The sequence below is a fragment of the Emys orbicularis genome, chromosome 6 (assembly GCF_028017835.1).
Source record: "Emys orbicularis isolate rEmyOrb1 chromosome 6, rEmyOrb1.hap1, whole genome shotgun sequence".
Classification (NCBI taxonomy): domain Eukaryota; kingdom Metazoa; phylum Chordata; order Testudines; family Emydidae; genus Emys; species Emys orbicularis.
The window spans coordinates 129,822,064-129,938,467 of record NC_088688.1 but is presented as its reverse complement, the minus strand read 5'-3'; the positions used below and the strand labels follow the sequence as shown (position 1 = coordinate 129,938,467).

The 116,404-nt window shown below is 44.4% G+C and overlaps 2 protein-coding genes across 2 annotated transcripts; both read left to right on the top strand.

The window, feature by feature from the left end:
- Nucleotides 1–5,855: 5,855 nt before the first annotated feature.
- On the top strand, nt 5,856–25,190 carry FNTA (farnesyltransferase, CAAX box, subunit alpha). The gene is made up of 9 exons (XM_065406264.1): nt 5,856–6,001; nt 7,935–8,020; nt 9,034–9,148; nt 10,190–10,294; nt 13,366–13,492; nt 15,866–16,014; nt 20,694–20,756; nt 22,063–22,234; nt 24,477–25,190. Exons 1-9 carry the CDS (start codon nt 5,856–5,858, stop codon nt 24,603–24,605), a joined length of 1,092 nt encoding a protein of 363 aa, XP_065262336.1. The 3' UTR covers nt 24,606–25,190.
- A 16,548-nt stretch (nt 25,191–41,738) lies between these two features.
- On the top strand, nt 41,739–114,655 carry KCMF1 (potassium channel modulatory factor 1). Its single transcript, XM_065406272.1, has 7 exons — nt 41,739–41,797; nt 71,409–71,576; nt 88,876–89,015; nt 101,562–101,663; nt 104,611–104,785; nt 106,407–106,689; nt 114,031–114,655. Exons 1-7 carry the CDS (start codon nt 41,782–41,784, stop codon nt 114,290–114,292), a joined length of 1,146 nt encoding a protein of 381 aa, XP_065262344.1. The 5' UTR covers nt 41,739–41,781; the 3' UTR covers nt 114,293–114,655.
- Nucleotides 114,656–116,404: the final 1,749 nt, after the last annotated feature.

Below are 116,404 nucleotides of genomic sequence, written 5' to 3'. Positions count from 1 at the left end.
GAAGTGCTACACACAGGCAAAGAGGACTCAGGCCCTCGGGGTCGAAGAAGCCTATGGAAGTTGCTTCCATTATTTGGATTAAAGATGTGCTTGTTTTTGAAAGCAGGTTACATTGGCCTGAGTTGGGTTTCTTTTGTATAAATTAGAAAATCTCATGTTTTATGCCTGGAACATCAAAGGGGCAAGTGCATTGTGTTTGTGGGGGAATTAGAATTCCCTGCTCCCCCAGAATATAGGTGTCTTGTTCTGCAACTGATGGCTCAAGATGAGCCCAGCCTGTGTGTGATGTAATTAATGTTGTGGGGAGGGGAACTGAGAAACGGGTAGTAGTGGAAGGGCTATGGCAGAGGAGACTGGTTCATGGGCTATGGCAGAGGAGACTGGAACGGCAAAGCAGTTTAAAAGCGTGGAGAAGAGTTTGGGTGGGACTTCAGGGGGGCTGGTGGTGTTGGGGAGGTGGGAGGGATAGATGGGGAACGTGGATGGTTTGGGAAAGGAAGGTGGGGATGAAGAAAGGGGGGCAGGGAGGGAGACAGGATCACTAGAAGAAGGGAATGGAAGGGTATAAATGACAGCTTTCCCCAGCACAGGCATTTTTAAGGACTGGCTGTAGAACTGTATGACTAGACATGGACATTGTTGTAGTGCAGAGCATTGACTTAGGAAATCTAATGTTAATTGGATGGTGCATGCTCCTGACCCCATCTGGTTTTAGATAGAGCTTGTGGCGATATGGTCTAGCAAACAGTGCCAACATCATTTATAATGTTCCTGTCAGGCAACTACTGCGTTGCATAGAGCATGCAATGACCACAAGATATATGTAGATTCTCAGATGGGGTCTAGTGACTAGAACACTGGACTAGGAGGCAGGAAGCCTATATTCTATTCCCAGCTCTGCCTCTGACCTGCTGTGTGGCCTTCGGCAATTCACTTCCCTTCTCTGTGCCTCTTTTTCCCCTTCTACCCTTTGTCTTATCTATTTTGACTGTATGCTCTCTGGGGAAGGTATTGTCTTGCTACGTGTATGGATAGTTCCTACCACAGTGGAGCTCTGTCTTCTCTTGGAGCTTCTGGGTGCTGCTATTATGCACATAATAATTGCCACCAAACTACTGGGACATATTTTAAGAGTCTGAATAACATCAGCGCACCTCTCCATTGCTTTGTTCTCAGTCTGTGGTGCTACCTTTCACAACTTGAGCACGTGTCTGAAATATTTGATGTTTTTCTTAAGGGCCCAGCTCCTGCAGTCCTGTTATTAGCTGAAAATCTCAGCTTTCATGGTTTTTTAAGTAAGTTTCTAGCCTTCATGGTTGCAGAGACTGAAAATATGATCCGAGTGCACCCTAAATGGTCAGGAACCAGAAGACAAATAAAATGAACTCAAAATCTCACAATTTTTAAGTCTCTCGTGATTTTTGAATACGATGAGTAGTCCAGGGTGCAGCAGACAGAATTAGACTTTAGGGGCTGGTTCAAAGTCCACTGAAGTCAATGAAGGTCACATTGATTTCAAGGGCTTTAGATCAGGCCCTCATTCTGCAGCTAGATGGTCATGAGACGGTCAATGTTTTGCTTCTTAAATAACACCTCCCCATATTTCATAGTCCGACAACGTTCATTCTGGACAGCGTATCCCTTGTAGTTAATGCTGAGAGCGATATGGTGTCACACCATTACAGAGTCTGGAAAGAGACTATGCTGAGAGACTGTGTCACACACTCTCAAAGAAACTGCGAAACCACCTGATCAGCATAATTTGTTAGTCTCTAAGGTGCCACAAGTACTCCTGTTATTTTTTTGGAAAGAGAAAGTGGGTGTGTGAGTGGTCCAGCTCTGCCATCCAGAGGAATTAAGCTGCTACTGCAGCCTCTCACCGGACCAGTCTGCACAAAATAAACATTTAGCAATGATTGTATAGACAGGAGCAAATTATGCATTACATAAAACAGGCTCAGCATCATGGGGGGTTAGTCCTGCCGAAAGCAGAATGATCAAGAGAGAATAAACATCATGGTTAGCGGCTATATCCCTCAATTCCCAGTAAAAACCTGCAGTGGCAGATTCAAATTAATGTGATAGATAAGGGTATAACTGAGTGTGAGGGGGTGATATTAAGAAAATGTGGTCCAAGCATCATGAAAAGCCTGACAAAGTGGTGTATGAGGCTGTAGAATAATCTCCCCTGGGAAGTGGTGGAAACCCTTTTGCTTAGGACTTCTAAAACAGGAAACATACTGTAGGAAGCAATGGTATTGGCAGAGAGAGACTGGATGATGTAATAATATTCTAATTTAATTTCTATGTCCACATCCATAATATCCTCCTTATATTTTTGGCTGCCTTTCCCTCAGTGTAGGATCTATTAATTTGATCTTCTTCACATCATTCATTTTTAATCTTGAAATGTCCTTGCATGTGTCATCTTTCATAATCCCAAAGTGTAATGAGCCAGATCCCCAGCTGGTGTAAAGGAGCATAGCTCAGGATCTGGCCCAATAACATCAAAGTAAAAGTATTTCCCCATGCTTATTTCCCCCCCCCCCCCCAGTTCCTCATATCTTCTTGTCAATTGCTGGAAATGGGCCATTTTCATTACCACTACAAACAGTTCTTTTTCTCTTCTACTGATAATAGCTCACCTTAACTGATCACTCTCGTTATAGTGTGTATGGTAACACCCATTGTTTCATGTTCTCTGTGTATATATATATCTTCCTACTGTATTTTCCACTGCATCCGCCCCCGAAAGCTTATGTTCAAATAAATTTGTTAGTCTCTAAGGTGCCACAAGTACTCCTGTTCTTTTTGCAGATACAGACTAACACGGCTGCTACTCTGAAACTTATTGTATGATTCAATATCTCTATTTTTATTTTGCTTTATATTTTCTTTATATTTCTCTGGTCAAGTTTTGTCTAAAAACCAAGAATTATTTTGCTTGTGCTCATTTTTCCCTGCCCAGCATGTCTATGTGCTTTTGTATGCTTCCCCCTGGTTATGTTCCATTTCTCTTGACTGTGTCATGGAAGTTGCATGATGGAAATTTTTCTCCATCCTTTGTATCGCTCTCTTCCAGCATATGTTACATTTTGTCAGTATTGTCTATCATTTTTCTCTCTTGTTTTTCTGGAGTTCTTGTTTTATTATTTTATATGCTGCATTTTAGCTATTTCGGGTTATCTGCTCTCCCATTTTGTATGCTGTTCTGTTTTCTTTGTGTGTCTATTCATAATCCGATAGTTCAGAACAGCCTTTCTTTACCTTACTGGTTAGTCCATTACTACATTATATTATTTGTATTACAGTCGTGCCTATAGGCACCTACTGAGATGAGCACTCCATTGTTCTATGCGCTGTACAAACCCAGTGTGAGAGAGAATCTATGGCCCAGAGCACTTGCAGTCTAAATAGACAAGACAGATGAAGAATGGGAGGGGAAACAAAGGCACAAAGAAGTAATCTGACCAAGGATGTGCATTAGTTCAGTGGCAGGGCTTGGAATGGAACCAAGGGCCCTGAGTCTCCATTGCGCTACGCCTTGTATTGTCATTTATATCAGTGCAAAGTGAAGGAGCGTTTTACACCCACCTCACTTTGCACTGGTGTAAATGACTACACAAGGTGCATGGCAATGGAGAAGCAGGCCCTGCAGTCCCTGGCTCCCAGTTTGGTACCCTATCCACCACACTATGCTTCGGCCTTCATATGGAATATGCTTCAATGCATCTTCTCCCCAGTGCTCAAACATTTATCTCCCTTATGTAGGTTGAATTCACTATAAAATAATATTTGGCATTTCTATAACACTTTTCACTTAGGGACCTCAAAACACTTTACAAACATTAGAGTTCACCCTTTTAATCCCTTCTGAATGAAGTGTCCTACTCCACTGGTGCTGCAGCACAGACACACACAACCCTTGGCATGCTACGCACCCCAGCAATTCACACACACTAGCCAGTGAAGACCACCAGTAAACAACCCCCAGACATCACAGCCCATCCCTGCCTGGACTACATCTAATGCCCAACACACCCACCTCCCCAGAACTCCACCCCACCAGGCACCATAATCTGCCACCTAGTACCCCACCAATCCAGAGGCCTGGCTCCATCCCCACTATTAACATCACTGCCAAGCCGCTATGGAGCCTTGTAAGGAGGGACATGCTGCTTCTGCTGCTGGGGAGCTCCTAAGGCCTGGCTCCACCTCTGGAAATGATAGACTACAGGGGGTATCTGTGTGCTATACTGGCTGCCATTGGGGTTTTGCTGTTGTTGGGGGTACTTACTACCTCATCCCTGTCTTCCTGGACCACTGAAATACTGCTGTCGTAATTACTTCCCTGACCAGGCTTCTGGTAGTGGGAGGGATTTTAAAAACACTTTCTCCTCAGGGAAAGCCACGATCTATCAACTTACATGCCCCCCATCACTGAAGTGTCCAGCAGTCACTAAGGAAGTTTTGCCATCACCACACCCCTGAGGCAGGGCAGTGTTATATCCCCATGTTACAGATGGGGAACTGAGGCACAGACTATGCAACTTTCCTAAAATCACACAAGAATTGAATGTGGGTCTCCACGTTTATCACAAGACCAGCATCCTTCCTCCCTAGGTAGTTGGGGCTCCCCTCCCATTGGGACACTGAGGAATGGCTTCTCTGAGACTGTATTGGAGGGCTGTTCCTCATGTATTTAATATGATTTTATTCCCTTTTCTGCATTGAGGCCTCTATTTTCTTGTGGTTGGTTGCAAGAGCCCATGTTTTATATCTATATTATGTGGGCAATATTGGTTAGAAACCCAGGTAAGGTCAATCCTCAGAAGAGAGACCCTATTCAGTCCCCAAGAGAAACTATATCATTATAGGTGAGACAAGCCATTGACTTTAAGAGAACAGGCCTCAGTGTCTTGAGAATGTAAGATGGAGCAACGAAGTCCCTGGTCTTGTACTTGCAGTGTATTATTCAGCCACTAGACGTTGCTGTGTGCTGTATGGAATACGAGATAGGATGTGGTTCCTGGAGACCAAGCTGGGACTGGAGCTGCGTGGAAGCTTGTTTGTCTGTACGTGGTAGCCCCTTTCTTTAGTAAACACCTCCGCTGTGAGGAGGGCTACGCTTCCATAGAGTGCGATGGTGATATAGCAGTGTTCATACAGCTGGGAGGGGGTTACACGAGAATTCCTGTCGGAGGGGCTCCCTGCTGACCTCATGGGTATGGCTACAGTGCAATTAAAAACCTGGGCCTGGCCTCTGCCAGCGAACTGCGGCTCAGGGGGCTTGGGCTGCTTGACTGCACTGTGCACGGCGGGCTCTGGGCTCCCGCGACGGGAGAGGTCCCAGCCACTAAACAGCCCCGCAGCCAGGCCCTGGGGGGCTGCTGGTCGCAGGTGCTCTGTGCCCCGCCATGCCTGCTGCACCGGGGCTGTGAGCGCTGGGACAGTCAGAGCTGGTGGCCCCGGCTGCGCCTGTATCCCCCCCCCGCGGGCGGTCTGAGGCCCAGGGAACCAGCCCGGCTACAGCCCCAGCCGAGACTCTCTAGCCCCGGCCGCCTCTCTATGGTGTGCGGAGGTGTCCCCGGGCCGGCTGAGGCGTGGGGCGGGCAGCCGAGCCGCTACGAGCTGTCCAGGTACCGGCTCCGCAGGGACGCAGCCGCTCAGTGCCCGGGCGGGGCAGGCTCGAGCCGGGCCCTAGGCCAGGGGAGCCCGCTGGAGCCTGGCCCCGCCCCCCGCTCTGTCTGGAGCCAATAGGCCGCGCGGGGGGGAGGGACCGGAAGGGCCGAGTCTCGTGGGCACCGCCGTAGGCCCCTGGAGGAGACTCTCTAGCTAGCCCCGGTCTCCTCTCTATGGTGTGCGGAGCTGTTCCCGGAAGCGTCCCTTCTCTCTCCCGGCTGGCGGCGATGGCGGAGGTGGAGGGCCCGGAGGCGCGGGACGGGGAGCCGGAGCCGGAGGACGGGGAGCCCCTGGAGCCGGGCGGCTACCTGCTGTACAGGTACCGGTCCCCCGCTCCCTTCCGCCAGAGATCGGAGCAGCCCCGCGGGGAGACCAACGCTCCGTGCCCGGGGGGCAGAGACGGGGCTCCCGCCGCAGCGCAGCGTCTCCGACGTGAGGGGGCGGGGAGGGGGGACGTGAGGGCTTGAGGGGGCGGGGAGAGGGCAGTGAAGGGATGTAGGGGAGGGGGGCAGTGAGGGGGCGGGGACTGAGGAGTTGTAGAGGGAGGAGGTGTAGGGGAGGGCGTGAGGGGGCAGGGAGGAGGTGTAGGGGAGGGGGGCAGGGAGGGCGTGAGGGGGCAGTGAGGGGGCGGGGCGGGAGGAGGTGTAGGGGAGGGGAGCAGGGCAAGGTGCTCACACCTCCTAGGCCGCTGGGTTGGGCTGGTGTGCCCGTGTCTCATTGCTGGGTGTCAGTGGAGACATCGTTCAAAATGGGGGCGGCCCAGCGCGGGGGGAGACCCTATCGGAAAGGAAAGACACAGTAAGGGGGGGGAGTAACAGAGCGCTTCCCAACTGGGACCTTATTACATGCCACCAGATACGTTTGCAAACGTACCTGCCAATGATTTGGGGTTCTGGGGTGGCTGGTAAAGTAACCCTCATTAGTCCAAACATTGAGCTGTGTTGAGAGCACAGCATTTGAGTTTGTGCAATTTGTGGTCGAAACTAATGACAGAAATGAGCAAGGTCAATGGACCCGAAGAAGAGCTCTGTATAAGCTCCAAGTTTCACTCTCTCACCAACAGAAGTTGGTCAATAAAATATATTCCCTCACCCACCTTGCTTCTTCAAGATCAAGGAACATAGTTGCTCTCTAGGCTACATGACCAGCTAATATGACTTTTACCCAGGGCCGGCTCTGGCTTTTTTGCCGCCCCAGGCAAAAAAGCCTCCGGCCGCCCCCCCCCCCCCCCCGCGGGGGGGGAGGGAGGGAGGGCGGCCGGAGCCCCGGGGGGAGGGCGGCAAGCCCCGGCGGGGGCTCCACTCTCCCCCCGGCGGCCGGGGGGGAGGGTGGCGAGCACCGGCGGGGGCTCCACTCTCCCCCCGGCGGCCAGAGGGGAGGGTGGCGAGCACCGGCGGGGGCTCCGCTCTCCCCCCGGCGGCCGGGGGGGAGGGTACGGGGGGAGGGCAGCTGGAGCCCCGGGGGGAGGGCGGCAAGCCCCGGCGGGAGCTCCACTCTCCCCCCGGCGGCCGGGGGGGGAGGGTGGCGAGCCCCGGCGGGGGCTCCACTCTCCCCCCGGCGGCCGGGGGGGGGGGGGGGGAGGGTGGCGAGCCCCGGCGGGGGCTCCACTCTCCCCCCGGCGGCCAGAGCGCCGGGGGCAGGGCGGCGAGCCCCGGCTGGGGCTCGGCTCTCTCCCCAGCGGCCAGAGCGCCGGGGGCAGGGCGGCGAGAGGGCGGCAAGCCCCGGCGGGGGCTCCGCTCTCCCCCTGGCGGCCAGAGCGCCGGGGGCAGGGCGGCGAGCCCCGGCTGGGGCTCGGCTCTCTCCCCAGCGGCCAGAGCGCCGGGGGCAGGGCGGCGAGAGGGCGGCGAGCCCCGGCTGGGGCTCGGCTCTCTCCCCAGCGGCCAGAGCGCTGGGGGCAGGGCAGCGAGAGGGCGGCGAGCCCCGGTTGGGGCTCGGCTCTCCCCCCGGCAGCCGGGGGGAGGGCGCGGGGGGGAGGGCGGCCAGAGCGCCGGGGGGAGGGCGGCGAGCCCGGCTGTGGACCCGCTCTCCCCGGCGGCCCGAGCACCGCGCCGCCCCCCTCCAGGTGCCGCCCCAAGCACCAGCTTGGTTGCCTGGTGCCTGGAGCCGGCCCTGCTTTTACCGTATCGCTTATGTTTGTATCATGCAATTCTATGGCAAAGATAATGACCACCATGTAGAATGGTGTGCTGTTTTGGGGGTGGCTTCGGTAGTGTTTTCTAATAAAACATTGAAAAGAAAATGTAAATTTACAGGCACAGAAAAGAATGGGCTGACATCGAACCAGTACCTCAAAATGATGGGCCAAATCCTGTGGTTCAGATCATCTATAGTGAAAAATGTAAGGTTTTTTTTTTTTTTTTTTTTTTTAAGATGTTAAGTATAATTAAACCTTGGTAAGGTGAAAACATCTGTGTAATATGTCAGTGGCACCACTGAAGCTAGACTTTAGTTTTCAATAATATATGTTTTTGTGCTGGATGTCACTGCTAGTAACTATAAAAACATGAGTTGTCTTTACGGTTCCTGTAGTCATCTAGAAGTGAATTTTAAATGTTGCGAATTTAATATTAAAATGGTAAATACACCAGATAAAATTACCATACACATTTGTTTTTTGAGAATTTATTTGTTGTAAACCAGCTTGAGCCTAGAACAAAGCTTAGGTATTTCACTTTGTCATAATTACTGGGTATTGTTGAAACTAAAAAAACTGAAGTATGGAAATGGCCTTAATACTGTCCCTGTTTTTAAAGGAACATTTCCATAAACTTGCATTTTTCTAGAGACTGGAGAATCTTGAGTTTCTCAAAGCTCCAAAGATAATGTTTGCCTGCTTTACAACCTTCACATCCTGGAGTGCCCACACTTTTAAAAACAAAAACAAAACCCTCCTGTTTCTTTTCAAATTTTCAGAAATGATCTTTTAAAAATTACAGAATTAAGTTTAAAAAGAATAAAGCAAGTATTAAAACTACTTGGTAGGCAGCCACGTTCCAGGTAATGCAAGCAATTAGGATGGTGCGGCTAGGCCTAGAGGAAAATGCAATAATGGCTCTCAAGAATGTAGAGAAATAGCATGACTCATAGTGCCCTCATGACTATTTTGGACATTATCTAGATGATCTGTTGAAAGATGTTTTAGGAGGTTTCTAGTCTGAGCGCTGTAAAGCATCCCACCAGAATGATTCTAGTGAATTGTGCTATTATATCAGTATGCAGACTGTTAGGACCAAACACCTTTAGGGAATAGTATTTGACACACACAAAGTAGCATCAATGGGTTGCCAGTCTTAAATCCTCTATTCAGGATTTCTTCTAGTTGTTTTGGGTAATATGCTCTCCTCTATCCAGTCAGAGATGTCTATGATTACTTTCGGGCTGTTCTGCAGCGGGATGAAAGGAGTGAAAGAGCTTTTCAGCTAACGGGGGATGCCATTGAACTGAATGCTGCAAATTACACTGTGTGGTAAGTAATAGTCATGACAATTATCTGATTTATCCTGGCCATGTATTATTCAAAATATGACTGGCCTTGCTTGCTTTCTGGGAGGCTGAGGATTATTGGAAGCTGCAGCGAGCTCTTAAAGTAAGATTTTGATGCAGTATCGCTAATTTCTGGGAAATGCTATCTGATAGTCTAAACTTTCAAACAAGATTAGGACTAAACATTAGAAACCACCACTGATTAAGGTGACATGACAAATCATATTGAAAGTGTCTCTCTGATGACACACATTCCTAGTGAAAAGATTGGAACCATTTCCTGCTTGTTTCAAAGGAAGTTCTTATAATATCTAAATATATTAGCTGCTAGGTTTTTTTTGTAGTAAATATTACTGAAGTAATTCTATAATCCCCTTTGTAATACCTGCCAGTTTAATTTTCAAGTAAATACTAAACTTGTAAGGCCTTCTGAATTCACAGAACTAGATTTCTCAACCAATAGGTACTGTCATAGAATCATAGAATATCAGAGTTGGAAGGGACCCCAGGAGGTCATCTAGTCCAACCCCCTGCTCAAAGCAGGGCCAATTCCCAACTAAATCATCCCAGCCAGGGCTTTGTCAAGCCTGACCTTAAAAACCTGTGAGGAAGGAGATTCCACCACCTCCCTAGGTAACCCATTCCAGTGCTTCACCACCCTCCTAGTGAAAAAGTTTTTCCTAATATGTCAAATACTTCCCTGTGTATTTTTCCTACTAATATGATTGCATTGATTTATACCAGTTATTTTCATATCAGGTAGACAATGTTCAGTGACATTGCAACAGGTGTGGGGTAGACAAGTCTTCAGTAGAAACTTAAAGTTGACAAGATCTTGGATATCTATGTTTGTAACCTTACCTATTTTGGTTTCTACCAGCTACTCAATAATGAATACATCTTCAGAATTAGTTGTGTTCTTAAAAATTGCTTTAATTCTTAAAGTACTTTTAACTGAATTTACTCCAGCTTTTAAAAAAAAAAACCACCTCCTAAATGGTGTGTGTGTTTTATTTTTCTTTAGGCATTTCCGGAGAGTCCTCCTGCATTCATTGAAAAAGGACCTTAATGAGGAAATTAACTATATTACAGCTATCATTGAAGATCAGCCAAAGAATTACCAAGTCTGGTAAATCTTTTTGATTTCTAGAGACAAACTGTCTTACCTTTTACCATCTCGGAAATGGACATGGCTGCCAGTTCTAAAAGTGTGGAGGTGAGGGTTCTCCCTTCCTCCTTGGATGGAGCCCATTTCAGAGGGGTTAAACAGGACTGCCCCCAGGCAGGGGTCTCCATAACTCTCTACTCCAATGCTATGAGTACTAAGTAATGTAGGTAGGCATGTGAAAAGCTTCAAAACTACCAAACTTATTCTGACACAACAAAAATGAAGCAATTACAAATGAAGAATTTTAGCTTTCAGCAGCTCTTGGGTGTTGCTTTTTTGTTGTAAAAATCCTCCCAAATGAAATACATAAAAATGGCTACTTTAATAGAGGGTGCGGGGGGAAATGCAAGGAATCCACAGGCCTGAAGGGATCACTCTTTAGCTCACGAAAGACCAAACTGAGTTTTCTTGTTGGGTATTTCATACATTTGGGTGGACTGGCCAACTGCTCTGAGAAATATTGATATGAAGATGAGTGAGGCCTGTTGGGTTCAGGGAATTGAGGACATGTCTTATTGCTGTAGGATGAATGTCTAAGGGCTGAGCCAGACCTATAGCCTTGATTTTATTTATAGGGCGTATCTGTAATGTATTCCAGTTTTATGCAGGGTGACCAAATTTTCAGTGTAGCATTGTGCAGATCTTCCCCAGATCCTAGGACTTTGTGGCATGGTAGAGTGCATGGGTAGGCAACCTATGACACGAGTGCCGAAGGCGGCACGCGAGCTGATTTTCAGTGGCACTCACACTGCCTGGGTCCTGACCACCGGTCCAGGGGGCTCTGCATTTCAATTTAATTTTAAATGAAGCTTCTTAAACATTTTGAAACCTTATTTACTTTACATACAACAATAGTTTAGCTAATATATTATAGACTTATAGAAAGAGACCTTCTAAAAAGGTTAAAATGTATTACTGGCACACAAAACCTTAAATTAGAGTGAATAGATGAAGACTTGACACACCACTTCTGAAAGGTTGCCAACCCCTGGTAGAGTGCTTCCTGGACATCTGTATCTGGACCAGCTTAGGGCTATTTAGATTGAAGGCAAGTCTACGCTGCAGCGCTATATATTCACCCCCTTGAGCAATGTAAGTTATATCAACTTAGGCTGTAGTGTAGAGCTGTCCAAAGAGAGAGACTTTGTGGTGAGCCCTAGCCACAAAGGAAAGAAGAGGGAAAATACAGGTGAGGTGCCTGGGGCAGTGTTAAGACAAGGAACCCACTGCTCTTAGTTTTTTGTGCTTGAGTCTTGGAAAATCAACCATGAGTCTTTGCATTGAGCTTTGATGCAAATGAATCAAACTTTGGGACTCCCCATAGGACTACTAACATATGAGAACATGTTTGAGATCCTACACCACCTAGTAAGGTTGTCCAGGTTTAGTGATACTTTGATGTGAACCTCCTTGAGTGAGTAAAAGAAGTTGCAGCTGAGCCTACTGAAAAGGAAACATGTCATGTTTCTGGTGCCTCCCTTTTCACATGTGCTGTGGTCAAGGAGTTGTCTGGTATGACTAGAAGATGTTTCTCTGACTGAGGAGTGGCCTCTGAGAAAGAGCAAAGGTAATTAGTGAATCCTGCTCCTCTGTCCAGGAAGACTTTGGGTGCAAGTGTCTGTGCTGAATGGAGAAAAAGCCAAGACTAGCTGGAGAGATGTATGAAGGAAGACAACTAACCAGTCCCTTGGAGACAGGAGTTGAAACCCTTGGTCATTTTATTTGCCCACTCTTTTCCTGAGATTTTCTGGTAGTCTGTACCTTCTGCTTCCCTCCATTTGAGTAGTGTGGGAAGGAGAAGCTTGTATGCTGCTCAAATAGCATATTTGTTATGGAGGAAGTCCATTTGCCTATTCATTTTAGCCTCTGAAACTGACAGCTGATGAGGATTGGATAAATTAGGGTCTCACTGGCACCTCTGTCCCCAGATACAGAGGAGGACATGTTGCAGGAGCAAGCAGAACATTTGCAAGCTTTTGTGCTCTCATCTTTAGCTGGAGACTGACCACCAATATGAATGCCTGAGCAAGCAGCAAGAAACTAATTGGGTGTCACCTCTGCCAACCCTGACCCAAAGGGTAGTTAAATGTTGCCATGAAGAGGCCTCTGAAATCTAAATGCTGGCTCCCAAGAAAAGGAAAAACCATATTAGAGCTACGGAGTAATAGGAGTCTCTGAAATGTTGTTCACTGCTTGACAGAGGCCAAAGAATTGAATTGGATAATTCATGCTAGGGTGATCCTTGCTAATGTTAAGACTGGCTCTGCTTTCTGACGTCATTTGAGAAACTTTGGTTTGAAACTAGTACTCGTGTCCTTGCTCTGGTTTCCCAGAAATGAAGTGGTGAGCCAAATAAGGCATTAGTAAAATGTTTACAACACTTCCTTTAGAAGTAGACTATGGGCAGGTTTTCATGTGTACTGGAACATGTTGAATCTGAAAGCTTAGGAAGGCATTCTAAATTCAGTGACAAATGACAATGTAAAACAGACGGGGAAAATACTTTTAAAAAAATAAGTGATCGAGAGAACTTCGCAGTGTTCATAGGGAAACAATGGTTAGGTTTGGGGCGGGGGGGGGGGGGGTTTCTATTAGAACGATGGGTCTAGCCGTGAAGGTCACTTCTTGGCAATATGGCAAGTTTCTAAGTGTGATACTATCTCAAGTACGACCCATCTTGTGTACTCAAACTCAGTTCTATTTAAATTATTATACCCTCCTTCTGCATGGCTTTTCTCACCCACTTCTCAAGCATGTCAAACATAGCAATTATCCTTCTTTAAGAGGTTGTATACCAATATGTAGATACATTTCTGGCATTTTCTTGTTGCAAGTTTACACTATAGCAATCCCTAGAAAAGCTAGGTGAAATGTTTCATGGTTCTTTTAAAAAGTACTACTCTGGTGATGGGGTGGTGTCTTGGTATTTTTTTGGTGGGTTTTTGTTTGTTCTGGTAAGTATTTTAATAAAGTCTAAAGTTCAAGCAAATATTGGAAGGGAAGCTTTTTAAATTCTTGTACTTTGTCTTTAGGCACCACAGACGGGTGTTGGTAGAGTGGCTGAAGGATCCATCTCAAGAGCTTGAGTTTATAGCTGAAATTCTTAACCAGGATGCCAAGAATTACCATGCTTGGCAGCACAGACAATGGGTTATTCAGGTATTGTATCCAGGTCTGCTGCTTTCTCTGGAGGGAGAATCCTCCCAAAATTGTAGAGGTTTGTTTCTTAAATTGAACTTTACACGCTGACTTGTGTAGATGGAGTGAAAACAATTACGTGGGTGTCAACTCAGAATTCAGCTGTAAACTAACCTTTCAGCTAACCAGTTCAAAAATTTGCTGCTGGGTACTTGCCTTTGTGCCTTTTGTTACAGGAAGCACTAGTACAGGGGTCGGCCACCTACGGCACGCGTGCCAAAGATGGCACGCGAGCCAATTTTTTGATGGCACGCAGCGCCGGCTGAGCCGCTCAGCCCGCCACCACTCTGGGGTTCCCACTGCTGGCTCCTGCCAGCAGGGGTCCCGCCGCCGGTGCAACTCAGCACCTGCTGCTGGCCTGGGGAAAGGAACCCCAGGCTGGCAGCGGGCTGAGACCCCCAGCTGGCAGGAGCCGGCAGCCGAAACCCCGCTGGTCCCACTCAGCACCCGCTGCTGGCCTGGGGGAAGGAACCCCAGGCTGGCAGTGGGCTGAGACCCTGGCTGGCAGGAGCCAGCGGCCGAAACCCCAGATCTGGGGTGGGCTGAGCCGCTCAGCCCGCTGCGGCTCTCGGGTTCCCGCTGCTGGCCCCTTGCCAGCCAGGGTCCAGCCGCCAGTGCAACTCAGCACCCGCTGCTGGCCTGGGGGAAGGAACCCCAGGCTAGCAGCTGGCAGGAGCCGGCGGCCGAAACCACTGAGCTGCTCGGCCCTCCGCCGCTCTGGGGTTCCCGCCGGTCCCACTCAGCACCCGCGGCTGGCAGCGGGCTCAGACCCTGGCTGGCAGGAGCCAGCGGCCGAAACCCCAGATCTGGGGTTCCGGCAGCGGGCTCAGACCCTGGCTGGCAGGAGCCAGCGGCCGAAACCCCAGATCTGGGGTTCCCGCTGCTGGCCCCTTGCCAGCCAGGGTCCAGCCGCCGGTCCCACTCAACGCCCACTGCTGGCCTGGGTGAAGGAACCCCAGGTTGGCAGTGAGCTGAGACCCCCGGCTGGCAGGAGCTGGTGGCGGAAACCCCAGAGCAGCGGTGGGCTGAGCTGCTCAGTTGCTGCTCTGGGGTTCCGGCTGCTGGCCCCTTGCCAGCCGGGCTCCCCACCTTCGCAGCCCCACTCACCTTGCTTCCCGTTGGAGTTCCAGCGCAGGCCCCCTGCCAGACAGGGTCCAGGCCTCCGGCCCTGCTCAGCCCGACCAGCCGCCCGCTCCACTCGCCTCAGCTGCTGATCTGGGGTTCCAGCCGCTGACCTCCTGCCAGCCGGGGTCTGGATCTCCAGCCTTGCTCAGCCTGCTTTCCGGCCTGACCCTAACCCTAACAGTAGTTTGGTTATATATTATAGACTTATAGAGAGACCTTCTAAAAAACGTTAAAATGTATTACCGGCACGCGAAGCCTTAAATTAGAGTGTATAGATGAAGACTCGGCACACCACTGCTGAAAGGTTGCCGACCCCTGCACTAGTAGCACCTTCTATATCCACGTTTCTCAAATGCGGCCACTAGCTGCTTTTCTTGTGGCCACAGCCTCCTGGGCTGTGATTGGGGGGAGGAGGGGCAAAGCAGCGGCCCCTCCCACTACATGTTGCTCCTGGATGCATCGCCTTGGTGTTCCCTGCTGGGGCTGCAAGCAGGGGTGGGGCCCTGCCCCTCCCTGGACAGAGCTAGGGCATAAAACTGGAGGAGCAGGCAGCCAGTGAGTTTCCCAGCTTCCCTGGGGTGGTGGGGCAGCAGGCTGCGGTCACACAGCTTCAGACTCCATCCCCGTCTCCTGGCCACGAGGCTTTGGGCTCTGGCCCCCCATTGTCTCCCCCCGGACTGCCCCCAAATCTATTGCCCCTGGCCCCTACTGCCTATCCTGACCCCCCTCATCCAGAGCTTAATTTGTCCCCAGGCTTGCCGGGGCTGATAGTCTTTTGTGAAAAGTGATACTTTTATGTCTAATATCACTTTTCACAAAAGACTTAGTTAGCTTTAGGAAAAACAAATAAATATGCACATATACACGTCCAAATCAGTGTAATTTATTTATTGCTAGATACTAAGTATTTTAGGGAAAAATGTGAGAGCAGCCACCAGCAAGAGTTTATGGCCGCACTCCAAGGCCACAAAAAAATTTGTCCTGAGAACCCCTGCTCTATATAATGAGGGTTGCCTAATGCTTCCCATTATACCTCCTGTTTTCCCCCAAAATTTACTAATTTCACAATTTACTACATTGATTTCTTCAACTGGGTCTAATCAGAATGTGAAAAGTTAGGTTGGAATTCTTCAAAGGAAGTAACTGGAATTTGTTAAAACGTTTAATTCCGGGGGAGTTTATTTTGTTTTTCTCTTCTCACCATTGTAGGAGTTCAAGTTGTGGGATAATGAACTGGAGTATGTAGACCAGCTTCTGAAAGAGGATGTGAGAAACAACTCTGTCTGGAACCAAAGATACTTTGTAATTTCCAACACCACTGGCTACAACGATCCTGCTGTTCTAGAGAGAGAAGTCCAGTTAGTAATACTGTGCACAATTACATTTGGTGCCCTCCATTTCTCATAGGCAAAAGAAGTGAGGCATGTTCTTGAATGCTTCAGAGACTTCAGCTCCCCTTGACCTTTCCCTGTTAGGGTACAGAATAAAAGCTACAGTGCTGGCATTGGTAGAAGATTTAGAACAATAATCAGGAGCTCAAGCATCCATGCTCATGTTGGATCTATCAGATGCCTTTGATACCGTTGATAATGAGGTGATGACTTGTCTGCAAGCTACGTTTGGGTTGGAGAAGCTGATCTTGAGTGGCTCTCTTACTTGCTGAGCATTCTGAAAGGTTGATAGTGGGTAACTTCTTTTCCTCCCCCAGAGCACTCATGAAGGGTCCTATCTTGTGTCCCCGCTTGTTGAATGTATATCTAGGTCCATTGGGACGGTTAGTGTAGAGAGATGGATTGCGGTATCCTAAGTATGTGGATGACACTCCGCTTTGCCTCCATTTCCTCTGACCAGAGTAAAGCGGTCAATGGACGCACCTAGTGCTTGGTTGAGATCGGGGCATGAATGAGAACTAGGTGGCCAAGACTCAGGCGAGGTGATGTTGGTCATGAGAAGAAAGCAGAAAAATGTATGGTGATATCTGTCCTTCTGTGTCTTGTTTGTTCAAGTTTGCAACCTAGGGGACTTGTTAGATTCTCAGCTGCCACTGGCTGATCAGAGATCAGCAATAGCCAGGATGGCTTTTGTGGGGGTCCAATGGGTAGCACCTGTTTCTTGATGCAGACCTTACTACTGCTTTCCATGCCTTTGTCACCTCCAGGTTACATTACTGCTGTGCAGTTTATATGGAACTATGTATTGAACCCATCTGGAAACAGAAGTTGGTGCAATATTTGGCAGCCTGCTAGTTTAAGCTAAATATCCTGTGCTGTGAGCATATTATGGCAGTGCTCCATGATCTGTGCTGGCTGCTTATTGATTTCTGGGTAGAATTTAAGGTATTGGTACTAACCTATAAAGCGCATTATTACCTAGGGCCCTATCTCCTTGAGAAAGCGCATCTCTCCCCATGCAGTACTGCCATGAGTATGATCAGCACGGATGCTTGCCTGGAGCCCCCTGTATAAAGCAGTGAGTTTCTGGATATGAGGGCCCCTCAACTTTGGAATCTCTTCAGAAATAGCACTGGTGTAACTGAGGGCCTGCTTTGGTTTTCAGAAGTGTCTATTACTGAAGATGGTGCAAGAAGGAAAGCACCAGCTTGACTTTCAGATCCCAAGGGAGAAGACTGGGCTAACAATTCTAAAAAAAATGTTGTTTCTGCCTAAACTAAGCACATTGCAATAAGGAAATATTTGGGATAAAACCTGGATGTTTTAAAAAAACAAAAAACAGATTGGTTTATTTTTTAAAAGAAAAAAAATATTTGAAATTGACATCCTACATTAAGGGCTAGACTTAGTATAATCTCTTAAAATCAATTACATAAATTAAACAAAAAATTCAAGTAGAATATGTTTGCTGCTGAAGTTTTAAAGAAAGTCAGACCATTGAACTGAGAGAAGTTGCTGACTGAGCACCTGGAACCAGCGTTTGAGTCCTAAAGCAGCCTTTGGTAGAAATAGCTACTTCTGCAAGTGCACGGAGAATATTTTCTTTTCAGTTTGTTCAACTAGTTCAGCTCAATGACTAGCTCATTTGGAAAAGTGACTGGGCGTTGAAAAAGCAGGAAAGCTCTTCCAATCTATGAATAAAAACTAGGGGTGAGAGGAGGAGATGTACTAGTTCTTAAAATCTTGAAGGACACAGTGACTAGAAACAATCAGTTTGATTGACTAACTACAGATAATACTTCCTTTGGTTAATAAATCAGTTCATTTTTAAATGCAAAACAAGTTTTGATAAACTTACTTTTTTATGTGTCTAGCACATTTAAGGTAATTACCCTATATTCTCGATCATAAGCTGGTTCGTGTTTAAGCCGACCCCTCCCCCCCCCCCCAAGACGGATAAGAAAAATGGAAAATTTGTATAACCCATTCATAAGCCGACCCTATAATTCAGGGGTCAGCAAACTTTGGCTCCTGGGCCATCAGGATAAGCCACTGGAGGGCCGAGATGGTTTGTTTACCTCGAGTGTCTGCGGGCACGGAAGTAAACCTAAGTAAACAAAGTGTCCCGGCGCACCAGCTGCTTACCCTGACGGGCCGGGACAGCAACTGGTGGGGAAACTTTTTTGGGGGGGAGAAGCTGGGAGTCAGGGGAGTAACCCCTGTGACCACCCCTAGCCCGGGACCCCCACACTCTCCCCATCTATCCCTTCCCACCTTATCTGGGGAGGGCCAGGGGAGGATGTCTCCGGCAGGCTGGGCAGCGCGGCCACAGCTTGCTCCGGCGGGCCAGACTGGGCGGCACCGCCGCAGCAAGTTCCAGCGGGCTGGGCTGGGTGGCACGGCCACAGCCTGCTCTAGGGGGCGGGGCCAAGCGGCACGGCTGCCGCTGCTTCGGAGGCTGGGGGGAGAGCAGCGTGGCTAAAGCGGAGAGACTGGCCCCGCCTCTTCCCTTCTGGCTCTGCTGCCTCTCCTTGCTCCCTCTGTTGGGGGGGAGGGGCTGTGTCCCACCTCTCCCTCTCTATACCCGTTCATAAACTGACCCCCTTCTCTGGTGCTTCCCTTTTTTACTAAAAAAATTCAGCTTAAGAATGAGTATATACGGTATATTTAATTAGTGGGAAAACAATTTTAAAAGAATTTCTATTGCCGTCCAAATAGAGCTTGACACACATCATGAGTAAAAAATTAGTTTAGTAAATAAGAAGTTAGTCATTCACCGTTTTCTAACATAAAAAAATAAAAATTTACCATATGGGTAAATGTATGTTAAGTTATATAATAGTGTAGCCTCCTGGTTAGCAAAAATAAATACCAAATTTAGTGCAAAGACTATAGTTAGTTGCAAATCCAATATTTTGTAATGGTTACCAACCAATGAGAATCAACCCGTCTTTAGGAAAAGAAGTAAAAAGTACAAATGCAAAACGAGATTAAAATTAAGGTTTCCTTCTTTCTGATTTAATTCATAATTAACATTGGTGACAGAAATCATTTTGATTTCAATCCGTTCACTCTGTGTGGAACGACCCAATGCCTCTTCAGAGCACAGCGTAAGCCCTTGAGGCAGTCCAATTGGGCGGTCATCAAGAGGGTTGAAAGACTTTAAATGAAAGCAATAAGAAAACCCCATTCATTTTTGTTTCCTCCCAGTATATAGTTCTTTCTTGAATGTTACGGAGTCTGTACCATTTCTATGACTTGTGAGACTAGGCATTTCCAGATTAATTCTCCAGAGCTAGGGATTGGACACCTTCCTAGATCTATTTGTGAAGAATGACCCTGTGTTCAGAACTCAAAGTGAGATAGGTTTAACCTGACTCCTACTCCAGAACCAGACTTGAAGGGTTAATCTTTCTAGATTTCAGCATAGACCTTAGCCTACCTGCTGTTGCCAAGATCTCTAATGGCAGCGGTAAGCTCTGTTCCTCTGCTAGTGACTGTAAAAAGGCTGCTCCGGAAGGGCAAGGCGGCTCAAATATTTTGGGATTGAAAACTGGCTGCAAACTGCTCGCTGCGATCACCCGTTTCTGGAAATGAGTCTCACTGCTTGGGGATGTAGTGGAGAGAGGAATGTGAAGGCTTTTTTTTTTTTTTTTTTTTTTTGGTAGAGCTAGAAACATGACATTTTCTTTAATACTCTGCTTGGTGGGTGACCCTCCTGACTGTGCGCTTGGAGAAGCTGCCTCTGTGCTCCTTCTCTTCACTTTAACTCTGCCACTAGTCTGAGCTAGGAAGGAACAGCCCATGTCCTTACTGGCACCAGTGCTATATGCCTCCAGTGAGTTTGCACAGGTGCAACTGATGGGCCTTGTAAGTGGAGTTTTGCAAACAGTGCTGTGGGTGCACACAAAGAAATGGAATCCAGCATCTGTGGATTCTGCAGTCCTAGCATGTGCACATGCCAAAACTGAGTAACTCCATGCTCTTAGTGCTGGAACTTTTTCCTTCCTTCTGCCTTCAGAGCCGATCGTTCTAGAGCATTTGGAGAGTAAATGTGGCCTCTCTTCCACGTACCATCAAATTGTGTATTATGTTATAGGCTTCTTATGTCGTACTGTGTGGGAGTTAGCCTCTCCTGAAATAAACTCCTACAAAATACTTGTAGGAATTCATATATTGTAAATTGAAGGCAAGTGCCTCCGGGCGCATAACCGCTATCCTGCAGTGGCTTGCCCTGTCATAACAACTGCAGTTAAGTTGCCTGGCAGTTGTGTTTTATGCCACCACCTCAGATGAGCAGAAAAATGTCTGCTTTAGTCTGTACACCTCTACCCCGATATAACACGAATTCGAATATAACGCGGTAAAGCAGTGCTCCGGGGGGGCAGGGCTGCGCACTCCGGCGGATCAAAGCAAGTTCGATATAACGCGGTTTCACCTATAACGCGGTAAGATTTTTTTGGCTCCCGAGGACAGCGTTATATCCGGGTAGAGGTGTATTTTAAAAAGCCTGTGCAGAGGAGGGTTGAGAACAGTGAGATGGGGAGGAGGCTGCAAAGGAGATCTGAGTCTGGGTAAAGAAAACGTGTTTCTCTTTTTGGTTCCTTGACCTCTGACAGAAGTGTAACCCGTGTTTTCCCTCACAGGTACACTCTAGAAATGATCAAGACAGTGCCACATAATGAGAGCGCATGGAACTATCTAAAAGGGTGAGACTTGTATTTCATATCTGTGGGGTGAGGGCTTCTGATCAGGGGGCTTGTTGCAGGTTGGTGTTACTTGCAGGCCATTTCACTTTGAATGTTTCATGCCTAGACGTGTGAACAGCTCTGGGGGAACAACTGGAAAGCAGTGATCTAGATGAGCCTGAGGTTATACCCACATAAAGGGCTAATATAGTAACCTAATCTCCTGGCCCACTTTCCGCATAATTACTGATTGGGTAGCTTTGGCAGGGGGATTGTCAATACTTTTCACATGTGAAAGTGTGCAGCAGGTTGTTTCTATTTACTAGCTCCAAAAATAAGTCTTAAAATACCATATAAATGACTTTATTCATGGAGTGCCGACAGTGTGCTAGCCCCTCTGCAGAAGCTGGTGCTTTGTAAAGAAATGAAAAATCTTGGAAAGAGAAATGATAGCTCATAGTTAGTTGGTTGACTGGAGTCAAGCGTGTCTCTCTTTTTGGGCCTCATCTGAATGAGGTGGGTGGCATAGTCAGCTTTCTGATTCTTTTTATTAGAGCATACTGACGGTGTCTCCAGAATCCCTGTTAAAGATGCTGTAAAGAGAAGCTGACTTTCCCCTGACCTTGAAGGGTTAGAGTTCTGCATTACATAGTGCCACCCTGCTCCTATCATCACACACATACTTTCCACCTCTCCTTCCTAGCTGTGCTGACACTGAATTCAGTTTCTCAGATGGGGCTGGCGATAGGAAGGAGATGGGACTTCAGAGTCCCAACAACTTAAAATATTTTCATAGTAGTAGAGGAAAGCAGTTTATAACCTTTTGGCTTTATCCTGCTCATCTCTCTGTGAGCCATACTTAATAATGGAAGGATATGTGGCATAAAACCACCAAAAGTTGACTTTAAAAAGGGGGAGGGAGGGGGCAAAATAATAGTATTAGGCTACACCAGCTATGCGCTAGGAGGTTGTTGGTTAAAGGCACCCTGCCTCATGTCTCCCTGTGCACTTGAGATGTTCATCAATAGCTTACTGCAGCAGTGGCTTTCAACCTGTGGGCCCTGGGGGTCTGCAGACTGTCTAAGATTTCCAAAGGGGTCCGCACCTCCATTTGAAATATTTTAGGGGTCTGCAAATGAAAAAAGATTGAAAACCACTGCTACAGCAATGCTGACTTGTTGCTATATTGAACTACATCTATTACCCTCTGCCTCTTTTATATTTATAGCTCCTATTAGATTAAAATCTTCAGATACATCTATCAAAGCCAAAACTTGCTTAATTCTTTGTCAAAGCTGCCAGCAGTACTTACTAATCTCTGTTTTAGGATTCTGCAGGATCATGGTCTTTCCAAATATCAAAATCTATTAGAGCAACTGCTGGATTTACAGCCAAGCCACAGTTCTCCCTATCTGATTGCCTTCCTTGTGGATATATATGAAGACATGCTAGAAAACCAATGTGACAACAAGGAAGAAACACTAAACAGAGCATTAGAGGTGAGTTGTGAGAGCTCACTTTTTCTACCTCAGGGAGTTTGCTTTGTGTGGCAATAGCTTCAGCTAGACAAAGACTGGGTTATTTTAATGGAAAAGCTCTCTTGTAAAATAGAGTTGTACATTAATTGCACAGTTATTAGGAGATGATGACGGCATTAAGTAGTTGTTTCCATTACTGTTACTGTGCACCGTGCTTAATAAATTGTTACTGTGCAGTATCCATCTACTACTTCTCACTATACTGAAGAGAAATCCTCTTAGCCACTCAAAAGTTCAGGGATGTTGGTGAGTTGTTTTTTCCCTGCACTCAGAAGGCATTTGACTTCCATTAGCAGTGTCCTGTTCTTAATAATCATACAGTATATGAATCCTCGGCCTCTGACTGTCAACCAGTCTGCATGCAAGAATTTTCATAGTAGCTTGCCAGCAACAGAGGCCACCTCTGCTTCACCGACAGAAGTGAAAAGCAGAAAGATCCCAAACATTACATGCAAGAAAAGGAGGAAATGCCAATAAGTAAAGAAAATAAATGAGCTTTCAAATTGCTGAAAGAGCAATTTTTTGTTTTTTGGTTTTTTTTAAAAAACCTTTGTGTAAGTTCCTAACATGCCCTTACTTCCCTCTACCTAGTTTAGCAGAGGGCTCTTATCCTCAAAATAACTGATATATGTATAGGGAGAATCCCTTAGCTTCCTGGTCCACAAGACTGGCAGAGCAGAACTCAACATGGCTCTTAAAGAGCTTTTTTTAAACCTCTGAGGGTAACAGTAATGGAATTTAGCATGAGGTAGATTGATTGGACCTGTCCTGCATGGTTCTTTTTTGAACCGTTATAGTCTCGGCCTTCACAACATCCTCTGGCAAAGAGTTCCACGGGTTGACTGTGCATTGTGTGAAGAAATACTTCCTTTTGTTTTTAAACGTGCTGCCTATTTTCATTTGGTGACCCCTTGTTCTTGTGTTATGAGAAGGAATAAATAACACTTCCTTATTTACTTCCTCCACACCAGTCATGATTTTATAGACCTCTATCATATCCCCCCTTAGTCGTCTCTTTTCCAAGCTGAAAAGTCCCAGTCTTATTAATCTCTTCTCATATGGAAGCCGTTCCATACCCCTAATCATTTTTGTTGCCTTTTTCTAACCCTTTTCCAATTCTAATGTATCTTTTTTGAGATGGGGCAACCAGATCTGCACGTAGTATTCAAGATGTGGGCATACCATGGATTTATACCATTCATCCTTCACAGTCCACCAGCACCAAAATTTGCCTTGACGCCTTAAAATTTCATGCCCCTTAAGTGTCAGCACTGTTCTGCTCAGCATTGGCTCTTCAATATGTTGGGGGCCTAAAGTTGGTGGTACCGAGCTCTGGCTCATCAAACAAGGCGCAGTGTTCTGCTTAACAAAAAGAACTGAATGGAACATTTGAAGGGCAATATTTATACCCAGGGGATGGAGCAAAATATCCAAATGTCCTGTAAGGTGGTGAGGGGAAGATAGCAGGGTGCAAAGAAAGCTATTAGAGTTAGCCTAGAACTGGAGAGTCACAGGAGACAAACTTCTAGGCAAGCAGCATTCAGGGAATCTCTTTGTGCTGCCCCCAACGCCAGCTCCGCAGCTCCCATTGGCTGGGAGCTGCAGGGGCAGCACCTGCAGGCATGTGCAATGTGCACTGCGCAGAGCGGCCTGGCCCCTCCGCCTAGGGGCTGGACATGCCGGCCACCTCGGGGAGCAGAGCAGCACAGAGCCAGGGCAGGCAGGGATCCTGCCTTTGCTCCGCTGCGGGCCAGGAGCCGCCCGAGATAAGTGCCTCTGGGCTGGAGCCTGCACCCTGTCCCAGCCCGGAGCCCCCTCCTGCACCCAAACTCCCTCCCAGACCCTGCACCCCGAACCTCCTGCCGCACCCCAACCTCCTGTCCCACCCCCAGCTAGAGCTGCAGCCCCTCCTGCACCCTGAGCCCCCTCCCGTACTCCAACCCCCCAGGCGCCCCACAAAATCTAATAGCCCTGGGCCCACAGGAGAGTTAATCCGGCCCTGTTGGCATCAACTATAGAGATAAATGCATCTTCCTAAAAGGAAATAAATTATCAGAAGTCTATGGATACTAGTGCAAAACTTGTGGCTGAAAAGCCATGCGTTGCTCACTGAAGAGAAGGCCGTGCTTAATGTGTGTTTGTTTTTAAGGGTTGTTAAGCTTTTGATTGAATATATTACAACTTTGTAACTTTTCCTTCTTAGTTATGTGACATTCTGGCTAACGAAAAAGACACAATCCGAAAGGAATATTGGAAGTATATTGGAAGGTCCCTTCAGAACAAGCACAGCACAGGCACTGAACCAGACTTGCCGACAGATCAGCAGCAATAACTGCAAGTGGCAGAAGATGGTGTCAAGCTCTAAGATACTGATAAAGGAACTCCAAGTAGGGGGGGACAAGCCAGTATAAACTTAGATGTACTGTTCCCCTCTGCCTGAGGGTGATGTAACAATATGTGCACTGCACAGGTGTTGCTTTTAACAGGAACTGAGTGCGAAGTGTTCAGTATAACACAGTCCCCTTTGGTTATTGCTGCTACTGACAATAGCTATAGGTAGATCAAGTAATTGAGTCTTAAATTCATTTTAGAAGTATGCCAAATAAAGGACTTATTTCTTAATAGGAAATACATAATGCTCGGTTTGCTATTTTTAAGGCACTGAATAAATTTCTCACACTCTAGCCTAATCCACTCCACGCCCTCCCCCCTTCCTAATGCAGAACTTATAAGATTCATTGCAGATAACTTGTATGTAATGGTTATAAAGCAACTTAATTTTAGTTGCTTTAAGCGGGAAATGCAATTGTTGCCATAGGCCAGAACAGCTCTGCAGTAGCAACACAATTGTGCTATTATTGTACCCAACTAATGCCAACAACCTGGTTTTGTAATAAAAGTGTAGATATATTTCAAGTACTCGTATGTGTTTTAGAACGTTGCTCTCTTCTATACACCATGTCTTGTAGCACCAAGACCTTGCTTGCTGTCATTAACCATCTCTTACCATAAATTAAAAGACAGGCCTAGGAGGTGTACACACTCCAGCACACGCATGCTTTTTAGGTGTCAGTCCCTGGGTTAGGCGTTTTAAACTCCCATGTTGCTTTAATGTATCTTGTGCCTTGGAATATTCTGATCAGGACAGAACCGGGGAGCTTTCATCAGACTTGACGTAAAAAGCAGCCTTGAGTTATTTGTATGGGACGGCGACAGTGGTGAGTACCTTGAACTTCTCAGAGAGCCAACCAAACCCTCTCAGTAGAACATTCAGACCCGTCTTTATTTCAAAATCAAAATGTCTGGGGTTTTTTTCCCCTCCAGCTTCACCCAACCTCAGCTTTGTGGCAAACGGAGGAGCAATTTTGCATCACATAGATCAAAACAAATGTAATCAACATAGTGTAGCTCTTACCTTAACTAAATCTGGATGGGCTGAAGAAATGTTCTTGTTGGTGGCCTTCCTGCAGAAAAATACCCAGACCTGTTCCTCCTTTACCCTTCCTCCACACTTACTTACATTTCACCCCTTTAAAACAACCATTCCCCTACCACCTGAAAAAATACAGTGCAACTAAAGTGCAGAACAGCTAAAGATTTGTATTTGTTTAGAGGGATCTAAAATCTGTCTTACTTTTCGCTAATTGTTCTGTTTGCAATAGTAAAACAATGAGTTAACACCAGATGTATATCAGATGGAGGCCTTGTGTGGCATGAAATCAGTGAAACACATACTGTACCTCACAGATAGGCACAAGTATCCAAATAACGATTGCTATTTCTCCTATAACTTAAACATGTTACATGCTAAAAATTGTTTACTTTATCTATATTATAGGTGTGTTGGAGTTGCTGCCAGAGTTAGACTGCATTGAAATTTACATTTGTGAGACAAAATTTGTTCTACGATTTTATTAAATTTATAGTCTCCAAATTTGAGAGTTCTTTAGGGGGCAATAAACTTACTTTTAAATTTTATTTTAAGAAATGCTTTTTAATGTATTTTTCAACAGAGGGGAAAATAATTTTCATAGGAATCTGACAGGGTCCCTGAAATCAAATTATGAAAAATGACATCATCAGAGAGACTTTATATGCAAGTATTTCCATCAAGCTTGATGTTCCATCAGAGATTTAAAACTTTTACCTTCTCCTGGCAGTTAAACCATTTCCAACGATAACTAAACTACAGACTAAATGTGGAAAGTTAGCTGGACATGAGTAAGTCCAGGGTTTTCAGGGCAAGTAGTATATTTGTCTCTATCAATTCAGGAAAACAAATATTTGCGAACGCATACATGAGCTCTTGTCTAATGCAATCCTTGGCTGTATGAACAGCTGCATAGCGCGTGTGAGAACAAAAGTGATATTATTTCTCTATGGTACTGATGAGCACGCTCCTGGCCTATTGTGTCCAGTTTTGATCACACTTCAAAGAGTGTTTTGAACAATTGGAGGGAGCTCAGAAAAGAGGTACAAGAATGATTAACGGTCTGGAAAACCTGCCTTAAAGTAAATAGACTGAAGTGCCCATCAAGGAGAAGGTAAGAGGTGACTGGATCAGCCAAGAACACCATCCATACAGAGTGCTCCCATTTGGCCTCTTGACACACACTCACTCACTCTCACTCTCTCACGCACGCTCTCAGTGATGGCATCCTACCTGAGACAGCTGGGAGTCAGTCAGTCTTTCCCTTCCTGGATGACTGGCTCCTTTGAATTTCATAAGATAGACCTGTAGACCGCAATAAACAAAGCTCTGCACTTGTTCAAGGGCCTGAGGCTAACGCATCTTGAACTCCAGTTACTTCTTTTAACGTGGGCAAAACAATGTATTTTTCCCTAATCTTGTTCTCATAAACAGCTTAACAATTTTAACTGAAACGTAAAAAATCAGCCTGAAACAGATACCTGCCCTAGGTACACCTCTACCCCGATATAACGCTGTCCTCGGGAGCAAAAAAAATCGTACCGCGTTATATCTTGCCTTGATCTGCCGGAGTGCGCAGCCCCGCCCCGCCGGAGCACTGCGTTACCGTGTTATATCCGAATTCGTGTTATATCAGGGTAGAGGTATAATTTCAACCCCAGCAATTAGTTTGACAAAGTGATAAGCAACTAAAATAGGGTCTTACCATGTGTTGGGTAACCTTTGCTATATGTATTGCTACCCCCTCTGCCTATAATCAAATGAAACAGGAAACTGATCAGCCACTCAGGGCTTTTCTACAGCAAGAAGTTTACCAGGAGCCTAATTATACTGGTATAACTTCCCATATGGTCACTCTTAGGCCTTGTCTACACTTGCAAGTTAGAGCGCATTAAGTCAGCCCCGGGCACCCTAACTCCTGAGGTGTCCACACTGGCACGGCACGTAGAGCACCCGGACTCCGTGGCTGGAGCGCCCCTGGTAATCCACCTCCACGAGAGGCATACCGCTTGCTGCGCCCTGGCTGGAGCACTGTGGTGCCAGTGTGGATGCCCTGGTCTATTAATGTGCTCTGATTGGCCTCCAGAAGTGTCCCACAATGCCTGTTCTAGCCACTCTGGTCATCACTTTGAACTCTACTGCCCTGCCCTCAAGTGACCAACTGTCAGACCCGCCCTTTAAATTCTCTGGGAATTTTGAAATTCCCCTTCCTGTTTGCTCAGCCAGGCGTGGAGTGCTCTCAGTGCATCTTTCCAGGTGACCATTCCTCCACCCGCCAGGTGATTCCCCCAGTATGGAGCAATGGCAAGATGCTGGACCTCATCAGTGTTTGGGGGGAGGAAGCTGTCCAGTCCCAGCTGCGCTCCAGCCATAGGAATTACAATATCTTCAGGCAGGGTTAAAGTGAAGGAGCTGCAGAATGCCTACCACAAAGCGCGGGAGGCAAACCGCTGCTCCGGTGCTGCCCCCATGACCTGCCGTTTCTACAAAGAGCTGGACACAATACGTGGGGGCAACCCCACCTCCACTCCGAAGACCACCATGGACACTTCAGAGGCCGTGGCAGCCCAGAGTGCAAGGCAGAAGGAGGAAAGTGGGAGTGAGGGTGCTGAGGAGGAGGGGGGCCCAGAGCCAGAGGACAGCCCGGCATCCCTAGACGCATGCAGCCAGGAGCTATTCTCAAGCCAGGAGGAAGGTAGCCAGTTGCAGCGGACAGTGCTTTGGGAAGAACAAACAGCAGAGGAGGTGCCCGGTAAGTGGCTTTTATTTTGGGAAGGTAGTTCAGTGCAGGCTGTTGGAGCGAGGAAGATTGCAGAAAGAAAGGTTAGGGCTGCATTCATGCCTAGATGCGGAATAGGGCGTTGATGTGCTCTCTCACATCGCGGTAATCGGCCTCAGTGATCTCATCGAAGGTCTCATCCAGAAGCTGGGCAATCTGCTTGCGCAGGTTCCTTGGCAGAGTTACTGTACTCCTTGTCCCAGTCAGGCTAACATGTCCACGCCACTGTGCCGTGAGGGGCGGGGGGACCATTGCTGCACACAGGCAAGCGGCATATGGGCCAGGGCGGAAGCTGCATTGTAGTAGAAGACCCTCCCTTGCTTCCCAGGTCACCCTCAGCTGCAAGATATCTTCCAGGACGAACTCATCCTGTGGAAACTGTGGGGACAGTATTCAGAATAGGGGCCCCCTGCAGCTGTTGCTCTTCCCAAGGCACAGAACCCCAGAGGTTAGTATGGCCCTGAAACAATCAGTCCTCCTTGCCCCTGTGTTTACTCACCATTTTGGGGCTCCTGTGGGTTATGTGCGCTCGTTTTGGGACCGGCACCTTCTGCTATTGTGTAGACTGTGCTTGTCTTTAAGTACAGCCGAATCATTGCTCTGTCTAGTGTGAACAATGCTGCCTCTGTTAAGTGTTGCATTTTGGCTTTACAGATGCAACCTTGAAATCCCAGCCGTCCTTGTTATCAACGGCCGAAAGGCTGCAAGGAATCAGGAAGCGTCCGCGAAGAACCAAAGAGGTCCTGCTGCATGAAGTCATACAGCAGTCCCTTACTGAAAATCAAAAAGTACAGGAGTGGCGGGAGACTGAAAGGAGGCTCCGCCAGCAGAATGCGGATCGCCGGCACCAAAGCACGGAGCGGCTCATAAGCATTATGGAGCGCCAAGCGGACCCGCTACAGGCGCTCATAGCACTGCAGATGGAGCAGATGCCCACTCCACCCCCTGCAGCCCTTGTCCCAAAACTCTTTCCCTTGTGCCCCCTGTCACTGCCAACCCACTTCCCCCAACATCCAGTTTCATACTGCCACCAGCTGCCTCCAACACCTGTAGCTTCACCACCTAGCCCTGCAAACTACGACCCTTACCCACTGCACTCAACCCCCATCACCATGCATTTTAGCCAGCCTGAAGTGCAGCACTCATTGTGCAGCACTCCAGACAGGAAGGCTGAATATGATAACAGGACATACGCAAATCTGTGATTGTCACGTTCCACACCCCGCACCCAGCCTCCTCCCACACAGCACAGATATGTCATGCCCTTTCTGTTTCCCCAGCAGTTGTTTCTTTTCAATAAATGATTTTTTTGGCTTTGAAAAAATTCTTTATTGCATTAAGTAAAAGATACCGTAGCCCAGGAAAGCAACAGGCACAGCAAGTCAGTGCATCATACATAGCAAACGCAGATTCCTAGTAGCACTGGAATGACTGCACTTCACTCCCATGCAGGGCACCAAACATTACTGGTGGCTTTCAGCATCCAATTGCTCCCTCAAGGCATCCCTAATCCTTACAGCCTTGCGCTGGCCCTCTCTAATAGCCCTGGTCTCTGGCTATTCAAATTCAGTCTCCAGGTTTTGAACCTCTGTGGTCCAGGCCTGAGTGAAGCTTTCACCCTTCCATTCACAAATGTTATGGAGGGTACAGCACGCAGCTATAACCATGGGGATGTTGTCATCGGCCAGGTCCAGCTTCCCATACAGACAGCGCCAGCAGCCCTTTAAACGGCCAAAAGCACACTCAACTGTCATTCTGCACCAACTCAGCCTGTTGTTGAACCACTCCTTGCTGCTGTCAAGGCTCCCTGTGTAGGGTTTCATGAGCCACGGCATTAAAGGGTAAGCTGGGTCTCCAAGGATCACAATGGGCATTTCGACTTCCCCTACGGGATCTTGTGGTCTGGGAAGAAAGTCCCAGCTTGCAGCTTCCTGAACAGGACAGTGTTCCGAAAGATGTGCGCGTCATGCACCTTTCCAGGCCAGCCTGCGTTAATGTTAATGAAACGCCCACAGTGATCCACAAGCGCCTGGAGAACCATAGAGAAATACCCCTTCCGATTTATGTATTCGGAGGCTAGATGGTCTGGTGCCAGAATTGGAATATGCATCCCATCTATCGCCCCTCCGCAGTTAGGGAAACCCATTTGTGCAAAGCCAGCCACAATGTCATGCACATTACCCAGAGTCACGGTTCTTCTGAGCAGGATGCGATTAATGGCCCTGCAAACTTGCATCGACACGAGTCCAACAGTTGACTTACCCACTCCGAACTGATTAGCGACCGATCGGTAGCTGTCTGGAGTTGCCAGCTTCCAGATTGCAATAGCCACCCTCTTCTCCACCGGCAGGGCAGCTCTCAATCTCGTGTCCTTGCGCCACAGGGTGGGGGCGAGCTCAGCACACAGTCCCATGAAAGTGGCTTTCCTCATCTGAAAGTTCTGCAGCCACTGCTCATCATCCCAGACTTGCATGACGATGTGATCCCACCACATTGCTTGTTTCCTGAGCCCAAAAGCGGCGTTCCACGGTGGTGAGCATGTCCGTGAATGCCACAAGCAATCTCGCGTCGTCTGCGTTATGAGTTGACATCATCGTCGGACTCATCGCTATCACTTCGTAGCATAAGGAGTAACTCGACTGCAATTCGTGATGTGCTGGTGAGACCCATCAGCATATTCCTCAGCACTTTGGGATCCATTCCCACAGACCGAAAGGGAAGACAGAGCGCGCAGTACAAAAAACATTGAAAGATAGCAACAAATGTGGACGGAAGCACAGGGATTGCTGGGATGCGAAGCGATGCATCATGGTGCATTGGGACAGGACCCAGAATGCCTCGCACCTCCTGTCCCCTTCCCACAAGCCACAGCACCAGAATGGGAAGAGGTGCTCTGTGGGATAGCTGCCCATAATGCACCGCTCCCAATGCTGCTGCAAATGTGGCCACGCCACTGCGCTTGCAGCTGACCGTGTGGACACACGGCAGCGCTTTCCATGCTGCATTGTCCGAGGGCTGGTTTAACTCACAGCGCTCTACGTCTGCAAGTGTAGCCATGCCCTTATTCTAGAAAGGGTATCTTTTTCCAGTTTAGCTTGGAAATCATTTATAGAAAGGGTATCTTTTTCCAGTTTAGCTTGGAAATAAATTGGAATCAGTGTCTACACCGGGAGTTATACCAGTATAAACTATAGAGGTATAATTATACTGGTAAAGTTCCCCTATAGACAAGCAATGAGTGTTTGAGTGGGAAAAATCAATATAACATCTTCCTTTACTAGACCTGTTTTTCCCAAGGCAGGGGAGGACGAACAGGCAGTGCAAAGGTGCAGTGGTGACTACATATAGATGAGGATGAGTGTCCAGCCAAGTTAGTTGCTTTGCAGCAATGTGCAGAAAAAATGGGGTTAAAGAGATGTAGAATTTATTCTTTCTCGTGACAGTGGTGATACGGTGGATTAGCAAATCATTTGTCCATTGTTAATGAACTGGTCAGATTCAAAATAGACATGGGAGCAGCTGCAACTGTTATGTTAGTCTACACATAAAAGTCTGTTAGCCTGAGGTAAACCCTCAAAATTCTGGATTGCTGGCAGGGCGGGGGACAGGGGAAGAAGGGGGAGGGAACGAACTGAAACATATGCCATGGAAATGCTGCTTTTCAGCATAGATTAATGGGAGTTCTGAGCACCCATCAACTTAAAGTCAACAGGGGCTGATGGCCACGTGTGAAAATCAGGTCACTTATTTAGGAACTTAACAAGATCTTAAGGTCTCTTGTCATATGTTTAGATGTAAGCTCTATGGGGCAGGGACTGTCCTCTTCTTGTCTCCCTGATTGGGGCCTCCAGGTGCTACCGTAATACAAATCAAAACAATGCTGTTAAACTCCCATTCTTTAATCTTTGCCTCAGTCCCAGATTTGTAAAGGTGATTAGGTGTTATTGCACTCAGCATTGCAACACCAGACTGATTTAGGAGCCATATTGCACTTTTAAAAGGGATTTAGGAGTTTAAATTTCATCATAAATTGTAGGATTTAGACTCCCAAGTGCTTAAATCCCTTCTGACAATGAGATTAGGCTCCAAAGTTTCAACTATGACTGCAGCAGATTTTAAAATCTGGACCATAGTGTTTAATTGCAATTTTCCTTGCTGAAAAATCTTTGGTATCATCTCTGCATTAATTGAAACCGGGGGGGGGGGGGGGGAGGGCGGAGCGGGGATTCATTGTTTAAAGTTCCCTGCCATATATTACAAAAACACTAGATAGCAGTGTGAAAAATCATCATTCCTTAATTCATGCCTGGGCAAATACAATATACGAAAGGCATTAGTTCATCTGGTCCCCATTCTAACCAACTGGTTTCACGCTTGCTAGCTAAATTGCAAAGAGCAGCTGCCTGTGAGTCAGTGCATACCTCAACATAACCTATACGCAAACTCCCTGGCAGGGTCTTTATGTGTAGTAATCTTAGTTAGAAACTCACAATGTTAAGCAGAAGTGCAGTTTTTAATTAATTGATTAAAACTTTGATGCATATCCTGGCACTTCTGAAAACCCCAAAAGCCCCAGCACTTCCAAAAATTCCAAAACCACAAGTCCCTGACACTTCAGAAGATCCCCAAAGCCCTGGCACTTCTGAAAATTGCAAAAGCCCCAGCATCTCCAAAAATCTGATATATCTGGCACCTCCAAAAACCAAAAAAAGACCTGATTCCTCTGAAAAATTGTGAACCCCTCAGCACCTCTGAAAATCCAGAAGCATCGGCACTTCCAAAACTTCCAGTACCTCCAAAAATCCCGAAAGCCCCTGTACCTCTGAAAAAGCCAAAAGTCCCAGCACCTCCAAAAATCCTGAAACCTCAAAAGCCATGGCACCTCTGAAAATCCTCAAACCCCCCAAAACCCCAGCACCTCCAAAAATCCCCAAACCACAAAAGCACCAGCACCTCTGAAAATCAAAAAAGCCCTCACTCCTCTGAAAATACCAAATTCCAAGGCGCCTCCCAAAATCCTGAAAATCCCAAAAGCTCCGGCACCACCCAAAATCCCAAATCCTCAAAAGGCCCGAAACCTCTGAAAACCCCCAAAGTCCCAGCACCACTAAAAATCCCAGGTACCTCTGGAAATCCCAAAACACAAAAATCCCTGACACCGGTGAAAATTCTGAAAATCCCCACAAAACCAGCACCTTCAAAAATCCTTACAAATCCCAAAATACCCAATGTCTCTGAAAACCCCAAAATCTCCAACACATCTGAAAATCCCCAAATCCCCAAAACTCTGGCACCTCCAAAAACACCCTAAACCCCAACACTTCAAAAAACCCCTAAAGCCCGAGCATATCCAAAAAAACGCAAAAGCCCCACACCTCCAAAAAACCCGAAAGCCCCGGAATCTGAGCAAATCCTGAAAATCCCAAAAGGCCCGGCACCTCAGGAAATCCCAAAAGCCTCATGTGATGGGGTGTTCACCCCACACAAGAGTGGAAGGGACTAATGGAGGTCTTGTGGACCTGCTACACCCCATCACAGAAAGGAGCAGTGGAGTGGAGGTGAGTCCTCCAAACAGCCTAGTGAGTCTGTGCAGGAAGCAGCCAATTGGGGAAGAGGCTGCACGGAGCAGCCAATCAGGGCCCAGCAGGCTAATACAAAAGAAGCTGCAGGGTAGAGCAGGGTTAGTAGCTGTGTATTTGGTAACTTGGTGGGTAAACCTCTTAGAAAAAGACAGTCATCTCACAATAAGAAGAAGCTCAGAAATATTAGGAAAGGATAAAGGCCTTAAAATTCCAAATAAAGAATTTGTGGTGTATTATTTGGTGGTTCTTTCTAGAATTTCTGTATTTTAATAGTAGACCTATAATAGATGATACAGAATGGATAGAAAACCCTTGGATCCTGTTTCTCTAGTGCCTTGCTGAAGGAGCTCCCACCTGGGTCGCTCACAAACAGCCTTCCAGTATGCCAGCCACACCCTGAGTGTCTGTGTGTAACTGCAGCCTGCCAGCCACACACAGGTTACACTCTGGCTCTCACCAGCCTTGGTTATCATTACAGGGTGACCCAACACACCCCCAGTCTTAGATTTTTCCATCCAGAAATGTATGCCCTGTACTGCCCAGCCCTCTCCCAGACAATACAAATTATATTGTCTGTTATTCCTTTAAGAGAATAATATGCACACAACTTGTCACCCCAAATGGAGTTACCCAGACACTTCAGTTTAAAAACACTGGAATAGATGAAACAAGCTTACTAACTACAAAGAAAGATTTTAAGTGAGTAGAAGTAATGAGGCATAAAAGTCAGAAATGGTTACAAGAAAAATAAAGATAAAACATTTACTAGTACCTAACTTAACAAACTATATCAGATTCAAGCAAAGTTTCTCCCCATATGTTCTCAGCAGTCTTACTGACCAAACCCTGTAGGCCAAGACCCCTTCCCCAGAGTCCAACAAATGCTTCCTTTGTCCCATCAGATGAAATGAATGTGATAGGCAGGAGATACAGAGGGGGGATCCTTGGGGTGTTTGCCCCTCCTTTTTATCGTTGCAATCCCCCTCTTGAAAACTTTTCCAGATGGGAACCTTCCTCCGTGGCAGCCATTGAGCTGCCGCCGAAGACAGTGGCGGGACTTCGGCGGCAGCTCCTTCAGGACATTGCGGGGCCCTCCTAGGGGCACGGGGCCCGATTCCGGGGAATCGGCTGAATTGCCCTAAAGCCAGCCCTGCATTTGGAACATGTGTTACTAACACCATACAGGGGAAGTTGCCACACTGACTAACAAATTATGAGTTTTCCAATGATGCCTTAAAATACATGCCTTGTACAAAAATTAATACAATCATCTGTAGGGTGTGAACACAGGGGTCATTCTGTTACACCCTCAAAGCCCAGACACCTCCAAAAATCCAGAACCCCCAAGCATCTCAGAAAATCATGAAACCTGAAATCGCCGGCACCTCTGAATTTTGAAACAACAAAAGCTTGTTAACATTTCAGCTTTGGTGTACCTATGGGCAGAGATGAGGGGGGGGGAATGTAGGGTGGTGCCCCCAAACTCAGGGGGGTCGGGGGGCAAGCGGCAACACCAGGCAGCTCGAGCCAGTCCTGCATGGAGGAGCTGCTTGGGCCGGCCAGCCCCATGCAGCAGGGCTTGGGGAGGAAGCACCACCTCCATCCCCTGACTCACTCATTGAGTGCACAGTAATTTAAGTACCACTAACCATCGGTAAATCCAGAAGTTAGACTTATACCTATGATTAATAATATTAAACTCCCCCCGCCCCCCAAATAGAGAAGTCAAACTATGCCTATGTTGGAGGAAGACCTTTGGCACAGCACCGCTCTCCAGCCCCAACCATGGTGAGTATGGCCTGCCAGGGCCAAGGGGGGGATTTCAGTCCCTGTGCCATGTGCATGTGTATAGGGCAATGCAGTACAGGCACTGTTTTCCACAGGTGGTGGTGATTTTAGCTGATATCTCACTCCTGAGGGTTACAAAGGTATAAAGAAGTCAGTTGCTACTGGCGTCCCAAAGCTGCCCCGGCCTCTAGGCCACTAGCCTATTTACTGCAATGGTTCCTGCTGAACTCACGGCAGAGTGGTGTGGGAAAATGTCCTACCATGGAGGACAAAATAAGGCAGCCATCCCTAGAAACCTTTGGGAGAGGATTACAGAGCATCTCCATGAAAGTTTCATCGAGATCTCTCGGCCCTCTGGACATAAACTGCTTTGCATGCCCCACTTCCCACCTAACCCAACAGGGGAATGAAAAGCAGATGCCAACTCTGTCTGTGTTTGTACCTCTACCTCTTCTTGAACGAGTAAAACAATGAAAAGTTGATACCTTTGTCTTGTTAGCTTGGGGTTGGGCTGGGCGCCATCTTTACATGTAAACATTGTAAGGAAAAATGCATTTACACACTTACCAGAGTTCCTTTCCCGTTCATCAGGTTTATCCGTGCCCACCTGGCAGGACTGGCTAGACTGGCAGAGTCTCAAACAGATCCTGGTTCTCAGCATAACTGGAGTCCCCTGCCGTGTCTCCCTATTTCTCCTCCTCCACTTCTCATTATTCATGGCGGGGATCTCTGTCTTGGGCTCCTCCAAGGTATGCACAATGGTCTGCAAGGTGCTGCCAAGTATGGCACGCGGCTTGTTATAGAAGCGGCATGTCTGCAGGACAGCCCCAGATCTATTGTGCTCCCTGGCCTTGTGGTATCCCCGGCGAAGTTCCTTCACTTTCATGTGTCACTACTGCTGATCCCTGTTGTACCACTTTGCCTATGGCCCCTGTGTAAACTGCTTATAGATGCCCTCGTTTCTACACTATGTAACTGTGCTTACCAGTCTCTTCTCCCTCACAGGCCCAGGAGATCCAATACCTCCCGTCTACTCCAGGCAGGCACGCATCTAGTATGAGTACCTCTGTGTGCGTGGAGCCACCATGTTTTGTTGGGAAGTTGCACACAACAAGGGAGAGCTGCTAGGTTTGCTCGCTAACGAAAAAAAGACATTTCAAAAACACGCAGTGGGCTTAAGGGGGTGGACTTCTCTGGCCTGTGGGCAGTGTGAAATTTAAAATTGTGACCAGAGCAGTCACTGTTGCAGGGAATGCAGCATTGTAAGACAGCGTCTGGAGAACTGTTAGGGTTGACACAGGTCATGCATTGTCTACGCTCAGACTGCATTGACCTTGGTAGGTTGGCTGTAAATCTACACCATTCGGGGAGGTGGAACCAGGCACTTACAGCGGCTGGAGACAAATTTGAGTGCAGATACACACACCGGTTGACATAAGACTCTACCTAACTTTGTAGTATAGACCAGGCCTTGGTGACTTAGGAGCACTGCAAACCCAAATTGAATAGTGTAGCCCGGTCGAAGCATTTCGGCTTTCTTGACTTGTGGATGTTCAATATAGCCAACGGTGGTATTGGTTGCAAATATAGCACAGGCTAATTGCTGATCAGTTTTGTGCCGTTCTCATAGCAAGGCTGTTAATGAACCCCTGAACCTGTCTTTGGGGATCTTATGCTCTAAATGTGAAACCTCTTAGTACAGAAAGTCTCTGTGTAAAAGCTGACGTTCTACTGACAGAGCTGGTTCCCCTTTGATTTAGGAGAGGAGGTTGTAGTAGAGCATTCTGTGTGGGGCCCTCAGCTATGGAACAGTCTTCCCCTCCTGGTTCAAAATAGTTCAAGTCTATTGACGGTCAGAGCAAGATACTTTTCTATGTGATTTGCTGCTGGGGCCGCTTTGTGTGGTATCAGAGGTGCAGGTCAGAAAGAAATGTGGAGTTCTGTGAGCAACTTAATTTTGTTTTCATAATTTATGGCAGGGGCCTCTAGAGCCTTGTGCAGGCGCCTCTTTATTTGTTCTTCTTAATAGATTTATACAATTAGAAAACTAAAGGGGCTGTTTTGTACTTCTTTCCTTTAGCAATTTAAGAAACTAATGAGCTAGCAACATGCAAATAATCAATTTAAATAAAAATATTGTAATATAAATGAAATTGTTTAAAATAATATTTAGCACTCTGCCTAAAATAGCCAAGATACTGCCATGAGGGCAAGGAAATGTTTTAACGGTATCTAACAACACTAAACCGAACTACTGGGATTAGAGAGTTTAAATTTCAGAATCTTCACCAGGGAGTGGGGTGGACATCACTGAGACCTAGTTTACACTAGAAAATTAATTTGGTTTAAATACATCTGTTAGGGGTGTGAAAAATCCACACCCTTGAGCAGAGTAGTTAAATTCACCTAAGTCCCTGCGTAGAAAGCGCTAGGTGTGGTTGCAGCATTTTAAGCATAGACAAGCCCTGAGTTCTGATGCAGGTGGTGAGAGGGAACTGAATGGTGGATGGGACTTCACTTTCCTTATGCCCCTGGGTGGGGTGTGAGGACAGCTCCACTGGACACTGCTGGCCAAAAGGTTCTTTGGACCCACACACGAGGTGGGTGTGTATGTATGTATATATGTATGTGTGTGTATATATATATATATATGTGTGTATGTATGTATGTATGTATATATATACACACCATGAGTGGGATCCACATGACTAGTACTCAAAGAGGCAGGAAGGATTATTAACCCCCATTTTACAGATGAGGAATTGAGGCATAGAGAGATTAAATGATTTGCCTAAGGTCACGTAGTGAACCCGTGGCAGAGTCAAGAACTGAACCCAAATCTCCTGAGACTCAATGCAATGTCTCGGCCACAAGACTATGTAAGAGATACATAGAGAGCAGCTCCTTCAGGTGGCCGATGGTTTACAAAATGTAGGACAAAACACCATTTGATGTAAAATTGACAGAAATGGGTCCTGGAATCCTGGTTTTGAAGGGACGTCCTCTTAGCCCTGAGCCATGAACTCTCATTACTGTGTGTGTGTTAAGTTCTCACAATTTTCTGCAGGGTTCTGGCAAATTTTTGCCTTTGACAGGGGCCATCGTCTCCCATCATTTCAAAGAGCACTGAAGCCTGAGGCTGCCCTCAGTCAAAATGGCCACCATTTCCCTTCAGCTTCTGCATGTGACAGTGAGGCTGCCCCTAATAAAGATGGCCACCATTCTGTCCCTCTCTTCCTCCCCCCACCCCCCTTGTTTTCAGTGAGACTGAAGCTAAGCTACCTTTAGGGAGGATGGCCAGTAGGGTGACTGAGAATACAGAAGGGAGCCCAGGAGAATGAATAGGAGGAAGGGGGGGGGGGGGATAGGGCAGATTGATGGGCATTGCTGGATGATGTGGGGTGTAGGGGAAAAACTGAGGGGAGTTGTAGGGGTATTCAGGGCAGGAAGTAAACAGAAGGAACAGGAGAATATGAGGAGGTTGACTGGGGTGCCAGGGAATGTAGGATACAGGAGGGAGACTGACCAAAAGTACAGGGGGACAGGAGCAAAGAAGGAGACTTTGAGGGAACATTTTGGGGCAGATGGCTATAGGTGTAGTGGGGGAGAATGTAGAGGGTGGGAGATAATCAGGGAAGGGCCAGAACAGAGAGAGACAGGACAGTGCTAAAATGGGGAGGCTTGCATTTCTGGTTGTATTTTTAAAAGTTGAATTGTATGTCAAAGTTTGAACATGAAATGATCATGCAAATTAAGGGTAAGTGCCTCCTTCTAAAGATAAAGTGATTATTATAGTTTAATTATTTGCAAGCCAATTATTTTTGGGGGGCTAAGTCGTGACTTTTTAATGTTTGGGGTTGGCAATATATATTTAATTTAGAAACATTTGAGATATTCAGATTAATGCATAGTGATACATGACCATGGAGGACAAGAAACAGTTAAAAAACGGTTTTGTTTTTGGAGATGGCTGACAGAAAGATGTTGTGAGCAAAATGTTTCACAGTTCTGGCACCCCTTTCGCCCCCCCCTCCCACCACCACTATGGCTGGCCCTGTGTCCTTGACCAAGTGTAATTAAAAATTGGTTGGAATGAATAATAAAATTTATAACTGATTTAAAAAAATCAATGTTGAGCATGCTCAGTAGTATTTGCTTTTCTTTTTTTTTAAAGCTAAGATTAATGATTCCCCACCCTCTTTGTGACATCACTGCATATTTCACTGCTCAAGAGTCAAGAAAGAAGACTGGCAGAGTAGGCACAAGGACACAGCTACTCTCAGGCTGTTGCTTTACTGAGGCGGATTGTTTTGTGTGTATCAATGAGATGTACAATTATCCAAAAATAATGCCTTACTAGCAGGGAAAGAAGGACGTCAGATGTGAAAAAACTGTGGGTCTCACAATTTGGGGGGTTATTTTTAACTTCTCCAGCATTCTGCAAATTCTAACCTTTTTTTTATTAAAAAAAACAAACAAAACTTTTCCGTTCCCGAGATTGGAAACCACCTCAAGGTAAAGGGATGTGTTGCTGCCCTGGTAGTTTTCTGCAAAGCTGAGTTGTCTCCAAGTCTGAACCCAGCCACCCTCCCCTTAACAAAAGGTCACTTTACTAAAAGTGTCAATGCCCAGTTTGAATTGTTGATGCTACTATTAATCCCAGGCGTTTTCCTTTTCTCTGAAAAATGTAAAATGAAAGGCAAAAGCGCTGTTAAGGTAACATGAAAGCTGCTCAGAGGCATTATTTTACAAAAACTATCACAACAGGCCACCGTTAAGGTTGCTGCGGCCACAGCCTATGTACTGGACGATGCCCAGCTAACAAACAGAAATGCTGTGAGCCCCATAGTTGAGAAAAACAAAGATAATGAGCTTGTCCTAGGTGCAGCATAGCCCAGGTAACAGGAGCCTCAACGTTCCCCCCTTCTGGCTTTTTAAAGGTTAACTTTACATTGCATCAGCCCAGGAGCGGGGCTGGAAGAAAGAGCCAAGTTTCAGGAAGGGAGCCATGTGGGTCGGGGGGCTCCGCCTGCACTTCCGGGGGTGCACTAGGGCGGCTCAGACTTCCCGCGGGCTGGTGCTATCCCATGGCGGGGCTGAACAATAATGGAAAGTACAAGACCCCCGACCCTGTCCCTACCCCCCTCTTCCCCTTCTTCTCCCCCAACGCCTGGCTGTCGCCCTGTCTCACGCTGGGCTTTATGGTTCTCTCTTCCCAGCCCCCGCAAGCCCGGACCGCCTGGCAGGGGCGGCTCTGCAGCGGGCGCCCCGGGTGGGTTCGGGCTGGGACCTTCTCCAGCCCGTGCCCCTGGGCTTGCGGCAGCAGCGGGCAGGGCGGCCCGGCTGGGCCCAGCCCCCTTGCTCCATCTGTGCAAGGGGAATGTGCCCCGGCTGGGGAGCTGCAGGAGCCGGGGGGGCTCGGACGAGGCTGCTCCACCCCGGCCGCCGCCCTGGGGCAGGGGCGGAAGCTGGCCCCGGGCGGGGAGCTCGGGCTGTGCCCCCTCCCTGGCGGGGCGGTGCCGCGCTCCCGGCCCCCCTCGCTGCCGTGTATTTCCTCTTCCTCCCTGCATGCAGCAGCGGCGGCCGCCGGGCGAGGGGAGGGAGGGGGCTGGGCGGAGGAGGCGGCGGCGGCGGAGCTGTGGCCGGGAGCGGGAGGCGCCCAGACCCAGCCCGGGGACTTCAGCGGCCGCAGCGGAAGCGGGGGCCAGGGGAAGGAGGCGGGGGGCGGCGCTAGGAGCCGGCGGGGCCCGACGAGAGTCACCGTGTCACGGCGCCCGGGAAGCTGCTGGATCCGCCCCCTGGAGAGGCCGGGGCCGCCGCAACCGACCCCCCGCGCCCGCCGCCTCCTGCCCGCGCGGGGCCCAGGCCGAGCGGCGCCGAGCAGCCAGGGGAGCCCGGGACGGGCCTGGGCCGCCGCCTCTGAACTAGGATGTCCCGACATGAAGGTGAGGGCCGGGCCGGGGCCTGCCGGCGGAGGGCACCCGCCGGCCAGCGGGATCGTCATGGCGGCGCCGCCGAGAGCGCGGGGGGGGCCGGGGCCGGCGGCGGAGGAGGAGGCCCCGGGGCGGCCGGGGCCAGGGCGGCGGCCGGGCAGCTTTGCAGTGTCATGGGGGAGGGGGCCGTGTCCGTTACGGGCAGGCCCCGGCCCCGCGGCCGCCGGCGGCTCCTGGCCCAGCCCAGGGCAGGCGGAGGGGCCTGCCGCGGCCTAGCGCGGTCCGGCCGGGCCGCCAGGAACGGGGCTGGGGCTGGTTCCCCCCGTTCCTAAGCGGAGCGGCCTAGGGCCTGATGGGGCGAAAACTCCTTGGCTGGGCTTTGATCCCGCCTCGCTGTGCTGGGACGGGACGGGGGCTGGCAGCCGCCTGGCGGTGGGGGGCACACGCTGGGCAGGGAGAGGGGACGTAGGTGCGGGGGCATTATTATGGGTGGGGGTGGCTGGCTGGGGATGGGGAACATGGGGGTGGGGGAGTGGGAGGGCGCAGATGGGGCTTGGGGGTGTAGGTAGGGGGTGGAGATTTGGGGGTGCGTGTTGGGGTCGGTAGGTCCCTGTGGGGGTGGTGAGTGTGTGTGCAAGGTGTGTTTGGATGTCAGAGGAATTGTGGGACTGTGTGTATGGTGTGGGGGTTTGTATGTAAAGGCAGGGGAAGGAGTCACACATGGCGTGTGGTGGGGAGACAGAACTGTTCATGCCTATGTCACGGTGGGAAGGGTCCAGGAGGAGGAGAGGGGATGTGCCGCATGTGGCTCAGAGGAGGGGAGCAATGTGTCAGGGCAAAGACTGTGTGGCGGCTTCTGTGAGGAGGCTGTAGGTGTGTTTTGGAGATGGTCGGAGAGTGTTTTCTTGTGAATGTGAGGGGTGGAAGATGAAGAACAGGTTCATGCATATCTTTGGTGCAGGGAGAGGTCTTCATGTATTGTTCTGCATTGGGACTAGTGTTTGGGGGGATTGTTAGTAGCTGTGGTCTTGCTTTGGGACAGCGGACATTTTGGCAACTTTGGAAGGTTGTGAACTTTTAATATTTTAATCTTTAATGTAGAAAAGGAGATGAATGCAAATGTGTTAACAAATCACTGCTAACATTTTGAAAGGTTAAGAAAAGTTATGTACGTAAGTAGAGAAAATGCTTTAGATACGTACCCTTGTTGCGCTGTATTTTTTATTGCTATAAGTGAAGTAAGAGGATAGTTAAGGATTAATCAAAAGCAGCAATGAGAAGGAAGGAGACAAGAACACAGAAGGCAAAGCAGGGAATGTATCTGGGAAGAAATGAAAAATGTAATAGCGTGGATGTCTCTATGGAGAGGTTTTTTCTCACTTTGGCAAGTGAGATAGTTGGATTAGAATGTAAGATCTCCTTGTAATAAGAGATTTCATCCAGGTTATTGTTTCTTGAGGGGATAACTTTTTGCCATGTTAGGTGCTGAGGTTATCTCCTATCTCCCTTTGCTTAAAGAAGGATGATCTTTGTTTTCCCAGTGATATAGAAGTAATCTTCTTAAATTAGGCGGATCTCTGAAGATATACTGGAATAGAGGTGTCTACATCTAGTCTTGACAGACACAGGCAACATGGTAGGAAAGTTCAGAATTTGGGAAGTAAGGTTATAGGCTTCCAGCCAGAGGGTAGGTAATTTTGATGCAGGACTAGATTATGTGGGATGGAGATTGGTGTCCACACTCCTCACTGTGCCTTAAGGTTTGCTAATTTAGCTGAGTAGTCTTACAGGAGTCCATTAGTACTGAGTTTTTTTAATTTTATTTTAAGAGGATGGATTGTTAAGCACTGGAACAAATTGCCTAGGGAGGTTGTGGAATCTCTGTCTTTTGAGGTTTTTAAGAACAAGTCAAACACCTGTCTAGTTATTATGTGGTCCTGTATTGGGTGCAGGCAGGACTAGATGACCTCTCGAGGTCCCTTCCAATCCTACACTTCTGTGATTCTATGATTGTTGCTGAACTTTTAGTCTGTCACACCAAACCCTAGCTCAGTCTCCTCTTGTGATAGAATAAATTCCTCTTATCTTTCTCTGGATTTGGGTGGGTTTGTATAGAAGTAATTAAGCAAACAGCAAAATGAGGGTTAATCTCAGAGTTGCTTTGTGTATTGTATTTGTTGGAGGATATCTTCTGTAAATTGGTTCTCAAACTGTGGTGCATGCACCACATGGTCGTATGCAGGTTTAAAGTATAGTATCAGGATAAGAACTCATAATTGCACTGATTAAAATTGCAAAGGTGGTATGCCAACTGCTTTTGAATTTTATTTGTTACACACTAGGTCTTAAAGTGAGAAATATTGTAAAAGTTTGTAATATTTGATAAAAAGGTATTTCACTCTTGGAGTTAGTATTTTACTGGGGGTCAGGAATTTTAGAAACAGAATTTTTATAAGCATGTCTCTTGTGGCGTATATTGTGAATTTCCTAAGCTGGAAAGAACATGTATGGAAGAACATGTTATTTTCAACGTGGGATTTTGGTGATGAGTATGGAGAATTATTTTAACTAAACAAGGTTAATATTTGGTTTGTACAGTTTTAAGAAAATCATAATGTTGCTTCTTTCAAGTTATACTGGGTTAGTTTTGAAAATGGAAACTCACCTTTTCCTATTAGGTTGCAGAGTGATGTGAGGTTTGATAACTTCACATTGTGGATGTATTCTTTCCAAAGTAAAACCAACAAGGTAAAACGAGGGTTCTCAACCTTTTTCTTTCTGAGGTCCCCCCAACATGCTATAAAAACTTCACGGCCCACCAGCTTCACAACTGTTTTTCTGCATACAAAAGCCAGGGCCAGCACAGGGGGTAGCAAGCCCGGCAATTGCCCAGGGCCCCATGCCACAGGGGTCCCTATGCCACAGGGGTCCCCACAAAGCTAAGTTGCTCAGGCTTCGGCTTCAGCCCCAGGTGGCCGGGCTGGGAGCTCTGGGCTTCAGCCCTACACTGCAAGACTTCAGCTTTCTTGTCCTGAGGCCCAACAAGTCTAACACTGGCCCTGCTTTGCGGCCCCCCTGAAACCTGCTTGCGGCCCCCTAGAGGACCCTGGACCCCTGGTTGAGAACCGCTGAGATAGAAAATGCTGCTGCTGCAACTTGGTATGATACATTTTATAGGAACCTGGTTAGTCTTTTAGTCTTTCTATTGGTTGTCCCTTTATCCAGGACTTCACACAACGTATTCAAATTGTTTTATTATATAATATATATATTATATATATTGATAGTCCAAATTAGAAATTAGTTGTAGGATTGAAAATAGTGGATTTCTTTTTACTATATTACAGATTGAGACTTGCCTTGTAAGCCTGATGTGACAGTACCACCCCGTCCAAAATCCTCAAAAAATGTCATTCCCATTTCAGATCTTGCATGTGTGGTCTGTGGTCAGCAAACATTTTTGGTCCAAATTTGTGTTGAGTGAAAGAAGCTGTTTTTGAGTTATAAGACTCAGGATAAAACAACAACCAAGGCTTTAATCATGTTTAGAAAATTATATCTTTGCTGTTTTCTTTTCAGAATCACTTTGTACTAGAAATTTCAAATGAGATTTATTTGAGAGATCTTGGTGAAATCTAGAACACTAATTCTGAAATGGGGAAGGGCCTGTTAGGGAACTAGATGCAGTAGAACATAGAATGTCAGAATGGTTCGCAGTACATTCATAAACAATGTAAATACATAAATCCCAGACATACCAACTTTGTTAAGGTTAAGGACATACCAGTAATTTAAAGGTAAACAAATACATTTAAAAAAAACACACTGTGTAGCTATTTTTTTTTTAAAACCACACTATTAGAAATTGAAGAAATGTTAAGATTAAACATATACACCTCTACCCCGATATAACGCGACCCGATATAACACGAATTCGGATATAAAGAGGTAAAGCAGCGCTCTGGGGGGGCGGGGCTGCGCACTCCAGCGGATCAAAGCAAGTTCGATATAACGCGGTTTCACCTATAACGCAGTAAGATTTTTTGGCTCCCGAGGACAGCATTATATCTGTTATATCTACAGCGTAGAGGTGTATTTGAAAATGTTATAAGGCATAGGTGAATCATGACCAGAACAATCTTAACTGGTTTGGGACAATCAGAAACGTTGAGACAATTAGGTGCTCAGTTTGGTCAGTGTGGTATAAAAGCATAAATAGATTTGATCTCTTTTGTTGGAGATAACAAGAACTGGAATGGTTTCCCTTTATTTGTACAATGGCTATGCCATACACAATCCACAAAAAGACTTTACAATTCCTGACTAGACAAATAGCACATTGGAGGCAAGAAATCTCAAGACAGAGCAGAGAATGACATGTGCCATCAATTATACAAATGTCATTAAACACAGAATTAATGTACCTTTGTATGCAAGTCTCTGAGACCCAGATAAGGAATCTATAGCAATTTATATAAATAAGGCAAAGCTAGTGTGTTGAAGCATCAGTTTGCTAACAGAGACATGTATGCATGAAACCAATTGTAAAATCAGTACTTTGTGGTGCACATTTTCAATTCTTCACTTACCTACCTCTTCCTCAAATATAAGATTGTTATTCCAGAAGTACATCTTCCCCAAATTAGCCATATAGCCTGCAAATTTCTTAAAACCTTTTTGTAGGGAAATTTAAGAGATGAGGATAGTAGTTATAAAGCCACTGTATTAGTACAGTGACTTTTCCAAATTTAATGGTAATACTTAGCTCTTAATTAGTGTTTTGATTTGTATATCTCAAAATACTTGATATTGGTGGGTTAATGTTACTCAGTGAGACCAGGTTTAGGCCTATAATCAAAGTTAAGTGCAGTATCTAAAAATGGGTAAGCATTGTAGTTCAGGTAATGAGAATTATGGTTGGGGCAGAGATAATGTAGTGCTAAACCTAAATAATTACAAAATAATTAAAAATATGGGAAACAGAATAAGTTGCTGTATAATAAAAATGTTTGCGTTCAGTGGAAAACTGAATCAGCTTTGGAAATATACGTTTGACAAATGCACTTGCCAATAATCTTTTCATTGGCAGGTGGGCCTTACCCTTACCCTTACAGAATTTAAGCTTTTTTTTAAAAAATCTACATTTCTGGCCCTTTTGGTGGCACAGAAAACTTCTCAATGTGAACCAGTGCAGTGTGGTCTTCCTGAATCTGCAGAAAGGGACTTAAAATAACAGAGGGCTGTGAAAAGACTTTCTTTCAGATCTGGGGTGAGAAACAAAGTATTGTCATGGATCAGAAGCTGGCGAGGAGACTTTTGTACTGGTGACCCCTTTCACATAGCAAACCTCTGAGTGTGACCCCCCCCCTTATAAATTAAAGCCACTTTTTAATATATTTAACACCATTATAAATGCTGAAAGCAAAGCAGGGTTTGGGGTGGAGGCTGACAGCTTGTGACCCCCCATATAATAACCTCATGACCCCTGAGGGGTCCCAACCCCCAGTTTAAGAACCCCTGGATTAAATGGTCAATTTTCATGCTAGCAAAAGGTTAACAGCAGAGTGCCTCAATGTTCCCTACTAGGTCCAGTGTTGTTTAATGTACTTACGAATGATCAGGGAAGGGGAATGAGTAGTGAGGAAGCAAAATTTTCAGGGGAGACAACATTATTTAGATGAGTTAAGAATGGAGCTGTCCCAGAAGAACTTGAGTGAGACCTAAAGAAGCTGATTGAATGTATAGCGTTATGGCAAATGAATTCAGTACCAATACATGAAAAGTAATGCACAATGAAGGGGGAAAGTTAAGCTACTAACGCACCTTCCAAGGTTCTAAATTAGTTGTATCAACTCCGGAAAGGGACCTGGGCTTCATTGTAGATAGCTCAGGGAAGATGTTTGCTGTGTGGCTGTGGTCAAAAAAGCAAACGATGCACAATGAATGGGATGGAGAATAATATGGAAAATATTACACACAAACACACACAAATCATTACGGTAGCAAAGTCAGCACTCGGAAGTTAGGAACTGCCAGATTTCAAGTTGACTGTGCAAGCTTGTCATCTTCTTTGTGTAAATTAATTAAGATAGTCTTTAATTACATGATGACATCCTACTTTTTCCCCAGGACCCCTGCCTCATTGAATGCACTGGATAGATGGTACTCACTGAATGAGCAGCTAGCTAGTATTGTATCCTCGTTCAGTGTGTGAAACCATACTTTATTTAGTGCACACCATCCAAACCCTGCCCTGAATGCAGATTCGTTTCCTCATTGGCTTTCTCTATGACACTCATTACTAAAGTATCTGAGTTCTTCACGAACATTAATGAATTTATTTTCACAGCACCCATATGAGACGAGGTGGTGGTATTATCCCCATTTTACAGATAGTGTCTGAGGCACAGAGAAATTAAGGCCAAAAGTTATTATGTGAAGAGCAGTTGAAAAGATTGGGATTGTTTACCTTAGGAGTGAGATAAATAAGAGGGGGCATGAAAAAGTATGTAAAATGAATGGAATAGAGAAGGTAGATCGGGAGCTTTTCTTTTTCCTCTCTCATAACATAAGAACAAGGGAAACATTCAATGAAATTAAAAAGTGGCCAATTCACAACTGATAAAAGGAAATACTTTATTCACACAACATGTACTTAAACTATGGAACTCATTGCCCCTGGAGGTCACTGATGCCAAGAATTTAGCAAGATTCATAAAGGGATTGGGCATTTTATATGGATAACAAAAGTATCCAGAATTATAATAATTATTTTTGAAGGGATATTAAGCCTCATGCTTCAGGGCTTAAGCCAATCTCCAACTATCAGAGACCAAGATGAGTCCTAATGTGGCAGCAGACTATCCCACCTCTGCCTACTGTGGAGTTCTTATGCCTTCCTCTGAAACATTGGGTGCTAGTCACTCTGGGACAGGATGCTGGATTGGGTGGACCTCTGGTCTGATGCAGCATAGCAATTTCTATGCTCTTGTGTAGATGTGGAGCTTGCTTATAGTTATCTGTGCCTTTGGCACCTGTGGATGGGATTACTACAGTGCCCTCCATTTGACAGTGCTATGGAAGACTGCTTAGAAATTTCAGTTGATGCAGAGCATGATGGCCTGCTCAATACTCTTATTGGCTTCAAACTTATTTTTAGGTGCAAATCAAGGTTTTGGTTTTGACCTGCTGTATAAAGCTTTAAATCACTTGGTTTCTAGCTACTTCCTCAGTTGACTTCAGCTAGTGGTGATGTTCAGGCTGACAGCCTCCTAGTTTAAATGGCAAGGCATTATCACTGAAGTGCCTTTGAGTCCAGTAATATTTTGTATCGCTTATATAGTACATCTGTAGATCTCAAAATTGCTTTTTAAGAGTGAGTACACATTATTGTCCTCATTGGATAGATGAGAAGCTGAGGCCCAGAGAATGTGTTCATTTTGTTTATGCTCAATAGTGAGCCAAAATTTCTTGGGCCTTTCAGGGCCCTCTGCAAAGCTCATCTCGTTTCTCAGGCCTTCTCTGAGGGATGTAGATAGAGTTGTTTTGGGGAAGAGTTCAGGTTGGGTGTATGGAGGGGTTTATGTTGATGTGTCTTCCAGTTAAATTCTTTAGTTTGTATATTTTAAAAATTAAATTGTGCCTAGACTGTATCTTGGCTAGGCATGTCGTAGAAACTCTCATTCGTCTCAATGTAGTAGTTTTTATGCCTTGTTCATCTCAGTGTGATGGTTTTTACTTCCTTATTCATCTTATTGGGATGGTTTTTATGTGTCTGAATTGTTTCCCTCAAAACTGCTTTGTTTAGAACTTCCAGGAGACTTTGGACCTTTTCCTCTTCTCCATAAAACTTTCTCCCACTTCTTGAGCGCTGGTGGACAGCGGGGTAAATCTTTTATTATTTGCATTGTGGTGGTGCCTAGAGGTTGTAACAGACATTTGGGCCCCCGTTACGGTAATCACTGTACATATGCATAGTAAGACACATTCCCTGTCCAAAACAGCTTGCAGTGTAACCAGACAAGACAGACCAAGGATTGGAGAAAGGAAGTAGTATTATTCCCACACCATTTTATTTTTGTTTTAACAAATGGAGAATTGAGGCACAGAGAAATTAAGTCACTTGCCTGAGGTCACACAAGGGAGTTGTTGACAGAGCTAGGAATTGAACCCAGATCTCTCAAGTCCCGGTGCAGTGCATTATAATCACTAGTCCGTGCTTCCAATCTCCTTTTTCTAATTTCAGTTGTTACTTCATGCAAACCTTCTTTACTATTAAGTATTTTAGATTTGGAATCTACTTTTAGTAATAACTTGGAGCTTCAAATTTTGGTCAAAATAGTGTTATGCGACTACGGTGATCAAAACTGAATGCACTCACCATCCAAAAAAACCCACCCCAATAAAGAAGAGGGCGGGGACATGTAATTTCAGTAATTTGTCAGAGTGAGTGCATCCTACCAGTAACAAAGTAGATGACAATACTCGGTCTGGGTTGTCATTCCATTTTTTTTTCTTACCTCAGGTCAGATTTGGTCCTCCCCCATCACTTTCACCATTTCCTGATGCCTGAATTGTCTTTTGGGAAGGCAACATTCCTTGTCTTGAGTGACAAGAGGTGCTGGCTCTGGTCCGATAAATTGTCATCTTTTTCTTTGATCTCTTCTCTTGCCTCTTGTTTTCCCCAAATTGCCTTTGCCACTATCCCTTTTTCCCTTCCTCTCCTTTGCTGTGCTCCCACTCCCTCTCTTTCATCCCCACAAGTTCTTCTAAGGTGGGGTTTTCAAAGGAGCCTAAGGGTTTTAGGCTCCTAAGTCCCATTGAAATTCAATTGGGCCCCTTTGAATAGCTCTGCTAGAAGCACAACTAAACCTGGTGTACATTAGGAAATGTCACACAAAATGTTCCTAAGGTTCCCCTGTCCCCTGTTTATCAAATGGTTTAAGTACTAGTATGGCCTAGAGAAAATGGTGTTAGTGTTGAAAAATGTCTTCTAGTTTGTGGGAATTATTTTGATGAAAACCATTTTCAGCAATAGATACACTTCCTAGCATAGACAAGGCTCGTGGGCCTCACCAATGTTAGCCTAATGAGAGTAACACAAATAACATTTTTGGCTAAGCCTCTGTTGGCCAACTATCTTAGACTTTGCGTTTGAAAATTGAACGGGTGAGATAGAAACTGTCTAGGCACAAAAAGTTCAGTATGCCTGATTAGTGTCCTGAACCATTTTAGTTTTGTCCCACATCTAGACTAGTGCTCTTCTAAAGAGTTTCAATTATAACCTTCTGTGGGTGCCTATCCCATATTTACCAGTACAGCTTCCAGAAGCAATGGGTTCTTGGAGATTTCAAAGTCCATAGATGTATTGAGAGATAATAGTGGGAGGACTGTTGAACTGTTTGTGCTATTACGCCAGTAACTTCTGTCTGCACTGGCAAAGAAATGGCTCTGATGGAAACAGAATTCAGATTTGCTGGCTATTTTTGGGAAACTTAAAAAAAAACCCCAAAACCTCCCACTGGTTTTAACACCTGTTCATCTGAATTGGAATTAAAACTGCTGGGAGCCCTAGTGTAGACAAGGCATCAGTGGTTGGATCTGTTTCTGTCACCTTTTTAGTGAAATCTGCTGCAAAGCAATTCTAATTACTGCTATGGTTAAAAACAGGCCTGGCTGCTTGAGCCAGTCTACACTAGGGTTTCCAGCAGTTTTACCTCCAGCTCAACAAAGCTGGTGTTAGAATTGTTGAGACTCTTTAATAAACTTTCCCAGTGTAGACAAGCCAGGCTAATCCAAACCCTATTTGGCACATGTCTACATTGTTTGAAGTACTTGTATGTGGATGCATGTGGTGTTTTACCAGCATGTTGGAGTAACAGTTGGTTTTTCAAGTGATAAATATCTCTAGTGTATGCAAGACTTTAATGAGAGGGGGGGACAGACTTCTGCCTTATTGGAGGCTGGCAGAAATCACTTCTGAATTCACCAGTAGAGTTCTTCCAGTGGTACCTGTGGTGGAATCTACTGTAAACAAGGCACAGGTGTGTTATCGTCATGATGTAAAACCCTCTCTCCCCCATCTCCCACACGCTTATAGACAGGGTCAGTGAGCATTTATGTTGTTGTTTCCTATACCCCCAGTGCCATTCCCCTCCCTAAATGTAACCATGGATTGATTAGGGTAGGTATGGGATTCAGTATGCAGAGAAATGTGGAAAGAAATTTTAAAGGAATTGTTAGAGGGTATAATTCAAGACCAAAAATAAACTTTAAGATGTAAATGGGTATTGATGACTTAAGGATACTGAAGCTTTATAAAAGAAAACTTGAGTGCAGTAGCTATCAACCTTTCCAGACTACTGTATCTTTGGCAGGAGTCTGATTTGTCTTGTGTACCCCAAGTGTCACCTCACTTAAAACTACTTGCTTACAAATCAGACATAAAAATACAAAAATGTCAGTCACACTATTACTGAAAAATAGCTTACTTTCTCATTTTACCATGTAATTGTTAAAATAAATCAATTGGAATATAAATATTCTACTTATAGGCCTGGTCTACACTCTGCGGGGGGAGGGAAACCGATCTAAGATACGCAACTTCAGCTACGAGAATAGCGTAGCTGAAGTCGACGTATCTTAGACTTAGAATCACTTACTTCGCGTCCTTGTGGTGCGGGATCGACGGCCGCCGCTCCCCCGTCGACTTTGCTTCCGCCTCTTGCTGAGCTGGAGTTCAGCAGTCAACGGCAGAGCAATCGGGGATTGATTTATCGCGTCTACACTACACATGATAAATTGATCCCCGCTAGATCGATCGCTACCCGCCGATCTGGCGGGTAGTGTAGACGTACCCTTAGTGTATAGTGTATATAGAGCAGTATAAACAAGTCACTGTATGAAATTTTAGTTTGTATTGACTTCGCTAGTGCTTTTTATGTAGCCTGTTGTAAAATTAGGCAAATATCTAGATGAGCTGATGTACCCCCTGGAAGACCTCTGCATACCCCCCCTAGGGGTACATGTGCCCCTGGTTGAGAACCACTGCTTTAGAGAGCCATGAAATTCTCTGTTACATCTTAAAATTTTTGAAAAGTATGGAAATGCAATTATGATACCTCAAACAATCCTAACTTGGTTCCTGTCCACTGCCATTGTGGGCATTGTCTGTGCAAGATGAAAATACCTATGCAAATTTGATATCTCAAGCACTATATATCTGGGTGATTTCAGTCACAAACTATCGCTTCTGCTATTGACTGTAACTATCTCTTCCTCTGTTTTAAGAAGTTTGTATTTGTAAACATCTTCAGTTAGTTCCATTGTGGATTTAAGTTGCATGATGTATGTAGTTGAATTGCAAGCTGACTGGTCACTGGTATAGGTCACTCACCAGGGCTTTGAGTATATTTTCCTGCATCCTGCTCTCAGTTCTTTGGTATCTGCAGCTTTAGAACAATCTGAGTGAAAACGCTTCTTGGTCTGCACCAGTGGATAGAGAAAGCAGAAGAATGAGTGCTCTGGGCTGCAAAATATACTCTTCCAGGTCTCTTGAGATGCGGGTAGCAAATTACCAAATTGTTATGGCACAGTATCAATATGCCCTGTAGGATGCTGTTTCCCCCATCCTAGATGCCTTGCATGAGGAGCAGGAAAAGGCCGCTCAGGACTTTGTTATATAGAGGATTGTTTGTAGCAAAGGATGCCCTTAGAGCATCTGATACTTCTGATTCATGGGCCAGGCCAATAAGGATAGGCATTGTTATAAAACACCATTCCTGCATTCTAGACTGTCATCTGAGGCTTTGTCTTCACTACCCGCCAATCCGGCGGGTAGCAATCGGTCTATCGGGGATCGACTTACCGCGTCTAGTGAAGACGCGATAAAATCGATCCCTGATCGCTCTGCCGTCGACTCCGGAAATCCACCACGGCAAGAGGCGGCAGCGGAGTCGGCGGCAGCGCGGCAGCGGTCGACTTTCCCCCGTCCTCACAGCCAGGTAAGCCAACCTAAAATACGCAACTTCAGCTACGGTATTCACGTAGCTGAAGTTGCGTATCTTAGGTCGGACCCCCGCTGTAGTGTAGACCTAGCCTGAAACTCTGTCAGAAGTAGAGGATTTGCCTTTTGAGGGACGCCTCTTTTCTTGAAGACTGAGTGAAACTGAAAGTTACCAGTGCCACTGTTTGCTCCTGGGGACTTAGAGTCTGCTACAACACAAGAGAGTTTGCCTGTCCTGCTTTTAGGTATTATAGGTAGTTACCAAATACATGAGAGGTTCTCTTTCTACTATAGACCTCAAAACCAGCCTTGTCGTCCGTATCCCTCCAATAAGCAGGGATAATCCAAGCAGGGCCACTGGAGTTTTAGCTCAGGAGCTCATCAGTTTCTAGAGCTCAGATCTGATGGGATTATTGAGAATCCTGGGCCATGAGTCTTGTTAATATTGCACCTCTTCTACTGCTGTGTCCCTTCCCTTTTCAAGTTTCATTTCTCAGCATTAAGGTGCCTGGTATCCAATTACTTAAGATCAATGAGTGTTGAATATTGTTTGCAGTGGTTACATTCAATTTCACACCAAATCTCCTTCAAAACCCACTTCTTCATCCCTCTTCATGGATCCTTCTCACAAGATAGAGATTTTGGAGAAAGCTGAATCTCTTCTTAACAAAGGAGCTATATGGGATGGTGCCACAGGACCACCAGATCTTTCCTAAAAGATTTTGAAACCTGTTGGATACCACCTGAGTTAACCTCATGTCACTTAACACTTAGAGACTATGGCTATAAGGGAGGTGTGGACCCTCACAGCTGCCTCAGTTTCTTCCAGCAAACCCAGGAGCCTTAGGAGAATTGCCAGGACTGTGAGGAAGTGGGGAAGGTGAGCGTGAATGTGCAGAAGCAGCACCCTAGCAGGGCCAAATATATATATTCTGTGCCAAAGTAGAAGTTAAAATCATGGGAGGCTAGAAGAGCCAAGTATGAGAAATGGTGTTTGGAAACCTTTTGTTGTGCTGTATGTAGATAGTGCTAAAAGTGCTGCACCATGACCTATGCCACATTTCTACCCCATTTTTCTTGGCCATTTAAGGCAGGATTACAACTGTTTGGGTAATCTATTGACACCGTTAGGATGCTGGTATGAGCTGCTGGGCTGTTTACTGTTGCATTGCTCTGTGAAGAAATACTGGCAGCACAGTAAGGTGACAGGCCACCCTAGCACATGCATGGAGGATCCTGGGAAGAGAAGAATTTGGCTGTACCATTTCCTGCAGATACCAACTATTTGGAATGCCTGTTGGCATATGCAGGTTGGCGGTATGAGCTGATCAAATGTGGTCACATTGCCCACCAATTATTGTTGTTCTGTCAAAAAGGCTATTTTGTCTGACAAAATCTGATCCCATACATCAGTACTGCTTATTCTATAAACGTAGCTAAATTTCTTGTCAAACCATCTGTGTGGATGTTGACTTTTTTCTTAGAAATGCAACTGTACCTGTTAATACTAGTATAATGATCCCATGCAGTGTTGGTGGAAGTACTTAATGATTGTTGCCCATTTTTTTTTTTTTCTTCTTTAAACAAGCCAGTGTCTTGCTTGCTTTGCGCCAAGGTCAGCCCCATTATCAAGTATTACTTAATTAAACTAACCCAAAATTTTACTTTGGGCTCTCAGTCCATGTTGTCAATATATATTTCTTTGCTAATGTTATTAGGAGATCAGCATTGGCTCTTCTCTTTTACACTGTTTGCTTGTGTGATGGGATGTACAAATCCCACACTGGACACTAAGGGGTTAAGGAATTGCTCTGGGCCCAGGCAGCCCCACCCCACCCCACCCCACCTGTAGCAAATGCACCAACTGGAAGAGGAGTTAAAAGGGAGGGGAGCAGGTCATTTGGTGTCTGCTCAGGGAAGAGAGCAGACCTGCAACCTGCAGCGCCAGGAGCAAAGAGCTGAGGAAAGGCAGAATCCCTCCCTAAACAGCTGCCAGTGATCCCTCCCTGAGGTGAAGGGAGGACCTGGTGCAGAGAGAGCCTGAGAGGGAAGCATTCCCCTCTCCCTTTCATACGAACTCTGGACTTGGTTAATCCCCCTTTATTTTTGTTCAAACTACCTGAGCAGGGGAAAGCCCTTGGCCTAAGCTGGCCCAGGAGGCTGGGCCATACCGCCAGAGGAGGCAGTTCCTCCCCGAGAGAGAAAAGAGAGCGACCTCACTACACTCAGGTGCCAGAAGGTGCCTTTTGGTGAGCAGACATCCCTCACACTGCCTAAACCCAGACAGTGACTTTCAGACAATTGCAGGGAGGTGGTAGGAAATGGCCCAGGGAGAGTGGGCAATCCTGGCTGTCAGAGCACTGACAGCTCTCAAGGGGCCCTGGGTGAGAGCCTGGTGGAGTGGCGGAGCCCGGGCTCCCCTACAACACCGCTTGCATGTCAGGGGCCTAAGCCCCGACCACTAGGCGATGCTCCCCTAACAACCACCCTGAGTGAGGACTGTCACAGCTTGCTTGTAAGATGTATAGATATGGTAGTATTTCTATATACCAGTGGTGCGCAAACTTTTCCAGTCGCCATTACCCTCCTCCCCCAAAAGGAATCTGTCTGTCTGCCCCCCCCTCCCCCCCCCAATTACTGCACAGTCATGGCTTCCTCAGCAGTAGAGCTTGGGTTGAAGGCAGAGCTGGGAATGGAATTGAGGATGAGGAAGAGCTGGGGCTAGAGGTGGAGCTGGACTGTGGCGGAGAGGGAATGAGGGCAGAGCTGGGCTGGGGGCTGAATGGGGTTGGGGGAAGAGCAAGGCTGGGGGTGGAGCAGGGCTGGAAGCATCATGCTCCCTTCCCACCCCCTATGGCAGCTGGTATGGGCCCTATATTGACCCCCTCCGACTGTGGGGCGCACCCCCTGAGGGTGTGTGGAGGAACAGTTTGGGGACCATAGCTATATATGTTCCAGAGAGCTTTGTGAGTAAATGGCTCTTTTCCCCTAATGTGAATTACAGTTAATATCTTTCTCAATAAATAAAAGAAAAAATTCAGATTAAAGGATCCCATGAGTAGAAAAAGGGGAGTCCTGTTAGAAAATGTGTTTTGAGTGTCATGCTAATTTCCGCAGCTCTTCTGTCATCTGATTCAGATTAGTAGTTCGAATGACATTGCACAAGACCTCTTCAGGTGTGCTGATAAAATCCTCCGCTCCTCCGAACTTGCTCATTGAACTTCCTGGATTTGCCAATGAGGGTGTGAGCTTTTGTCTGATCGCTTTTCTCTTCAAAATGAATGCAGTATTTTTACTTTTGTTTCTTTCAATAGAGTTGAATCTGGGATTCCCAATCTGATTTGTCAGGAAATGTAGTTATGTAGGATTATAGGCCATATAACGATCCTTGATCAAATGCAGAGGTTTATTTCAGTAAAGAGAGACTGTCAGTACTTTTTGGCTTATTAACTGTCTAGGAAGCATTTTAGAAGCTGGAAACTTCCTGACTGAGATAATTGAATAAGGCCAACATTATCAGAAGTGTTCATTAATTTTGTGTGCCTTGTTTTTTGAGAGCCCAACTGGAGGATCCTCTGCCTGATTTTCAGCTACAGACCCACAGTTAAGGAGCCGAACATTTCTGAAGATTTGGCTGTAAATCGATAATAAAGAATCATAGAATAGCAGGGTTGGAAGGGACCTCAGAAGGTCACCTAGTCCAACCCCCTGCTCAGAGCAGGACCAATCCCCAGACAGATTTTTGCCCCAGATCCCTAAATGGTCCCCTCAAGGATTGAACTCACAACCCTGGGTGTAGCAGGCCGATGCTCAAACCATTGAGCTATCCCTCCCCCCCACAAGTGATTGTGCATCCCCTTCCTGGCACACCATAGGAAAATATAAATTAAATGTTGATAAATACTAATCAGAATTAGACTCCTGTAGTGTGTGAATGTAGAACATTCATATGAATTCACTTGGGAGTAAACAGATAAAATATTAAATACTTCTATAGGTGACAGTTAAGTAATATGGTGACATGGGTAGGTTCTTATGATAATGAGCAGCACAACATCAGCAGTTTAGCATCTAGATCTTTGGATCGGGCTCAATTAAACTGAAACGAGCCTTGGTTTTTCTTTTTTTTCTTTTAAATGTCACCTGCTTTGTCACATAAAACAAGAACTGTATTTCCTGTAAATTACAAGTGGACACTGTATATCATTCAGCTGGAGTTCCTGTTGCATAGTACCAATAAAATGCCATCTTCCTCAGCTGACAAACCATTCATAATTAGGGAGCTAGTGAAACAGTGTCGTGTTTCTAAGAACATTTAAAAAAAAAAGTATTAAATCTTGGTGATTTTCATTAATGGTTGTGGAGAGGCCCAGAGTGTGCTTTAGCACGTTTAAGAGGTGGACTTTGTGCTTGTGATGTCATGCCTGTTGCTGGCCAGTCTGGCAGGTGCTATATTATGCACAGGGTCTCCATGTTACACTGGCTAAATCCCTGAAACATGGCTGCTTTGAGATTCTTGGATGAAAACTGCTGTAGAAGTGCAGAGTTACTATGTTTTTATGATTGTTTTTGTTGTTACTGGATTCTGAGTTGCTTGCTGCTCCAGAGAAGAATGGTCGGGCCAGGCTATTCAACTCTTCTCACTTCTGCTGCCCCAGTAGAAAGTCTTGAGTTAGAAGAATATGTAAGATTCAAGTGAGCCTTTAAAGAGGGTCACTTGTTATGCTGCATTACTCTGTCAGGTGGTTCTAGGGAGAGCAGCTACCATTGCTTTTGCAGTGTTGAGGCCTGCTGCAGGAGTCAATTAGATGAGTATCTTCAGGCTGTGCTGTGGGGGGAAAGAGAGAAAAAAGAGGAAACAGACTGAAAACAACTCAAGAAAAGAGACCCCATGATCTGCATTAGGAAAGAAAATCAGAGTTAAGCTGGGAAGATACAAAAATGAGAGGCGTCATAAGTAGGATTGGTAAAAAGTACACAGTGAATGCATTATTAGGTTTTATTTGACAAATACTGTTTTTGTATTATTTAACCAACTCTGGAGCCAGTCATGGCTTTTGGCAAACACATTGTTGGATAAAATACATATGTAATTAATCTAATGTGTTTTAATATTTTTCTGCTGTTTGGCCAGCCCTAGTAGGTACACTGTCAGACGGCTTCCATTTAATTACACACAAAAATTCTGTTAAAAACATTAAGGTTGCAGAGCCAAGCACTCCAAAGTTAGGAAATGCCAGAATTAAGGTTGCCTGTACAAGCTTAATTTGTTTTCCTTCAGTGTCTGCATTATGCTACTGTCTTTAATTACATGATCACAGATAATTTTTTCCAAAGGACCCAAGTTTCTTTTAGTGCACAGGATGGATAGTGCTCACTTAGTGAGCAGCTATTCAATATTTTTATTTTCTCATTGTTCAGTGTGTGGCCCCAGGCCACAGCACACTATTCAAAACCTGCTCTGAAGACAGAATTATGAATTTTCTCATGGGCTTTTCTGTGGTGCTCATCACTATAGTATTTGATTGCTTCACAACAATAATGCATTTATTTTCACAACACCCCTGTGAGGTGAGGGGGATGATATCTTCATTTTACAGATGGAGAACTGGGGCACAGAGATTATGGCCAAAAGTACCCACTAATTTTGGATGCTCAATTTGAGACAACCAGGAGCTGATTTTTCAGAGTATTTAACATCATACAGCACTTCATTATATGTTCAAAGCACGGCTCCCATTGACTCCATTTGCAGCTGAGAGTACTCAGCACTTCTGCAAGTCAGACCCCAAGGTTGCAAGTCAGGCACCCAGAAAATGAGGAACATGAGTGACCGTTATGAAAAGTTTGGTTTTAAGTGACCTAGCAACACTGGCACTGATAAAATCCAAGAGCCTCCTTTCTCTTCCTGCAGTCCCAGGCCTCATTCCAACTTCTGCAACAAATGAAGCATGCGTTCTCCAAACAACACTCTCCTGTTCTCTGAAAATATCTTCTCAGTGTGCAGTGGCAGTCAAAAAAAGCTAACGATGGTAGGAACCATTAGGAAAGGGATAGATAATAAGACAGTAAATGTAAAGCCACTGTGTAAATCCATGGTATTGAATACTGCATGTAGTTCTTGTTGCCCCATCTCAAAAAAGATATATTAGAATTGGAAAAGATACAGAGAAGGGCTACAACAGGGATTAGGGGTCTAGAAGAGCTTCCATATGAGGAGAGATTAAAAAGACGGGGACTTTTCTGCTTGGAAAAGAGACAACTAAGGGGGGATATGATAGAAGTCTGTAAAATCCATGAATGATATGGAGAAAGTGAATGGGGAAATGTTATTTACCTCTTCACATCACACGAACTAGGAGACACCCGATTTAAATTAATAGGTAGCAGGTTTGAAACAAACAAAAGGAAGTACTTCTTCACACAACACAGTGTCAGCTCTGTGGAACTCGTTTCCAGGAGATGTTTTGAACGCCAAAAGTATAACTGGGTTCAAAAAAGAATTAAGTTCTTGGAGGATAGATTCATTAATGGCTATTCGCCAAAATAGTCAAGGATGCAACCCCATGCTCTGGTTGTTCCTAAGCCTCTTTCTGTCAGCTGCTGGGACTGTATGACAGGAAATGGATCACTCGATAATTGCCCCCTGTTCTGTTTGTTCCCTCTAAACGGTCTAGCATTGGCCATTGTTGGAAGACCGTATACTGGGCTAGATGACAATACTGGGTCAGACCAATGGTCTGTCCTTATGTTCTCCTTTCCTACACAGCCCTGATTCATCCTCAGAGTGGGTCCATCCTGTGCTGCGGGGAGAGTCCTGTGTAAAAAATAGTCTTTAATTACATTGTCCTATTCTATCACATATGCATAAGGGGGCCGAATTAAGGTTGCACGGACGACCTTAATTCTGGCATTTTCTAACTTTAGAGTGCTTGATTTTGCTAGAGCTTTTCAAAGAAAAGGTTACCAGAATTTTTTTTAACACTGTAAACCTATTTTTCTCTAGCCTAGTTCTCTGACATGGCTGAATTGTTTTGGCTACAATTTAAAAACAAACACCACCCTTCAGCCTGAGGCAGACATCCAGCATGGGAAATTTCAGCCCAGTGGTTAACATTTGGTGATGTTATAAGCAAATAAAAACAGGGTCTTTTAAAGGGAAGTATCAGGGTAAATAGGTGCTACCAGCCATGCCTACAATATTCTCCAGAATGTAACATTTAAATGCAATACAGACTTTTGTTTTTTTGCAGGGTTGTGGCTTTGAGGGGGCAAGCCCAGCACAGCTATTTTTTTTCTTTTTTTCAAATTCTGGTTTGTAGGCTTACGCTGGGATAGTCAAAGGGGCCTGAGGGAGTTTGGTGGCCAGCTCCTATTGAATTTCAAAGGGATTTGGCCACCCAACTTGCCTTTTGAAGCGCTTAGTCTTAGTTCTTAGGTTAGTAGATGTCAAGTAAACTTGTCCAGCACCACATATAACTCATGAAGTAAAGCTGGTGTAAACGACCATGTTCATTCGAAAGAAGGGAATGCTGAGAGAGAAAGATGGTTCTACTCGTATGTAAAGGGATGCTAGGAGGACAAGGATTCAATTACCCTCATTAGTTGATACAGACAGAGGAAGAGGTTTAAGCGGTGCTTCAGTTTTGTCCAGAAGACTAGCTCTTATAGCATTGTCAGTTATCAAACGTTAAAATAGTGAGGGTACCCACAATCATCACTGCTGCAATGTGCTATTAAAATTAAGGGGCTTGCTCACCCTGGACTCTGCCAAGAAAGCAGTATGTTAGTTTTTCCATAACCAGATCTTGCCTTCATTACACCTGACAGGCAAGGAAAGCTTTCTAGCTAAGTACTTCAGCCACAGGAGTCATGTCCATTATAAATGGTTTACAGGGATCAGTAGAGGATCTTTTCTTTGGTGGTTTTTTTTTTTATAAATGGGCTCTTTGCTTCCCCGAACATTGCTGAGTATCTACTATTTAATACCAGTTGAGACAGAGAGCAAGAAGCCCTACTGCAGTGGTCCCCCAACTGTGGGGCCTGCCCCCTAGGCAGGTGTGGAGGAATGTCCACGTGGGGGGAGGGCAGGGAAGGAGCACCACCCAGCCCTGCTTTCCCCCCAGCTCCACTCTGGCCCTCACTCCCGGCTGCAGCTTGACTGCCAGTCCCCACTCTTGGCCCCTGGCTGCGGCTCTGCTCCCAAGTCCCAGCCTGGGGGAGCACGGACACATTCCTTACTGGTAAGGGAGGACATGAGAGGAAAAGTTTGGATATCACTGCCCTACTGAATCCATTCCATTTCCATTGTGAAGCTGTATGCTTTTCCCCCTTTATTTCACATTGTATATGATATGACAAGTAGCTCGTATGAGTTTTACAGTCCTGCCTTATTCTCATTCAGTATGATGTTTACACCATCACACTGAGAGGGATCTTTCAGAGTAGCAGCCGTGTTAATCTGTATCCGCAAAAAGAACAGGAGTACTTGTGGCACCTTAGAGACTAACAAATTTATTTGAGCATAAAGCTTATGCTCAAATAAATTTGTTAGTCTCTAAGGTGCCACAAGTACTCCTGTTCCTTTTTAGCTGTGACCCCAAACTTTGTTACTTCACCCAGATACAGAATTGCTGCATCTGGCTACTTGGAATCCTACCTAGGTTTTTAACTTTAGATAACGTAATTTGCCTCATGTAAGCCTAGAAGGTGCTGTTGGAGTCCTGGTAGCTTCTTTTTGTTTTTGTTTTTTTGGGAGTCATGTCCATTGAAACAGGCATGTCTTTTAATTTGGTTTTGTCGGGATGGATTACCTTGAGTATGCTATCTACCTTCTCTTTTGAAACTGTTACTTTCCCTAATAAAATCGGTTAACTATCCCTAGTATTATAGTGTACTTGGGGCTAATTGTGGTTTACCACACTTGTGTGATTGAAAAATCTGTCTTTACTCATTTACTGAAGAAGCATTTACTTAAAGGGATTTTGTATGTATACCTCAGATTAGACATCTCACTGCTTCATGGGATTTGAAAGTGACTTTTGTGGTTACTCCTATTTTGGCCAGACAAGTAGGTGAAATTCAGACTCCCTTTGTCCTGCTTTGCAGTATTTCACAAAAATAAGACACTCCTGTTTAATCTAAGAGCTTGTTACCCAAATTGGTCTACAAATTTCATCTCGCATAGACTGTTGCCCTTCCGATCTTACACTTTGAGATCTCATAATTTGTTTGATGAGGCTTGGCTACATACGTTGAATGTGAAATAGGTCACATTTATCTGGGCAGGACTAAGCTTTTTCATAGATCATCCTGGTTGTTCATTGCATTTGGAGAGAACTCAAAGGGGGAGTCTGTTCCTTCAGAGACAGGCCAAGTGGCTATTTCTGTGTATCCAGAATAGTTCTTCTTTATTCTCAGAGAGAACTTCAGGTCATTCTACAAGATGTGTGGCAGCCTCAGCAGTTTGTCTCTCTTTTTTTTTTTTTAAACAAATTCAAAACCCAAATTTGGTAGGTAGTCAGGTGGCATTTGAGCCATACTTTTATCCTGCATTTTCTTCCTCTGCTGAAATCAGATCAGATGCTCACTTCAGTCTCATCAATTAAATACTGCTTAGCTCTCCTGTTATGAGTGTTGCTTGTGTAGGTTAATTCCTAGTAGAAAGAATTCCATAAAAGAGGAAGGAATTTTACTTATGACTCACTTGATTTGGAGGAGAGTAACCTACAGTCACAAATGTGAAAGCGGCATTTTAAAAATACTTTAAGCCTCAGCATAGTTTTTCATCTAAAATATCTATGCTAAAATATTTGTGTAGTAATTTCTTGTGTAAAGTGTTTTCATGCATCAATAAGCAAAAACGTAATGTGAAAATACCGCGTTCTTTATACTGAAGGAGAGAACAATTTTTTTTGTCCATAGATGCTAGTATGTATGTTCTGATTTGTCTCATTAAAAAAATCTGTTTTATGTTAGTATTATTAATAGATATCAAGAAACTTTAACCTCTTATGAACTGAGAGGATTGCTAGTGTGGTAAAATATTACCAAAAAAAAAAAAAGGTTTAGGACTGCTGTTTAATCAATTAAAAGTACTATCTTAGCTTTTAGCACACTGCTGCCCTCTAGTGGAGCTATATTGTATTTAAAAAAGTCCTATTTCCATTGGATTGTCAAAAGGGCAGGGGTGGGAAATAAAGCAGAAAGGGGAGATGAGAGATAAGGATAGACTAGAGCAAATTCTGATTCTGAAAACAGTAACAAGAAGTTGAGACTGGGGTCTCAGAAGTTAAAAGAATCCAATTCAAAGATCCCAGCCGTAAGACGAAGAGGGTAATTGAGTTGAATTGTTTTCCTTTGCCTTTAAGCAGTGAAAATTGACTAGGAGGGTAGAGGTATGTGCTCATGAAGTGTCAGTATCGTTCCAAACTGGAATGTAACTCTCTTTGGACCGGCTCTCATTGCACATTCATATTTTAGTAATAATTTAGTAGGAAATAGTGATTTAAAAAAAACTGTATTCATTTTGCTCACCCCACCCAGTTGAAAGTGAAAAACATCTACAAATGCTCTCCTGTTAATATAAATTTATAATATGCATTGAAAATAGTTTTAAAATAGCTGTTTCAGCACTTTTCAGTTGTCTCACTGAAAGAGGCATACTGTAATGCTATCAGGGGAATACAATGGAGGAGTCTGGAGGACAATTTTCAGTTCAGGTGAAGATTCCTAAATGTATATTTAAAAAACACTGACATTAATGTTAGAGGGCCTGCTTTGCATTTACATCAAGTGCCCTTTGACACTGAGGCAGCTGCCAAAAGCAGCGTAATCAGAATTGCTTTCAGTGTCTAGATTCTTGCCATACATGGTCTAGTGGTTCTCAACCTTTCCAGAGTACTGAACTCCTTTCAGGAGTCTGATTTGTCTTGTGTACCCGCAAGTTTCACCTCACTTAAAAACTACTTGCTTACAAAATCAGAAATAAAAACACAGAAGTTTCACAGCACACTATCACTGAAAAACAGCCGACTTTCTCATTTTTACCATATAATTATAAATCAACTCGAATATAAATATTGTACTTACATTTCAGTGCATAGTATATAGAGCAGTATAAACAAGTCACTCTATGAAATTTTAGTTTGTACTGACTTCACTAGTGCTTATTATGTAGCCTCTTGCAAAACTAGGCAAATATCTAGATGAGTTGGCGAACCCCCGGGAAGACCTCTGCGTGTACACCGGTTGAGAACCACTGGTCTACAGAATTGTCCCTCTTATTATCCTCTTTTATATTGGGGCCCTTCCCCATACTCATTTTCTCTGTAAATGTCAAACATGTATTCTGAGAATTTGTTTGCAATGTTTAAAGTAAATGGGGAAAAGGATTGGACACAGGTGATAAGCTGACAGACCTGCAGTGCTCACTCTCCTGTCACGTTATCATTAAGATTTTTTAGATAGAGTGGTCTGGATGTAGTGTTGATTTCAGTATGCAGTGTAAAAATCTGTTACTAGATTGTGGGGATTAAAAATTGAAAAAATCCAAGAAATTAAGCTGCTAGCACAACCAGGTTTTTGATCTCCAAAGGTTGACAAACTTTTCTTAAGACTGTCACAAGAAAGGGAATGTGGTTGCTGTGAGGGGGATAATAGTTTGCGGGAGGATCTGAGCAATATCGGTGGTTGGGGGGGTGAGATTTTGGGCTGCTCTGTGGTAGGCTTTGACCAAGAATGGGAATAATCATAGAAGAGCCAAATCCAGGGCAAAGAGTTTAAAAAATGGGAGCATAAAATGAGTCTCTAAATAAATATTTTGGAGCCTAAATAACCTGATTATCAAAAGTACTGAGCACCTAGCAGGTTCTGCTGGTTTTAATGGGAGCTCTGGGTATTCAGCACCTATTTAGGTGATTAAATACTGGCTTAGGCTTCCAACTTTAGGTTCTCATTTGAAAAATATTGACTCAGGGTTCTTGTATTGAACTAAGAGAGATGAAAAATAGGGGGCTGGAGCACATGAGTTATGAGGAGAGGCTGAGGGAACTGGGATTGTTTAGTCTGCAGAAGAGAAGAATGAGGGGGGATTTGATAGCTGCTTTCAACTACCTGAAGGGGGGTTCCAAAGAGGATGGATCTAGACTGTTCTCAGTGGTAGCAGATGACAGAACAAGGAGTAATGGTCTCAAGTTGCAGTGGGGGAGGCTTAGGTTGGATATTAGGAAAAACCTTTTCACTAGGAGGGTGGTGAAGCACTGGAATGGGTTCCCTAGGGAGGTGGTGGAATCTCCTTCCTTAGAGGTTTTTAAGGTCAGGCTTGACAAAGCCCTGGCTGGGATGATTTAGTTGGGATTAGGTCCTACTTTGAGCAGGGGGTTGGACTAGATGACCTCCTGAGGTCCCTTCCAACCCTGATATTCTATGATTCTATGATAATGTTATACCATCGGTTGCAATGTGTTAGAACAGGGATCGGCAACCTTTGGCACGCGGCCCACCAGGGTAAGCACCCTGGCGGGCCGGGCTGGTTTGTTTACCTGCCGTGTCCACAGGTTCGGCCGATCATGGCGCCCACTGGCCGCCGTTCGCTGCTCCAGGCCAATGGGGGCGGCGGGAAGTGGTGGCCAGCACATCCCTCAGCCCGCGCTGCTTCCCGCCGCCCCCATTGGCCTGGAGCGGCGAACCACAGCCAGTGGGAGCTGTGATCGGCTGAACCTGCGGACGCGGCAGGTAAACAAACCGGCTCGGCCCGCCAGGGTGCTTACCTTGGCGGCCCGCGTGCCAAAGGTTGCCAATCCCTGTGTTAGAAAAATGAGGTGATACTGACCTGGAGTGAAGTGAAGAAATGCTGGCATGCAGAGTTGTGGAGAGACCTGTGTTTTGGATGATGTAATATTTACATAAGAACGGCCATATTGGGTCAGACCAAAGCTCCATCTAGCCCAGTATCCTGTCTCCCAACAGTGACCAGTGCCAGGTGCTTCAGAGGGAATGAACAGAACAGGTGATCCATCCCCTGTCGTCCTTGTTGTGTTCTGGACCTAGAATTGCAAGTAGTAGTGATGTGATAGAAGTCTTTAGAATTATTATTATTATTATTTATTTTTTGCAGCTTTAGTGTATACATTTTGTAGTTGTTGAAATTTATGAACGGATCATAAAAAGCTTTCGGACATGCTATTTGAAAATGTTGTGGTATATAAACATTTTTGAGTGCATACATGTGTATTTATTTAATATTTTAACAAAGCTTTAAAAAAAACAGAAGCTGTGTTTTCATTTATATTCTCAATTAAGGGTTGTACCATTATTTTCCCAGAAAGAATACCCAGTGGGTTTTCTCTCTTTTTTTATTTGAACTTCTGTGTCATTCTGAAATGTTAGTGAAGAAAACAGTTTTTGACACTAGAAAGTTTATTTTCCCACTTAAATCTGTGAATGAGGACTCTAAAGAGTTAAAAAGGCTGTGATAACTTAAAGGTTCTTATTATGACATAAGCAAGTGACAGAACTGTCTAAAAGCCTACAAGGGAAGGGTAATGGGTGGAATCATTTGGTGATTGGAGAGAGGTGCATGTCTGGTGTGTGGAATAAACTGTCATTGAATGTTGAAGAAAGAGGAGCGAATGAAATTATGAACTGTTGGAGGGACTGGGCTTAAAATTTAGAGGCATGGGCAGAGCAATTGATGATGTGGTTCTCTCTAAAGTTGGCTATCTTCTATATTTTTCACTCTTCACGGTATTGAACTTGGAAGGTGGTGGCTTATCTTTCTAACTGTACTAAGGGCTGGTCTACACTAGGGAGGGGGGATCGATCTAAGATACGCAACTTCAGCTACGAGAATAGCGTAGTTGAAGTCGATGTATCTTAGATCGACTTACCTCCTGTCCTCACGGGGTGGGATCGATGGTCGCGGCTCTCCTGTTGATTCCGCTTCCACCTCTCGCGCTGGTAGAGTTCTGGAGTCGACGGGGAGCGTGTTCAGGGATCAATTTATCACGTCTAGACGAGATGCAATAAATCAATCCCCGATAGATTGATTGCTACCCGCCGATTCGTGCTACCCACCTTATTGTTAAAGGTACTGATAGTAATGCCAGAGGTTGGTTAGTGTTCAGTGATCATCAAACATCAGGATGTGAATTTATCTGACTGCATGTACCTGAAGTTGAAGGAAGTGGTAGGAAGCAAGCAATTGAGTGAACTGAAGTAATGAAAACAGATGATTCTTCACAATCATTGTGTAAACATTATCAAAAGTTAAATAGCAATATTGAAGGGATTCTTGCTTGTCTCAAAAAGTGCAGGAAATAAGTTTCTTCAGCTCCTTCAAGATCAAATGTACTACTGAATGGGATTTCCTCTATTGAAGGGGAAAATCAAAATATTCATGAGTTTGATACTGTAAGTGAGACATTGATACCATCATCTTCATTGAAATATAGATATGATGAAACGCTTAAACACTGTTCCAGGCCATGAGCAATTTAAAGAAATGATTGAAGCACTTTCCCATGGATATACTCTTCCAGGCAGATTTAAATTCACAAGTCCACTAGTAGAATGTGGCAAGTGAAGAAATGAAGGAAAGATTAAAGGAAGAACTAAAAGAATCAATATTCATGCTATTGCACAATGTCAAACAAATGACCAGATAATGGCTACAAGTATCCATACAGGGGGAAATCCATTCCTATTCAGTCCAATTGATTCTGAGTCTAAAAAGAAAACCACAGAATGCTGTTTAAGTTGTTGAAGACATCACTTGAGAGAAAAGTCTGACAACGAGATCTTTGCCATTTGCTTAGACAATGAAAATAAAATAAGAGCTTTTAAAGTGCCGTTGCACTAAAATTCCGATGTATGGATGTTGAGTATGCTATTGAAACCTGATTGAGCATGGAGTAACACCTAACAGAGCTCTAAAACAGACTGGAAATTCAAACATTCTTCAGCAGGCACCATCATTGTTATGGATAATATGAATGGTTGTCCCAGCTTTCCCAGTGACTCCTGGTAGAACTCCCAGGAAGTTGGCATCTGCACTTTCAGCCGACTATGAAAAGCATGTACAAATTTGCACTGAGCATGAAAAGGACTTTGATCAACATATGGCACACATTTACACTAGTTCCTTTCTATAGAATCCTGTAATTTACAAAAGCAATTGAAGGAAATTTAGAGATTTGACAGATTATAAGCAGATGACACTCCTTTTGCAGTCTGTGACTTTATCTAATTAACAACAAAGAATTGAAACCACATGGACAACATCACAAAATGCTTGGGAGAAGCTATGAAACCTTTCCATGACATAGCCAGCATGACTAATCCTAAATACAAAGTTAGAGCTCAGAATAAGGAAGAAACTGAAAAGTGGCTGATGGAACATAATCCTGGTTTTTTTCCTTCTTTCCTAGTGTTTTGAAATAGGAGATCTAGATGACTACTGCAGATATGTTTTGTGAGGATGATTTTGTCAAACTGTTGCATCAGAAAAATGGAAAATTGTGGAAGTAAAATCACAAAAGACAGAGTGATTTAATTCAGGATTTTGTCAATTTTTAAAAGACCTACATTCTGGACTAGCTACATCATCACTTGACTGTAATTTTTAGCATCTTCAGATTGTTTTAGTCAAAGCTTCATTACAGGCAGTGTTCTGAAAAAAACAACAACAAATTACTAAAATTGTGTCTGTATTTAAAAGCACATACAAAAGATTGTACAGTATAACCTCAGTTACAAACACCTCAGGAATGGAGGTTGTTCGTAACTCTGAAATGTTCATAACTGAACAAAACGTTATGGTGGTTCTCGCAAGTTAACAACTGAACATTGACTTAATACAGCTTTGAAACTTTACTATGCAGAAGAAAAATGCTGCTTTCCCTTTATTTTTTAGTAGTCTACGTTTAACACAGTACTGTACTATACAGTAACTCCTCACTTAACGTTGTAGTTATGTTCCTGAAAAATGCAACTTTAAGCGAAATGATGTTAAGCGAATCCAATTTCCCCATAAGAATTAATGTAAATGAGGGGGTTAGGTTCACCAGACAAAAGACTGTGTGTGTGTGTATGTGTGTAATATATGTTTTAAACAATTTAATACTGGTACACGATGATGACTGTGAAGCTTGGTTGAGGTGGAGGAGTCAGAGGGTGGGATATTTCCCAGGGAATGCCTTACTGCTAAATGATGAACTAGCAATTGGCTGAGCCCTCAAGGGTTAACTCTAACACTCTACAAGGCAGCAGGAATGGAGGGAGGGGAGACAGCATCGCAGACAGAGACAGACACACCCTGTGTGAGAGAGAGATGTGCATTTCCCCTTAAGTACGCTGACCCTACTCTTAAGTACACTGCCTTGTTGATTAGATCAGCTTGCTGAGACCACAGCTGCTTCCAGCAAGCTCCCTCCATCCTGAGCCCTGTCTTGTGTCCCCATTGCTCTATGGAAGATGGGTAAGCGGGATGCAGGAGCAAGGGGGAGGGGGACACCCTGATAGCCCCCCTCTTCCTGCCCTCCCCCCCGCACAGCAAGCAGGAGTCTCGGGAAGCAGCTCCAAGCCAGAGGGGCAGGAGCAGCACATGGCAGTGGGGGGAGGGACAGCCGAACTGCTGGCAATTGATAGCCTGCTGGGCAGCTGCTGCACAGGGAACTTAGGGGAGCGGGGAGCTGATAGGGGGGCTGCCGGTCCATCCTGGTTCCAAGCCCCCACCAGCTAGCTGCAACAGGCTGCTCTTCCTGCAAGCAGTGGACAAAGCAGGCAGCTGCCAAATGACGTTAGAAGGGAGCTTTGCACAACTTTGAACGAGCATGTTTCCTAATTGATCAGCAACGTAACAACGTTAACCAGGACGACTTTAAGTGAGGAGTTACTGTATTTGCTTTTTTTATCTCTCTGCTACTGCCTGGTTGTGTACTAGCGGTTCCAGATGAAGTGTGTGGTTGACTAGTCAGTTCGTAACTCTGAGGTTCTACTGCAGGGGTCGGCAACCTCTGACACGCGGCTCGCCAGGGTAAGCACCCTGGCGGGCCGGGCCAGTTTGTTTACCTGCCATGTCAGCAGGTTCGGCTGATCGCGGCTCCCACTGGCCGCGGTTCGCCGTCCCAGGCCAATGGGGGCTGCGGGAAGTGGCGCGGGCCGAGGGATGTGCTGGCCGCAGCTTCCCGCCACCCCCATTGGCCTGGGACAGCAAACTGTTGCCAGTGGGAGCTGTGATCAGCCGAACCTGCCAACGCGGCAGGTAAACAAACTGGCCCGGCCCACTAGGGTGCTTACGCTGGCAAGCCGCATGCCAGAGGTTGCCGACCCCTGTTCTACTATAATCTTAACTAGTTAGTAAACTAGTGATTTGATTGTGTTCTTGTGCTTCACTTGCAGAATTCAGGCTTTTCATTTTGGACAGTATGTGCCTTTTTATGTTTGAGGAGTAAATATGCTTAGTCTTATAATTCGTTTTATTTGCATAAAACCTTCCTGGTTTTGTTTTGTTTTTTCTTGTGTGCCTTCTTCAGGTGGAGGAAAAATAGCGACAAGCCTGCTTTCCTTCAAAACAAAGTGCAATTACCACTGTTTATGAGCAATTTTTTTTGTTTACAGGTGTCAGCTGCGATGCATGTTTAAAAGGAAATTTTCGAGGTCGCAGATACAAGTGTTTAATTTGCTACGATTACGATCTGTGCGCATCTTGTTATGAAAGTGGTGCAACGACAACAAGGCATACAACTGACCATCCAATGCAGTGCATACTAACAAGGGTAGATTTTGGTAAGTGATATCTCATTGAAATTGTGGTTCTTATTTAGAAGTATATCTAAGCACAGTATGTATTGTCATTTTCTGATTTATCAACATGGTGTTTTGAGTAGCATCATTGAAAAACGAGTCTACAGAATTTAGCTTTTTCTTTTAAAAACATTCTATCGAGGCTTGTTTTTGGTGGCAGCATGTGAAACTTATTTATTTAGAAAGTCTTTATTTCTGCTTTCTCTTCATTTGACTCTTAGGTTATCTGATCAGATATTTGAATACATCTGTTAAGGACATCTATCAGTAAAAAACAAACTTAATTTTATGACAAGTTATACTAAATGGAAAAGTTAATACTCTGCTGTAAAGTGTCACTGGCTAGAAGTAATGTAGTGACAAAGATGAGATTGGGAGGGCTGTCATATTTGGTTGTTGCTCTGAGGTTGTTAACACATCAGTGGCAATGCTAGGTTGCTGCCAAATACTGGAAAATTAGCATCAAGTCCTTTTGCTTGGAATACAGTTGAGTACAACCATTCTAATTAAGAACAAAATCATTAAATATAAAGATTGGCTTCTGTTCCTTTGTTTCACAATCGTGATTCCATAGCACCATATTTGTAATGCTACCGGTATGGCTAAGGAGGTACTTTCATGTTCTTTGGATTAACTTCTTCAGGCTTGTTCTAAACCTTTAGAGTAAATTTTGTATAATTTGATGAAATTCCACTTGGCTGTTATCCATTATCTAAACATGAAAAGTGCTTTTCAAGCTTTACATGAATTTTCAGCTGCTTTTCTTGAGCCTGGAAAACTCAAATGGACTGGAATTAAAACTCCCGAGTAGTGTGATGTTTGAAAAATTACAATTAGATAATAAAGTTATGCATGAGTCGAGTTGTATTGCACGTGTGCAGTACGCTACTTTCCTTATAGATGCAGTGCTCACAGAGAACAGATAGCTATGCTGTGTATACAAATATAAATTTGCTTCTTCAGGACTTGGCCAGAAGTAATGTGGTGAGGCTAGAAGTAATTCCACTCCCATCACAACATCAGTTCTCTATGTAGCTTGAAGATTCCATTACAGTGGTCCAAGAAAGTGACATCCCTTAGCATCCGAAGTTTGAAATTAAAGTGTTTAACAATGAACATGCTCTCAAATCCAGTGGCATCTTATAACTTCCATATTTTTCTTTTTTCCCTAATTGTGTTATTATTTAGTTTCCATTTTCTAATGGAAGGGAAAATTAAATACACAACAATACATTAATTCAGTGGTATGGTTGACCTTTTTATAAACATAATTTATATATAACTAAATATTTATATATTATATATATTACATATACTATATAATATATAACATATATGTATATTACACTCTCTCTCTCTCTATATATATATAAAACAGAATTTCAGCAGCAGCCAGTACTCTGGTACGCTGCACATATAGATTAAAATATTAATGTGAGCCTGATGTAAATTTTGGTCTGACTGTATTTGTGCAACAAGGCTGAGTTACGGTTAGCGTGGGTCCCCCAAGTTTAAATTTCCTGATCGTTCTATCTGAGGTTTTAGCAATCTATGCAAACTATTTTTTTGTATAAACTTTATTTTAAATAAATAAATAGATCTGGACTTTTTTTTTTTATGTAAGCCTTTAAAGTACATTTTGCCCCCCTAAAATTGGAATGGCTTCTTTGGAAGTCCCTCTGATAAGCAACCACATTTCTAGGTTAGTGTACTCTGTTAGTTTCTTTAACTCTGTACCAGGAATCCAGGTAGGAGGAGGGCTGGAATCTGTTGTAGGCAGTAACTCTACGGTGAAGCAGAGAAAGGCACAGATCAGAGTAGCTTTAGGGATATCTCCGTTTTCTTTTTTCTTAGTTTCTTGTTCACAATTAGCAAAAAGCAAGTTTCTGTGATTATTTACCATTGTCATATGATTTGATGTCAGAAGATGACTCTTTTAGAACCAATATGAATAAGAAAAGAACATGCTAAAGTTCAGCCCGTGGCAAGACTTTTGATTTGATTAAACCCACGGAACAGCCTGAATGGAAGAAGCACATCACTGGATTTTGAATCACAACAAAGCTTATTGTCAGACAATACTTATGCTCTAATAAATTTGTTAGTCTCTAAGGTGCCACAAGTACTCCTGTTATTTTTGCGGATACAGACTAACACGGCTGCTACTCTGAATACAAGTACAGGTCATCTCGTTAATTTGTGCATTAGAGAGTGAAACAAAGTATTTAAAAGTCCTTTGCTTTCACTTAGGAGGGATTGAGGAAGAACTATGATGACATGCTTAAAATGTTTAAGCCTGACATTCCAAAAAGCAACGTTATGTGTGAAAACATGATTTTTACCGAAGTGCAGACGCTTAGAGTGTGGAAACCTTTATAAGGCTTCCTATATAACCAAGGAGAGCATATGACTTTGGTATCAGGAAAGACCCTAGGAGATCGTCTAGTTTTGGGGATTTTAAACAAGGAACTTTGAGAAGAATTACAGTTCACGGAACTGGAACATGATGAACATAACTCTGGAACAGGTGATGCAGCTGGCACAACAATCTGAACTAACTAATCACCCAGCAAGAATGTAGTGGAAGCATGGTGAAAGTAGGAAAGAAAACACTCCCATGGGGAGAAAGTTCAGCAACATTTAAAAAAAAAAAAAAAAGTGCCGTAGGGGCACTGAGTTCTGCCACATTTCTGTCTGCAAATGCAGCGACGTCGAAAACATGAGAAGTGAATGTCTTTGTAGCCCGTGGAAAAATGTGCAGGAAATGGAAGAATAAAGGATGCTGGGGAAAATGTCTGTTGAAGTAAAGGTTACAGGGTGGTAGCCCAGCAATAGACTGATGCCTATTTCCTGGGATCTGTGTGCAGGGATATTTGAACACAGTTGTTTTAAAATATAAAAAAATCGTCACTTATTGTGACCGGGGTCCTAGTGGGGGCCAGCTATTGTCACTCAATTAGGGTGAACTGCAAAGAATGGGGCAGACAATCCCCCAAAAGGTGGTGGATATTCCAATACTTCGATTTACCAAGCCAACACAAAACAGCTTCTTTATTACCTTACTGGTTTCTCAGAAGTCCAGACAACACAGTTCCCTGAAGGTGATCCAGCTTCCGGCCTCCATCCAGGTACCTAAGTCAAATATGATGATTTCTGAAAATCTTACTTCATCATCATATAAAAGAAAAGGTTCTACCAATCCCAAAGGATAGGACACATTACCTACTAGCATAACTGGGACCTCAGTCTTGTGACTCAAACTTCCCCTGATGAAGCCTAAGCAGATCTGAGATGACAGAATCAGGGCCCAAGGATCTTTTATACAATTCATGTCTTTTGACAAGGTGGAGTTGAAAAGGTTATTAGGATGACTTTGAAGGAGGTCCATCACCGGTACTTAGCTATAGAATTAACATAAGGGAATTTGCTTGTTCCTCCAGCATTCACAGATTATTTGCTATACATTTCAAAGAGAGATCAATAAATAATAATTAAATAAATAAATAATGGAGATATCCCATCTCCTAGAACTGGAAGGGACCTTGAAAGGTCATCGAGTTCAGCCCCCTGCCTTCACTAGCAGGATCAAGTACTGATTTTGCCCAGATCCCCAAGTGGCTCCCTCAAGGATTGAACTCACAACCCTGGGTTTAGCAGGCCAATGCTCAAACCACTGAGCTATCCCTCCCCCCCAATACAGTGATATCCCGTGTTTACAATTCATTTAAATGCTAGGATGTTCTTTTGACCTCTGAATTATCAGAATACAGCATAGACAGAGACTGTTGATTACATTGTCGACCCTACTCATACATATGTAAATAAACAAAAACACAAACATTATCTCCCCATGTGTCATTTCAGGGTTATTTATTTTGCAGGGTGTTTAACCCTTTCTAGCCATGCGTCACACCCCCATCGTGAGACTGGTGTGGAAGGGAGAAATTAAAGCTCCTGGATTAAAGCTGCTTAAGGACCTTCCAACACTGATATGAGCTGTGTTTACATTGAATTCTTTGTAAGGCCAAATTATTAAGGCATGCTTTGGCCCCAACCAAAAACTTAGGGTATTCACCCATGAAAGCTCATGTTCCAATACGTCTATAGGGTGCCACAGGACACTTTGCTGCTTTTACATACTTTGTGAAACACTTTAGTGATTCCAGGGTTTGGTCTGTGTGTTAACTTAACATAGCCATTAATTTTTTTTCAAAGAGCACTTACTCTGGCATTCAGCCATGAAGGCTGTGAGGTGTTGTATCTCAGTTTCCCTTTTTTCCACAGCAGTCAAGCTTGTAGTGGTTTTTCTGCTGTGTACGGTTTCACAGCATAGGGCAGGGGTCGCAGGCTGGAAGATTCTGTTGTGGGTGGGTCAGCTTTTGTGGCCTGCATCATGCGGGAGGTCAGACTAGATGACCATATTGGTCCCTTCTGACCTTAAAGTCTATGAGTCTAAAGTTAGATACTGATATTTCACAGTTAGTGCCTGTATCGCCAGGCCTTTTAACATAAAGTGTGTTGTCATGTAATGAAACAGTATAACCATGAAAGTTTTTACAAAATAATGAGTTCTTATGTCTGACTCCCAACATGTTCAAGGTTTTTTCCAAAAAAAACATGCACATTGTTCATTTTTACAGTTCTTGGTATCAGCACCATAATCACAAAAGTTAACATTAGCATTAATATTAACATCACATTTATTACAAGTGTACATTCACAATCATTTTTCTTATGCCATGCCTTTGGCTCAATACCATTGGGGGTTTTGGCATTTTAGGGTTAACCTGTGGCTTTCATTAGCATGAGGAACTTTTTCCCTTTCTCCCTGTTCTGGAGGGTCAAAATCTGAGCTCTTTTGCTTAACAGAATTCATTGGCTGGCTGGGTATTTCCTTTTTCAAACAGCTACAGGCAAGTCTTTCCCCCCCCCCAGTCAGTCAGGTAATTTGCATCAACGCAGACACTAACTTGTTTACTAGTTTTCAGATCCTCCAGCTTTACCAATTCCAAGGCTGGACTCTGTCTTAAAGAGATACCATCCATTTTCACTAGCATGTTAGACACAAGGTTATTTTGTCCTTCCCTTACCAACCTCTGCTTCCACATGGAATCCAATGTCAAGTCCACTAAGAGACTACAAGACATATCCAAAATATCTAGAGATGAGTTTGCCTGCTCTCTCCTGCATCCTTGTGGGTTCAGTCATAAGGCTGTTCTGCTCTGTGAAACCAGTAACCCGATCTTTCCTCAGTACCTGAGTCACAGACTGCTTATTTAAAGAATCAACATGGAGACATTCATGTTCCAACAACATTGTCTCCCCAACAAGCTGGTTAAGCTTATAGGGCTGTTTAAGCTTCCTAACAAGTTTTATTTCATCTGAAATCTTTTCAAAGCTATCCACACTGGGTCTTTCTGAAGCAAGGCCAGTGGATTCATACACATTAGAAAGACTTTGGCCATTAGGCACCAATACACTTTCCTCAGATGAGAGACTGTTTACTATCAACAATGGCCCATTAAGAGTCAATGTAAACAATTCCTTTTCACAGACTTTAAAGACTTCAAGAAATTCCTTTTCTTTTGCAATATTATGCACTGCAGCAGATTTTTTTTTTTTCCCTGAGCTTTATTCATGTCCAGAACTGGCTTTGGCACAACAGGCAAATCACCAAACTCCTTCTGAGTTTCACTTACATCCAGAATCACCTCTGGCCCATCAGGACGATTTTTACACAACCCCCTTTCAGGTAAACTGCTAGACTTCATAGTCTATAGATTAGAAGCATTTTCTTCTTTGTTACAAGTTTCCACAGTCAGCGGGTAACATAGTCAAATCACCTTCATGCTGTCCTTGTGGCCTGGCTATATCACCCTGATCAGACAAGGTTGTCATATCTTTACCCATCAACACACTAGCAACAGGCAAAATAGAACCACCAGAATCGCTTGGTCTCTGGGAGCTATTTATGACATCAACTGGATGCAACCTGGTTACGTCATTATTCCTAGTAGATACAAATTTAGGACCATTTCCTTCCTGAGCTTCAGTTGTATCCAGAGCCAATTCTGGGTCAATAGATGCATTTTCAACCATCATAGGCTGACAGGCTTCTTCTCTCTGCTCTACAGACAGAAAAGAGCTGGAGAAACATTCCCCGTTAACAGACCAGCAGCTTGGGATATCATTTCCCTTGTCCCAGCACACATGGCTGTTCATGGACTATTGCTTGGAAAGTGGTACGGCTTCCTTAACAGGCCACTCCCAACAGATAAGCTGCTATTCTGCACAGATAGTCTCATTACACTGAGCTCCTTTAAACAAATAATTTCTGCCTTTTTTAGGCTTACTTTCACAAACTTTACTTGCCATCAGTTCATCCCACCCAGGCTATACCCCTTCCTTCCTCAGGGCTTTAACCTGATCACCAACTTTAATTTGCTCTAGAGAAACATCTTCCTGAGCCTTATCTAATGCCAGATTCACTTCTGAGATACCAGATAGACTCTCCAAAATTTCTTCCACATATGCACTGCTTCTTTGCACGGATAAACAACTATCTTCCTCACACAAACATTTGGAGAAACCCTCCATAGGCCAATCCTTGCCCCTAATAGACACAGGTTCAGGATTACTACTTTCCTGTGACTGGTTAACCTGACGGAACAAAGCTTTAATATCATCCCCAATCAAAAGATCCTTAGGCAATAACTTTCTTACACCAGCTATAACTTCATGTTTAACACCATTCCATTCAAGGTGGATTCTGGCTAAAGGCACACTTACAGTACACTCATAGAGGATTACAATATTCACACTCTTATTTGGTAAGTAATCCTCCTCTTTGACAAGATCTGCTTTAACAAGAGTGATGTTAGAAGCTGTAATTTGCTCTAAACAGCTTTTACCATTGATTTTTACATTCTCTGCACAAGTTATGGGGTTACCTTCACCTGAACTCACAGTAAAAGCATTTACGTAAAAGGTGGCAGTGTTGGGGTATATTTGGTTACACACAGACAACTGCTTACAGTCAAACAACATACCAACATTGTTACAAACTGGATAGATTCTATCCCCATCTCTGCAGTTGAGAGGAGCTGGCTTTTTAGGATGATACAGTTCCTGTTATTCCTTTATTCTTTTGAGTTGAAGCTTAAGTCTGTCCACTTTTGCCTTAGCTTCTAGTTCCTGCAATCGAATATATGCCATTCTTTGTTCATGTTCAAAACACAGGCGTTGTCTTTCCATATCAGTTATTTTTGGCTTTTCCTGCAATCAAAGATATGCCATTCTTTGTTCATGTTCAAACTGCTGCTGGTTTCTCACTGCAAGCATTTTCACTGGGTCTGCTTCCTTATCACTGGCCATTAACAGATTTTTTTTCAGTTCCTGGTCTGGGACCTTATGCTTAAAAAACAACCCCCTCTGTGAGCACAATTCTTCTGGGCTTTTTCTGTCAGGATCCACTCACTGTAACTGATTTTTAACCCTTAAACTCTCCAATATCAAAATTATTTTTTTGACAAGCCTGTGGTTCTGATCCAAAAACCCAATTGACCTGTGGTAATGTGTATCCAAGCACGACTACGCCACTGTAACCGGGGTCCTAGTGGAGGCCAGCTGTGGTCACTCAATTAGGGTGAACTGCAAAGAATGGGGCAGACAGTCCCAAAAAAGGTGGTGGATATTCCAATATTAAGATTTATCAAGCCAACACAAAACAGCTTCTTTATTACCTTACTGGTTACTCAGAAGTCCAAACAACACAGTTCCCTTAAAGTGATCCAGCCTCAGGCCTCCATCCAGGTACCTAAGTCAAATATGATGATTTCTGAAAATCTTATTTCATCATATAAAAGAAAAGATTCTACCAGTCCCAAAGGATAGGACACATTACCTAGCAGGTTAATGAATGTTTTAGATCTTACCCAAATACACACTACAGCCAATTCTTATTAACTAAACTAAAATTTATTAAAAAACAAAACGGAGTATGGTTAAAAGATCAATATACATACAGACATTAATCAATTCAATTCATTGAGTTGCATATTCATAGCAGAGATGGTGAGCTTTGTAGTTGCAAAGAGTTCTTTCAGAAATAGTTCATGGGTTATAGTCCAATGTCCAAATATCCTATGTCTTTTGACAAGGTGGAGTTCAAAAGGTAATTGGGATGACTTTGAAGGAGTTCCATCACCGGTACTTAGCTATAGAATTAACATAAGGGAATTTGCTTGTTCCTCCACCATTCACAGATTATTTGCTATTTCAAAGAGAGATAAATACAGTGATATCCCGTGTTTATAATTCATTTAAATGCTAGGATGTTCTTTTGACCTCTGAATTATCAGCATACAGCATAGACAGACTGTTGATTACATTGTCGACCCTACTCATACATACATAAATAAATAAAAACACAAACATTATCTCCCCATGTGTCATTTGAGGGTTATTTATTTTGCAGGATGTATGCATCACACTTATGTCTTAGAATCAATTTTGAATTTAAAGGCAGGAATTCCAGCCCCTAGTTGGAAGGCCCAAGCTGATTCTCATAAGCCCATGGAGGCAGATAAGGTGTCTGGGTCAGCACAAAGCTCTGTACTACCTACAGGGCAAGTAGTATTTGACAGCTTTTGTCTTGAATGGAGCCAACCCAGGTAACTTCGTAGACTCAGTCACAGCCATCGAGATAGGATTCAAAACACCGAGACAAAATTGGGATGGTGTTGGCCAGAAATGGCCAGCTTTAAAGTAGAACCACTGCAGATTCTGTAGGAAAAAGATAGTTCTGCATTATATGCTCATCATTAGAGCCGTGCAAATCCACTGGTACCCGCTTTATATCCGTGGATCATTTCTGCGGTTACCAGTGCGGATACAAAAAATTTCTGTGAGGAACCACGGTGTGGATCCTCCATCTGCCCTGGGTGGAGGACCTGTGGGACAGGGACTGGGGGTTGCTCGGGCCCCCCACCGAGGGCAGATGGAGGGTCTGCCACGGCTCCCCACAGCTGCCAGCACAGTTCTCCCCAACCAGGCTCCAGAGGGGGCGGGGTACCTCGGAGCCTCAGTCCAGCCACTTGTGTAGAGCCCTCCAAATCCGCGGATATCCACAGATAATTTTTGCAGATCGTGGATCGGATGCGGATACACATTTGTATATCCACGCAGGGCTCTACTCATCGCAGCCTAGAGGATGCCCAACCCAGTGCTTCTCAAAGTGAAGGAAGAAATGGGTGGGATGGAGAAAAGTAGCAGAATGGTGTATTGTGCTTGTTCGGAAAAACTGGCTACGTCCATATCTGATAAGCCTAAAGTTGCTCAGTGAAGCAGTTATGAGAGAGTTTTATTCTTTCCTTCATGGAGGGTAGTCTCCAAATGAACTAGTTCAGCAATGTTATTTCTTTAGATGAAGTTAATGGTTCGGGCAAGTCTCACGACACCCCGACAGTGTCAAGTTGACAACCCATTCAGCATCACAAGTGAACCTTAAATTCTTCAAAGGAAAAAGAATAAGGTTCTGCCATTCTTTGAGGGGCACCATTTTAGTTTAACTAGGTTAAACCAAGATTTTAAGGTAGTTGAGGCTGCTGGGCTAAATAAAGTGCATATCACAACAAACCAAACTCTAATTCTTGGGATATGAGATTAATTAAGAGGGGTAAAGGCAGATCCTGAAAAAGTCAGAGCCAGAGTTAAAGTGCTACTACATATAAATCTTGATGTGATTCTTCAGTCTGATAACATTTTGAAGCAAATTCATGCCTAACCTGACCTCAAAAGACCAACTTAAAACACACACTGTGGATTTGGAAAAAAAGCATAGGAACCCATTTTTATGGATTAAAGAACCTACTGCCCACATTCCCTGGAGTGGCATTTCATTATGTTTCAAATCTGTAGCCATTTTAGCAGATGCCAGCAGCAGTGGTCTGAGTAGGGTAATACCTGGATTACATGGTTATGACTTGTATATTGTTCAGATGACTTTCAGACAGACAAGTTACACCCAAACAGAGCTTATATAGTAGTAATACCTCATTTGGTGAGCATATAGTAGTAATACCTCGCTCTTTTATAGAGCACTTTTCATCCATAGATCTGAAAGCGCTTTACAAAGGAGAAAAGTACTATACCTATTTTACAGATGGGGAAACCGAAGCTCAGAAATAAAGTGATTTGACCAAGAGCTTCCCAACCACCAGTGGCAGAGCTGGAAAATAAAACCCAAGTCTACTGAGTTCCCGTCCAGTGCTCTAGTCTTAGGCCACACTGCCAAGTGAGACATTCACAAGGTCTTGCACAACTTCAAACTTTTGCCAGACAAGCCAGACATATCATTAATGAAAAATAAAGACATGGATACAGTGCTCTTGGATGTCACGGATTGCTCATACATAAGAGATTAATGTATTGCAGAATATGCACCTGATACCTTTATAGAGGAGCCCTATTGATCATCCAGATTCTCCAGAGACTCAGGATGATATAGAAGCCCACATGAGAGGCATCAGAACTGAATAAGATACGCACTAGTGCTGATTCACTATGTTCAAGTTGATACGGTCTGGTTGTCCCTTCTACTGTTCAGAGGTCCCACAGGCAACCTGGAACTTCTTTTCAGTGAGAGGGGAACTCTCTGAAGCAGAAGATCTGATCACCTATGGCAATTGTATTGTATTGTAGTTCTTCCCAGCATAGGGCAAGGACTTGAAACAGAAGGTGGAATCACATAGATCTTGAAAAAAGACCAGAAAGATACAGCTGAAAGAATCTCTTTATTTCCTGAGAGGTCTCGGAAGAGAATAACACTAGACCTGGGTAAAGGAGGAGGATGTGTATGTCTGGTAGTCATTAGCTATTTTTTAGATTGTAGAAATTCTGCTTACTAGATCTTACAAGTCACAGAGTAAGTTACAAGTCATATTTCCTCATTTTGGCATTCCAGAAGAGAGAATCGCTGACCATCAAGGGCTTGTCTACGCTTGAAATGCTTCAGCAGCACAGCTGTAGTGTTTCAGTGTAGACACTGTCTGCCCCAAGGGAGGGGTATTCCATCGACCTAGCTGCCAGCTCTTGAGGAGATGGAAGAATTCTTCCGTCAACTTAGCTCTGTCTACACTGGGGTCTAGGTCAGCTTAACTATGTTGCTCAGGAGTGTGAATTTTTCACACCCCTGAGTGACGTAGCTGGGTTGACCTAACTTTTTAGCCACCATTTGCTAGCTCTGAATTCCAGGCTTTCAGGATGCATTGTGATTTCAAGCATGTTAATTCCACCCAGCCCCCACCCCATCTAAATCCAAGGGAATGGACTTGCGGAGAGAGAGGTATAAATTCTTAATAGAATTCTACAACAAGAAGCTCCCTCATTAACTGTGCTGAGCTGTAGGGTAACTGTCACATCAATCACCAGAGTAAGCTCAGCTCGGATGCTTATGGGGCAACAGATCCGAACAATCCTGCCAACCTTCGAGACAAACATTTATGCTAAGTGTCTCTGCTTAAAGAATGTGATGCTTAGGCCATGTCTATATGTGCAGCGCTGCAGCTATACCGATACAGCTATGCCCATGCAGCGCGTCTAGTGAAGACGCTCTATGCTGTTGGCATAATAAAACCACCTCCGGGAGCAGCAGAAGCTGTGTCAGCGGGAGAAGGTCTCCTGCCGACATAGCGCTGTGCACATTTATGTTTTTTCACACCCTTGAGTGACACAAATTATGCCAACATAGGCTGTAGTGTAGACAAAGCCTTAGAGATACAAAACTCTAAGAAGTCTCAGGCTTCAGTGACTGGATTTCAGCCTGAAGCTTACCCAAACTAAAACCAGAAGGACAGAAACTGATAAAACTGGGTGAACAAAAATACTGAACAATACTGGCTGTTGCTAGTGGACATAACTGTACCCAGAGATCCTCCTACATGAATGAAATTGATAGGTGATCAGTATAGAAGAAAGTGGCAACATTTTCAACTGGTTCCAAATCTAGTTGTTGGCATATGACTCTAGTAGCAGTGGTACTAAACAGTCCTAAACAAGTTGAATAAGAGTCTGTTCCTTTTGGGATTTGATTATTCATATTAATCAACTGGACAAGTCCTTCTCAAGCCACAAGATTAGATTTGGGTGTGTGGTGAATCTTTATTGCTAAATATTTTTTTTTACAGATGGTTCTCACACACACAAATATAGTGAGGAGTAAAGATATAAGGGCATGTATGTTTCTTCTTTAGGTCTGTAAGAGGAAGCCAGGCAGAAGGGCTGGGAAGGTTTTAGCCAAAACCTCTGCAGTGAAGTAGGAAGTGTGTCTTTAGGGATAACACTGCCTTATTCTAATAAAGCTCCTTAATATAAGTGTTAGAAGAAAGTTACTTTTTGATCTTTTGGGTCAAATGTCAATGTAATAATCTGACAACCAACCTCATACTGTTATCTGTTCAGTGGCAGAATTTTAATTTACATGCACATTTCTTTGCAACACTCAGAAAAATAACTAAGTAAAAAGAAAAGAAAATGTAAATTTCCCCTATGTCCTTTGGGTCAGTCCAGACAAAGTATTATGTTGTCTTACCGGTAGATGAAGGCAAGAAAATGTCACACTGTTTTTTTTGTTTTTTTTTTACATTCGTCCATTATAGCAAGCCTGGTTTTGTCTGAGCAATCCTAGGGTGTGTCTATATAGCAACTAGACACGGTTGCGGGGCTGTTTCACTGCAGTGTGGACTTCTGGCCTTGGGCTGGAGCCTGGGCTCTGGGACCCTCCCACCTCCCAGGGGAGGGCTGAGATTCATGTAGGGGCTGCATTAGACAGTCTTGAAGATGAGGATCGGAAGCTTGGATTTGATGGCATTTGTGCTGAATCTCCTCTTTTATCTCAATACTGTCCCCCCGTTTATGTCAGAACATGGGGTACTATTGCTGGAGTTTTCACTCTGTGGACACAGCTGTGGCATGTAGGGGAGATTTTGATTTTTCCTAACCTCAGATAGGTCCAGATACCAAGGTCTGAGTTAGCTCAACTGAAAAGCTGGGAATTGTCACTCAGTTCCCTCCCTCTTGTTTTTAAATACTTTGATTTTGAAATTTGTTTTATAGATGGCAGCTGTAACAAGCAAGAATTTCTTATATACTTATTTTTTCACTTACATCTTGCTACTTGTGGGAGGAGTTTTGTGTGGACTTCCTTTTTTCTGCTACTTTGTCCTTCTGATTAATTTACTGTTCATGTTTTTGTTTAATTATTTGTAGCAAGATCTGTGTACGCAGTGTTACTATTTGGGAAGTTTCTGGAACTGGATTGATAAACTGGAAACAGCCCTTATAGATGGGTCTGACATAAAATTTATTTGTGTGGGAGGGAGGAAAGGGATTCAGTTGTTAGATGGATATTTATCCACTGTCTGGAAAGACCTACCAAAAATTAGAAGTAATCAAACTAGCATGTAAGGAAACAATTGTTAATGCCGTTGATTTGAGCTTGTTTGATGGCATTTAACAGTTCCTGTAGGACTCCACAATATTTTGCATGTGTCCGTGCTGAAGTGTTGAACTTTAAATGACATCACAGTACTCTGTGAACCCATGAACTCAGTACAGTGAAAGCAATAGGACTAGTTAAGGAGGAGGAAGATTACATTTGGATTTTTCTGAATTTTTTTGAAAATTTGGAATCTGTCCCTTTGTTTACCTCTTATGTCTAAAATCTTTATGTAGTTTCCTAGATGTGCAAAATTATTAGGACCAAAAAAGAGAACTCTGGTTTACTCTTTTATATCACTGCTCTGCAGAATCCTGTTGTTGGAGGAGTTTCATGTCTAACCATAAAGCCACTAACTATTTATAAGCAGTAGTCCAGATCCCTTGAGCTCCACATTCTGAACACTAAGGGTATAATTACCCCCTTTGCAGCCTGAATTCCTCTTTAGCCACCTAGTTGAGTAGTCATAGAGCCAAGCTAACCATACATAGTTAGCAAAAATAATTGTAAATAATGTACACATAATAGAGGTAGCTTTAGTATTAACTTAAAACATTTAGTTTAATTTTTGTAGTTTTTCCACTATTTATGTCAACTTTTTGCTATTTATGGAGTCACCTTGAACTTTACTCAAAATGGTGGCGATATTTCTCTAGTCCTGCAAAGTTCCACAATGCAGATGAGCATGCAGAGTCCTGCCCTTAGGATGGAAGAATCCCATGCACTGCAACAGACTAGGGACCAAGTGGCTAGGCAGCAGTTCTGCAGAAAAGGACCTAGGGGTTACTGTGGATGAGAAGCTGGATATGAGTCAACAGCGTGCCCTTGTTGCCAAGGAGGCTAACAGCATTTTGGGCTGTATAAGTAGAAGCATTGCCAGCAGATGGAGGGACATGATCATTCCCCTCTATTTGGCATTGGTGAGGCCTCATCTGGAGTACTGTGTCCAGTTTTGGGTCCCACACTACAAGAAGGATGTGGAAAAATTGGAGAGTCCAGCGGAGGGCAACAAAAATTATTAGAGGGCTGGAGCACATGATTTATGAGGGAATTGGGATTATTTAGTCTGCAGAAGAGAAGAATGAGGGGGGATTTGATAGCTGCTTTCAACTACCTGAAAGGGGGTTCCAAAGAGGATGGAGCTAGACTGTTCTCAGTGGTAGCAGATGACAGAACAAGGAGTAATGGTCTCAAATTGCAGTGGAGGAGGTTTAGGTTGGATATTAGGAAAAACTTTTTCACTAGGAGGGTGGTGAAGCACTGGAATGGGTTACCTAGGGAGGTGGTGGAATCTCCTTCCTTAAAGGTTTTTAAGGTCAGGCTTGACAAAGCCCTGGCTGGGATGATTTAGTTGGGGTTGGTCCTGCTTTGAGCAGGGGGTTGGACTAGATGACCTCCTGAGGTCCCTTCCAACCCTGATATTCTATGATTCTCTAAAAACTTTCAAGTGTTTTCAGAGTGCCCAGAGCCTTAAGAAAGGCTCAGGGCTTTCATTCCTACTGTTTTCTTATTCCAAAAGGAAACTTTGTGGCCTGTTCTGCATCTCTGAATATTGAACAGATTACTTCTGTTTCTGGGCACCATAATCCCTGCTTTCGTCTCTCACAATGGATATGGTGAACTTAACCTTCAAAACGCCTACTTCCACATCTCAGAAAGGTTAAAGCACACATACCTCAGGTTTGTGGAAGGCAGCAGCCGCTACCAGACAGAGGTACTAACTTTTGGGTTAGAAGCAGCCATGTACTTCGCTGTGATTGTGTCTCATCAGCATTATCAGGGCCTGCAGGTGGAGAGAGATCCTATGATAGTTCCCCTTGTTCCCCATTCTAACCTTCATAGGCGTCACCTTAGATTTCACCAGGCTCTAGCTTGGTTGCTATGAGACAGGTTCCAAGATCTCTTCTAGTCAATGGTTTAGCCAGATGCAGGGTAGAAGTGAAGTTTTATTTGACACCTAGGCCTGATGGCAGTCTGCGTCTTTGTGACTCTTTCAGAGATGGTTGAATCTGGTGGACCAACCAAATAGTCACAGTTTGGATGTGACAGCATTTCCTCTCCAGCAAGGATAAGTCCCTGTAGTGTATGCTAGCAGTGAATGTTCTGAAAAGGCTCTCTTTCTCTTAGCCTCCTACTTAGAGCCCTATGGGAACAGTGTCATGAATTAGAAAAAGACTTTTTGGCAAACAATCCGACTCTTTTCAGAGTAGCAGCCGTGTTAGTCTGTATCCGCAAAAATAACAGGAGTACTTGTGGCACCTTAGAGACTAACAAATTTATTAGAGCATAAGCTTTCGTGGGCTACAACCCACTTCTTCTATAGCTATATGCATCCGAAGAAGTGGGTTGTAGCCCACGAAAGCTTATGCTCTAATAAATTTGTTAGTCTCTAAGGTGCCACAAGTACTCCTGTTATTAATCCGACTCTTGTTCTGCAATATGTTGCTTCCACAGAGCAACACTGACCCTCCGTCTTTACCTCTCCTTAGTAACTCTCTGCAAATAAGACTTCATGAAGCAGTCTTGAAATATTGGGCTCTAGGGTATGCAAACACCCTATAGCTGCTAATTATTGTTCAAAAATGGTTCAGTGGCTGTGGGGTTAGGTGTGTGATTCCTGCAGTGAGGCTCTGTGCATGTGCTAATTTGGAGAACAAGAGTTCCTATTGATAACATCTTTTGAATTATTCTAAACCAGCGCTCTGTCTAGCCCCATATCCTGTCTGACAGAGGCCAATACAGGAAGTTTCAGAAGATGCAAGAAACTCTGTATGTGCCCACAGGGAAGTTCCTTCCTAACCCCCATCATTTTGAGGTTGGCTTATGTCCTGGAGCATGAAGATTTATATTTTTTCCAAAACTTGTTCAGTTTTTCAATCCTTTATTATTTAGAACTGTATATTCTTTATCCATATAAATGTCCAATCATTTTTTGACTATCAACAAGCCCAAGGAGGAAGAATGGTGGAAAATAGTTGAATCTACGTGCTCAGAAAAAAAACCTCTTTTAAGCCTGCAAGTAAATAACAAGTTTTATTTGTTTTGTAGTCATCGTAGTGAAGAAGGGGCGAGTAGATTTTTTTTTTTTTTAGTAGAGGTGGTTAAATTTTCATGGCAGGTTTGCAAGAGTGCATTTTAACGTAGCTGTTTGTTCAGGAGTCGAACTATATAAATTCTACAGGTGTAGGTGCTTGAAGAAACTAGAACATAGCAGCTTTCAAGTGTTATTTGCTTTGGTAAATAGACCAAGTGTGAGCTTTGTCTGGACTAGGCTTTTTCTCTCTACAATTTCCCATTGTTGCTAATGTTGGTTCATTCCCAACAGTGGTAGAAGGAGTGCCATTGTAGACAACACACATTTAAATACTGTTTTGTGTAGATTTGCAGTGACCAAGGTAACCTCCTGGAGATCTGCCTACCCCAACATTTCTACTATAATGAACTTATATCAGGGGAAATGATTTGGGTGTGAAGTTGGGGGACAAATTAGGGTAGAAAGTGGCACATGAGGCACTTGCAGTTAGTGGATGCTAATGTTTTGTTGTATTTGATAGCATGAAATTAGCATAATCCATTTATTTCTTTGAGTGTTTAATTCGTTGAACATCTTTATAAATATCAATGTCTCCTTACGTTTTCAGACATATAACCAAGTGCCTGAGTTAAAATGTCACTTGACCAAAGAACTAATTTAAGGGAGTTGACTGTACCATACATATTTTAACTCTAGTGTATCTAGTAATGCTTCTTCGTGAGTGAAGTCTACCCACTGCTTTTCTTTTCCAGATTTGTACTATGGTGGAGAAGCTTTCTCTGTAGAGCAGCCACAGTCTTTTACTTGTCCTTATTGTGGAAAAATGGGTTATACGGAAACATCTCTTCAAGAACATGTTACTTCCGAGCATGCAGAAACATCAACAGAAGTGGTAAGCAGAATCACTATTGCTTTTGAATTATGGTGAAAACATGAGAAATTAAAGCTCTACTATGTCATTCATTTTAGTTTGTGTATCTGTTCTAAAAATGGTGGGTGGGTGGGTGTGTACACAAACACTTGAGAGATTAGAATGTTTGTCATATTTTAAAAACAATTGGAGTGAAGTGTTCTTGTAAGTGATTTTACTAAGTCACATATATGCAACATGATCAAGTCACCATTGCTGTTGGAGCCTTAACTGTTGCATTACCTGACTTTTTATTTTATTTTAACCAGCCAGCTTTAATGTTGCATTAACATAGTTTTGTGTGTTTAATTTCTACATCGCTTATTTCTTTCTAAATATGAAAGGGGCAGAGAAAAAGTCCTTTAAAAATAATGTTAATATTTATATTATATTAATTCAATCTAAAGTTGAGGAGAATTGGGTAATTGAGCAGTGAGCAACCTTTGCTGATGTTATATTGATTGGATACAGTTTTCTATCAAATTTACATTATGCCACCTGTATCTTCACAATAGAAAAGATGAACTTAACTCTTTTAAAATGAAAGCTTAGAAATTGCTGAATATTGTACAATGCAGAAAAACTCAGGAGAGAGCCTAATATCATGGAATTCACTTTTTGTGCCCACAATTCTCATTCCTAATGTTGACTGTTTGGGGGGGGGAGGCGGAGGGAGTTCTTGATGCGTATTATGGGACATTTAGAACCTGCTGCATGCTAATTGTCCCAACAGCACTTCTCTCAGCCCAGCCACCAAATCAGCACACTGTCCATATTCTGTAGACTGGAGTAACTGTATGGTTTTTATTGTGTGGAATTGGGAAGTGGGCAAGGGTTTGCACCCGACTTGTAACAGCCTATTTTAAACTACTTTTTCTCTTTTCAATGAATCTGGCATTGTTTGTAGAAATACTTCAAAAAGTTGTTCAGTTAATACTTATTAAAAGTTATCCGACACGTTCTTCTGGCTGTTAAAATGGATAGCACAATTCCATGGAAGGGACCTCAGTAGGTCATCTAGTGCAATCCCTGCACTCAAGACCATTCCTGACAGGTATTTGTCTAACCTGTTCTTTTCCAGTGTCAAGTCAGTATGGCACTTTTTGGATTTCTAACTCCAGAATCATCTAGGGCATTATCACAACATCCTTTCTTTTCTGAAAGTCCAGGCATTACCAGAAAAAGGTTATACCACCTAATGACTGCTCTTGAGCAGGGCCGGCTCTAGGCACCAGCAAAACAAGCTGGTGCTTGGGGCGGCACGTTTTTAGGGGCGGCATGGCCGGCGCCAGAATGCCGCCCCTAAAAATGTGCCCCGGCCGCCCTAGCTCACCTCCGCTGCCGCTCGCGCGCCGCTACTCGCCCTCCCTCCCTCCCAGGCTCTCAAACCTGGGAGGGAGGGGGAGATCCCGAGCGGCCGCTGCTCCCCCTCCCTCCCTCACTCCCAGGCTTGAGAGCCTGGGGGGAGGAGGCAGGGCTGGGGATTTGGGGAAGGGGCGGAGTTGAGGCGGGGCCGGGGGTGGGGTAATTAAAAAACGGGGGGGGGGGGGCAAAATTGTGTTTGCTTTGGGCGGCAAAAATCCTAGAGCCGGCCCTGCTCTTGAGATTGCTATATATATGCACAGAGTCTTAAAGTGCTTCATTCGTACAAAGATCGGGCTAATGGGTAACCCACTACGCTGTTTTAAAAAAACAAACCTGCAGCAATGAGTCTCAAAGCCCAGGTCACCTGACTCAGACTCGTGCTATGGGACTGAAAATAGCAGTGTAGATGTTTCTATGCAAGCTGGAGCCCAGACTCTGAGACCCACCCTCCTTGTTGGTTTTCAGAGCCAAGACTTCAGCCCAAGCGGGAACATCTACACTGCTAATTTTAGCCCTGTAGTGTGAGCCATGTGAGCCTAAGTCAGTTGGCCTGGGCTCTGAGACTTGCTGCTGAGGTTGTGTGGGGCTGTTTTTTTTTTTTCCTTCCCAGTGTAGATGTAGCCAGTGTGACCTTCCCATCAAGGAAGGATAGCTGGATCCTGCTGAGGAACTTTGGATTTGACTATCACTTGTTCAGTGGTCCATAAAATTAAAATGCTATGGTATCTTGGTCCTGTAAGGTGGGTTTTGCTTTTTCTCTATTACTAATCACTTGATTTCCTTGTGATTTCAATAGTAGTAATCAGTTCACAGCAGCTAGGGGCTGGTCTGTACTACAGAGTTAGGTCAGCTTAACTACATCGCTCAGGACTGTGAAGCCCTGGTGTATACACTGCTAGGTCAAGGGAAGAATTCTATGATCAACCTAGCTACCTCTCAGAGAGGTGGATTTACTACTAACCGCTGCAACTGTGCCAGTCTAGCATTTCTAGTGTAGGCCTACCCTGTGGTATTCAACTGCGCATTATACAATAGAGTTGTAGATATTTCTGTCTCTGAAACTTTTTCTGAACATGGGAAATAGCCCTCTTTACTATGTCTAGGAAGGCTTGGATCTGTTCAAGAACAGTTTGCAATCTGTCTTTGATGCCTTATAAATGCTTTGTTCTTGACCTTTATTGTGATGGTCTGAAACTAATGACTATACACCTCAGCTATTTAGGAACTGATGAGCTCTAGATTACTTTTGTCTTAGAAAAGTCCACAGCTCTTCACTACCTGATTTAAACAAAAATACCTACTAGACAATTTCTGCAACACAGTTCTTAAGCTATTCTAGATTAAGTTCTCCCAGGAATCAAACAGTTCATGTATGGATGATTTTTATGCTTCAGGAATATGTGGGACATTGAGTGAATGTATTTGTTGCTCAGTTTTATCTTTGTATGCTATTGGTTGATATAAAAATATGAAAGCTTGAAACGGATTGCATCAGACCTACTGTATGATAGGGAAATGACTCATCATTTCAGATTTCATCCTCTCTTCTGACTCCTTTATTTTATTTTTTCACATTTCAAAGAAGAATGTAACACGTGGATTTGAGAGTTAGAATGAGGGTGTTGATTCTGTTTAGACCTAGGCCTGGTCTACACTATGAGTTTAGGTTGAATTTAGCAGCGTTAAATTGAATTAACCCGCACCCGTCCACACAATAAAGCCATTTACTTCGACATAAAGGGCTCTTAAAATCGATTTCTGTACTCCTCCTCGACGAGGGGAGTAGCGCCGAAATCGACATTGCCATTTCGAATTAAGCTTAGTGTGGCCGCAATTCGACGGTATTGGCCTCCGGGAGCTATCCCACAGTGCACCATTGTGACCGCTCTGGACAGCAATCTGAACTCGGATGCACTGGCCAGGTAGACAGGAAAAGCCCCGCGAACTTTTGAATTTCATTTCCTGTTTGCCCAGCGTGGAGCGCTGATCAGCACAGGTGACCATGCAGAGCTCATCAGCACAGCCAGAATCAAAAAAGAGCTCCAGCATGGACCGTACGGGAGATACTGAATCTGATCTCTGTATGGGGAGATGAATCTGTTCTATCAGAACTCCGTTCCAAAAGACGAAATGCCAAAACATTTGAAAAAATCTCCAAGGCCCTGATGGACAGAGGCCACAACAGGGACTCAACACAGTGCTGCGTGAAACTTAAGGAGCTGAGACAAGAGTACCAGAAAGCCAAAGAATCAAATGGATGCTCACAGAGGGAGGGGCGACTGACGACTATAGCTATCCCACAGTTCCCACACTCTCCGAAAACCATTTGAATTCTGGGTTGAGCTCCCAATGCCTAAAGGGTCAAAAACATTGTGGCGGGTGGTTCAGGGTATATGTCGTCAGCCCCTCCCCCCCTCCACCGTGAAACCTCGGTGAGATCGGTCGGGGGCGCCTGGGCAGACATGGGTGCTCCTGGCTGGCCTTGGTGAGGTCGGTCGGGGGCGCCTGGACAAAAATGGGAATGACTCCAGGTCATTCTCTTCTTTAAGTTTTGTGTAATGGAGATTCAGTCCTGCCTGGAATATCATGCCAGCTGGAGGCTTCTGCCTCAGGCTGCTCTCCCAGTCGGCAGCACCGCGCGGTCGCACCTACCCCAGCCTACCCCTTGCTCCCAGGGCTCACAATCAGATACTTAGACCGCTACATTTTGCTGCTAATAAAAAAATAAAGCTGCCGTTTAGAACTGTCCCCCAACATACATATCCTGGGACATTTTGTATTTTACCAGTGTCAACCAAAGGCCCCCACACAAATGGAGATTCAGTCCTGCCTTTGCTTCTATCCTAGTGCTTATCACAGATTCCCATTTTCAGCTATAGGCTGTGCAAGTGCAGAATGGTGATTCACTTCACTGTAAGCCAACCGCCCTCCCCTCCCCCCTTTGATCTCTGCTTGCAGAGGCAATAAAGTCAGTGTTGTTTCAAATTCATGCATTCTTTATTACTTCATCACACAAATGGGGGGATAACTGCCAAGGTAGCCCAGGAGGGGTGGGGGAGGAGGGAAGCAACGGTTGGGGTTGTTGTAGGGGCACCCCCTAGAATGGCATGCAGCTCATCATTTCTGCGGGATGTCTGGGGCTCTGACCCGGAGCCTCCGTTTGCCTCTCTGGTTCTTTAGTAGGCTTGCCTGATATTCTAGGCAGGACTGACTCTCCATTAGACAAAACTTAAAGAAGAGAATGATCTGGGGAGTCCTTCCCATTTTTGTCCAGGCGCCCTCGACCGACCTCACCGAGGCCGGCCAGGAGCACCCATGACAGCAGCAGACGGTACAGTATGGCTGGTAACCGTCTTTGCCAACTTGCAAAGGCAAGGGGATGCTGCTGTGTAGCGCTGCAGTACCGCGTCTGTCAGCAGCATCCAATAGACATACGGTGACAGTGAAAAAAGGCTGAATGGGCTCCATGGTTGCCGTGCTATGGTGTCTGCCCGGGCAATCCAGGGAAAAGGGCACGAAACGATTGTCTGCCGTTGCTTTCACGGAGGGAGGATTGACTGACGACATTTACCCATAACCAGCTGCAACAAATTTTTGGCCCCATCAGGCATTGGGAGCTCAACCCATAATTCCAATGGGCGGGGGAGACTGCGGGAACTATGGGATAGCTCTGGGATAGCTACCCACAGTGCAACACTCCGGAAGTCGACGGTAGCCTCGGTACATGGACGCACACCGCCGAATGAATGTGCTTAGTGTGGCCTCATGCACTCGACTTTATACAATCTGCCAAAAATCGAATTCTGTAAAATCGGAGTAAGCCCATAGTGTAGACATACCCCTAGACACTGGTATCAAGTGCGGGTGCACATCACTTTCTTCTTCCTGCTTCCCCCCCCCGCTCCCCCGGGCTGGTCTCTTTTAGATAATTTCAGGTTTTACTTTAATTGCTACATTTAAATAAAGTGATTGCAATAAAATCCCTACATTTAGATGCGTTTTTGTCATTGGTGTGGTGATGTAATTCTGATTCATGCCACTTGATGTCAGTGAAACTTTGCAGATACAGACGTGTGAGTCTGAGTTTCTCCAATTGGCACTTTTTGGTCTGCAGCTATGTTTAAAAATGTCTTTTTTCATTTGCACTTGAGGCCAAAGTTCGTAGTATTGAGCACCTGCCTCTCTGTGGGAGTTGTGGTGCTCCACCTGTCTGAAAAGGGAACCCTTGTTCTTTATTTGCAGATCAGTCTCCAGTATTTTTATATCCATATCTTTGTTCCTAGCTTGTGGTGTTGAAGGATATTTTCATCCACAGTACTTTATTCGTAGCACCCATGCACATTTGCATGATGTGTTAGTAAAGAGCTGAATTTAGCATTGGTTATAAAGTCTCTTAATTGTAGGTACATATAAAACTGTTTCAATATTGTAGTGTTGCTGAAGTTGAGCAAAGAATATAAGCACGTGACTGAGGAGAAAGTCATTCAGGTTTATAACGGCTTTGAGCCCATGTTTTGAAACAATTATCCTTGCTTAGATACTGACATTAAGCAAGTACTTACAGTAGCAGTGGTAATCAAAATATGCTTGTGTATATATAAAAGCTTTCTGACTTTCAGCCAGATTTGCAGGGCTAATTGGATTGTTTTTACCTATATCTGGTAATTCTTCTTTTAGGCAGCAGGTTAAAGAACTCAGTTCAACAGAATAAATCTGATCCTATTCAAACGTTGCCATGTTAATGTGTATGACTGGCTAGAATTGAAGTTTTTGCCTTTCCTTATATGTAGTGATTACATAGTTGGAAGATTCCAGTTCAGAAGGGCAACACCCCCCCCAATTTCTTTGGACATTTGTAGTATTGTAATAATTGGTGGTATTACCCCTTGATATTTAAACTTAGTAGCGAGGCTGGCTGGAAAACAAGAATTCTGTTTCATGAAAAATGTTCAGAGTTTCAGAGTTTTTCATTCCAATGTGGAACAAAACCAACATCTTTCAAGTTGTTTCCTTTCTTTTCCCTCCCCCCCCCCGAAAAAAAAATGACCCACCTGCCCCAACTGGAATAGCCAATGGTCAGAGTGCTCACCAGGGATGTGAGAGACCTAGGTTCAAGTCCCCTTCTCTGCCTGATTCAGAGCAAGGACATGAACCTGGATCTCCCACATCCCAGGTGAGTGCCCAAAGCACCAGGCTATTAGCTATTCCGGGCTCTCTCTCTCACCAAAAATTCCATCCTGGATCTTCCCAACAAGACCTTTGGCAAAGCTGATGCATTTTGATGAATCAGCATTTTCTGACCCCACACCCCAAAAAAAAAATTATTGAAAAATTCTTGACCTGTTAGGTTTATTATGTGCTCAGTGTACTTGAAAAATATATGGTACTTTCAAAATTTAGGCTGCACAGCTTCCCAAAAATAAGGAACAGGTTTCATATCTGTGGTACAAAGTTTTGGTGAGAAGTTAAATCTATTAGTGGTTGCCAATTTTAATTTCTTCAATAGATAAAGACAATCGAAGTGCAGTGGTCAGGAATTGAATGGCTAGTGCATATACTAAAGGGCAGGCTTGTTTGGTCCCTCTTGCAAGTTCAAAGGACTCTGACTGGTACGTTAACCATTGTTGTTGCTGTTGGATTTTCATAAAATAGGCTGGTCCATGTGTAAAGACAAGTTCTGACTGGAGCTCAAGGGTTGCACATAACCTGATTTATTAGGTTGCTCATGGTGTGAAACCTATGCCTTGGTAGATAAGCTCTCACTTGACTGAATCTAGGGGGCCCCTATGAAATCTGTTGTCTGCATCAGAGAGAGGACAGACTTTTCCAAGTTCACTCTTATTCCTAGGGAAGAAAGTAGTTGAAGCATTGATGAGGTCAGCTTGTAAGCTTCCAGGTTTGTCGTGGCAACAAGAAGCCGGTCATCAAGGTAGGGGAAAACAGTGAAGCCATTCCATAGCTCCTGCTATCAGAAAGACTTTGGTAAAGGCTCTGGGTACAGTAGCAAGGCTAAATGGGTGCGCCCTGCATTGAAAGTGGATGGGGCCCATCACAGAGCTGAGAAAATGCCTCTGGGTGGAGTAAATATAAAGTAAGCGTCCTTCATCTAAAAATCAAAAAAGAGTCCTACAAAAAGTGGAAACTAGGTCAAATTACAATGGATGAATATAAACAAATAACACAAGTATGTAGGGACAAAATTAGAAAGGCCAAGGGTATGTCTACACTACGGGATTAATCCGAATTTTTTGCCTCTTAATATTGAGTGCCTGTGGCTTTGCTGCTAGAGATCACAGACGCAGGTCCGGGCAACAGAATTGGCTTGCATGCGGCCATGGTAAGCCATTGTCTTTCGGCTTCTGCGCCCTCCTTTCCCACATACCAAGCAAAGCCCGTTGAGTGCTGCGGTTTTCCTGTTAACCTTCAGCAGCAGAAAACAAACTAACCCCCCCCGCCCCCCATTCTCACTCACACTCTCACACTCTCTCTCACACACACACACACACACACACACACACACACACACACACACACACACACACACACGACATGAATGCTCTGGGATGATCGCTTTACCCCTCCCCCCACCACGTGGCTGGTATCAGGGAAGATCCCTGCTAGCCAAATGGGAACTGCAGGGAAGGATTTCTGCAGGGAAGGATGGCTAACTGCAGGGAAGGATTTCTTTTCAGCCACAGGCAAACAGCCCAGTAGGAACGGCCACCTCTGTCCCCTTAATTAAATTCCCGTATTTCAACCAGGTTACCATGAGCGATATCACTCTCCTGAGGATTACACAGCGAGATAAAGAACTGATGTTGCTTGAATGCCAGCAAACACCGGGACCATATGCTGCCAGGCTTTGTCATGCAATGATACCAAATTACTTGCTACTAGCATGGCGTGGTCAAGTGTCCCACCATGGACGACGGAATAAGGCTGCACTGCCCAGAAACCTTGTGGAAAGGCTTTTGGAGTACCTCCAGGAGAGCTTCATGGAGATGTCCCTGGAGGATTTCCGCTCCATCCCCAGACACGTTAACAGACTTTTTCAGTAGCTGTACTGGCCGCGAATGCATCCCAAGTCCTCAGGGCAAAGTAATCATTAAAAAACGCTTGCTTTTAAAACAAGTTTTATATTTTAAAAGGTAAACTCACCTGAGGTCCCTTCCATGGGATCATGGTCTTGGATACTGGCTTGGGAGGGTACTTCAGTCAGGCTGAGAAAAAGATCCTGGCTGTTGGGGAGAATGGAGTGCTGTGTGCTCTCCGCAAGCTCGTCCTCCTCCTCCTCTTCCCCGTCCGCAGAATCCTCAGGTGTGGCTGATGAGATTACCCCCGCCTCGGAATCCACGGTCAGAGGTGGGGTAGTGGTGGCGGCCCCCCCTAGAATTGCATGAAGCTCAGCGTAGAAGCGGCATGTCCGCGGCTCCGACCCGGAGCAACCGTTTGCCTCCTTTGTTTTTTGATAGGCTTGTCTGAGCTCCTTGACTTTCATGCGGCACTGATCTGAGTCCCTATTGTGGCCTCTCTCCATCATGCCCTTGGAGATTTTTTCAAAAGTTTTGGCATTTCGTCTTTTCGAACGAAGTTCTGCTAGCACTGAATCCTCTCCCCATATAGCGATCAGATCCAGTACCTCCCGTACGATCCATGCTGGTGCTCTTTTTTGATTATCGGCCTGCATGGTTACCTGTGCTGATGAGCTCTCTGTGGTCACCTGTGCTCTCCACGCTGGGCAAACAGGAAATAAAATTCAAATGTTCGTGGGGCTTTTCCTGTCTACCTGGCCAGTGCATCCGAGTTCAGATTGCTGTCCAGAGTGGTCACAATGCTGCACTGTGGGATAGCTCCCGGAGGTCAATACCATCGAATTGCGGCCGCACTAACCCTAATTCGAAATGGCAATATCGATTTCGGCGCTACTCCACTCGTCGGGGAGGAGTACAGAAATTGATTTTAAGAGCCCTTTATTTCGAAATAAATGGCTTTGTTGTGTGGACGGGTGCAGGGTTAATTCGATTTAACGCTGCTAAATTCGAATTAAACTCATAGTGTAGACCAGGCCCAAGGCACAAAAGGAGATCAAACTAGCTAGAGACATAAAGGGTAACAAGAAAACATTCTATGAATACATTAGAAGCAAGAGGAAGACCAAGGACAGGATAGGCCCATTACTCAATGAGGTGGGGGAAGACAATAACAGAAAATGTGGAAATGGCAGAGGTGCTTAATGACTTCTTTGTTTCGGTTTTCACCAAGAAGGTTGGCGCTGATTGGACATCTAACATAGTGAATGCCAGTGAAAATGAGGTAGGATCAGAGGCTAAAATAGGGAAAGAACAAGTTAAAAATTACTTGAACAAGTTAGATGTCTTCAAGTCACCAGTGCCAGATGAAATGCATCCTAGAATACTCAAGGAGCTGACTGAGGAGATATCTGAGCCATATCTTTGAAAAGTCATGGAAGACTGGAGAGATTCCAGAAGACTGGAAAAGGGCAAATATAGTGCCCATCTATAAAAAGAGAAATAAGGACAACCCAGGGAATTACAGACCAGTCAGCTTAACTTCTGTACCCGGAAAGATAATGGAGTAAATAATTAAGCAATCAATTTGCAAACATCTAGAAGATAATGAGGTGATAAGTAACAGTCAGCATGGATTTGTCAAGAATAAATTGTGTCAAATCAACCTGATAGCTCTCTTTGACAGGGTAACAAGCCTTGTGGATGGGGGGAAGCGGTAGACGTGGTATATCTTGACTTTAGTAAGGCTTTTGATACTGTCTCACATGACCTTCTCATAAACAAACTAGGGAAATGCAACCTAAATGGAGCTACTATAAGGTGGGTGCAAAACTGGTTGGAAAAACGTTCCCAGAGAGTAGTTATCAGTGGTTCACAGTCATGTTGGAAGGGCATAACAAGTGGGGTCCCGTAGGGATTAGTTCTGGGTCTGGTTCTGTTCAATATCTTCATCAATGATTTCGGGGTTGCAAGTGCTTTGGAGGATAGGATTAAAGTCAAAATATCTGGACAAACGGGAGAAATGGTCTGAAGTAAATAGGATGAAATTCAATAAGGACAAATGCAAAGTACTCCTCCACTTAGGAAGGAAGAATCAGTTGCACACATACAAAATGGGAAATGACTGCCTAAGAAGGAGTACTGCGGAAAGGGATCTCGGGGTCATAGTGGATCACAAGTTAAGTATGAGTCAACAGTGTAACATGTTACCAAACGTGTGCCTCTGGCTTTCAAGAGCAAACATACATTCTGGGATGTATTAGCAGGAGTGTTGTAAGCAAGACATGAGAAAAAAATAGTTGGGGATTGGTCCTGCTTTGAGCAGGGGGTTGGACTAGATGACCTCCTGAGGCCCCTTCCAACCCTGATATTCTATGATTCTAAGTAATTCTTCCGCTCTACTCCACACTGATTAGGTCTCAACTGGAGTATTGTGTCCAGTTCTGGGCGCCACATTTCAGGAAAGAGGTGGACAAATTGGAGAAAGTCCAGAGAAGAGCAACAAAAATTATTAAAGGTCTAGAAAACATGGTCTATGAGGGAAGATTGAAAAAATTGGGTTTGTTTAGTCTGGAGAAGAGAAGACTGAGAGGGGACATGATAACAGTTTTCAAATACATAAAAGGTTGTTACAAGGAGGAGGGAGAAAAATTATTGTTCTTAACTTCTGAGGATAGGACAAGAAGCAATGGGCTTAAATTGCAGCAAGGGAGGTTTAGGTTGGACATTAAGAAAAACTTCCTAATTGTCAGGGTGGTTAAGCACTGGAATAAATTGCCTAGGGAGGTTGTGGAATCTCCATCATTGGAGATTTTTAAGAGCAGGTTAGACAAACACCTGTCAGGGATGGTTTAGTTATTACTTAGTCCTGCCATGAGTGCAGGGGACTGGACTAGATGACCTCTCGAGGTCCCTTCCAGTCCTGTGATTCATATTGAGAGCTATAAACCATGTGTCTTTCTCCAGGGATGGGATTATTGAAGTGTGACCATGCAAAATCTCATCTTGCAAATAAAGTGGTTGAGATTGTGGAGATCAAGGATAGGTCTCTAACTTCCCATCTTCTTGAGGACTAGGACGTATGTAGAGTAAAAACCTTTCCTTTTGGGTTGAAGATGTACGTGCTCCATTGCGCATTGCTGGAAGAGTTCCAGGGGATTCCTGCTCTATAGCTATCCTGTTATCCTGCCCTCCACCCCACCTTCATTACTTCACTGCAACGGTGGAAAAAAATTTGGGACGGGGGGAGTCTAGAGTAGATAGTTTGAAGATCCTTGGACTCTCTAAATGTTGTTATGGGAGGCAGCCTGTTCAGATGCTATCCAACAGTGATATGTTACAAATATTCCCTTTTGGAGTAGTTTTATTCTCACTCTTCCTATAGAATGAATGGGAGAGAGTGCCTCTGGCTTTCAAGAGCAAAGAATGAACAAGATGATGTCGCCATGTTTGGTGCATGTGAGCTGTTAGCAACATGTGTAAACAAACCCTCTCTATCTGCATGGAAATTAGCATATGAAAACAAATTGTAAAACCAGAGAGTTACAAATCTGATTTGAAAATAAATTTCGCGTTGGGTTTCTAGGGTGTTACTAAAAACATAACTTAGGGCTAGTCTACGCTGGCAACGCTAAAGTGCTGCCGCAGCAGCGCTTTAACGTGGCTTGTTAGTCGTGGCAGAGCTCTGGGAGAGAACTCTCCCAGCGCTCTAAAAAACCCACCTCCACGAGGGACGTAGCTCCCAGCGCTGGGGCACGGTTTACACTGGCGCTTTACAGCACTGAAACTTGCTGCGCTCAGGGGGGTGTTTTTTCACACCCCTGAGCGAGAAAGTTGCAGTGCCGTAAAGTGCCAGTGTAGACAAGCCCTAAGAGGGGGGAACACAATGTTGTTGGTTTTTTATTTATTTATTTATTTATTTAATTTATTTTTAAACTAGTTAAGCTAATAGTGCTTCTTGAACACTGTTTTTTTTTTTAACTACTTTTTACCTGTGGCTACATATATGCAGCATTAGAACTTGTTTATTAAAGCATAATAGTTTCTTATTGTTAAGAGATCAGCCAAGAATGATGAATGCATGTTGCTGTTTTGTGAAGTTGTTAAACTCGTTTTTCTGACTTTGTCATTTCAGATTTGTCCAATATGTGCAGCGTTACCTGGAGGGGATCCTAATCATGTCACAGATGACTTTGCAGCACATCTTACACTGGAACACAGAGCTCCTAGAGATTTAATATCCTTTCTCAAGTCAAGTAAAAAGGCGGGATTGTATTGCATATAATATTAACTACTTGTTTTGATTTTACAAGCAAGTTGTGGCATTTTAATTCCACTAGCCTCTCAGAACTGCCACTTACTTTAGTTGTTGGAAAACCAGGATATGAAAGAGCTACAGTAGAATTAAATGTACTACCAATAAAAAAACGAAGTTGCTAGTGTTTTTGAAAACCAACAAATAGATGTAAATAAAATTGCCTGCTGACAGTATCTGTCTAAAGCAGCGGTTTTCAACCTTTTTTCATTTGCGGAGCCCTAAAAAATTTCAAATGGAGGTGCAGATCCCTTTGGAAATCTTAGACATAGTCTGCGGACCCCCCGGGTCAGCGGACCCCATGTTGAAAACCACTGGTCCAAAGCAGTAATATAAATGCACCAGTACATTGCAAATAATTACACACCAAACATGATGAATCAGTTTATACCATAAACAATTTTTTGAGGGGTTGAGAGGTGGCTGTGGGTTGATTTTGATGAGTGACTTTTAAAAATTTTACTTCAGCTATATATTGCCATTTTTAATGGGATACTTTCATGCTTTTTGATGGCATTTTTATGATAATTAGAGAAGTTAACAGGAGATTCCTTGTAACTTTGGGCTGATTTTTCATTAGCTTGGGTATAGATTGTAGGGATTTATCCTGTTTTTCTGCTGACTGAAGAGCTGAAACGGCTCTCATAGAATCATAGAATATTAGGGTTGGAAGGGACCTCAGGAGGTCATCTAGTCCAACCCCCTGCTCAAAGCAGGACCAATCCCCAGACAGATTTTTACCCCAGTTCCCTAAATGGCCCCCTCAAGGATTGAACTCACAACCCTGGGTTTAGCAGGCCAATGCTCAAACCACTGAGCTATCCCTCCCCGCCCTCTCAATACGTACTGCTCTGTAGAAACATATTTCCATTTATTTTCTTTTGCGTCAATTAATGTGATAATTTTGTTCTAATTTAATTTTTTTGCTGGGCAACTTCCTACAGCATATTGAGAGTTCATTATAATTACTCTATACAGTGAAATACACATAGAATAGTTGCTGATAATAGGATTAAAGCATTTATAATTATCATAAAATGTTTCTATATCTCTAAAAGAAATTTTAATAATCATGTTTTAATTGAAAGAGTGAATTTACATCACTTATCCATTTTTTCAGGTTAGGTATTCTTTCAAAAAACCATCAAAAGTTTCTCATTCTGGAGGAGAGTAGATAGTGTTTGAGGTAATAGTTGCAATTCTATTGTGATTTTATTTGATTGCCTATAGTGTTAGCATTTAAATGGTCCCAATTACACATTGAAGTTAACTTCTTATTGTGGTGAATGAGGTGTTGAATTAGAATGTACACCTTTGGTATTCTTCTTGCCCTCCCCTCAGGTGTCTCCCCCCAGGCTGTTCTAAAGAGTATTTGAGGCTGCCTCACATATTGATGAAACTGTTCGCTAATTTTCAATTAAATTTTCACCAGCAGTGAAGAAGAGCCAGAAAAATCAGAGCTTGCTTTTAAGATAGTAAGTTAAGGTTGCAGTGCTAACCTTTACAAAATGAATATTTTGGTTTCTAAACTAGGCATAGTCCATATCTGATATGGAAGGTGTTAGACATTAAGAAAATTCAAGATGGAAGCTCACACTGCCTTATGATGCACTTACAAACACAACAGCTTGGGGAGCATTGTGCAGGCGTACTGGAGCCATTGGGTTCCCTTTCCTTATTGCTCAGTAACTAAGGGCTTGGGGGAGAGGGTCATTGAGGAGAAACATCTATTTCTTCAAGCAGTCGGCAGTGGAAAAGAGGGAGGAGAGCTATCAAAGTCAAGGAGCTATTAAAACACTGCGGTGTGATGTCCTGATATTACTTTGCTGCACTTGTATCGAAGCATGAGCTCTTAACACCTGTGGACTCTGGGAGAGTTAAGATCCAGATCTGAGCTTTAGAGTATTATCAGTTTACATCTAAGACTAATTCCCAAAATATTGTGCCTTTTGTCACCAAAAGGCAAGCGTGTGAAATCCATGGCTCCTGTTTGCACTCGGAATCCCTTAGTGGACACCTACATCATTTGGAAGATCTTTAGTATAGGGCTGTGATTAAAATAGACTAGGAAGCCTTTGTATGTAGTGGTGTTGTAGCTGTGTTGGTCCCAGGATATTAGAGAGACAAGGTGGGTGAGGTAATATCTTTTATTGGACTAACTTCTGTTGGTGAGGGAGACAAACTTTCAAGCTTACACCGAGTGTCTACACTAGAAACTTAAGTCGACCTAATATAGGTAATTATTGCCGTGGTTCATGTCCACACTACCCTCCTTCTGTTAGTGGTGTGCATCCTCACCAGGAGCACTTCCACCTACTTAAGAGGGGTAGTATGGGGGGCTGAGTGCACGGGCTCTCCACTCCAAACGCAGCTCCGTGCCAGGAGCCCGATTGCCTCCACCCCACAGGCTCTTGGCTCACCACTCCCTGCCGCAGCCAGGAAGTTTTTTGGATCAATGTTCGGTTCTCGGTATTCAGAACTTGGGGATTGTAACTACCCACGCATCTGTTGAGTACTGAATACAGCCAAACAAGCAATAGAGGTTCTTAAATTATCTAGAAAACACCTTTATGATATAGCAAACAAAAAGTCTCAGGGAGGATTCTCTGCAGACAAGGAGGAACCGATAGTGAATATGAGAATAATAGTGACGCTTGGTGCAAATAACTCTAGAAGTCTTGAGTTCCATGTACTATGGCACTACAGGCTCTGGTTGCATAATTAAGATTGAGTTGTTTTATACTTGGCAAAGAAGTTGAATACCTGTATGAAGAATACAGTGTGTCATCCCCAAGCCCATTCTGCTGGGAAAGCTCTCGCATTTAACACTCTATCAAACAATTTGGTATTTTCTTAACTGTTTGGTTACGATGAGTCCAGCGGTGTTCGGCATGTGCGTAGAATGTTTCACCCAGGCCGGGGTTTGGGAGGCCCTCGCGCACGTAGATCAAACATGCACTTTACTAGCAGTTCCACTGGTGGGCTTTCATCTTCGCAGAGTTCATATTCTCCAAGCAATAGGGAAGCTATGGATCCTATAGCTGGTAAGAGTCATAATTCCTTATTTTCCCTTTAGAGTTTCTCTCCACATGTAGTGACAAAATCCAAGAGAATGGTTGCTCTGCTTGTCCATATTTAGTGTGTGTGTGTTTGTGTGTGTTTGTGTGTGTGTGTGTGTGTGTGTTTGTGTGTGTGTGTGTGTGTGTGTTTGTGTGTGCGCGCGCACACTAGGACCTTCTCTCCCTTCCCCCAAATGAGAAGATTTTATTGATAGCAATGTGCCTTCTTCCAAGGTAAAGTTGAAAGTTAAAAACAGATTGTCATATGAGGTGATGCTTCCAAATCTATGAGTCTTAAAAAGTAGTTTACTAAAAGTTCAGTAACAAGCCCCTGGTTGAGTTGTATAGAAGGATTGAACCCAGGATCTCTGAATCTAAAAACTCTGGTCCTTTAAATTCTAAAGGTCTCTGGTCCAGTCCCCTCAGACAGCCTACCTGCATGCATTGTTATATATTTTAAAAGTGAACAGTGTTTTCAAAATCCATTATCTACCTCAATGCTTCTAATTTGTATTTGTCACGTGTATAGAATTACTCATGGGGAAGATTAGGTACTGTATCTGAATCCTTACTCCACACAAAAATGCTATACTTCAGTGTTAATCAAGATTAAATGAGCTACATTTTGATATTATTGATAAACATTATGAAACGTCGTCTGTTTGCATTCAGACTGAATGGCAGACTAACGCTTCCCACAAGCTTTTTGAATGCACATAGGTTCTATCATAACATATGGGCAGTATTTTTTTTACACTGTTTATTTTTGAAAATACCTTTTTGTACAGACAAAACTCACCAGAGTTCCCACTCGGATCCCCTAAAACTGAACAATTCCATATTAGCCCTGTCCAAAGCCAGACATGTCTTTATCTAGGCAGGTCTTTACTACCCTTGTAGCAGTAGGCATCTTTATTAGGCCAGTATGAGGGAAGTCATACTAACACCTGCCAGGCAAATGTAAGTATATTATTTATCTGAATTCAGGGAAAACGAGTTTACTGTCTATCTTGTGACCCCCAACAGAACTTACACAATGTACGGTATGGTAGAAATCTATGTTCTGAATTGAATATTCCCCAAAACTAACTGACAGAAGTGTCAGAAGTGTCATTTTTCTTTTCTACAGCACAGCTTCCCTCGTGTATAGCATGGAGATAGTGTGCGGGTGGGAGAGGGGGAGTGAGGGGGAGAGCACCTATGAACTTAAGCCAAAATTGAAATGGTTGCTGAGGCAACAGCCATTTTGCCTAGAAGATAACATTTTAGGGAACTGGCAACTGAAGATACCACCTTGTAGTCAGTCCATAATCTCTAGGAAATGCCCTTTCTTTTTATTGTTCAAACGATTTCAGACTGAGAATTTCTTCATCTTTGTAAAGAAATGAATAGTCTAAATGATGCTTTGAGCTTGGGGAATGGAATGTGTCTTAAGTGTTTTGTAAAGCACTGTGCGCCCATATGGCAGTCTGTGAGATAAGTAATGAAAAAGTATTTTAGAAAGAAATAAGAGATGGGGATCTTGATGCACAGGAAATACTTGTGCTCTCATTTGTTAGTATTAATTTAAGCAAATTTCACAGTAGTACTTTTCTCCTCTTTGCAGAGCTTTTATCTCAGTTATCAGGCGTGAGGCGTTCTGCAGGAGGACAGCTCAATTCCTCTGGCCCTTCCGCTTCTCAGTTACAGCAGTTGCAGATGCAACTGCAGTTAGAACGACAACACGCACAGGCAGCACGACAACAACTGGAGACAGCACGCAATGCAACCAGACGCACCAATACAAGCAGTGTCACCACCACTATTACACAATCTACAGCAACAACCAACACATCTAACACAGAAAATAGTCAGCAGGCTATCCAGAACTCCCAGTTTCTTCTTACAAGGTAACTCATTCTAAAAACGTAATCAGATTACTTTTATTACATGCACTATCCCTATTCTTGACCCTGATTTGACAAGGTGCTTAAGCATGTAGCTAACTTTAAGCCCATAAATTGTCGCGTTAAGTTCAGTGGGACTACTCATATGCTTAAAGTTAAACACATGCTTAAGTGCCATGCCTAGTTGGGGTACTTAATTGCAGCTTAATATCCCATATCCCCTCAATCTCCAATGCCCAACATAATTTGTTTAGCCAATAGGTGATCATGCAAAATGCATACGGTAGTGTTCAGCAGATCTGCAGGTGCCACGGAGTTCTGAATTGTAGACACTCGAAAACTTGGCAAAATGATTTTGCACTTTGACTTAGTGCTAGTAATGGATGATCATCAGTAGGGCAGTAGTTATATTTATTCTATTAAACATGCAAGTGCTTGGTCTGAAAACGGTGTTTTTCATATAGCCTGTAAAACTGCACTGCATTATACACCATCTGTTCCACCCAAAAAGTTAGAATGAGGTTAAATATAATTATTATATATATATATATATATATATATATATATATATATATATATATATATATATATATATATATATATATATATATATATATAATTACTCTTATAGCGTATATATATATATATATATATATATATATATATATACGCTATAAGAGTAATTAATTTAGTTCAGTTTGTTTGTAATTGATATCAGCTGTTTTCCATGGTAGTTAATCACTTAGTACAAAATGAAAACACTTGTTGCAGAAACGCAAGCCATAATGAATGGCTTTTAACTGCTGTTGCTGCATCCATGTTGTCAGGAGTAAAGATGAGACTAAAATGAAAAGCCAACCTAGGGGAACCTAAAGTCAAACAGATGTTGCTTGCAATCAGCTTCCAGCTTTTGCAGACTGCCATGGAGAGAGCCCTCCTGCAGCTCCTGGAAGCTACTGTCCCAAGAAGTTGCCAGCAAGAGTATCCAGTTAGCTTCCACGCTGGGTGTAGGTGAGAGGCATTCTCTCACATAACCTTGTTGCTTTTTCCCCACACAATTGTGGGGTAGTTAAAGGTTTGTGTAGTCATAAGGTTTACAACCATTTTTACCACTTACAAATTCATTTTCTGCTGACTTTGTAGAGGAATTGATTCTTACAGTTGTCCTAGACACCGCAGTGCTCAAAGTATAGCTGTGGAATTTTTGACTGGATCCCCACAGTATAAATGCAAACAGAAAATTTTTGTTTCATCTCATTTTAAACACCAGTGTTTGTCCACTTGCTGTATCCATGTTAACACTGTTCACTGCTTCTCGAGTTCTCTAGCATCAGTTTGAGAGGCACAAAGGGATGTTACTTTATAGATAATTTCCTGTTGATTGTGCTTGTTTACATTACTCCTTCCAGGAAAATAAGAGCATTTCCAATTATATCAGCCTATTTGTTTGAACTCTAATGTAGAGAAAGAGAACCTGGAAGTTAACATTAAATGGTATTTAACAGGAAATGAATGTTTCATCCTAAACTGGAGGTTGAATAGAGTTTCTTCTTCGAATGCTTGCTCATGTCAATTCCATTCTAGGTATGTGCGTGCCCACATGCGCGGCCGTTGGAGATTTTTGCCGTAGCGGTATCCGTAGGGTCAGCTGTGATGCCCTCTTGAGTGCTGTATCCATGCGTCAGTATATTAGGCACCTACACCCTCTCAGTTCCTTCTGACCACCCGTGGTGGTTAATTAGAACACCTCTTTCCCTTGCCTCGCGAGGGCTAGCAGTTCTTCTACTTCAGTCTTCGAGCCTTAAGGGTTTTAAGCCCTGCTCTGACTGTAACAGATCTATGCCTGTTATTGACCTCCATAGCAGCTGCCTCAAATGCTTGGGGGAATGACCTGTGAAGAAGTGTCGCATCTGTAAGAACTTTCGTCCCAGAACTCGGAAAGAGCGAGACATCCGTTTGAGGGCCCTCCTCATGGAGGCTGCTCTCTGCCTGGTGTCCGAGCCTTCCCAGCCAGACTCTGCCCCGAGCACCTCAGCCTCAGTGTGCAGCGCACCCCCGGCACCAGGCTCTGCCTGTCACTGCTCCATGGTACCGCCTAAGAAGAGGTCGAAGAAGAGTGACTCCCCTGCACCAAGAAAGAAGGGCAAAGGACCCAGTTCATGCCAACAGCCCACACTGGAGCCACATAGGACCTCTCCACACACCCCCAGTGGGGCCTCCTAGCCCCCTGAGGGATCCTCCACTGACTCCAGGGAGCAGTAAGGGACCCAGACTGGTGGCAGTGCCAAAGCCTTCCCAGGCTCTCCCGGCGCGCAGAGAGCAGAGGCCTCTACCAGCACTGCTGGCATCGTGTGTGCTGCAGGTCATGGCAAAGGCTCCTGGTGAGGGCACGCCAGTCGTAAAGACCCCCCCAGAGGGCGGGTGAATGATGCCGGTCTCTGGAGATGAGACAGTGGTCCCTGTCTCCACTCCCAAGGTCTCTGTCTTCTGCGGGACATCCTACATCACCAGCACCACGCTCACGGTCTCCGCCCTCTCCATGCAGGTTGTCTAGAGGAAGGCACCGGTCATCCTCTTGCTGGCTGTCTCTTCGGCGCAGATCCCCGCTGTGGGAGCGGTCTCTGTCGTGGTACTGATCCCTCCGGCCCTGGAACCGATCCTACTACTCGAGGCACTGGTCTCACATGGCGACTGTTAACCATGAGACACAAGTTCAACAGCCCCTCCGTGGTCACCGGAAGGTGTTTCCTCTGGTTCGGAAAGGAATTCAGCCCTTCACCGTGACAGCACCAATGCGAATGGGCACCTGAGGCTGCAAGGCCAGTGGCTGGTGCAATGGCCCTACTGGAGCCTGTGATGCCGATGCCTCAGTCAGTCCATTCCTCGGCCGCCGCCTCAGAACAGCAACTGGCGGCACTGAGCTTGGTATGTGTGGCACACTTGGAGGCCAGGGTAGAGGAGCATGTGCCCACCCCAAAAACCCTCTTCCCACGTGGAGGATGATCCATCGGGGCCTCCCCCGGTGACTCAGTTGTCATCTTCATCCCCAGATAAGGTGGTGGCTGGCCCCTCCCGCACGAGCCCGCCAGACGATTTCAAAGAACATCAGGCCCTGCTTCATAAGGTGGCTACGAATTTGGGATTGGAAGTGGAGGAGATGGCCCAACAGGCAGACACCTTTCAGTTCCAGCTCTCTTGGGGAGGTACAACTTCAATTTATGGGACTCCCTCCGTAAGTTCAAGGACTCACTGCCCCAGGAATCAGCCCAGGAATTTGGGGCCCTGGTGGAGAAGGATACGATGGTTGCAGGGTGCTCCTTCCAGAGGGCGTGGGACGCGGCTCATTTGGTAGCTAGGGTGGTCGCGTCGGTGGTGGTCATGAGGCGTAGTTCCTCAACTGTATTCGTCCCTACCGTTCGGCCTGGTTGCGAGTCACCTCGGACCGTTGAGTGCTAGAGATTGTATCTAAGGGCTACACCCTGCAATTCTCGCCCCCCACACACACACACATAGTCCCTCTTCAGGGACCCTTCTGACAATCAGCTCCTTATTCAGGAGGTCGAGAACCTCATGCAGCTGGGGGCAGTGAAGGAGGTACCCTGGGACATGAGGGGAAAAGGGTTCCACTCCCGTTATTTCCTAATCCTGAAGGTGAAAGGGGGTCTAAGACCCATTCTGGACCTGAAGTGCCTCAACAAGTCTATCAAAAAGTTGAAGTTCCACATGGTCTCCCTGGCCTCCATCATCCCCTCCCTGGATCCGGGAGACTGGTACGCCACCCTCGATCTGAGGAATGCTTATTTCCATATCTCCATCTTCCAAGGTAGCAGACGATTCCTCCGTTTTGTGGTGGGCGGGCTCCATTTCCAGTCATGGCGTTGTCCTTTGGTCTCTCGTCTGCCCCAAGGGTGTTTACAAAAGATATGGCACCAGTGGCCGCTTACCTCAGGCGTGGAGAACTTCAGGACTATCCATATCTCGACGATTGGCGCATCAAAGGCAGATCTTGGGATCAGGTGCAAAGAAGCCTTGATCTTGTTTATTCCACCTGTCGCGACCTGGGCCTGTTGATAAACAAAAAGAAATCGACCTTCAGGCCGGTGCAACGAATAGAACCAATGAACTCATTGGAGCGGTTCTCAACTCCACACGAGCCAGAGTCTTCTTTCCGGTGGCGTGTTTCCAGGCCATATCAGACCTGATCTCCCATGTGAAAAACTGCCTGCTCACCACTGCTCACACCTGCCTGCGGTTGTTAGGCCACATGGCCGCATATACGTACGTGGACCAGCATGCCCGGCTCTATCTCCAGCCACTGCAGGCATGGTTGGCGTTGGTCTACATGCCCAACAGACACAATCTAGACTGGGTGATCAGGGTACCGGCTCACATCCAATCATCTCTAGATTAGTGGCTGAGCCCCAAATCGGTGTTGGAGGGAGTTCCCTTCGCAGCCCCGTCCACATCGCTGACCCTGGTTTCTGATGCGTCGGACCTGGGCTGGGGAGTCCACCTGGGCGAACTCAGCATGTAAGGCCGCTGGTCGTGGGATGATCTGTCCCTCCACATAAACGTCAGGGAGCTCAAAGCGCTTCGCCTGGTCTGCCAGGCTTTCCTGCCCCACATGAAGGGCAAGGTGGTGCAGGTCCCGACAGACAATACCACAGAGATGTATTACATCAACAGGCAGGGCCAGGGCCAGGTCATCAGCCCTTTGCCACGATGCTTTCTGCCTTTGGGACTTCTGTGTGCGGCATACTGTCCATCTGGTGGCTGCACATCTGCCTGGGGCCAAGAACATGGTAGCAGATCACCTCAGTAGGACCTTCTCATCTTGCCACGAGTGGTCTCTCCACCCGGAGTGGTCCGTGTGATCTTCCGGAGGTGGGGGACTCCCCAGGTGGACCTGTTCATGCCTTTCTGCTCCCGAGGTTGGGGGGGGGGGGTCTGATGTACGCCTTCCCACCGGTGCTGCTAATTCACAAGGTCCTTATGAAGATCAAATAGGACAAGCCGAAGGTGATCCTGATAGCTCCTGCGTTGCCTCAGCAGCACTAGTCCGGCACGCTGATGGACCTTTTGCTAGCCACCCCGCTGCAGCTGCCTCTCTGGCCGCATCTGCTGTCCCAGAACCACGGCCATCTTCTGCATCCGAACCTGATGGTGCTGCACTTGACAGTGTGGCTTCTGCGTGACTAAATGTGGAAGAACTGGAATACTTGGTCCAGGTCCAACAGGTCCTGTGGGTAGCAGAAAGCCATCCACCAGAGCGACCTACCTGGCCAAGTGGAAGAGGTTCACGGGCTGGACGTTGGACTGGGGTATCCAGGCTGAGCAGGGCTCGCTGCAGGCTATCCTGGATTATCTTCTGCACTTCAAGCTCCAGGGGTTGTTCCTATCATCGATCAAAGTCCACTTGGCCGCTATTTTGGCCTTCCACCCTCCGCTCCAGGGCAGGTCGGTCTTCGCTCACGACATGACAGTCCATTTTTTTGAAAGGTCTGGAGCGTCTCTACCCGCATGTCAGGGATCCCATCCCACCCTGGGACCTGAATCTTGTGCTGTTGCAGCTCATGGGTCCTCCCTTTGAGCATCTAGCTTCCTGCTCCCTTCTCCTCCTCTTCTGAAAAGTTTCTTTCCTGGTCGCAATAATGTCCGCCCGTAGGGTCTCTGAGATCAGGGCGCTTACTTCAGAGCCATCCTATATGGTGTTCTAAAAGGACAAAGTCCAGCAGTGGCCTCATTCAGCGTTCCTGCCCAAGGTAGTTTCACAGTTTCATACTGGCCAAGACACATACTTACCTGTCTTCTTTCCAAAGCCTCATAAATCGGAAGAGGAGCGCAAATCGCACGCCCTGGACGTCAGGAGAGCGCTTGCCTTCTACATCGACAGGACCAAGACGTTTCGTAAGTCAACGCAGTTGTTCATTGCAGTGGCAGACAGGATGAAAGGTCACCCAGTGTCTGCGCAGAAATTTTCGTCCTGGATCACAGCCTGCATCTGTTACTGCTATGACCTGGCAAAGGTGCCTCCACCAGCGACTGTGACTGCCGACTTGACTAGGGTGCAGGCTTCGTTGGCAGCCTTCCTGGCCCAGGTGCCAATTCAGGATATCTGCAGGGCTGCTACCTGGTCGTCTGTCCACATGTTTACGTCTCATTATGCGCTCACCCAGCAAGTCTGAGACAATGCTCGCTTTGTGAACTCTGAGCCCGCGACCAGGGATACTGCTTGTGAGTCTCCTAGAATAGAATCGACATGAGCAAGCACTCAAAGAAAAAACGGTTACCTACCTTTCGTAACTGTTGTTCTTCGAGATGTGTTGCTCCATTACCCGCCCTCCTGCCCCTCTGTTGGCGTTGTCGGTAAGAAGGAACTGAGAGGGCATAGGGTCGGCGGCGCTGGATATACCGCAGCACGAGTGCGGCACTCCGACAACGACTCACGTGGGCGCGCGTGCACCTAGAATGGAATGGACATGAGCAACAAATCTCGAGGAACAACAGTTACGAAAGTAGGTAACCGGGTTGTTTTCATGTACATTAGATATTTTATTACATTTTAGGTGAGAATAGAAGAAAAATGCAGTAAACAAAGATGTCATTAATAAATACTGCTGCTTTAGAAAACATTAAACTCCGGGGTGGTTCTGTAAAAAAGGCCCATCATCTTTGTGTGATTCCAGCTCTCTTGGGATGCTCGAGGCATTGTAATATACAGGCCTTCTGGATTTTCAAGTTCCTGTTACTTTTTTCATCTTTTGGCTTCCAAACTGATACATTCTCCTCTGCAGCATTTCCTCAGCTTCTGTCTGCTGGAAAACTATGGCAGAAACTTGAAGTTTATATCAAATAATTTATTGCTGTCATGCTGAGTTTTACCTAAGTTACCAAAAAATCTGACCTCTAGAGATCAAATGTATGTGACATAAATTAAAATATTTTAGAAATAATCAAAGGGCAGGTATTTACAGACTTTGCAGTTAGACTTTCAGAGAGTATGTAGAATAGAATTTTTTACATTTAGTAGTGCAAGTTGTCATGTTGTTTGCATTCAGAATTTAATTTCTCCACTTTATCAATCCAATCTGTGCAGACTGTTGTGACTTGAAACAGGTTTTTGAAATGTCTATTTTAGTTGGATCAGGTATGTCAGTCATTGTCAGATCTTTCCTCCTCCAAAGCAGGATAGCAATACACATGCTGGTTCCCAAGGTGTGGTCACGAACACCTTCCAGTGTGTGTGAGTCCAGCAGATGAGAGCATTCTTGCTGTGTAATAATGTCTTCAGCCCAGTGGTTTTTATCAACTGCCTGTCTTGTCTCTCCCTTCACTGTTGTGCAGGTTGAATGATCCTAAGATGTCAGAAGCAGAGCGTCAGTCAATGGAAAGCGAACGGGCAGACCGTAGCCTATTTGTTCAAGAGCTTCTACTGTCCACTTTGATGCGGGAAGAAAGTTCCTCCTCAGATGAGGATGAGAGGGGGGAAATTGCCGATTTTGGTGCTATGGGCTGTGTAGATATTATGCCTTTAGATGTTGCTTTAGAAAACCTAAATTTAAAAGAGAGTAATAAAGGAAACGAGCCTCCTCCACCTCCTCTTTGATGACATCCCACTTCGCAGACAATGTCCTCTGTGCTGTATTTGCCAATGAAAGTGGACAACTACTATCTTGGGTTTGTTTTGGTGATTGTAATTTCAGGTCTGTCACTCTTGTTACATTGTGTACATTCAAAAGGAAGAGAGAAAAGATATATATGATAATCATTTCCACTTAACTAATTTTTACTTCTAGCAGGTAAATGTAGGTTGCAGTGCAGAGGAGAAACCTCTGTGTTCTGTACCTTGACATGCAAAAGGCTCTCCTAATACTCCACGTTCAAACTGAAGAGGAAAAAATGAAAAATCTCTAATGAAGCTGCTGTGTGTATTTATGAATATTAATGAATAAAAACTGCTTGGATGGTTTACCTTAACTACTGCATGAGGTTTTTTGCAGCGTGCATGAGTTTTAGTGACCTTGTCATTTAAAAAATTAAATACAAGGAGTGAAACTATAAAAACCCAAAGCTTTTCCCATTATTCAAAGGTTACATGACAAAAAGGTTGTGTTCACTAGCAGTTTGTAGCCATGAAGTAGCTTTTGAATAATATATGACTGAATCACCTATTTCTATGTGCTTCAGCGCATAAAGCAAGCTCTGCAGTGGGATAGATTGTTGTTTCCAGGGTTTGGCATTTTGCTATATGTGACTATTATGTTGTCATATTAGTCATCACGTCCATGTGGAGTTCAGCTTCTCTTTTATGCATCTGTAGGAGACACAACAGTAATGCCACTGCTGGAATCTACTGCAAAGGGCTTTTGTGTGCCCTCAAATCAAATCTTGTTCATCTTTGTTTAAAGTTTTTCCTTTTTGTGGTTGTTAAAATTTTTCAACTGTTAAACATGTTTTATTCAGGTGTAGATGATTCATTTATTCACTGTCTTTTAAAAAAAAAAAAAAAAAAAAAAAAGTTAACCTGGATTATGTTGTCTTAGTTTTAAAAGCCTTCACGGTCTCAATCATATTTTTGAGTTATTTATGTATTTGCTTCATAGTTTGCAGAGACTTGTCAGTATCAGGAGAGCTTGAGGATTTGACTTCCCAGACTTTGTCAATATATTACAACTGAATTCTTAATGCTAACTTTAGCACCTTTTATTTATTATTTCTCTTTGATTATTTTTTTCTAGCATAAAAAAAAAAAAGTAAAGAGCCTTTTAATTGAATCATGCCACCTACATGCCTATACTATTAATCCTATATGTAAAAAAATGTACAGTGTTTTTTGTCCATAGACTTTCATAATAGCCCCAATGCAAAGACAGCGGGGGTTTGGTTTTTTTGGAATGTAAAGTTAGACTATAAAGACAAAAGTGCACACAGCTTCTGATAAATTTAAAATAGGCTTATACTATAATCATGTCTCTTTCCAGTTCTCTAACCTCGCCCGCTTTCTCTTTCTCTTCCATTCCTGCAGCATTACAAGCATTTTAGAATAAAATTACAGACTTGAACACCAGCTGGTGTTCTCAACAGAACTGTGACGTGTATACTAATCTAAAATAACAAAAAAACCACCCCACAGTTTGAAGTTTCAGTTTCATTCTCATTTTCTTAATCCTCAGATTCCAAGTATTTCCAGCCAGTACAGTACAACTTTGTTTTCGTTCAGTCTCTGCAACAGAAAATGTTTTAAGGGAAATTTTACACCAGTCCTCTGGTTCTATTAGGAGTTACCCCCCGGGAGGGATTTTTTTATTGATTGTTGAGGATTTTCAGAACCAATTTTCAAGCTGTAGTCTTTTCAAACACATCTTCTGCACATTACAATAAGACACACCGTTCAATAAAGCATTTTCAAGACTGTTGTTCAGTTGATTTTCTTTGGTGTTGGTGCATTATCCTGACAGTTTGACTCTGATTTCATAGAATCATAGAATATCAGGGTTGGAAGGGACCTCAGGAGGTCATCTAGTCCAACCCCCTGCTCAAAGCAGGATCAACCCCAACTAAATCATCCCAGCCAGGGCTTTGTCAAGCCGGGCCTTAAAAACCTCTAAGGAAGGAGATTCCACCACCTCCCTAGGTAACCCATTTCAGTTCTTCACCACCCTCCTAATGAAATAGTGTTTCCTAATAGCCAACCTAGATCTCCCCCACTGCAACTTGA

Coding starts and splice junctions, on each gene's coding strand:
- FNTA (XM_065406264.1), top strand. CDS start 5,856: ATGGTGTGCGGAGCTGTTCCCGGAAGCGTCCCTTCTCTCTCCCGGCTG. Junction 6,002..7,934: donor GGCGGCTACCTGCTGTACAG/GTACCGGTCCCC, acceptor GTAAATTTACAG/GCACAGAAAAGAATGGGCTG. Junction 22,235..24,476: donor CACTAAACAGAGCATTAGAG/GTGAGTTGTGAG, acceptor TTTCCTTCTTAG/TTATGTGACATTCTGGCTAA.
- KCMF1 (XM_065406272.1), top strand. Junction 89,016..101,561: donor CAGAAACATCAACAGAAGTG/GTAAGCAGAATC, acceptor TTGTCATTTCAG/ATTTGTCCAATATGTGCAGC. Junction 104,786..106,406: donor AGCTATGGATCCTATAGCTG/GTAAGAGTCATA, acceptor TCCTCTTTGCAG/AGCTTTTATCTCAGTTATCA.